Source organism: Neolamprologus multifasciatus, chromosome 19, assembly GCF_963576455.1.
Source record: "Neolamprologus multifasciatus chromosome 19, fNeoMul1.2, whole genome shotgun sequence".
NCBI lineage: Eukaryota > Metazoa > Chordata > Actinopteri > Cichliformes > Cichlidae > Neolamprologus > Neolamprologus multifasciatus.
In genome coordinates, this window is record NC_140457.1 from 18,195,435 (window position 1) to 18,339,613 (window position 144,179).

Below are 144,179 nucleotides of genomic sequence, written 5' to 3' on the forward strand. Positions count from 1 at the left end.
AGGCTTACACTAGGTTGAGCAAAACACTCTGCATTTATTTTAAGGATCTACATACTTAGCAGATGCGTTGGCTTTAAAACACCTCTGCTGACAGTGTCATTACAGAGATTCACATTCATGACTGGTTATATTCCTGTGATAAATTTTAGTTTCACTCCCTGAACAAAGACACTCAATCAACAGCTCCAGAGGCTGCTGTTACATGTATGTTTCTACTATAAGTTCAGGTCACTTCAGAGCATTTGTGTCATTCAGTCAAATCCAAAGACTGGATAATTGGAATCTCTCATGACGTTCTTTTTTTAATTTGGCCTTCGTCAGCAACTTGTGTAATTGTAATGTGTGCATGTTTTACACAGCGGGGATGCAGCTGTAATGATTGCAGCATGCCTTTGCAGTTGTTAAAAATAAATTTGACATATCATTTCAAGCTGTTTTTCATCTGGAACAAGTAAGAAAAGGAAAACAACATGGGCAGGGTAAATGCTAATGTTAAGGCTTTGTAAAGCAGTGGTTGGCACGAGGACTGTGCTGTCTTTTGTATGCAAATGAATACAACTCTTAAAAGTCTTACAATATAATGATATACATCTTCTATACATCATCTGATATATATCTTTCTCACCACCAAATCTATCCATCCTTCCACTCTGTTCCACTTAAACAATGAAGTCATTTAAATACAAGTCACATTCATCCATTAACAGAGACCATTTGTGCATTTATATGACACACACGGCCATATTTCCCCAGGACACTACATGATTCAAACCAGAGGAGACTGGGATCAAACCACAACATCTAGACCAATGGATGACCTGCTTGTCCTGTAGTCAGTTGCTCCTGTAGTTAGAATTTGCAAATCTGAACATAACATTATGCTGGATAGCAGAGGTGAGACTTTGTGCAACACACTTGTTAAGATAGTTAACATTCCTCTATAAAAAAAAAAAAAAAAAAGGTGATGTGTCGCCGTAGCAAGAGCACATAAAAAGATTTGGACACGTTGGTTGGTAAAAGACAGGCATGGCATGATAATGTTGGATTCTCCTTTGCAACCACACGTATAACAGAAGCACAGTTAAAGGTGATTTACAAGTCATGATTTGCCTAAGGCTTTTGTAGCCAATGTGTTGCAGACCTCTTTGCTCCACATGAAAAAGACACTCAGCTGTGCAAAAAACCACAGTCGCCAAATCATCCTGTGGGAACCCATGTTTTAAATAAATAATGACAGCAGAACTTTTGTTTTAAGGGGCCTTTTGCATTCCGGTCATTTCTGATTCTGTTCTTTATGGAAAATCTGCAAAGAGTCACCTTTTGCTCAAGATTTTTGGTGGGTTGAGGATGCAAGTAGTTTTAAGAATTTCTTCCAACACAATCCATATACAGAAAGCATGATGAGTGAGAAGACAGAAGCTGTGTTTTTATTAAACGCTGATATTTGTCAGCCGAGGATGACACCGTTAAATGGGATGAACAGTAAAAAGAGAAGTGTTGGCAGAAGATCTTGTGGTCTGGTTTATTTCCACCAATAAGTTCTCTATCAGAGCCAGCGTTGGAGCACAATAGTTTTCTTTTATTACTGTCATTTTTATAGGGAAAAATACAACATGTGGATTTTTCATGCTGGAAAAATTTTTTATAATCGAGGAAAGGGAAACAAATGTTTTTGATTAAAACTGAAAATTTTAGAATTCAGTTATGTTAAAATATTGTTGTGTTTGTAGCAGTGTTGACCACAGATTCTTCTTTTCATAGACAGTATAAAACATGGAAGCATTTTGAAGGACACAAAGATAAAAGAGTGGAATGCTAACTTATCGGCTAATGCCAGCAAGCTTGGTAAACAGTGTTGGGTGTAACGTGTTACAAATCAACATTATTGTAATGCTGGTGTAATTATATTCTATTTTTCAGCAATGCAGTAATGTAACACGTCAGAGTACTAAACTTATCAATTATATTAAAATATTAATAACAGAAAATCTGAATTAAAAGGCGTGAGCAGTGTGTGACATGGTTACTGTCGATATCTGTGGAGGATTAAAACTATGAATGAAAAATTAAGTGTGTTAGATTAAGATTAGATGCTAATCTGAAGGTGCTGCTGAGCTTGTACCTAGTTAAATTTCCTTTTTTTGTTTGACCAGACGTGGTCAGACCTGCTGTCCCCTCTCCAACAGCGTCATAACTTCCTTGGCGATGAATCAGATTAGTTATTAACAACTTTTTTACACTCTCGACATCACACATGTTGGCGAAGTTGGTTAGCAAGACGAAACTCATCTGTTACGATGATAAATCACTGAAGCCTGTTCACTTGCTAATGCTAGCTGTTTTCATACAAAGTGCAGGTTGTAACAGATCTCAGAGCACTGAAAGCAGAGCCAGCAGCAGCTTGCCTAGCATGCTGAACTCTCATCACTTTACAGTCATCACTTTTCTTTGGTACTTTTAATTTCTGTCTATTTTTATATTTGAATAGGCAAGCACTGCTGCCTTGCTCGTCACGACAGAACACCACTGGTGTATTCCACACAGCTTGGTTATTGGCTGCTGGAGGTTGTTGGCTGTCATTTGTCATTTGCACAGTGCTACGCCCAAAAACTTGTGATTGATCATGACAACTAGCGGCCATACCAGTCACAATTTTTTTGGTGTCGGACTGCATACCTCTTTGCAACCCTTTTCATCCAAGGCATAGTGAGTAACCCCCAGCAACCACTAACCAGCCTGTTGTGGAATGCACACCTTTACCTTGTAACCTGGGGTTACCAGATCCTCTCTAGACCTCTATGGTTGAGGCCATAACAGGTTGCATTCATAAATGATATGGATCCAACACAGTGACACACATGTGTTGCTAATTTGTGACAAGTAAAGGACTAATAAAATACTTGAATTTCAATCAAAACAGTGAACGATTACAGAACATCCAAGAAGTGAAGCCTTCTTAAATTTTCCATGATTGTTGAATCTGGCAGACTCAGATCAAAACATCTGTCAATCAGTACAGACACACTCGTAACTAAATTATCTAATGAGATGAGCTTTAGAAAAAGTGAACCACACTCACAGTTTTTGAGGAGAATAACTGAAAATGCAGCTTTCTTATCCATCATAACCTCCTCTTATTATTGATGAAACTGGGATCTTTCATCAATAACGTTTTTTTTTTCTTTAACCTTCCATAATAGGTAGTAAAGGTTTTATATGTACACGAGAGAAATGTTGTGAAGGCTGTAAATCCTTCTAAGTTTTACATCAACCATTTCGATGTTGACAGCATTTTCATTACTGGGAAGGAAGCAACACATTGCACAGTATTGATAGAGCCCTTTTCTACATTACAAGAAAAATATTTAAAAAACTTCTTTCTATGCGACAAAGTGGCCACTCACCCTGGAGTGGTTGGCTGGTTGCAGGCATGGTAGGCCAAGATTGCCATGATTTGATTGACTACAAATTTTCAAAACAATTTTAAAAGTTCAAGTACATGCAGACAAATTAAAGAAGCTTGTCTACTTGCAGAGACAGCTCATGGTGATCCGCCTAATCCTTGATGATGTTGCACTTTAATTTTTCCAAAGAACTTAAATCATATTGTTTGGAAACACTGTGCTGTGGAAAAGCCTTGAAATTTTCTGGCTCAAATAATTGTTAATATTTACAGAGGAGGTGAAGAGAGTTGTACAACAATGAGTGTCTAGAGCCATCTGCAAAACAAGATGGACACTATGTCTCGGTTCAAGTCCTCATTTTAGCCGGTGGTGTTGGGAATCTTGTCAGTTTGATGGAATTATGAACATGGAAGAGTACCGTCAGATTTTCCAAGATGCAATACGATCTGGAAAGCATCTGATAGGCAACGGCTCCATTTTTCAGCATGACTATAATTGACTATCAAAAATGTCAAAGATAGATCTGGAAAGTGTCTGATTGGCAGCAGCTTCATTTTGTAGTCAAACACACTGCTAATGCAGTAAAAGCATACTGGTATCAGTCAGTGGATTGGCCTCCCCAGAGCCCGGACTTCAACATTATTGAACCAATGTGGGATCGTCAGCAAATGAAACAAAAGGGAGCCAACATCCAAAGAAGAGCTTTGAATCTCCTTTAAGAAGCTTGGAGAATTATTTGTGAATACTGTTTAAAGAAATTATTTGAAAGTTTCCTCAAACTCAGCAGCCAATATTGGCTTTTTAGGTTATTAGTGAATTTAAAGGCAACTTTCTATGTATTTTTAACATGTTTAAATAAATCACAATGTTTTTTTTCATTTTCCAGGCATATTGTCAGGGGCCTGAGTCTGTTGACTCAGGGTTGGGTATTAATTAACATTATGTTATGTTCTTGTTATTCAGGTTATGTATTCTGTTAAGATTTTCCTCGTTCTCAGGTTTTAGTTCTGTGCTCCCTCTGTTTAACGTCCCTGCTCGTGTGTTCCCTCTGTTCTCTGTCAGTGTAGTGTCTCTGAGTTCTGTCTGCGTGTATTTCCTGTTTTACTTTGAAGGTCTGTGTCTGATGTCAGTGTATTCAGTTTGCGTTCTCCCTGTCTTGTCATGCTTCTTGGGTTCAGCTGTGTCTCCCTCCTGTGTGCTGTTTCCTTGTTTCCCTTTGTGTATATGAGTGTGTGTTCTCTAGTGTTTGTCGTGGGGTCTTTTGCTCATCATGCCATGTGTTTCTCCCTGCATGTATGGTTTCGAGTTTTGTTTGTTAGGTTTTTCCCAGTTTAGGTTTTCTTAGCTCGGTCCTTGCCATCCTCGCCACACAGCCAGTGCCTGCATCTTGGGTCCTTCATTCATAACTCCGCACGTCTGCCACCGCAGCCGTGACATGGATTATAAAGAAATGAGAGGTAGCTCAAGACATTTGCAAATCACCTTATGTCAACAGATCTAATACAATTTAAAACTTAACATAATCCTGATCCTGACCTTCAGGATTATCAGATCTTAAATCAGATTTGATTTAGGGCACTAGCCCCATTAACCTGCAGACCAACCTGCACTTTGTTTGTCTGGTAGTCTGACAGATCTCTAGTGTCGTATGTAATTTAGTGAAGCATCATTTATCTAGCACATTCTAATGCTAAGTTACAAACAAACAAGCAATGCATTTTAGAAGCTTCTTGAAACAACCTAAAGATTCAGGAACTCTGATGAATTTGGGAAGGTGATTGCAGAGGGTTGTTGCCTTTTGCTTTGCACTTGGAGTGGGTGATGGATGAAAGGCAGACATTTGAGGACTGGAGTGATTGAGAAGCAGAAAGAGGAACAACAAGATCAGAAATATAAAAAGCAATAAGGCTGTGCAGTTCACTTAATCAACTAAATAATGTATTTTATTATCAATTTTAACGGAAACAAGTGTGTGTGTGTTTGGGGGGTGGAAGATCAGGTGGGCAATAGTTGTAGTTGAGAGGCTACTAGCTGCATTTTGAAGCAACTGTAATCGATTTTGTGCACCTTGATTGAGGTACATACAGAGGGAATTGCAGTCATCCAGATGGGAAAACATGAAAGTATCTTAGGAATGAACAGTTTGACGTCCACAGAAAAGAAGACACATCTGATTTTAAAGATATACTACCTCAGATTTGAAGGTAGATGTGCAGAATTATAGGTTAAATCCCACTTTGTTGTTGGGAAAGTTTAAAAATGGAAGAAAGGTAAGTTTAAAAATCAGCATCTTCCTGGTGCTTACCAGGAAGCCATTGGACTGTAGCTTGGACTGTTGGCCAATGAGCATTAAAATGCCTTTTTGAGGGCTTTTTAAAGAAGAGAGCACATGGCATCATTGCATTTCCTCTGTTTATTCTTATCTGTTATTGTGAGCAGCACATTTTTATAGTATGTAATGATTTATAATTATTTTAACAATGATTATTATTCTCAGTTCATGTATTGTTCCCTATCCTGGAGCTATTTTCCTCCCACTCTAATGCACTCTCTACCTGCAGATCTATAGTGTCAGTGCCTTGAAAAACATTTTCTTCAAACTGACATTGATTGACAGCTTCATAAATGAACAGAAAGGTACTTTTCATAGGTTTGAAGATGTAACTTGAACAACACAGAGGTTCGACCACATTGAACTGTCATCCTCTGGAGAGAAAGCTACAGTTAGTGCCACGTGCTTGACTGACAGAAAGAAAGAAAGACAGAAAACGTAAACAGTGTATAAAGGTGATTTATAACTTGGATTCTGCAAACCCGTCAGTGTGTAAATGTAGGTCATAGATATTGGACTACTTCAAAGAAAAGGTGAAAAAAATTCTCTTTATAAGAGAAAAAAGCACAAAAACAAAGCAAATCATTTTCTTGACAGCCTTTCATTACTCTGGCTTGAATTTTCAATCTGCCTGTGACTTCAGTCGTTTTAGAGGTACGTGCTATCTGCCAATTCTGACTGATGTGGACTCGGGTGCGTATTTCAAGCTGAATATTTCAGTGATTTACCGTAGCTTATATTTAAAACACAAGTGTCTGTATACAAAAGCCTGGTGTTTGTTCATTAAAGTTAACATCCTCTGCATGTTTGTATCACGTGTATGAGCTTTTAATCTTTTTATTAAAAACACCTGATAAATATGCATGACACCTGTACTGTTATATTTAGATCACCAGGAGTAAGGACAGCTGTATTTGTTGTGTTAGCTACAATCTTATAGACAAAAAAAAATTTCATATATAAGACAACATATCGTCATCTACTGAAAATTAAAGTTGAATGACACTTTACAATTTCTAGGCTGCAGCCAATAATAATCTCAGCTGCAACTTTATTAAGTATGCTTACCACAACTAATGGAGCCTACTGTTTGACTGTACTGCAATTTGATATTTACAATGGCCTGCCCTTAATGATACAAATTGGAGTGGAGAAAATGACAGGAACACCTTTCTGTGGGATGCAATTCAGTTCAACAGGGCCATCAGTCTTTGGGCTGACTTTGTCTCTCCATGTGAACTCTTTACTTGCAAACATCTAAGACTACTCAAATGTGATTTGTCAATAGAACAAAACCTCCTAAAAGTGAAAGTCTTGCTCTTTGACTACAGACTCTCAAAATATTCAGATACACTCACTCACCATGTTGTTAGTTACACCTGTTAAACTACTCATTAACATAAACATTTAATCAGCTAATCACATGGCAGCAACTCAATAAGGCACGTAGACGTGACCTGCCAAACTTCAAACAGAGCGTCAGAATGGAGAAGAAAGGGGATTTAAATGACTTTGAACGTGGTTGCTGCTGCTTGTCTGAGTATTTCAGAAACTGCTGATCTACTCGAATTTTCCAACATAATGATCTCTAGGCTTTACAGAGAATTGTCTGAAAAAGAGAAAATATTCAACAAGCAGCAGTGTTCTGGGCAAAAAAGGCTTTGTTGAGGTCAGAGGAGACTGACCAGACTGCTTCGAACTGTTATGAAGTAACCCAGTAACTTGTTATAAACAAGGTATGCAGAAGAGCTTCTTTGACTGCACAAATAAAATACTCGGGCAGATGGGCTACAACAGCAGAAGAGCACACTGTATGCCACTCCTATTGGCTAAAAATAGGAAAGTAGAAACACAAAAAAGGCTGTAATAAAGACCAAAATAAAAGAGTAGCAGATCAGAAAACCGTCTAATAAGATGAGTCTCAATTTCTGCTGTGACATTTGATGCGGGGGTCAAAATTTGATGTAACCAATGTGAAGGCATAGATCATCTTACCACGTGTCAACGGTTCGGGTTAGCGGTGGTGGGGTAATGGTGTGGGAGATGTTTTCTTGGCTCACTCTGGGCCCCCTAGTGTCAGCAGAGAATCGTTTAAATGCCGCAGTCTACCTTTTTCTATGTCGTTCTGAAGTAAAGCCTTGTCATGCACTGCTGCTTTTTTTGGCTACCCACTGACTTGTTTTCCATCACTTTAATCTGACAGCTACAAAACACTTGAAGGTATTCTGGGTATATGCATTGTTTTTTTTAATCCCCAAAAGTTTGAACAATCTTGAAACCTGAATAAATATTTACTCAAAATCAGCTGCTGGCAGGAGGTATTAATGATCTCATGGAGTAACTGTGAGTTATATAAGAAGGAATCAGTGATAGTGTGATGTTTGGCTGAGGGGTGAATCGCATGGCAGCAACTCACAGCATTTAGGCATGTACACATGGTCAAGACGACCTCCTGAAATTAAAACCAGACATCAGAATGAGGAAGGAAGGTAGTTTAAGTGGCTCTGAATGTGGCACGGTTGTTGGTACCAGACAGGCTGGTCTCAGAAACTGCTCATCCCTATCCTGCTTTGTATCAATACTGCAAGTTGCTGCTGGGGGTGTGGGGGATATCTTCACAACACCTTTTAGGCCCCTCAGTATCTACAGACTTTAAGTATTGCTATTAAACATGTGCATCCCTTTATGGCCACAGTGTACCCATCTTCTGATGGTTTCTTCTAGACAGGATAATGCACCAAAGCTCAAATAATCTCAAACTGCTTGCTCAAACATGTCATTGAATTCACTGTACTCAAATGGCCTCCACAGTCACCAGATCTCAGTCCAATAGAGCATTTTTGGGATGTGATGAAATGGGAGATTCTCACCATGGATGTGCAGCCAAAAAAAAAAAAAACTGCTGCAACTGCCACGATGAATTAAACCAGTTCTGAAGGGTCCAAACCCATACTAGCAAGGTCTAGTAAATAAAACGTTAATGTGTCTATTTACAACACCATAAACTCCAAACTTCCAAAATAACCATAAAGTTGGAAGGCGTATCTTTATAGCTAGTCTTCATGAATATAAGTAGGCTCTAGTATATGACTATTGCATTCGACTGCATTCATTTTATCTACAGATGTTCCCTTTTTGCTGTTTTTGACACTGTTCAGATAAAACTGAAATATGGAAAAATATTTAATGATTTTCTGCGATGTTACTTCAATTATGCAATAATTTCCGCTTTATTTTTTTTTAAATTTGATTTTCTCAGGGTAAGGCGTTTAATCCTGAGAAGCTGGTTCACAGAGTCCTTTCCATAAAAGTCTGTCTTGACATATGTGGGCATAGTGAGGCTGAAAGCTTCTCTAGGACTCGGAGCCCTTTTGACTGGTGACTAACACGCAGTGAAAGGGAGCAGAGGCAGGGGAGGAGGGTTTGGAGGGAGGAGGGTTTGGGGCGGTTGTCGTCACTGGGAGCTGCAGCAGCATCAGCATCACCGGAATGAGTAACAGTGCGCAACTTGAGAAATAACTATAGTGTCTGGAGGAGCGCGCGTGTGACCGTTAATCGTTAACTTCACGAGCCGGGTTTCTCTTCAGCGTATTCATGAGGGCTTAAAAGGTGCCAACAAGGAAACCCCCAACACGGACTCTCTGTGGAGCTGCCGCCGAAGAAAGAGGAGCCATGGACTATATAAAAAACCACAACACTTATCTCCCCTTCTTCATTTTAATAAGTAAGTCACGCACTTTGACTCCAGTGAGTGTTTTGGTAAAACTTTTCCCGTCTTCTGTCTCCTTTTTGCGCTTACTTTGTGTTTTCTTTAAGTGGTTGAATGGGCACATTTGGCAACAGTGTGTCACGTTAATTAGCCTTTCTGCAGCGTCGTGCCACTCACAGGGGCCACGGGGAAGAGTTGGTCCAGGGTTTAGACAGAGTCTATTGCAGTTTGATCCGATCATGAATCTTTGGCACAAAAACGCGCCGCCTCGCACACGTCCCAGCGGTGCTTCCACATCCACTCTGAGAAGCGACATCAGGCGAGGTGTCATTTTCTCTGGAGGCAACACTTGACGGAATTTGATTTACATTCATTTACACTGCAGCAGGACGACAAGACTTGGCAAGGAATGGGCTCTCGGAGCAGTTAGTGGGGTTACATAATAATTGTATGCTGTTGGTTATACTGCTTATCTTAAATAAACAGAGGAAAATATGACATTTTTCTTTAGGCTTTAAGCAGATTAGCCCAGATTTTGTTTTGTTAAACCTAGATGAAAAAGGAAAATATCATTAAACAAAAAAGGCCTGAATTTTCTTCCTTTCCCCCTCTTTTTTCGTATTTAGAAAATAAAAAAATAAAATCCACGAATCATTGTTTACTGGAAGAAAATCACGTTTGTTTGTGCTTCTTGCCTGCCAGATCCAATCAGGCTTAATTTCATATGAATAGAGTGAGTGTTTGTGACCAGCAGAAGCATGTCATGTGGTCAGGGAAATTATGGTGAACTCACTCACAGGGATCCACTAGAGCTGGCTTATTAGCATCACTGTAACTTCCTCTGGCTTTAAACCATCTCATGCAGCACAGTTAGTTCACTTTCTACATGCTAATGCTATTTTTAATGATCTGCTCATGCTTACTGAAAGCCAGATTTGTTATTTGTTCTTTAGAGGGGGGAGTTATTATTAGTACTACTGCTGGTAAATGCTCATATATATTTTTTATGTTTCACACAGGTTGATGCAGCACCACATGCTTTCTCTTTCAGCTGAATAGCTGTATGTATCATATATGTTTAGCCAATCAACATGTACCTAAAGAGGGCAGTAGATAGCTTACTCCACTTGAAGCAACAACACCTTGTTTTTTTTATTGGCAAGCAAAAGCCACATGCAGGAGCCCCTCCCCTTGGCTTTAGCAGCCACTGTGGCTGGATCAGTGTAAGTGGCTCTTACTGCAGTCACTCCAGTGACAGGAATGAGTCCAGGATAAGCTCCGCCAAAACTCACAGTATTATGTCAGATCCCCCTCCTCCCCTCTCCGAGCCTGAGGCACATCTAGCATGCATCCGACTCGTGAGGGATAGTCTCCTCATACCAGTGCGGCCAATATTTGATTTTCGCAACATTATCTATTCACAGTATTCTCAAACTACATGTGGGGAGTTGGAGAGAGAATCTTTAACCATAATTATAGAAAGCCCATAAAAATTACAATTACACTCAAGTGGAAATGCAAAACAGATCAGCTGATACATATCTGACTGAAAATTGCTTTCTCTGCTGTGGCAAATACTGTGTGATCAAAGGGCGGATGTGATTAACCAGGTTGGTAGCACTGTCCCATTTTGTGCTTAGTGTTGATTAACATGATAAACTTTATAAATGATGGATGTGTGTGCCGTGAGGTCCCCCATCGGTTTGTAGACGTCTCACTATTCTGTAAACATGTTTATCTCTTCTCTAAATTGGGGCATTTTATCAGCAGGGTCTAGGAGGCCATTTGAGGGCGGCTCAAGTGGCCGCTCAGTGAACTGTTTCTCATACTCCTGCATTGGTGTCTTTTCATTATATGTGTATTATTAAGATCCTATCATTATGTTATTTTTTTAAACATCACTGTTAGAAAGTTATCTCTGGGATGCTGGGATGATAGCTCCCTCAGGACTTAAACTCCGGTCAGAGAGTGGGGCACAGAGAGTGATGTCCGGATATACTTTAATGGAAGTTAACAGCAGCTCAACAGTACAGCAGTAGGCATACTTAACAAGTGTGGGAGGTGCGGACAGATGTGTGGTTCTGAATAACAAGAAACAAGGAGAAACAATTATCACATGTAAATATAACAATTATCACTTCCCAACATCACACCAATATAACGAACTGTAACACAAATAATGCCCAGAGGTGAATGCTCTGACACAAGAAAGTCCCACAATCCCATTTGAACAGGCTGGAAACAAGAAGACCTGCATATCTCAGGCAACAGAAAAGACCTAATGCTCCAAAATTAGGAAAAGTCGACAATTACATGGTCTTCAGTGCCCTCTAGTGGCTAAATAACCCAACTGCAGTGGTAAGTCACATGCCTCTACCAATCTCGATAAATCTCCTAGCCTAAACCCCCTGTAATTATCGTCAAAGTACAACCCGTGCTATAAGTGGAAATGGACTCGTAGAACTGGAGGGATTTTGACTCACATTTGCGCAGGAACGCACACGGCTGGAGATCGCTATTCCCCCGCACTCATGGAGAAAAGCATGCCTAGTGCTCCCTGGACTCGTGATACGGCAGGACCGTCGTAAAAGCATGTGACGTCATCACCGCAGCAAACAGTAAGAACAAAGTGGAACTTATCAGCAGACATTACCAGTGCACTTATAACTATGTGACTGAAATATAAGGAGACGTTTGGACACGGCCGCCCCCAAATTTAAGTGGTAAATTTGCTCTTCAACCGAAAGTCTAAGCATCATTGGGTTTACAGTCCTCCTCATCCTCCCAGGCTGAGAGTCTTACTAATCTGGCAACAGGTCGAAGATATGTCTGTCCCTTGATTGTCACCTCAGCCGCTCTCACCCGACCGTCTGGCCCTGGACAGGCCTTGACCACCTTTCCAATAGGCCACTGCGCTCGCGGTAGTTGTGAGTCAACCACCATAACCACTTGACCTATGGTTAAGTTGTCAGTATCCCCCTGCCATCTTTGTCTCTTCTGAAGATCAGACAGATGGTGACGCAGGAAGTTGGACCAAAAATGGTCTGCCAGAATCTGACTATGGCGCCATCGCCATCTTCCCAGCATCTCACTCAAAGCATAAATCACCTGGGGGAGTGATGCATCTTGTCGCCCCATTAGCAATAAGTTGGGTGTGACTGGATCCGGATCCGCTACATCCGAAGAGACATAGCCGAGAGGCTTTGCATTAATGATCCCTTCCACCTCGACCAGCACAGTTTGCAAAACTGCCTCTATGACTTTATTGCCTCCCAGCACCACTTGAAGAGCTGTCTTCACAGATCTTATCTCCCGTTCCCAAGTACCTCCAAAATGGGGGGAACCTTGTGGATTAAACCGGAACTCAATCCTCTGCTCCGCCAGCTGCTCTTTAATGGGGGCTTCAAGAGCTGAGAAACTAGACTGTAGTTCGGTCTCTCCTCCCCTGAAGTTGGTGCCACAGTCAGATAGGATCTCATATGGCTTGCCCCGGCGTGCAATAAACCAACGCAGAGCCATGAGAAAAGCATCGGTATCTATGCTGTTCAACAGGTCAAGATGCACACAGCTCGTAGTCATGCATTTGAATATGATACCCCAACGCTTTTCAGTGTGCCATCCTACTTTGATGTTGTAAGGACCGAAGCAGTCGACTCCAGTGGACCAAAATGGTGGTTTGTATAGGCGCAGCCTCGCAGGGGGTAGATCTGCCATCCGAGGAATATTAGGACTGGCTCGCCACCTTCGACACCCACCACAGCTGTGCTGGTGCCGCTTGATTGCCTCTCTTCCTCGGAGAATCCAATATTTTCTCCTCATCTCCCCGAACACTCGTTCTGGCCCAGGGTGCAACAGCTCCTCATCATATTCTCTGATCAGCAGTTTAGTCACCGGATGCTGCGGGTCAAGGACTATGGGGTGCATGGCATCCAAGTCCAATCCTTCTGCTCATCGGAGTCTGCCCCCAACTCTTATCAGCCCAATAGCCGGGTCATACTCCGGAGTGAGTGTTAGCAGGCGACTCTGCTTATGAATTGCCTTACCAGCAGCCAGGGCCTGTAATTCCTCGGGGAAGCTATCATTTTGAGCTTGTTTCAGGAGATGCAGCTCAGCAGCTGATGCATCTGTAGCAGTCATGACATGGTTTTCGTGATCAGCAGCCGCCCCATGAAGGATCCGATGGGTAGCCTTAACCACTTCACTCCATTTGCCAAAATTGGAAATTGGCACCGTTAGCTGTGGACTGCATGTGGTGGTGGTTCCACAGAATGCTGTTGCTCTCAGCTCCCCATTGTCTTCTTGACCTTCACCTTCATGGAGAGTTGGCCAGGTATCAGGGTTCGTTAAAAGGAAAGGTGGGCCCTGAGTCCCAACGGTTTGGTTGACTCAGCTCGAGAAGGGTTTTCCCTTGCGTGAGGTCATCAGCCGGATTGTCCTTGGTGTTGACATATCTCCAACTTGACACCTCAGTAAGATCTTGTATTTCGGCAATCCTGGTAACAACAAAGACCTTATAGCAGCATGAATCAGATTGGATCCAGGTCAAAACTGTTGTTGAGTCACTCCATAGGGTGATGTCACTGGGTTGAAATGCCAGCTCGGTCTCGAGTACTCTAGCCAGTTGGGCTCCGGCAAGAGCTGCACATAACTCCAAACATGGCATAGAAATCTGTTTCTGGGGGCTTACTCTTGACCTCGCCATCATGAATGCCATGTGGATGTCGCCTTGGGAGTCCTGTGTTCGTAGATAGGCTACGCTCCATAGGCTCTTTCGGAAGCATCACAAAATATGTGAGCCCCTCTACCTGGTCTCCCGGTGTCTGCTCTTGGTGGGACATAGCATCTTGGTAATTCCACCTGTTGCAAGTACACTAGTTCCTTCTTCCACTGTGTCCATCTGTCTAGTAGGGCCGTAGGATGGATTTATTCATCCCATCCAACTCCTGCCTTCCAAAGATCCTGAATTAAAACCTTCGCTCGTGTTGAGAAGGGTATGAAGTAGCCCAGAGGATCATACTGCAATGCCATCACCCGATAAACATTTCTCAGTGTGGGCAGAGAATACTCCACAAATCGATGCCTGTATCCAAGGCGGTCAGTGAGACAGTTCCGGGGGCTGGTTCTTCTGGGTCTTGGCTGTGCTGGGAGAGCCAAAGCTCTGTGCTGGCTGCTTTGGCTTCCACTGGCAGGTGCTCCACCACCGATGGAACGTTACTGGCCCATTGCCTAATCTCGAATCCCCCTTTGGCGAGTAACTCCGATCTATGAGTGTCTTAGCCTCCTCTGCAGATTGGAGACTATGCAAACAGTTATCGACGTAGAAGGTCCTCTCCACCGTGTCCAAGATATCTTCATTACATTGGCTGTTGTGCCTGACATGTCTTTTGAGGGCATAGGTGGCACAACAAGGACTGCATGTTGTACCAAAAGGCAAAACCTGCCACTTGTACATGCTTGGCTCCTCATCCTTCCTCATAGACCTCCATAGGAAGCGGAGCAGAGGTTAGTCCTCGGGCAGCAACCGAATTTGGTGGAACATTGCCTTGATGTCACCACTTATGGCCACAGTATGCTCCCTGAAGCAGAGGAGGACCCCAAGCAGTGAAGGTCCCAGAATTGGACCTGGAAGCAACTGGCTGTTGAGGCTCAGCCCGTTGTATTGGTATGAGCAGTTGAATACAAGTCTAGCCTTGTTGTTGTGGTAACTACATGGTGGTGTAGATACCATGACTCGCTCGAACAATCCACCTACTCAGGTGATAGTTCCTCAACATAGCCTACCACCTCCAGTTTATGTACTTCCTGACAATAGGTTTCAGCCTGCCCTGGGTCTCTCACTATCCGACGTTCAGTACTCCGTAACTGTGGTAGCAAGGCCAGCCTGGGTGCCCAGAGGCGAGGACTGTCTTTGCGACGGAGGAGGGGCATTGCATATCTTGTCACTCCCTCCAACTGCACTCAGCTCCATGCCCTTCATCTTCTCTTCCAACATCGCTGTCTGCAAATCAGTTGGCCCTGCGATGATAGAGCCTCCCGAAGGTGAGTATCCACTAGCCTGGGATCCAGGTTTGCTGCGTTGAGAACCTGAGGCATGTGATCGTGAAGAGGTCGAGCGTGGCTTGGCAGAGTGCTGATCTATAGCCATCCCTGCCTCTGTGCCTGCTGTTGGTTTATCAGTTGATGTAGCTGATTTAGGTCGATATTCAATTTCATAATCATCAAAGTAAGCCGGGAGATGTCTCTCTCGCTGAGTTTTCCGTCGCACGGATATGTCAGGGATATCCTGGTGCTTAAACTCCACGTCGTCCTCAGTGTAGCTATCTATCCGGCTCGAAGGACCACTTGTTAGAGAGTTATCTCTGGGATGCTGGGATGATAGCTCCCTCAGGACTTAAACTCCGGTCAGAGAGTGGGCCACACATGTCTGGATATACTTTAATGGAAGTTAACAGCAGCTCAACAGTACAGCAGTAGGCATACTTAACAAGTGTGGGAGGTGCGGACAGATGTGTGGTTCTGAATAACAAGAAACAAGGAGAAACAATTATCACATGTAAATATAACAATTATCACTTCCCAACATCACACCAATATAACGAACTGTAACACAAATAATGCTCAGAGGTGAATGCTCTGACACAAGAAAGTCCCACAATCCCATTTGAACAGGCAGGAAACAAGGAGACCTGCATATCTCAGGCAACAGAAAAAGACCTAATGCCCCAAAATTAGGAAAAGTCGACAATTACATGGTCTTCAGTGCCCTCTAGTGGCTAAATAACCCAACTGCAGTGCACAGATCCAACCCGCAACAAAGGCTACAGTGGTGAGTCACATGCCTCTACCAATCTCGATAAATCTCCTAGCCTAAACCCCCTGTAATTATTGTCAAAGTACAACCTGTGCTATAAGTGGAAATGGACTCGTAGAACTCACATTTGCGCAGGAACGCACACGGCTGGAGATCGCTATTGCCCCGCACTCATGGAAAAAAGCATGCCTAGTGCTCTCCGGACACGTGATACGGCAGGTCCGTCGTAAAAGCATGTGATGTCATCACCGCAGCAAACAGTAAGAACAAAGTGGAACTTATCGGCAGACATTAACAGTGCACTTATAACTATGCGACTGAAATATAAGGAGACTTTCGGATAATCACAGTTATCGTCAGTACAAGTATATCTCAATACAACTACTACAAGTTGTATGCTGATAGCATTTACTGCTTTTTTGTGGTTTAGGCACTTCTTGAACTTTGTAATGATAGGAAAAGTATAATTCCAGCATCAGAATAGGTACAGGATTTCTTGATAGTATGAGTAGATACCGCTTCCTTGAATGGAAATATATGTTCCAAAAAAATAATAATGTGGAAAACAGTTACAGATATCCAAGTTTCATAATCTTACCTTCTCCTCATGTCTAAGAGTTGTGCCAAGATTGCATTTTTCGAAATGGCACAGGAAGAAGCAGAGACAAAAGCCAACTATCCCATTAGTTTTAGGACAAAGTGATTCTTTTCACACTGATTCAATCAATCACTTCTTTTTATCAATTAACCGAATGCCACTGGGGATTTCCTGAAAAAATGTGAATTGGCAAGAATGCGTTTTATCATGAAAGAATTTAAAATATGAAAAAAAATACAGTACAAAGAGTCAAATTCCGATCCTGTGATCGTGTTTTCGTTCTGCCATATGACCCTTTTCAGTAGTTTACCCTGTTTCTGCTTCCAGTAACAGAGGCCAAATTGACTGTATCCTCAGATTTCAGCTTGTGCTTTGATCACACTTTGGCTTTTATAGTTATTCACGATATCTGCTAATTGAAACTAAATGGGATTGCTTATGCATACTATTCTATTGGGACTCTAAGGTAAATACAATGGAAGTGTGACTGCAGTGAATGCGTGAGCTTCCTGACTCAATATGTGGTTAACTGCTGGACCTGATTTTGATTGTGAATTTCAAACAGTGCTAACACGCAGTCTGTGTGTGTGTGTGTGTGTGTGTGTGTGAGGCTTTAATGATAGTTCCAATCACCTGTGTTTATTTTACGCGTCTCGGTCCCCATGTGTCTCTGTGAATGTTAAAAGACTCTGCACTTAATCAACAAAGTTTGAATGCAATTACTGCACGCAATGTGCCCTTCGCTCGTTCACATAGACAGCATGTCAGTTCAACATTGGAGTGACTATTATTATATATAAAATAACCAAACTCACCTCCAGAATTTACCTGCTGTTTAATGTGGCATTAATGGTAAAGAAGACAACTTTTTTGGCAAGATCAAATAAAAAAAAATGAAAGGTGGACCCAAGATGAGCGAATTTAAGGCATAAACTGGTAAGTCCAAGTTTTAAACTTGCTGAGGAGTTATGTGTTTATATTTCAGGAACTTGGTGTGAGGATTTGTTGTATTTATATGACCACTCTGTTCACTCTGTTTTAAGAGGTGCAAACTGTATCATTTGCATATGTAAGTTGTTCTCACTTTCCTCTTCCAAATATCTCATTTCCTTAGTCTTTCTCCTTTCTGAAGTTGTCTGGCACGCTTTGGCATCAACCTCATGTTTTAGAACTCCATCTGTCTTTTTATCTTGGAGGCTCTTTCTGTTTATTGCTATCCGCCTCCTGAGCCATCAACAGCCTGTAACACAAAGAGACAAGTGAGAGTATTTCCTCCTGTGTCCTTGTAGTGAAGTTGCTGGTCTATTGCTCAGGTGTAGTTTGAGGGTAATGATCTTTTTCCACTGCTGGCAAAAAGAGGGAGGGATAGAGGATCAAAGCTGACCTCCGGGGCTTCCCTCTTCTGGCTGGCTAACAGATAGATGAGTAGCCAGCTGTGTGTCGCCCATGTTCAAGGGCGACTTTGGGTGGGGACAAAGCCAAACCCTTTTTTCCATAAAAAAGTTTTTTTTAAAGAAGGTTGTTAAAATAGTCCAGAGATACAATTAGGCAGAAACATGATATGAAGCTGACCTTTGGCAAGATATTCAAAATGAGTGAGATTTTAGACTTGGCAAACATTTCAAGTGTCTAAGTTAGTTTTTTTGTTTTCTTGCTTAATACTGTAATTCAAAGCCTCAGATAAATGAAAATGATTAATAGCCTGTAACTAACTGTTTTTTTTTTCATGATTTATGACTGTGACCCACAATGACCCAATGTGACAAGTTCTAAAGTAAGAAAAGAAAAAAAAAACCAAGTGAGGCAGCATAAATATTTTTTTTATCAACCAAAATAACATGTTTTGCATTTGTAATGCAAAAACCGGTGCTAACCTTTGATTTCAGTTAATTTTTTTTCAGTGAATAGCACCAATTGCGGGTGTTGATGGGTTTCCTTACGTGAAATGTTCACTTCAGGTAATTGAGCAGTGTTTTTGTTGGACTAAGTTCAGGGATGCAGCAATCCAGTGTTTGTAATAGTAGGTGAAATACCCCCAAGCTGCCCCTATTAGCATAGGTTGACCATATTTTGATCTCCAAAAAAGAGGACACTTGGCCCAGTCATGAAGAACTTTAATAATACTGTTTGCTTAAAGAAAATTTTAACATATTTAAACGATGCCTTCTCTGTGCGGTTAATGAATGGTGAAACAAAAATGTCATATAGGCTTTTACTAGTCAACAAAGGCAAAAAATAACTTAAAAACCTAATAATGGTACAGAGATAAGGCTTCATCTGTATAAGAAAAATTACCACTACCGGGACGGTACGAGGGAAATTTCTTTTGCAGTTTGTCTGAAAAGCTGCTTTTGCGCTTTGGCATCTTTTAAACATCACCAGGCGCGCTGCTGCGCACTGTCTGTCCCGTGTGTGAGTGCAGAACAACAACTCACAAAGCCGCAGCTCGGGGATGACGTCACACATATGGGTTCTCTGTAGGAAAACCCGGACATTTTCATCAATCTCGAAAATCCACCCGGATGCCCCAGACAGAACGTGAAAAGTGGACATGTCCAGGGAAAAGAGGACGGTTAGTCACCCTATATTAGCATCCCTCATGCTACGTTAGCTCTTCTGCAAGCAAGTGCTACATGTTGTAAGCAATATAAAACTGAATTAAATGGATGAGTCATGTTACCAGTCTTGCTTTTCAAATGAGGATATAGCAGATACACTAGGAAATATTGTATCAGTGCATTCATAGTTAAGGCCACTCCAAAAACATTGTCTTTATTCTTTGCTAGGGTTAGTGTCAGTGTTCAGGGCTACTGTCACTGCATGAGCCACTGTCCTCTGGGACATTGATGGGTGTTTTTTTTAGAATTCACTCATTGTTTTTATAATTCCAAATTGCTTCATGAATGAATACTTATAGGACCGACAGCAGTACTGATATTTGATACTTTATATACTTCCAGAGAACTCTCCTTGTTCGTGCCATTACACACTTCCATGAACATGTGTCCTAATTAGCAGTCTTTGATAAATCCTTGTTCTTTAAATAAAAACAGACCACTCGCTCAGGCCCTTATTTTCATCCCAGTGATTGAAAACACCTTCTCATACTTTTCCTACCATATCGTATTATTTTCCTCAATAAATAACGACTGAGTATAATTTGTTTCATTACTGTTTTTTATGACTTCAACTCAGTGAAAATCATAGGTCATATTTATGCAGAGTTGGAGAAAATCCCTAAGGGCTAATAAGTTGTTCCTGCAATTGTAAACCCTCAAAAAAGAACTGATAAGTACCCGTGTCAGTTTCTGAGATCTCCAGAGATGTCCTGTATGTCAACAGCAGCCCGATACTCAAAGAGGGTTCAGAAATATTTTATTACAATGGAAATCTTTAGTATCCCAGAGGTGAAGGGTAATAAGTTTTGAAGTCTGGCACACTGCAATTTTCTTTTCTTTTATTTTAAATAAAAAATAAACTTAGAATAAACAGATTCTCTTGAGTTCTACAAATATTGTCGCATTTGACCTCTAGGGGGCGCCTACTCAACTGCTGGGTTATCTCAAAGTCAAGGCTTTTCACCTTTTCCTCTCAGTTGAAGCTCGCAGCACAGTGAATTTTATTGAAAAGTTTAACAATTTTTCACAGGCCACAACTTTTTCAGTCTTTACCAGAACTTACACCGATAGGCTAAAGATAATATCTGCCGATATTTTTGAAAGTTATAAAAAGAAGAACACACATAAATAAATCACACCCAAACGATGAGAAGTTTCTCTTGTTACGATTTATGAGTATGTGTTTAAAAAACATGTAAATATACAGATGGTCATAAACAATCTGACAAAAATGAGCGAAGTTTAAATATATTCACTTCTCACTCCTCATAAAGCAAGGCACCTAATAAATCCTGTGGGTGTTTACTTCTGGAAGAAGTGTTGAGTTTTTCAAATTAAACTTTTTGCTCTTAAAGCCCAAATAGCGTGCTCCAGACCCTGGTGGATCATAATTAACTCTAAAAACTCTGGAACTCTAAAAAAAAAAAAAAAAAAAGGATAAAACTGCAACAAGATGGGAAGGGGAATACTCTCATTGCAAGACTATTTTGTGTCAATCTGAAATTGAATGGTGAATTGTGGTTTTTAAGAATGTAGCTGATGGCACATCAGTTATTTTGCACTTTAGTCAGCAACAAACTCTAAGATGATCTGTGTGTCTGAGGATGAAGTCTGCAAAAAATGATTGAGGAGTTATATACTCAGAAAGCAAGGCATTATGCCAGAGAACATACTTGCATCCATAAGTAGCCTTTAGTATTAGGCCCTTAAAATATTTTCCAGAAATATTTATGAGGACTCAGACATCTATTAAATGCATATAGCATTTTATAGAGACATTTGTTAAATATTTCTTTTTTTTTTTTTTTTTTTCGCCTGTCCCATTTGGTTCTTTAGCCGTCAGAATTGTTGTCTGAAGACCAACAAGGATACCCAATGGATTTATTTTGCCAAATTGTTAAATATTTCTATATATCTTTTAACTGTAAATTGGAGTACGTTAAGGCAACAAAAAAAACCCCAATATTAAAAGAATTAATGACAATGACAACAATGACCGTTTCCCACAATAATCGTGGCTCAAGAGTTGGCCGTTCGCCTTGTAATCGGGAGGTTGCTGGTTTGTGCCCCGGCTCGGACAGTCTCGGTCGTTGTGTCCTTGGGCAAGACACTTCACCTACTGGTGTTGGCCACAGGGGCCGATGGCGCGATATGGCAGCCTCGCTTCTGTCAGTCTGCCCCAGGGCAGCTGTGGCTACAACTGTAGCTTGCCTCCACCAGTGTGTGAATGAATAGTGGAGTTGGAAAGTGCTTTGAAAAGCGCTATATATATGCAATCCATTATTATTACTAATCCAGCCATCGATCCATCCATGCATTCATTCTCTTCTGCTCCTCCAGTTCAGGGTTGTGAAGGGGTTAGACCCCATCCCAGCTGCCATAGGGCAGAATAATTCCCAGAATAAATTAATCAATATTGTGGACCACTTTAAGGGGGATCACAGCAGGAACTCTAGTTATAATCAATCCTTCGAAACAATCTCCTCAGCAGCCTCCTGCAGCTTATCAGGTGGGACACTGAGGTATGCCCAAGCCAGCCGAAAAACAATCTCTTCAGTGTGTTAGGTTGGCCCAAGGTCCGCTCCCAGTAGGACATGCCTCACCTAAGAGGCATTCAGGAGGCACCCTAGTCAGATGCCTGAACCAAGTCAGCTGTCTTCATTCAATGTGGAGACGTAGCTTAACTTTATTCTGAGTCCTTCCCCAATGATTGAGCCATTCACCCTATCTCTAAGGTTGAGGACAGACACTTGATGCTGTTTGTGTGCACAGTCTCATTCTTTGGGTCCCTCCCCACACCCTGTTGCCATAGATGAAGGAAAGAAGGAAGGAATAAAGACTGACCAGTAACTCTGCAGCCTTGCTCATAAGCTCAGCTCTGCAATGCGTCTGCACTACTGCAGACTCTACATTAATCTGTGTGTCAATCTCCTTCCCTCATTCATAAACAAAATCCATAAGATTCCTGAACGCTTTGGAGCAGCAACTCATTTCCAACCTGGAAATGAGATGGACACATCATCCTTTTTTGACTGAGGTTTTCAGACTTGGGGATCCTAATTCTCATCCCAGCTGCTTTACACTTACCGTCACACTGCCTTCATTTGATGAAGCCCGTAGAATTACATCATCTGCAATTGTTCATCTGTACCAAGAAATTCTATCTATAAAAATTATGAACCGAATCAATAACAACTGACAACCCTGGTGGAGTCCAACATGCACTGCAAACCAGTCTGATATACTACTAACAGTGTGAAGCAGGCTCTTTCTACAGGGACAGAATAGCCTGCAAAAACAGGTCTGATAACCAAACTCCCAAAGCTTCCCTAACAGGACACTCCTTGAGGTGTGGTAAGCACTCCTTCTACAGGTCCACAAAACACATGTGGAGTAGTTGGATAAATTCCCACGCACTCCCAGATGTCTACAAGAGAATGGAGAGCTGTTCAAGTCTTCCAGAACCAGGACAAAACCGCACATCCATCAATGACATATATTTGTGTTGGTGCCGTACTTCATAAATGCCTTTGTTGTATTCATTTTCCAACATCTAAGCACAGCTTTGTGTTTCTTCACTAATATGACTCAGAGTTCACCCCAGTTTGGCTTTAGGCTTTAAATGTTTCACATTTTCTCAAAGACACACAGGAGAAGGTCGGCATTTAACAAGGATATTAATATGTCAGAAAGGGTTTTGAAGTCTGTTCGAAGTCTGCTGCTATGATTGGGTAGCAGCTGAGATCCAGACTGCCTTTATTCTCTTTTTCTGTATATACTAACGGAGTTATCGTGGTTTTCTGGTTTTTCTGGTGCTCATTTAGGAGCAAACAACAAACAACACATTCTTACAGGAAATCCTAAATGCATTTAGCCTTGTGCAACAGTAGGAAATGTCGCTTCAACAAACTGTCAGACGGAATCAGTCTTAAATCACTGGGCAGCAGATATTCAGGTTCGCTAAAGCAAAGTGATTCAGTGAGTCATACAGTGATTTTTTTCTAAAAAAAAAAAAAAAGGTCTAATTTATGCCTTTAATGCTGAACTGAGACACTGCTGTTTGATCTCAGGGAAGAAATGTCAGCTTACTGGCCCATTCAGACTGAGTGGGAGTTGAACTTTGTGGTTTGAGATGAGAAGGTCCTGCTTCAGTCCCCTCGGACCCCCCAGGGTTTTATCCCGACAGATGTCGAAGCGACCAGTTCAGACACTGTCAGCTGCTCACGTGTTCTTGGTGCTGATCTGTGTATTAAACCTTCCGAATAAACATATGCGTGTTTTTTTATCGGATGTGTTTCTGCGTTAGTTGTGAGTTGCCGAAACGAAAGCATTTCAAAAGGTGCAACTTTGCTTTGAAGGCAGATGGTCTCTGTTTGTAGTTTGTGCCACACTCTTCAGTTTCATTAACTCACTAATTAGCGAGGAGTTGGTGAGGAGCTTGCAAAACAAGTCAGCGTCTTCCACACAAACTACCTCTGACCTCTGCAACCATAAGGAGGTTTCCAGTGAAATGCGGTATACTTCTTTCCAGACAATTTCTAAGAGCGACAGCAAGCAACCTCCTACGCCCACTTGCATTTGATCGTTGATTGTCAGTAATTATTTCCAAGAGTTACATACTAGTGACATCATTGGTTTACACAACTGAAACTACTAAGTCAAGGCTAGAGAACTCCCTGTTCACGTCTTGTTTTTGCTATCATAGCTTAATGCCACCCCCACCAAGCTAAAGCCAGATAAATGTCTATTTTCTTGAGACCACCTTGTGGCTTAACGTATTTGGATAAGTCAGCAGTGTGAATAAATAACCCACCAGTCCATTTGAAACTAACGCAATAAACCAGATTTTGGTTTGGATTGTGGAGTTTTTATTTAATTTGCGTGATGGATTGTGTATTGCGGGCTACAAAAATGTATAGATGGCATATTTTTTTCTTCTATATGAACACCGTTTGAGATGTATGTAAAGACGAAGGGCTTTTGGCATACTCTGACAAGAATGAAAATGTATTTGCGAAAACACAACTCATGTTAACGTAGTGAGAGCTTTTCACTGTCCTCATCACTCCAAGCTTTTATTCAGTTGATTTTCTGTCAAACTCCCATGTCCTTTTTCCATCTCAGCTAAACTGTGCCAAGCCACCTTGAATTGAAAGCCTTATTAGCTTGTGTCTATGCTGCTTTTAAGCTTTGTATACATAATCGGGAAGGAAAAAACAGAAAATTGCATGTTGCGTTAAAATCTCTGTGTTTTGTTGAAAAGGGACTTTCTGGGAAGAAGCTGCGTATCTCACACGATAGGCCAGTTAAATGAAGCCATGCTGCAGCCAATTAAATCATAAATTGAGTTATGGGTCTTAATTCCTAAATGCCAAAGGCTGATTCACTGCACATGAATGGGTCCTCAGAAGTCTATGTAGATGCTGGCAAGACGTTCAAGCTCAGCAAAGGTGTGCATATTTTGACTTGGACATGTACAATCATCCATCTGTCTAGTTTTTATATTAAAAATAATATAATATAATAGAGGCTCTTTATGGAATGGAGACAACTTCTTAGTCTCCATTTGCTGAGACACAGAGGTAGAGTTGAATCCAGAAGGTCTTTGTGTGCGATTTCCATCAGCACAAATGTAGTCCTGGTCATTAAAGCCTGCTGGGTGAACATGGGTTAAGGTACTGGTGTGTATATATATTTTTTTTTTAAAAAAGAGGAAGAAGATATTTCCATTTTTTATTCATTTCAAGTGACTAATGATTTGCCCCAGACCCATAAATTCATTACTGTTTAATTGCATTAAGGTGAAATTTTGGGTAAATGTGGGGTTTTTTTCTGTTGCTATCCTTCTCTTTGTTCTGACCTGAGAAAGCCCCTTACTTTAAGTCTTCATTGTCTAAAAGCAAAAAGGTGTTTGGAGAACAAACAGTTTTTTGTAATGTTCAGTATGAAGATTAATTTTCTTTTTAAGCCAGGGACAGCATAACTTGATTTTCTAGTGTGTTCTTTCAGGGAGCTGCCTCATTTGTCAGTTTTTTCTCCTAACCTTGCCAGTGAATACTTTTTTCCCATATTTTCTTTTTGGTATCTCCACCTCTGAAGTCTTTCGGGTTTTTAAAGTTGCTTCTTGTGCAAGATCCAGACAAATTGTCACAAGACTTTGCGTTTTTTTCTAAAGTTTTACACCTTGAGATGAGAGAGTGGAAAGAAGCAGAAGTGACGTCAGAAGAGCTGAATCCGAATTTTCTTGATAAAAAGTTGCTGAGTTTTGTCATTGGATACTTAATGCTTTCCTTATTTAAACAGATAAGATTCAGCTTGTTTTTGTACATCTCTCGTTTTCATCTGATAATTTGCATCTCTAATATGAGGGTAAAATCAGGTCTGCATGTACCATTTTGACATAATCACACAAAAACTATCAATTCACCTTCAGTTCAGTTCAGTTTTATTTATATAGTGGAAAGAATCAAAACAGCGGTCTCCTCAATGTGCTTGGTAAAGACCCTACAATAACACAAAGAAAAGCCCAATAATCACAAGACCTCCCATGAACAAGCACTTCTACAGGCACTTAAAAAGCAAATCACAGGTATAAATAGTAAAATCAACTGGAAGCACTCAGAGAGTGCAAACCTCCACCAAAGCAGCTCACTCTCTTGTAGTATTTACTTTTAAGGGAATAGTATTGTATTTTGTATATACTCATTTTATTTTCTTTGATCTTTTTAAACATACCGTAAGAAGTTTGTAGTGCTGTAATACTCTAGCCTGACAGGTGTTTACTTTGATTATGCAAACATTATGCAGACGTAGGTAATGGGTAACAGATTTGTTAACAACTGGATACGAATAACTTGAGCTTATTATGTAATATTGCACTAGAGCATATTTCTAACTAACCAAGCAGCTCATTCTCTTTCTCTTAACAATACTTTTTTAAATGATCGATGACTTTATTGGGGTCAATTTTAAAGAAAGGCAGATGTAATGTAAAAGGTCAAATGTGACATGATATTTTAATGCAAACTATAATGTCAAATGTAGTATCCCCATATACCAGTATCATTTCCTAAATGTTGCCAATACAAATAAAGGGAGGAGAATTTTGAGCATAGTTTTAAAGATAAAAGACATTTTATGAAAGTTTGACTTTATTTGACCTTAAAGAAGAGGTCAGAGGTCCAAAGTAATGGGATACTTAGAATCCCCATGCTGTATATCACTACCTACATCCCTAAATGTTCTCAATACAAACAATGGCAGTAAATATCTCTATATAGCATTATAATCACTTTGACCTTCTGTTCAGTCTGTTGACCTTAAAGAAGAGGAGGTCAGAGATCAAATGTCACATGTTATTTCAGATCTTTATCTTTATATGATACTTTTATGTTGACAATACCCACCACGCTTGTAAGTTATAGGACTTTTTGACTATTTTTGACCAATAAACCATTAAGTTGACTTTGAAGACCTTGGTGGGTGCAAGGCTATTTTTGATGGATTGTCAACACGACCCCACTCTGCACCCCTACAAAGTTTTATTCGGATACATTCAAAACTTTTCGAGCTCATGCATTTACAGACAGAATGACACACAGGCAAACCCTACCAAAAATATAACTGCCTTTGTGGAGGTAATGATGAGCTGCTTTGGGTTCAGTATCGTGGTGTCATTTGTATGCAGACTCACTCATGAGGTTTCCACCCTAGTGTTGTTAAAATTTTAAAAATAAAATTCCAGGAAAAAAAACTGCAACAGAAAAATTAAGGAAGATATATATTTTTTTTAAATCCAGTGACTCTCAGTTACTCTGCAAACAAGAGTACGTTTCCCATTTAAAACATTATTGTTGCTTCTATTGCTGCCACCTGTGCAAACATTAAAAGATATCTGCTTTCCATATGAGCAAAGGGGAGACAAAGTCCACAGTCGCTGTTGTGGACAAAACTGGATTCCTCAGTTCATACGAAACTAATGTGATTCTTTGGATTGCCCTTTTTATTTGGCTAACTCGACAGCTGAAGTCTCTTATCCTATCAGATTCACTTGTCAAATAAAAATTTGCACATAAAAAAATGAGACCTGTGGATTTCTTCCATACTTAAAGTGCAATAAGACCAGATATTTCCCTGCTTCATATTTTGGATAGTCACCGTCTCACATTTTTTGACATATTACCACAGCAATGCACATCATTTAGACACAAGCAGAACCAAAGCTTGACAGACCTGTCATGCATAGCAAGCAAACTCTTTTTAGAGAAAGGGAACACTGTGGGAAGATTTTCTGGTGGATTCTGACATGCTTTCGGTTAATATTCTTAAATCAGCAAACGCTGCGTTGACACATTTCCAACCTTAGAGTTTCAACAGGGAATTTACTGGCAAATGGTTGAGCTGAAACCCACAATGAAAAGCTTTAAAACAAAATGACTTGAGTAAGAAAATGTGCAGGTTTGGGTACAGCATTGTGCAAAAGTCTTGAGCCGCAGCCTATTTCTCCATATTTTGCTAGGAAAATGCAAAATGTGAATCCATTTCATGTTTAAAAGCTGGAATATTCATGTTGTACTGTATGCTTTAAAAAAAACGCATTACACCGTATTGTACACAGTAGCACTGTATTTTTTTCTGATGCTTCAATATTCACCTGACTATTCAATAAATGGGAGCACAACCCTGAATGAAAGCCAGCAATTTACTTCAATTTCCAGTAGTGATGACAGCTGTCTGCAGCTGTTCCCCATATGTCTACATGTTTATTTGGAAACCTGAAGACATTAAGGACAATTTCGGGGCCCTGAGTGAATTTTAATTTGCCTCTGCATGTCTAATACCTCTTCTTTCTAATGGCTTTGTGGATGACTGACATAAAATTAAAGTAGATTTATGGTTCAGGATCGTGCTGGTATGTACAAATGGTTTCCAAATATGTGTTTGTGTGTGTGCATGGAGCTAAATAGATGAGGTTTTGGGAGGAGATAGCAGCATTTTGCTTCTTTTGGACAAGCTTCCAAGAACAGTCTGTAAGGGGCAAAGAAAAGATCCGAGAAATCTTTTTCTTGGTAACTTGATGGTTAATGACATTCTAAGCATTAAGTGGTAAGCAGCGACCTGGCATCAGACGGGAAGACAAAGTACATTTTTATAGACTCAACTTTGATTTCTGTTGCTTTGTTCATTTCCTGTAACTTCTAATTAGGGCCACAGTCGCATCATAAGCCAGATATTGCATGAGTAACGCGCTCTGTGATAGTTTCATTAAATTGAGCTGCTTGTCTGTAAGGAAGAAATTAAAGCACTGATAGCCGGAGGTGGTAGATTAAAGAAATGGATGGGGAAAACAACATTAACCATTCGTGTCTGTCGCTTTCCAGCAGTGTTTGTTTTTTTGTGTTTTTTTTTATGTTGTTGGTTTTTTTTTTAAAGAATTTAAACTTGAACCTTTCTGGTTTATGATGAAATATGTCATGTGGTTTGTTTGTAGCATCTGGTTAAGCCAGGGAAAGCTTGGGGGATGTTTTGAAGCTATGTTAGCAAAAGTACGCCAAAGTTTAAGTTGTGAAAGTGGTGATGGCTTCCACCGAGTGGGGTTAAGAACATTTCATGTTGTTCTTTGTCACACGTGAAAGAAAACTAAATAGAGAGACTCTAGACTCTAGAGTCTAGGTATGATTAGAGCAGCGCTTTAAAGCTTTTTTCAACCATTCATACACAATATAATCAGAAGGGAGAGCATGCTCTGCCAAGGTAAATGGACTGCATTCAAACAGCGCTCTTCTAGATTTATTGACCACCCAGAGCGCTTTACGCTGCAAGCCACATGCACCCACTCAAACACAGGCATGCAACTCTTTTAACTGGGCTATACAATGCTTTTCCTATCATCAACACACAGACAAACACACTGACATGCACACACATCAATGGATGCATGTTTGGGAGAGGTTTGGTATCAGGCCTGAGGACACAAGCCCCGCTGAAGCAGCTGGGGATCAAACTACTGACTTTCCAATTAGTGTGTGACCTGCTCTCCCTACTGAGGCACAGATGCCCCAAAAAAAACCACATTTTGCAGTTTTGATTCCCATTGCACCAAAACGTACTTACTTCTCTTGTTGAAGATGAAGAAGACGACCTTTTCTCTAAGTTCCATGACATTCAGCTTCCTCCTGACTACCGACACAGAGCGTGGCCTCGGCAGAAGAGTTATCTCAGGAGAAAGCATGATGCAGATGGACATTAGTTTTAGCTCCATGACAATAGAAGTAACTGACATTAAAGAAAATGTGACAAATCACCGTGATATCGGAATAACAAGGACGCTTTCAGGAGCCATGTGTGGGAAGAGTTTTCCATGAGGGGTATTGACCAGACATGCTCTCTAAAGACAGTAAACTTTGTTAAAGGCTGTATTTGAACTCAAACCACAATCTTGCCCTTAACCTAACCAATTACTGTTTAGCTGAATCTAGGCAAGTGGTGACTGAAAACTGAATACAACAAAAGGAAAGAAAGCTTTCTGCCGAACAGCCTTTAGAGCTGAAAGCCCTGAAGGCGGATTTCTCCCAGCACTCTCCAATTCTAAATAAGTGCTTTTTCCTGTATAATCTGCATCTAAGTCCCGTATTGTAGATCAGAGGAGAGGGTAATGGCTCCATTTGGTAGATCTGAGGGAGGAATACAAAACTCATGGAAAACTCCTTTGCCCCTTTTCTGTCTTCAATACGCTTTAACACAGCAGATTTATTTGATGGCTGGAGCCTTTGTCTGTGGAGTGTGCATGTTCTCCCTTTGCCTGTGTCCATTTTGTCGGGGTGCTCTGGCCTCCTCATACAGTCCAATTAACTTGACATGCAGGTCAGGTTAATTGGCACGGATGTAAGGGCGAGTCTCTGTGTTAGCTCTGTGATGGACTGGTGAGCAGTCCAGGGTGCACACCGAATCTAATCCAGTGGCAGCCGGGATCGGCTCCAGTGCCCCCACAAACCCGTCTGAACAAGTGGGCAAGAGAGCGGATGGATGGTTGGATTTATTTTATGTTTTTGTCTGAAACATTGAAACTATGAAGGATGTTTATCTAAAGAGATGATTTCTATTTTAACACCAGCTTGCAGTATTTCTATCAAGCACTATGAACCATTTCTCTGAACCGACAAACCTTTTTTTCTTTTTTTGGTAAAACATACAGTAAGTGTCATTTCTTCAGTTGAACTATCCAGACATTTCTTCATAAACATGATAGCAAATTGGGTTTCTTTTTTTTATTTCTACTCTCTGCCACTAGACCTTTGGGAAAACCCTTTAGCATCAAACAGGATCGTTGTGGCCTTCTTTAATATTCTGCAAAACTGTAGCTGCGTCAAGCTTAATGCAGCACTGAAGAAAAGAGTTGTTTGTCACTGTCCTGCTCTTTTCCTGACCATCTCTGCTGCAACTATTCAATAAAGGGCAAAGTGCCAAAAAGTGAAATGCAGAAATAACACAGCACTGTCTTTTCTCTTTCTTCTCACACACTCTAATTAGTTAGCTCCCTTTGCAGTCTTCAGCTGACACATCCTTCTACTTATTCATTTATTTCCTGTGTAGTTTCGTTCCATTTTCTCTTTCCTCTCCTCTAAGGTCGATGCAGATTTCTTTACCTGAAATTTAATATAAACTAAAGCTCATGTTAGGTTTTAAATATCTTTGAGCCGTTCAGCTTTTAGATTTTTATTAATGGCAGTAAAAGTGATTAAAAGAGAAACCGGCACATTAAGTTTTTTAACCTTTACCTTTTTTTTTTATAACCTTGTATCAGAGTCATGCTGGCTATCCAGGAATTATCAACCTCCTCTTTTTCCCAAAATGTCAGACTATTTTTTTCTCCTGCCAAAGCCTATTCCCGTTGTTTTGATAGCTGTTCTGAGTTCGCTCAAACTCGTTTATGACATTTTTATTTTACTTTTCTCTCCTTTTCTGATACTTTTCTGACAAAGTGCCAGCCAAAAGAACCGCACTCCAAAACGCTATCATCTCAACTGCACCGTGAGTCATAACTAATTGAAAGTAATGTACTGTATGGACGTACACCAATCAGCGGCAACATTAAAACCACCTGCTTGAAATTGCCCTGGATCCTTCAAGATATGGACTGTCTGAGCCCTCGGAGTGTCCCGTGTGAGGTCACGCACCAAAACATTTGCAGCAGATCCTCTAAGTTTTCAAACGAGGCCTCGATGATAAGATTTGTTTCCACAGCACATCCCACAAATGCTCGATTTCATTGAGATCTGGGGAAATTGGAGGCCCAGTCAATATCTTGAATACTTCCTGAGCTTTTTCTTTTTGAGCGAGCCAGTAAAGGGAAATGACTTGTATTCACCCAGACATCCAAATGGCGACAGGGCACTTTCTTCTATCTCTCTGTGGTGTAGTTCTGAAGCCCTGCTTTTTAAATATGTAATAAACTGTGCGTTTTGTTGCTTTTTATCATATACAGCAGTTTGGTTTTCACCACTCTGTGCCGCCATAGCTCTTACACAGGTTCCAGTCACATGTGCCAGCCTTTGCCATTCACATGCACCAATTAGCCTTGGCTGACCATGCCCTTTACACTTTTCCATTTTACGTTCCACCAACAATAATAAACCAGAGAACAGACTATAAATTGCTCCAGTAAAATCAATTGGAAATGAGTCACTGCACGTGAAAGCATAACATCCCCCCCACTCACACGTGTATGCACTCTGCTAAATGACTTCCATGAATCCAGTCTCTAACTAATGATGTAATTTTACAGTCGGTTTTACGTCACTTTACTGTCACTGTTTCATCATTAGTCTCCCAGAAATGTTGCCCCCATCCCCAGTTAAGTAAGAAGGATCTCCAGCCACTTCATTGATTTTATTTTTTCTTCGCACACTTCTGCTTCTGGATTTGGTTTTGTGATTTAATCGTACTTCTTAACTTGAAAAGAAGCACTACAAGAATAGGCAATGTGAGTAGTTGCTGGTTTTGTTTTATTACACTGTATTTTCCCCCTTTCTTTGACATCCTCATAAATAAAATGCATAGTTCTGAGACCAATTTGCTCAAAACTGCACACTTGAAAGCAATTACAATGGTTCAAATGCACATGATAGTGATGCTAACAAGGACAGGGGTAAACTTGAGGACTTTTATTATGTCAATATGTGAGGCATATACCTTTTGAAGTTCTCTCTTTATCGTCCATATAGAAAATGAATAGAATAATATATGGCCTATGGTCAATTTTAATTTTGTTCTCATCTCATTATGAAATGAATTCCTCATGTAAGTGGCCTGTTTTGAAACTGAAAAAAAAGAGAAATATGCATCAAGCAACATTTTGTGTGAGAAAAATGCAAAAGCATGGTTCACTTTGGTAAATTGTAGTGTGGGACATAAAATCCTAATAAGACAAAACATTAAGATTTAGTATTGTTTTTTTTCTGGGGGTGGGGAGGTGGGGCTTGTATTTTTTTCCATATCAGAACAATATTAGTTCCATATTTTATTCATTTTTGATTAATCTCCTTCTAAACCACCATCTGTCTTCACTTTTGAACTTCTGAAATGCTGAACTTTCATTTCAATTGTAGATCGTGGCTCTGTCTATAGCCAGTTCAGCTGTCATGTATCTTGGGAATGAAGGATAAAGGCCTGGTAGCAAATAAGAGATTTGAGAGGATAAGGACTTTATTAGGCGAGTGTGGAGAGATGAAGCTTCTTCCTACAAAGGACGATTCTGCATAATGCGCAAGGAGATGAATTGTAGGTACTTAATGTTTCCACACTCATTTTTTTTTTTTTTACCAGGTGTGAGAGCTGTGCAGAACTGTGTCATGTCCCACTGAGCTCTAGTGCTGTTTTAAAGGAGGTATAAATCCACCTAATCGGGTGTTACTTAAATAGTACACATATCTCTTTAAGAATATCTGTAGGAACTACAGGATGGCTTACAATAAAACTTTAAGCAGATATTATTCTTTCCACTTTTGTTCCCTTTATTGGTTTTCTCAGATATATAGATCGTAAAAACACACACACATCTGGGATGTCACCCATTGCTGCATTACTGTTGTTGCTACGTTGCGTTATCGGAGCTAGATTTATTGAATGAGAAGTGGGAATACTAAGTTATCAGCTAACTACAATGGGGCTTGATAGCAAAGTGTAGCCATTAGCGCAAACCCACAAATAAATATCCAAATTTCATTCACCAGATTTAGAAAACTTCTTCACATTGGCTCTTAAGCCCATTAAGTGCACAAGCTACATATCATTTGACATGTAATTACATTTTTTTTTAAATGCTCCTCAAATGCTCAAATTAGCTAAGGTGATGCCTAGTAGACAAGTCTGGCAGGCACCAACCACTGAAAAAATAGGAAGTGGTCGTAGCTACTGTGACATCAGCCATTGGTTTCTGAAGTCCTGTTTTGAAGCCTCAGCATGAGTGTTAATGCCATCGCCATCTTGGCTGCAATAAAACAGAGGCGACAAAGAGGGCGAGTATGACCATGAAACCATGCACCCACTGGCTAACAACTTAAGATTGCTAAATTGTTAGCTAGTGAATGTGTGGTTTCATACCACAGATAATCCTCTATTGTTAAATATAACATTACCAAGATTTACTAAATACACTTAAAGTTGTATTCACTGTGCCAAAAAAAGAGTGACTGAGCCAATAAAGACTTGATAATAAAGAGTGGAAGTTGTTTTCCTTTAGACCAGCGGTTCCCAACTTTTTTTGCGCCACGCACCGGTTTATGTCCGACAATATTTTCACAGACTGGCTTTTAAGGTGTCACGGATAAATACAAAAAAAAAAACCCAGTACTGGTACCAAAAAAAGGAGGATTTATTCAGAACACATGGAAAAAGACCCAGGGAAGCCGAGTTAACGATAAAAACGATTTAAAAAATGAACTATAAAAAACGATGAAAACCATAAATTTCACATCCGAGCCTCAACTCTCATGGCCCGGTACCAAACGACTCACAGACCTGTACCGGTCTGTAGCCCCGGGGGTTGGCAACCGCTACTTTAGACCACAGCTATCGCCATCTGGTGGCCTTCAGGTAGAATACAGGTTCAAGGTACTTGTACACTGGCATGATTTTTCTGACCTGGAAACTACGTCCATGTTTTATACCGTTATGGCACCAACCTGTAACTCAAAACGTCCACACCCGTAATAATGCAAACTTTATTTTCAGCATTATTTGTGAGTTAAGTGAAAATGACCAGTAGACCCTAATCATGGTGAAAACGGAAGGTGGCATCTAAATAACAAGTGAAAAAAATACTTTTTCAACATAATTGATTGATGATTAATTTGTTGGTCTGGAAGCAAAATTTGATGCAAAACTACAAAACTCATTAGAGAGAGTGAGAAATGCCCTAAGTCAGGTGATGTGATGATTTAGGCACAGGTAGAGAAAGAGAGGAGCGAGCGTGTAAATAGGATTAGGCAGTGCTCTGGTTGTACTCTTGCTTAGCTTAATTTAGCTCATACATTTACAGCATGCCACTTTCATGAGCACATGGAGAGCGAATGTGTTTATCCAAGTGCCGAGGCTGATGTAACAAATAGCTTTCGGCACTCAGAAACTAGCCTTGAAGATAAAACTGTATAATTCATGGACTGCTCATTAGAAAATTGCTCCGAGTCCTTCTGAAGCTTAATTTTGGAGTTATTTGACATGACAAGCAGCCAATATTCACACATACGTTTTTAAAAAAGCTTTCTAGGCAGGCCCAGATGTTGTTGTTGTTGTTGTCACACATTTCCTGGTGGTGCAAAGCAAATCCTCTGAGAGGCCAGTGTATGCGATGGATGACAGAGAAGGAGATAGGTAAGGAGATGGAGGCCAGGTTATCCACCTTATCATGATAAGGCCTGATGATAAGTTCCTTTGATTCTGGCTGCTCTTGCTTTTAAACAAAAGCTCACTCTTAATGGTTTCACTTCTGCTGAGTGACGGAGAGAGACAGCAAACTGGTGGCAAAGAGGCCCGTGCTAGTTTGCTGCCTTTTCTATTGAGCTGTTCAGATCTGCAACAAAGCCCCGTCCTTGAACTTAGCTAAACTACAACGCACAGCAGTTTTCCGACTCCACAGTACCTTGATAGAGAAACTAACAAGGGCAGACTTTGCTTTCAACTGAGCTGACAGCTTTTAAAAGTTACACTCTCCTCAAAGGCCTTTGGTGCAGTAACAGTGTAGTCGGGGTCCTGGATTGTCATCAAAGAAACTCGCTGCCGGCTGATGATGATGCAGATAGTTCAGTAATTCTTTCATTTCCTTTCTAGCTTAAAAGAGAGTGTTTGGGTGTTTTTTTTTAACTTGTATTTTCTTTTGTTCTTTATCTTTTAAATCCATACTGGACAAGATAAGAAAGGAGTTGGAGGGAGTAAAATAAAAAGTTTGGATTCTTGGGGGATTCCCAAGCTTATGTTAATAATAGCGGGTTAATTTTTTTTTTCTTCTTTTGGCTGAATCCTTTTCTTTTTTCCTACAGTTTAATTTTTCCTGTTTCCGTGCTCGGGACTATCCATAGCAGCTGTTATTCCATAATTATCAATAAATAGCAAGGCTGCCATTCATAGGCACGACCCCTCACCTCCTCATCATTAGCATCACTAACCGCTTTCAGTAAACAGCAATTTCAGCTATTGAATTTGTCCTGCTTGGCTTTTTTGACTTTGCCTTGCAGGCATCGGATAACAGTAACGCCACTGTTCAGGGGCCATTGCAACATTTGAGTTGTGACCCTCTAAGATATTATCATCTCCCTCATTGTCCACTCGTCATGCTAGTTAATACGTTGAATGTGACTTTTTCTTTCAGCTTGCGTCTCCAAAATAAGAGCATGTCTGTTGATTGTTGCTGCGAAGCAGTGAATGCTATTTCTGTATGTATATTTCCATTCATGTAAGAGTTTATCTACGAGGAGAAAAAGATAAAAAATATTATATTTTGGTGGTTGTGTGAGCATTTAAGCCTCAAGGCAAGCTGTCTTTGAAAGGGATGGAATTAAACGGGTGACAGTAAAAACATTTTGACTCAGCTACATCTAATAGACTGAGAGGTTGGTTTCACAATGAGCTGCAGAAAGTGCCACATGCTGGAAGAATTTCTAGTGTGTGGAGTTTCCTGCATAGCAGAAATAACTGCTGTTTTTTTCATGGATCGGAGGCTTGTGTATCTAAAAACGTTGGTTTATTGTTAAAGTTATTGTATCGCAGCAGTTTTATTCCTTTCCATGACTCTTGCTTGTATGTGAAGTGCTGCCAGAACCCCACTTTGTTTTATTAAATGTCTCAGACAGATGCCAAAAAAAACTAGGAATCAAATAAAATAAAAGTTAAGCTGGGAAAGGGCCAGTTGGTAATTGCTTTCGTTTTTTTCGTCTTGACATGTAGAGTCCTCTAATTCATGTGAAACTGCATGCTAACAATATGTTTTCACACCTGAAAACTCTGGTGTTAGTTTTGTAGCACTTTTGTTGCGGTGCTAACGAGGCAGCAGTGGAAACTCAGGGCAATTATGCGTCATACTAGTTTTTAGGTTTCCACAGCCTGGATTCAGACGACCACATTGTTTTTCTTAACAATGTTACACTTTGTTTCGTCTTGTTTGGTTTATTGGTAGACGCTGCTGTAAACCTTTATTTCAGCTATTCCTACTAAATCTGAGTGTTTCTCTTTGACTCATCCATGAAAATTATTGATTCTTTTTATCAAAACAAAAAGATACACTGCCTGGCAACTTTGTTAGGTACACCTGCCAATCACAGCAACTTAATAGATTTAGGCATGTCAGGTTTACAGTACAAAGGATGCTCCAAGAGGAGGAAAATATCAAGTAAGCGGCAGTTCTTTGGGTGAAAATGCCTTTTTGTTACCTAAGGTTAGAGTTGACTGGCCAGACTGCTTCAAGCTGACAGGAAGGCAACAGTATCTCAAATCAATGGGAAAATCAATCAAATCAATCAAGGTGACCATATCAAAAGACCAGGTGCCACTCCTGCTCACTAAAGACAGGGAACAGAGGCTACAATTCCCATGGGCTCACCAAAATTTGGCAACAGAGGATTGGAAAAGTCTTGCCTGGTCTGAGGATGTGCATAAATGTGAAAGCAAAGATAAACCCTGCCTTGTATCAATGGTCATGATGTAATGGTGTTAGGGAATTTCTTTCTGTACACTTTAGCACAAACCCCGGTTTGGTCATTTATTACTAACTAAGCACTACTAAGAACTACAGTAACCAGATCTCAGTCTGGATGGAAAGTTTTGCATCATGGATGTGCAGCCGACAAAATCTCCAGCAGCTGTGAGATGCTATCGTGTCAATGTGGAGGACTGTTTCCAACACCTTGTTGAATTTTTGCCACGAAGAGTTAAAGCGGTTCTGATGGCTGCAGTTTACTAGAGTGACTGAGGACAGTGAAATGCTGGTATAACCTGCCTACGTCTCGAACTAATAAAACCTGTTTGTCTCTGTCATTAGTGAGCAGTACCTGCCATGCCCTTTTTGACCGATTTCTGGACGAAGACTTCCCAGATGAGTTTCTTCCTCATCCCCTGGACAATGACAGCCACTGTGAGTTTGTATCTAGAATACTGATGTGTTGATGAGTTGACACAAATTGAAAATCTGTATTCCAGTTATCACCTGTGCTGTTTTTATTGCTTTTCTTACACTCATTGCATGCATCTATATGAATATGTGTTTGACTGGAAAGCATGGTTAAATTAAGAACCTGAGTAGTTTGTCGTGCAGGCAGAGGATCAAAAAGACTGGCATCTGTCAAAGATGACTACATTGGGAACTATAACTGAAAAACTGGATTTTTGAGACAAAACTACCCATTTTGAATTTGAAGTGCAAGCATCACTCGAGATGTAACAACCCTCCCCTGTTATATTTTCAATTGCCAGGAGCACAAGTAGCATGCTGATGCCTGTGAAAAAGCAAAATCTTTTACATCATTTGTGATCAGAGGAAGGCTACTCTTTTATCTGGTTTAAAGAAATGAATGTGGGTTAATATGAAATAATTAGTTAATAATTCTGTGCTTTATCCCAGGAGGGATTCCTAATTCCCCTGGCTTGTTGCCATATTAGTGGTTAAGGCAGTTTCCTCTCCAGTTGTCACATGATGTCTTGAACGTCTCCTCCGTCCCCTTCCTGTTCATCAACCCCCACACAGACAGACACAAAATCAGTCAAAGGCTCTGTGTGTTTGACTTTTAAACAGATTTTGGATTTAAATTTGATTTAGTGGAACTAAAGGCCTTAAGCTGACATTTTAAACCATTTTTTTAAAAAATGTTGTGGCTTTTTTAAAATATATATCCTTCACAGCTTTTCATTTTCTCAGGCACAGTTTTTCCTGTCTAGTTTTGTCTAGCCTTTATGTGTTTGGAAATTGCGTTTTATTACTTTTTTATATTAAAGAGAGATATTTTCAGAGAGAAGCAACACTGGAGGAGTTGCATCCTAACTTTTTTCTTTAGTTCTGTTGGGATTTTTCTGGTCTCGAGATAATAAAGAAACACATTTCTCATATTTCCACTCACCACCACCACCCCAATCTCTCTCTCTCTCCCCCCCCCCCCCCCCCCCCAAAAAAAAAAGCCAAAAAAAACATATAGTATTACTCATCCCCACTCTGGCATTCATATAAATGAGTTTGGAGGCTTTTTTTGTGAAATCGCAGATGCTGTTTATTTACTGTGAAGTTTTGCAGACAAGTTGTTTTTTTCTTTATACAGAATCAGTTCGTTTCAAGATTTTATACATAGTGGGATAAAGATAACGTGAGAAATATACACTTTTTCAGTTCTTAGATTTGGGGCTGTTTTGCGTGTGTGTATAAATATGATTATTTCAGGCTAGTGGGGAAATATTTATATTTCAGCATATTTGTTAGCTTGGAGCTGTAATCAAATCAGTGCATTTTTAAAACGATACAGTAATTACACATTCAGACAAAAACATTAAAAAAACAACAAGAAGAAATAATTTACATAATCGTGTGCACTGTGAATGCACGACTTACAACACCACTCTTCAGATACATCAACCACTGTCATTTTTTGTGATGTACTCTTTTTTTAAAAATTGAGTTTTCATCTTTGTTATTTCATGTGTTGCAGTTCCCTCCTGTGATTTTGAGTCACCGTGTCTCTGGACTTTATCGAACAGCAGCCGAAGTGACTGGTTATTGGTGTCGCCACAGCAACCACAGAGTACAAAGGCTGGGATGATGCCTGCAACTGACAACTCAGAGGGAAGGTCTGATGGTAAGAGTGCAGAGACTCACAGAGGAGAAGCTAAATCAGTGTGCTCTGATACACAGTGTTCTTCTTTCTTCTGTCAAATATGTTTAGAAGAGTCTTTGAGCTACTGTGTGAAAACATTGCTTCTCACTTGACATTTTATTTCACTCTGTGCTTCATATATTCAAATATACCCTAATCCAGAATTTGTCATAATGCTAAAGCATTAGACAGTGTTATGAGGCTGCTATAAAATAGTCAACCATGAATTTTCCACTTTGTTTTATTACCTTAGGACACTTCCTTCTTTTAACCCCGTCACCTGAAGCTGAGGCCTCTGGGAAATGTGACTACCACTTAATGAGTCCAGTATTGCCAAAAAGCAGCATGGACTGCCTGCTTCAGGTGGCTGTGTATGAGGCCAGCCCCGTGGTGAGGAACCTCACACTGCTGATCAAGCCTGCTCAACCAGATTCAGACGTTCACTCGGAGATGCTGCACCACAGGGGACGAGACGACCACAGGTCAGCGAACACACTCACCTCCACGGCTCTTTCACTTAGATGGGTTTTTTTTGTTATTGTGCAACACAACCAGTCCTCTTCACTGAAAAAAAAACAGAAGGCACACTTCTGTCTTACTAATGTTATGTAAGAAAAATGTTTCCTGCCTACCATGTAAGGCAAACTATAGAATTGTGACAGCGTGTTGTTTGGGAAACACGGACAGATATTTCCTATTGATCTAATGCTGAAGCACAACTATCTTTAGAACAGCTAAAAGCATTCCTGAGACTAGAAGCAGGCTGGAAATGAAGTTACATATAATTGGTTAGGACAGAGGAGGATGGATTGGCATATGCAATAAGTTTGTACATTGGGTTTGTTAGTGGCTGCGCAGTAATGGGCTGTGCAATTCCATTATGAGTCACAAGCACACACACTCACACACACACAGTGACTTTATTTATTAAGCTGGCTATTCATCCAACAAAATCTGCAGATACAATGTCTGGACACACTCTTCATTTAAAGCATAGTTACCATCCAACAGGCTTCATCTTTCAGTGAAGTAGTTCAGTGTGTGTTGTGCGTTGTGTGGGATGTCATGCGTATTGACATATGGCGCAATTTTGTTAAGTGCAAAAATAGAGACTGAATGGTCACAGGAGTTGACATCGGGCTGTTTGACGTGTTGTCAAAAAGTTTTGTGTACTTGGGACAGACAAATAAGCAAAAAAAAAACCCGTACCACTTAGAATTTGGCTAATCTCCCTTTCAAAACCACTTTGATCGCTGCTGCCATTTTTAATCACTCGCAGTGTGCGGTCTGTGATTTTTCTATCCACCTTGAACATCCGCAGGCCTGGATTTCGTGTGGAGAAACAATCCTCGTGATGAGAACTTGACGTAGTCCAAAGTTTCCAAGATTGAAGGTTGTGCATCGTGTGAGGAGCAAACTGGTGACCAGGAGGTGTGAATGCGTTAACGGGAGTTAGACTTGTCGACGCAGCGTCCTACTTAATCACCATTTGCCACCGTGTGTGTTGGAAACATTGCAACTTCTTCTGATCACATCAGTACAAACTTTGCTCACCACCTCCTACTTTCTCTGAATGAAAACATAGATGAGGGATCACTGTTTTGTCACACCAGAGGAGATCAGGCAGCACTGCAAAAGTTTCAATGGTCAAAAATAATTTCCGGGCACTGATCTCTAAACAGCTTTCGTGGTGAAAATAGTCTAGTTTGCATATATGATAGGGTTGCGCAGTTGGCGCTATGTAGCATGAACGTATTTTTAGAAATGGAGAGCAGGATTTGTGACGTGTGAGGTATATCTTGGGTGCTGTCACATATCCCAGGTAGCAGGATTTGCTTTGCTTTATTACGCCACCTATAATCACACAGCTGTGGGCCAGCTTTGTGAAAACACAATCAGGTTGGACTTATGACAAGGTGACAGATGGATTATGCTGAATAATAGCGACATGTTTGGTACTTTTGTTACATGGAACACATGCTCGTGGAGGAGTTCCCATGGTTGATAATGGCAGCAGTAGTGGAAATGTGCCAATAAATGACAGATGGAAGAAGGCTCAAACATTATTTAGCAAAACACTATGGTGAAAAATGAGAAGAGGGTGCAGGTGAAGGATTTTAATATTCAACTTCAGTTTTCATACATTACAAAGGTTCTTTATTTCAGAGAATGCAGAGGGCTTTAGCAGAACATATAACAAATGCAAACTTGACTGTAGAAACTGCAGTGCAGGCTTTTATACAAAATAAATCATCTTGGCAGTAATGTTGCATAAAGAAGGCAAGAAAGTGAAGATACTCTTGTTTTAACCTTTACTTGTTGTACTTTTAATGCACTTCTTTTTAATGTAACTAGAAAAGCCAAAAATTAGAGTTAGGAAAAAAAAGATACACATGTAGCTGTTTTCACATGTGAACTTTGGAGGACGTGGGAGAGAGTCAAGTCAGGACGTGGTCCGCAGGAAACAGTTTTCACCTCACTAATGGAAAGAGTCTTTTTGGTTTAGGCGAAGATGATGTCTGAGTAGAGCATGCTGGAGGCAGGTCACAGCAAGACCACCACTAGCTATGAATGCACCAGTCTATTACCTGCGCTTTCTCCCATCATTACAAATCACTGCAGCTGGACAATACATGTCGTTTGTACTGGTGAGCTGTGATGTGAGCTCTGTGTGAGATCTCGGGTTCTCACGTGCACCTTTGTCAGGTAAGGTCCACAAAAGTTCAGAAGTGTGTACTATGAATGAACTTCAGGGTTAACACGGAGGTTATTGTATTATGAAGGTGGTTCATTTCTTCCTGGGGTAAATCACCATGGTGACTTACAGGTTATGCTCCAAGTAAGAGTCACCACTCCTCAAACCTCTGCACGTCGAAAGTAAGAGGGGCTGATGTTTTTGCGTTTCTCTGATGAGCATCGGTCTGTATTATGAGTCCAACCTCTTTAAATTCTTGTGATCTTATACTTTCTGGATCCTTTGTAAACTCAGCCCCTCTGTTGCCAGTATACTTATTGGCTGCTGCCAATGCAACTACTTTCATGTGAACCCAAAGGGGAAAACCAGAGTTTGCTGACGCTACCCGAATTGCTGATGCTAGGGCAAGTGAATCCAGATATTGGAGAGATACCCCGGGTATGTTGAGCTCGCTTCATAGTACAAGGCCCAGGGCTGCTGCTTATGTGAGAAATTCGATTGATTTTGTTTCTGTGTGATTGCTTAATGCAGGTCTGAGTGGCAGATTTTTGGAGTTCCGATTGGCTGGATGGCTGGACCCTTTCAGGTGACCCTGCTCTACACTTCGTGTGAGAGAGAAGCCACAGTGGCTCTGGACACGCTGGAGTTCATAAACTGCGAATCAGGTGAGTTTATCAGGTCGTTAAGAGCTTTCAAACCAGATGCTCATGGTCATTTCCTGTGATAAGCACCTACAACCGCACAGACCAGATAAAAGGAACCAGCTGTAAACTTTATTTTAAAACCTGAGGTACTTTCACAGCAGCACATACTTGCGTTTTAACGTTTCCACAGCTGCTACAGGAGAACTTTTCTCTCTACAGATTACAGTTAAGGTTGCTTATGAAAACTGATTCACTCAAAACGTGTTTAGGTTTCCTTTTTTTTTTGTCTCATGCATGTTTTGCAAGTGAATGTCAGCACACAAAAATGCTCTGGTGTCAGGAAAATTAAAAATCTCATGATTTGCAGTCCATTTGCAAACAGGCAAAAGATGCCTGGTCTGTTTTGCAGATTTCTTGAACCTTTTTTCTCAGTGGTTTCACATTTTTCAAGTCTCTACGGTATAGAGCAGCGAGTCAAGAAAAGACCCTCCGCAGAATCAACCGACCTTCCTGTAAAAGCTGCCTCGTCGCTCATCCTACCTCACCAGGCCTCTAAATCTGCTTTGTATGTTGTTACAGTTGTTGTGTGGTTGTCTTCATTGCAGAACACCATTTCGGTGAAATGAATCCCATTTGTGAGGAATCTTTCCACTGCAACCACTCAGGAGACTGCATCGACACGAGCCAAGTGTGTAACTTCCACACGGACTGTCCATATGGAGAAGACGAGGGCTTCATCTGTGGTGAGATTTTGTTTTTGTTGTTTTTTTTAAATAAAATCACACAGAGTGCAGCAGAGGTTTTATGATGATGTATTTGATTCAGTTTCATCTGCACCATCTGACCGATTCTTATAGCGACAGCATTATGAGCAGGAAAACACGTGTGACTGCTTCAGTTTGTGCACATCGGGAGTTATATGAGGCCAGCGTACTGTTGCGCAGTCCTGAAGCAGTCAACGAGCTATTGGCAAGCTGTAATCCATTTGCATTAGCTGTATAAAATTTAAGTCCATGATAAATTGTTAATCCTTTCACCAAAGGCACAAGATTATTCCATGCCAAGGGCCTTTACACAATAAATTTAAAGTGTAGAGAATAAGTATTATGTGGGGTGTTTAAAGTCTGAAACCTGAGTGCAAATTCTCTTCCTCGGATAATTTGCATTAAAACGCTTTCACCGCCTAGTGTGTTTTTTCCTAATTAGCAGTAAAATGTAGTGTCAGGAATTCAATTGGCTGTTCTCTTTTCAAAGCTCTCTTCTCTATCTACATCAAAGATTTCAGATAATATGATAAACCCTTTGCAGATTTATTATCCTATTGAAAAAAACATGCACAAAAAAGCATCAGTCATTACCTTTCAGTTCCTCTCACATCACAATCTAACAAGTTACCTCTTTCTCTTTTTTATAACATCACTGTGTGCAAAGAAAAAACTCTCCGAGACACTGAAAAGGCAAAACGCTTCAGTCAGTAAAATCGATATAGTCAGGGTTATTTAAAGCACTTGAGCTGTGAAACGCTGGGGGGAAAGGCCACAGCAGAGATGTAATTTCTTCAACGAGCACACGGGCGTCTTAACCACTTTCATGTGCAAACATTGGTATCAATTTAATCTCTGTGGGTTCTATAGAGAGGTGGCTTACATGTTTTGTCTAAAAACTGGAAACAGCTCTCTCTCTGTATTCTGGCTTCTTTCACAATTAAATACATGCTTGAGAGGAGAGGATAAGAATTACACCGACCTCCCGTCTACATCAAGGACAAAGGTGGAGTCGGGGAAGCTTCCATAGCATAAAATAGCCTTAGCACAAGGTACCTAAAAAGTTCAAAGATATGCCTACACATATGTTTTAAATTGATTATTTGAGCTCATACTTCTTGGTGGTTAAACCTACACATGCTGACTATCAAAGGATAGTCTGCATGTGTGCTGTGTATTTTATGCAACAAGTGATTCATGTCCTAGCTTTTCAGCAAAATACATTACCTCAGAAATGAAGGAACACCAGTTAAACTCCTGAGATATTGATCTGGTCAGTTAGGCAGCAGGGGGGATCGTTAATCAGTTTCGGCTCCTCTGGTATTAATGAAATTAACAACAGGCAACAAAACAGGAATGGTTTTACAGGTGGAGGTCACTGGCATTTTTTCCCTCCTCATCTTTTCTGATTGTTTTTCCATTTGGCCAGGGTCAGTGTCACTACTGGTAGCATGAGGCAATACCTGGACCCTATAGAGGTTGAACAGGTAGGGTATCTCCCAGTACAGGCTCAAGAGCATTGGGATATCCTAGGAAACAGACAGTTATTCTAGGAGAGCTGGAGGGGGTCGTACAAAGACTTTAATCCACCAGGACAACCAGTATCTGCTCCTTTATGTAAGAAAGAACAGGATGAGAAGATTATTGGTGTGAATGCTTCTGACCAAACAATCAGAAACAGGCTTCATGGCCTGAAGGCCATTGCTGCCCTGTGCTTTTCATAGGTGAGAGCAGGTTGACCTGTGGAGAACATTAAGCTGCCTTTAACATCATTCAGCACAAGCAGTTTGGTGGTGGGTCAATGATGGTTTGGGGAAACGTATCCATGGAGGGAGACACAGACCTCAGACCGGTTAGGCAACAGCACCTTCTGTCAGATCCTGTGCTGTTGCAGTGGATTCCTACTAGTTCATAGTGCACCTCAGACTGTTCCAGAAATGTTGATGCCCTGGTCCAGATCTGATGGGAGATCCCCCAGGACACCATGAGTCATCTCATTAGGATGTCAGGCATGCACACAAGCACCTGTAGGCCATACAAATTACTAAGTAATATCTTGAGTTGCAGCAATGGAATATCAGAAAAATGGACAAGCTTGCTGCATCATTTTTTTATCTAGATTTTCAGGGTTTCTGTGATTTCAACCCTCTGTAAGATAAGAATTTTCATTTCAAACAATGTGGCATCTTCTCAAAGAAGTAGTTTTTTTGAGCAGTATATGTTGACCCAGTGAAGTATTTGCAAGCCCCCAAAACTGATAAGAGCCACTATGGAGTTGTTGGACAACATTTTCACTTTGAAGGTGAAACTGAAAAAAAAAACACATCCTAAAAGGTCTGGGAGTAATCACAGTGCTCTGATCTGAAATGTGTCTTCAAAGTTTGGAGAGTGACAGAAGAAAACGCACACACACGCGCGCGCGACTTTCGCGTGAAGAAAAACATCCTTCGTATAATTTATGCCCGGATGATTTCTTTCAAAATATAATTCCTGTCTGAAAGACGAGGATGGACTTTTTAGCAGCTGTGGTTTCTGTCTTTTTGAAGTATGATGATAATCTGCTTCCTTCCCAGATGCTCTCCCCTTTGGCTCATACTGTTCGTTTGACGGGGATTCATGTGGTTGGTCTATGTCCAACCAGCACTCGGGCTGGAGGAGAGTTGCAGGAGATGAGCTCATGAAGAGAAAAGACATGCAGGGTTTCGCTCTGCAGCGCACACAAGGTTTGTGTCTGCATGTGTGTGTGCGTGTGTGTGCACAGCACATGTGAATTATGCCCTAATTTAATTTCTGTTCCTCTGGTGAATCTCCTCCAACTCCGATGAATTATTGCAGTGTGGAGTGATGGGAAAATACCCTCATTTGTTTTTGAAGCTCACATTTCCTTGTGTCAAAACGTCTTAATTTTCCTTTGTTGCAAACAGGATTTTTGCATTTACTCTTTTTTAATACACAGCCAATGACGAGAATGCTTGTTTTGATGTTCAGTAAGTAAAAACAATAAAACTGCTATCGCTGCATTGTCTGAGAAGCATTGTCAGGTAATTTCTAGTTCGCAGTGTAACTTTAAAGCATATGTATGCTTGTCAGAAAGACCTGACAGGTGCTACTCCTTATTCACGAGGGCTTGCCACAGCAGGTAGCGCCACGTATTGGATCTGGCAACATTTTTACGCTGGATGCTCTTGAAGCAACCACAAGGGGTGTAAGTTTCTTCCCAGGATTGAACTGTGGAGCTTTCGTTTGTCAGGCAAATGTAAAACACTGCACATGAGGGTTTTTTTGCATGTCGAAAGAGGATGAAAGCAGGATTGCCAGCAGAAGATGAAATAAAAGATGTAATTGTAACTGGTAGTTAATATGCTCTATAGCAAACATCCAGAGATTGACTGAAATATCAGCTGACCATCTTGTGGCTGTACACAAGTCATTTAGCAAGCAAATTAGTGTCTGGCATTCATTGAGACTAGCAGAGCATTGCATTACATTTACAGCTCTGTTAAGCTCAATGCGCTTTAGTCTACAAGTCACATTTTACCCCCACATTCATACAGCACTTTATTCTTTCAGCTTTAAGCCAATTTGCGTCGCCATAAAAGTCATTACTTTTATAAGCTGCTGGTTTATGTTGATCAATAAGAAAGATTGATGTCAGTTTGGCTCAAAAATCTAACTAACTAACTAGCTAAATCACATAACCTGGTGAATGTGTTACATTTATTGTCTTCCCCTAGGGCACTTCTTGTTTCTCCCTGTCAGAGAGAGTAATTCACTTAAAGAAGCGTTCGTTCAGAGCTCTGCATTCCCTCGTCCAGTCTCTTCTGTTGCTTGCCAGGTCAGTTACTCGCCTGACGTAGTAGTTGAATTATTCAATTTAAGCATGTTTGATTGTCTTGTCTGTGTCTGTGTGGGGGAGTTCAAATCATATTAAATATCTCACCAAAAATCTTAATGATCCTCATCTCTGTTTGTGTAGATGCATTTCTCTCTGTACCTGCGTGGTCATTTTAACGGCTCGTTGCAAGTGGTTATAGAGGAAAACGGGACCATCGCCACGGTACCGGTCTGGGAGAGGAATGGTCAAGCCGAAGATAACTGGGAACCGGTTGCCCTGGAACTGACTGACCTTCATCACGGGTACATAAGAGGAAAACAAACAGGGGGAGGAATGAAAGAATAAAGGCTGATCTCTCGTGTGTTAAAGGGATGATGTGTTGTTGAGGTTTACTCACCTCTTTTTCCCATGGAGCTCCATAAAGTTTCATTTACTCCTTTGTTTTCCCCTGTCTGAGATAGTTTAGCTTAGGGATGAGTACATGCTTTAGGTCAGTGATAAGAAAAGGAAAATTGCTCCTTTCATCTAAAGAATGTGTAATCAGATTTAGTGCTCATAATAAAAGAGATTTCACTCCTACTTTACTCTGAAGAGTTTAAGTACACTCACTGGGATTGAAATCCTGCTGCTTTCTCATAAGAAAAGACAACTGTAATTCTCTGATTGCTCCAGGTTTCGTGTTAAAGTGACAGCTGTGTGGGGACAAGGCTCCAATGCTGACGTTGCTCTAGATGACATTGCACTTGGAGCAGCCTGCTTCCAATCAGGTAAGCTAAGATCACACAACCATTAAGTAAAGCCAATACAGATTTCTTTAAGAGTTCTCAAGGGCTAAAACACACATTTGTCTTGCTTTACCGCATATTTAGTCTTTGCTTTCATAATGATCTGTGCACTTTATGAAATCAAACTGCGGCTGAGCTTGGGAGGAGCACGGGGAGACCTCCCCAACTGCTGTCTTTTGTTCAGCACCACAGCGGCCCTCAGCTATTCGTCTGATGCCCCGTTTAGTTGATTGGCTGAGACATGTGGGTAACCGACGTTTAATGATTTGCTGCAAATGTAGTGCCGCAGTAAGACAGCAGTGTGTGCCAACATTCCTGCTCCCGTGTTGTTGCACTTCAGCTTTTAATTCTCAAAGTAGAGAGCAGACTTTCTAATAACAAAGACATGAAAAGGTCTGTTTTTGTTTCGGCGGGATTTAGGGGAAATATGGTTTGAAGCCTCCAGGGAGGCGCAGTTGTCTGTTGCGCTTCTGCAGTTGGGCGAGGACGGAACATTTTCTAACTGACTTCGGCTTTAAATCAGGTTTCTAGAGTAAATTTAGAAAGCAATAATTCAGAATAATCAGTCTGCCCATCACATTTATGATCTCACTCTATGCGGGGAACTTGTTGTGTTCGAGAGGGTTATAAGACCTTAACAGCTCTAGTTGCCTAAGGGCTTGGCAATGAGGAGCGTACAACCTTTACCACCAATAAAGGACAAAAATCCCCGTGTCTGTACGCTCCACAGTGGGTAAACACAGCCAAGATAGAAAAGTTTTCATGGTGTAGCCCTGTCCTCAGGAAATCTGTGCCACTTTCATTCTAAATATAGTTCATAATCAGGTGAAATCCAGACGAGTGACTGTGACTCCTCTCTTTTTTTTTCTTCCCCTGCCTTTACCTTTACTCTGGCTTCCCCTCCCCTCCATCAGATCTCAACTTTCTGCTGCCCGCGACCGACTTTGAAGATTTCTTAAGCCCCCTTCCAGAGCCTTTGGCCTCAGGTAGTGCACAGCTCCAGCAGTTATCTTGCATAGCGTGTGAATTTCTGAAGTGTCCCAGTCTACTGTGTCATCTTTAATCCATTCTTTTTGCACAATTTGCACACCAGGTGGTCAATTGTTCACTCATCACAGCTAACCAGAAGCTTTTAATCCAGCCTGTGTTCGGCAATCACATGCCAGCTCCTTAATGCAATTACCTGTGACTCTTGTAGATGTGCCATATGTATGCGTCTGTTCTTCACTGTGTATCTTATCTCAGCTGTTTACTGATTTTCATGCTTTTGGTACTTTTCCCCCCTCCACATAACAATGTGAAAATGGTTGTAGTTTTTGCAGCTTATTAAACAACTAAAAGCAGTATTTTTCCCCCTCTATTGCCTTTTGTAGAGGTTTCTCTGATGACTTGGTGGTTTACATCATGCGGTGCCAGTGGACCACAGGGCCCAACCCAAGCCCAGTGTGACAGCACTTACAGGAACAAAAATATCAACGTTACTGTGGGGAAGGAGGGACACTTGAAAGGAATTCAGATGTGGAAGGTGCCTGCTACTAACAGATACCTGTAAGTGGTCGGTGATACCGAGCCAGGGAACATGTACCGGTTTTTGTAAACAGTGGACTTTGGTAGTTAAATTATACACACGTGTAATTCCTAGCCACATTAACACGATGTGAGTTCGTAATAAGGAATCTTATTAGGATCACTGGTAACTATTTGATAATCCACATTTTACGACAGACATCTGCAGCCGTTTGCTCAGTGTAATGAGGTATTTGCTATCCATTACGGTATACAGTGCGTGGCTAAGCCTAAAAGCACTTCATTTAAGACCAAGGATTAAATCTCCTTCTGTTGCAATGATCCCCCCTCAGGATCTCTGCTTATGGGGCTGCAGGAGGAAAAGGAGCCAAAAACCACAACAAACGCAACCATGGGGTCTTTATTTCTGCCATCTTTCCTCTGGAAAAAGGAGATATGCTTTACATCTTGGTGGGACACCAGGGAGAGGATGCATGCCCAGGGGTGAGTATAGTGAGGGTGAGAACATGCTGGAAGGATTTGTTGATGTGGGATGAATGGGATGTCTTAGAGAGGAGAGACGAGACGGCGTCCTAAATTCGGATTTTCCTTTTTTAATGCCAGGTTCATGTTTCTGCAACTTTTCTTTTTCTTTTTTTTAAATCTTGTGGACCTTGATTTTCCATCTTCCACATGTTTTAGAGAAATCCTCACACCCAAAAGATCTGCCTCGGAGAGTCATCTGTGATTGAAGACAACCTCAAGCTGCAGGCTGGTGTAGAGTGGGCTGGAGGAGGAGGCGGAGGAGGGGGAGCAACGTACGTCTTTAAGGTAGCAGAAGACACTTTGAGTTGTTTCAGAACTGTGTGCATTTTCTCTGGGTTTGTGTGCATAGCATTGTTAAGCTACAGCACTGTGGCACATAAGCATTTGAAATGATTCAGCGGTGTTTCATTCTTCAATCCATAGATTTAAATATAGATCGATTATATCTGCATGCAGCGTGGAACTTTAGCAGGTTCACTTTTTTATGATCGCTCTTATCTATTGTGCCATCGGGACTTCTAAAGTTGTTGTGTAGCTTATATAAAGTGTTCATAATCATTTAAATAAATGAAATTGAAAGATTTACTCGTGCGTGGTCTTTTCAGAAGGAGGGTGGAGAGCTGGTTCCCTTGCTGATCGCAGCTGGTGGAGGAGGAAATGCCTACCTGGAGGACCCTGAGTCCAGTCTGGACAACATACCACTGGAGCAGTATGAAAACAGCACCGAAGCTCCCAGTAGCAATGGCCAAACTGGTGCAGCAGGTAGTGTAATATAAGCTCTTTGTTGCTAGCGTCCTATTGCAAAAACTGCTATTTTAGTTTAATGTATAAAAAATGCCAAAAGTACACCTCTGTTGAGTCATCTACCGTTCACTGAAGGCTCATCAGAAATGGTCTCAGTGGAAGGGTGGCTATCAAGAAGCCATTCTTAAGGAAGGGAAAGACGGAGAAACAGCTGAGGTATGCGACATTACACAAGAACTGGACTGAAAGTCAATGGCAAAACGTCAAATGGAATAATGAATCCGAATTTTACATTTTTGGCTCGAACCATTGAGTGAGGTACAACATTAACTTTCTACAGCCATCTGTGAAACACAGTGGAGGTTTTGGCAGAATTAGAAACATAGGAAAGTACCATCACATCTTAATCATCCAATACCATCTGGAAAGCATCTGATTGGCAGTGGCTTCATTTTTTAACATGACATTGATCCCAAATACCCTGCAAATTCAGTAAAAGCATATGGAGGTAGAAAACACACAATCGATAACTATCAGTGATGGATTCGTCCCCCCCAGGAGCTGAGACCTCAACATTATTGAAGCAGTGTGTGCTCATCTTGACAGTGAATGCAACAAAAAGCATCCAACATCCAAGGAAGAGCTTTGAATTTCTTTCAAGGAGCCCAGGGAAATTACAAGAAAGCAGCCCGAAAGAGTTCTGTGTCAACGAATAAAGGTGGTCGTACCAAACTTTTGCCTTCAAACTCATTATAATTGTACAAACTATTTGCTCTATAATGTGTTTCCAATGAACAACTACAAATATTTTGTTATTTTCCTAGCAAAAAATAAATTAATAAGGGGTGAGTCTTTGTTCAATACAGGCCACAAAGGTCACTCATCACTAAATAACTTCACTTTGATGTGTTCAAATCTTGAGATGTCTGAGTTTAAGATGACTCCGTCCACCCTTGCATAACTGAGGAAAATGAAGTTACTGTTATTGTGCCCAGAGTATTAAATATTCTATTCAATTATTTAAAAGAATGAAACAGCTTTCCAGAATCAGTGTTCCTGGCATTTTTCCCTATTAAAAACTAGATTCAATAGAATTAGTTAGATGGAATGCTATTGGTTGTTGCATAACGGGGTTTTTTACTCAGCAGCACACACAAAAAATGTATTACAGAAAACAGTGCATGAAATTTAATATAAAGTTGGATCCATAGATTTTTGGGGCAATGACATTTCTTTTGTAAGTGTGCAAAAGGAAAGGAACTTCATCCAAGTATTGAAAACAGTCCTCATGTGTAAACTTGTCTTAGTTTGTCCTTTTATGTTTTCCTAGTCAATGCAGCACTTTTGTTAAACCCCTTCATTTAAAGCTGAAAGTCTGCACTTCAATTACATCTTGATTGTTTGATTCAGAATCCACTGTGGAGGTGTACAGAAGCAAAATTACAAAAATTGTTTCATTGTCCAGATACTTTCTTGCCTAACTTTAAAAGCTGCAATTGTGGGTATTTTTTCTTTTTGGTTACAAATTACCCTCTGCACTTTATGTTCAAAGAAAAGTTTCATTTTCTTATAAAGAACATGCTGTAAACTTTGGATGAGAAGACATTGTTCTAACTGAATTCAGTGTCGTCTGATACCGAAGCACGCATTTCATTTGTCCAAAAGGTAGCCGGAGATATGAGAGGATTTATTTGTTCTGTATTCTCACACACACAGGGTGGCGCAGGTTGGCATGCATGTGTTTGGCCTGTGGATAATGGGATGTATCTGGAATTCACTTCTTTCGCTGGAACATTCTCAGTAAATCCCTTCTGACCAGCCGAGTCTCAACGAGAACCGTTTATCAACTCATCTTATTGAAACCTCTGAGAGACTGTTTAGATAAAGATCTGCGTGTCAGGGCAAGTTTGCAGCTCGAAGTACTGAGCAGATGAGGTCTTTCTGTTTACGCGCGTTTGCATGTGTGCTGATGTTTAAAGTGGTCATCCTGCCACCACATGAGACAAGCTGTACATATACAGTATATTGTCACTGATCAAAGACCTCTGAAGGGCAGAGGAACATCTTTCAGTGAAGCTTGTCTGCCTTTGATATGTTGTTTGTATGAAACCTGCTTATATCTGCCCGTCATTGTAGATTAGAGCTGTTGATCGACTGATGGTTGAACCCGTTAACTCTTTTTATTCATTGTGAGGCGTCTCTGTATTCATCAGTTCACTTTGGTGCAGTCAAAGGTTAAATTCATGCCCAAAACAAAGCTGCAGTATAGCTACATTGTTGCTGTATAAGTGGATGGGCGGAAAGTCTCCTTTCAGTTTTAACATTTTTTATGGCGACCGAATAGCTGACGCTTTACTCTTGACCCTTTGTCCACCCACCAGCTGCCTGCGAATGGAAACAAAGAAACACAACAACAGAACAAAAAACAGTCGGAAAAATCAAAAGCCCTGTGCTAAAATTTCTCCCTCATTTCTATATTTGATACGCTCCACATCCGAGTGGATGTACTCTGACCTTCTCAATTATAGTCTAAACAAGACTGAGCTTATTTGTCTTTAAAGTGTGCCTTCTGGCTTAACAGACAGACAGCTCTCTCACTGATTGCCTCCACCGCTGACTCAATATGCTGAATCACCAGTCGAAAGTAGGGCCTAATTTGTGACAGCGGAGACAAGCTCACAACAGACACTACACACATTGGTGGCTGTAGATACTCCATAAAACCGCACTGATGACTGTGTCTGTGCTTATATCCAGACTGCAAAGAATCTCAGTGTAACCTGAGCAGATCATAAAAACATTCATTTAGTAGTCATGAGTCAAGTCTGAAAAAGCTGCTTAAAAGATATCAGCCATACAACCTGATTAGGGTTTGGTAAATGCAAAGTTATGACAGAAAGCCTGTTTTTGGATCTTGATCCACACTGGGGCCTAAAAGTCAGGATATTTGGCCTGTGTATAATTTCGAAATCTCTCGAGTACCCTTTTAAAATCAAAGCTGGTTCGCTCACATTACAGCAACAGTGTAAGCCTTCGGGTTATTTTATGAACCCTTATTAAACTAATTTTTAATGGCAACTCATTTTTCCATTGTTCTCAGTCGGTCAGTTTTTTCACTGCAGCAAACATCAAACACACGAACCGTGTTTTACAACCTTGTGCAATGCTCCCAAAGTAGCTCTTGTAACAGTGAATGACTTCGTTTTGTTTCCCTTAAAGGTGGAGGTGGCGGCTGGAAAGATAGTTCAAGTTCTCACCTGATGGCTGGCAGATCCCTGGTGGAAGGTGCCGAGGGGGGATCTTCATGCCCCCTGGCGCTGTCTAAGCTCAGCTGGTCGACCTTCGGAGGGTTTGGAGGAGGAGGCGGTGCGTGCACAGCTGGAGGAGGTGGAGGAGGATACAGAGGTAACCGTATTTTGTCATCATATTGTTATTTCAACCCAGACTAAATTTTTAGTCAGCTACTTGGCACTACTACCCTACTCCTGTACTTCTTTTTCTTCTTCAGACTCCATTTAGTGGTCGCCACAAAGGACTTGTTGCATCTATCTCACTTTGTCCCCTTAGCTTTGTTCTCTCTCACACCAACCCTCTGCATGTGCTCCTTCGCTACATCCATGAATCTACTCTATGGACTTCTTCTTCTCTCCTCTTCTTCCTGGCAGCTCATCTTCATTGTCCTTTGTATAGTACTCTACTCTGCAGATTAACATTTATAACTCAGAGCTGACAGGGTTTCAGAGGGACATGCAAGAGAGTAAAAACTGTTGGAAGGCTGAAGCAAATGCATTCAGTCATCGAACCTCTTTGTGAGGTTCGATGACTGAATGCATAGAGGAGTATCAGCTGATTGTGGGTTATTTTGACTGCGGTCTGGTGAAAATACTGCTCAGCTTGATTCATTACTTCTGTGCCAGCAATCTGTTCTTCATTTTTAGTGTAGAATTCATGTACAATTCCCACTGCTGCAAGCAGTGTTAAGAACTAGATTTGAGTTAGGATTAAGGTATTTTTTGCCTTGATAATTATACTTCAGAGAGTCAGTATAGGGACTTTACATCAAAAGAAAACTGTCGTTTAGACAAGAGAGTTAAAGTTATTACTATTATTTTTGTTGGTTTGTTTTTGATAGGAGGCGATGCTGCATTGACAGATGACATCACAGCTGATGGTCAGAATGGAATTTCATTTATTCACCCGATGGGAGAGATTTTTCTGCAGCCTCTGGCAGGTGAGACTGAGCGTGGCACCCTACTCCTGCATCTTTAAATACCATTCCCAGATGAAAACCTTGAGATGCTACTGAATATTTTTCAGAAGGTTATAACTGGATGATGAGCTAAAACGTTTTGTACAAGTCTTTGTACAAGATCAGATTAGAGTGCTTATTCAAGTACTAAATAGAGTAAAGCAAGAAAGACCAAGTGCTTCATACTTTATCAGCTAATAAAGCCAATGAGATGCCGCTGAAAGCATGTAGCACCTTGGCATAGGTTTAAAATTGTGTGATCATGCTAGAGTTGAGAGGAAGACTCCAGCAAAGTAGAATGGAAAACAACAGAGCTAAAGTAAAGGTTTGCTAGTAACAGGAAATTCCCACTCTCATGAGTTCATCGTTAAACGGTTTAATAATATCTATGTAAGGCCAAACCAACACCGACTCGCTGTGCTCACTCGGCCCCCCGGGCGACACTGTATTAAAAACAGACACTGTAATGAAAATCTCTGCGTGCGCTCAGATATTTACCAAAAATGTCATCAGCGAACAATATGGGTTCAAATTGTGGTCATAAATATTTTGTACGTGTAAATCAGTTTTGTACATGTAAATCAGGATTTGTATGTGTAAAAAAGATTTATATGTGGACTTAGCCAAAAAATACGTGAGAAAGTCTGCACTCAAGTTTCAAGTTACAAGTACGAATTTTGACCCTATTTTTCTTCCTTTCATCTGATTGGCCAATGTCATGTCAATCACAAATTTAACTATCCAATCAAAGAACAGATGGGTTTGGCTGTTGGAGGGGTGCTTTTTTGAGCTGCAGGTCCTTGAAGGGAATAAATGCCCTTTTTCATGCCAGCCCAGTGTTTTCCTTCATCACCACGAAGGAAAACAGTCTGTGGTGGTCTGAGTTTTGTGATTTTTGTGTCACAGGTTTACGTGCTTATTACAGGGACCTCCTGAACCTTTTCAACAGCGCTGCGAACCTCCGGCGGGGGGGCAGTGTTGTGGAAATGACAGTCTTCACTAGTGGGGATACTTACAAAGCTTTCTTCGTCATGAATTAGCATACATGTTTTTATTGAACATTTGAAGAACCAGCAAAAAAAAACAGAAACTCTTGTAGAGGACATAAAGTCAGAGATAGAAATGACAAGGAGCAGGTGCATCTAGTACAGGTAGAGCTGCTGCAAAAACCCACAGAGCTCAGCAGCCAGTGCAACAAATTCTGGATCCTTGGCCTTTAGTTAGCAATTAGCATTAGCAGCACATCCTGCGTCCGATGTGAAAGGACCTTTATGCTACGCACTGTGACTCACAGCAATGGTTCTGGGTCAGCCCTGACTTTGTGTTAAACTAATCCTAAAGTAATAATGGTATTTCTAACCACTGATATACCACAACTTTATCCTTTCAACATCTGCTGAAAGTTAGGGGACCGAGCTTCTCGCAAAACAAACTCGCAAAACAAACAAAACAAACTCGCAAAAGTTTCATACATCTCCGAAAACGTCGGAGCACTTTTGCAAATATGTGATGTCTTGTAAACTACCCAACTACTTTCACGCCTCAAAATATCTTAAAAGTGTATTTTGTGGCCCAGAAAGAGTAATATTACAACTAAGTAGCTGCCGCCATTGTTGGAATTCAACTTTTGCGAGATCCCAAGTTAGTTTTGCGAGATCTCGCAAAACTTTTGCAAGATCTCGCAAAAGTCCGTCTTGGTTTTTTTTCTCCCATGTCCCCTGCGGGGCTCCGTACAAAATTGATTTACAAGTACAAAATATTTATGACCACAATTTGAGCCCATAGAACAGAGGTCATTGCCTGATTAGTGTGTGATGAATGTTTAATGCTATAAATAAGGCTACAAACTGCAGGCTCAGTATGTGTAGGTCTAAGATAGCACCATGCATTGTGTTTTTGTGACAGCAATGTGAATCTCAAATGACGAATCCTCAGGTTCATGTAATACTCCTAACAGCTAAACCAGTCAATATATCTGTGCTTTTGTCTGAGTGTGCTTTGAACTATATTTGTGGGGTCACAAATCCAGGAGACCACAGTACATGCAGGGTTCAGCAGCTTTGTGAGGACCAAAAATGCTGGATCCCACAAGCAGAAATGGCTGTTTGGGTTAGGGTTGGGCAATCAGTCGTGATGAGATGGTTTAGTTTAGACTAGGGGATTAACTAGGGAATGCACTATATCAAGGACATGTCCTCAGAAAGGTGTGCAAGGATATGTGTTTGTGTGTTAATTGCTTTTCTATCTGTTTGTATGAACATTTAGGAGTAGAAGCATTCTCATGAATATATGGGCTTATTTTTTTTCCTATTTTAATTGAAACTAACAGCCCATCTGATTCTCATTATTCAGTGGGAGGAAGAGGAAAGTGGCTAATTCACAGCGTCATGCAGCCTGTTGCCTTCGGCGCCAACAGACAGGCCTCCATTCTCATGTGAAAGACTTTGTTGTTTATGCAGTGTGCCATGCCACTTTAAAACACAATGTCGGGGTCTGCAACATGAAACACATTCAAAGCATGATCAGGGGAGAAAAAGAGAGAGAGAGACATTATTATAATAATTAAATTTCAAGGCAAATGCATTTTTCTCTGTGATGTAGTTAAATGATCTCTCGCTTTAATTGAAGGATGAGTTTAATAAATCGAGGACACATGGAGAAGCCCTATTCTTCTTCCTGTTAGAAAACTGCATCATTAAAACAGCGAGGCTCTTCCTACGTCACAATATAGTTTATCAATTAAACTAATTATAGAAAGAACATTAAAAAATGCAGCTCTGCTGTACTGTATGTATAAATTTGCAGTAATTGTTTTCCAATAATTAAAATCCTCCCAGTTTCAAATATATATATATATATATATATATATATATATATATATATATATATATATATATATATATATATATATAATATTTAACTTAATATAACATATTAATGCCAGCAACACACTTCAGCAGCAGTGGGGCACACTTTTACCAACGTTTGTCTGACTTTTGTAGGCAGTCTTAGCACCTGTTTACCAGGAGATTTTCATCAGATTTTCAGATGTGTAACATCATGTCATTTTCATATCCACCATATATGTAGATGGTGTAGTGTACACATGCACTGATAATGTAAAAATATGTGTTTAAAACAAAACAGAAAACCAGAATGTATTACAACGGGAAATCATTTTCTGTAAAAGGAACAGGAATGTGGCAGAGAGTGGACTGAACGCAGGGTTCAGCAGACCGAAATAAACTCAAAATCCGTTTTATTTAGCTGATAACAGGCAAGGTAAACAGAAAGAAAAAAAGAGCCGGATAAGCATAAACTAACAAGAGGCAAATGAGACCAACAGAAACTCGCACACTAAGAGGGAGAGCACAACAAAGAACAGAAGGAGATGCAGATGTTATAGACACAAGAGGAGAGTGGACACACCTGGAAGCACAGCTGAACAGAATCTAACAAACAAGACGGGGGAAGAAAAACTGTACATGACGTACACAACACGACTATCAAAATAAAATAGGAACTAACACACATACTGAGAACCAGACTAAGACATGTTAACTTGACACAAGGAGCAGACATCCAGCCATGTCACAATGGGGACCCAAAAAGACGAAACACAAAGATTAGTGATGATTACGGGAACTCAACCAGACAACCACAGAGACAGGCCAAAGAGAGACACGACTAGGACAGACACAAAAAGGGAACTAACATAATTGAACAAGAACCAAGAAGAAGAAATATAAATAACAAAATTCAAGGGCACCAAGGAATACTAAAGTCAAGAGTCATTAATCAAGAACTAGAACATGAAAATCTTCTAGTTCCAAAGAAACAGATAATAAGTCCAACACAAACTCAAGATAACTGGTTGGAGAGCCAGGACCATGGGATATATAACTCACCAAGGCAACCCATCAGATGTTGAGAAATTGTCTTCCTTTTATTTTTATTTTATGTGCTCATTTGGATTTGAGGCCAGCAACACGTTTACCACTTTGTTGCATCATCTCATCATTTAACACTCTTTAAACACTCTGTAAAAGCTTGAGAACCACGAAGACCAACTGCTGTAGTTACAGAATTTTACAGAGTGTCCCACTTCTTTTGGAAAGGGAGAGAGGTGGGAGTTATGAATGTATTAAAAAGCTATTTGATCACAAGCACAAGATGTTCTTGACGTGTAATGTGTTAGGACAATAACAAGCCTGATTTTATAGTGTCATGGAAAGATCAAAGTACTATCTGGATCATCTCCATCTACTTATTCTTTAATGTGTCATAATTGTGCTTTCATTAAAAAAAAAACACAGTTTTATGTACTTTGTTTTGTGGGAGTTTTTGTTTAAGGATTACCTTTTAGTTTGGTGGTCTAGTTGGAATTTACAGGGCAACAAAGGAGCAGTGTGGCTTTCATTTTATAGCCAAAACCTGCTATACTAAAGCTTGTTTCTCTGTGCCACAGATGTCTTTTCCCCTCTATGGCACAGATGAATAGGCTGCAGAGCTAAATGTGTGTTGGTTTCATCCCCTCACTCTCTAACAAATAATTTTCCTTTTGATGTTTGTGTTTATTTCCTGTCTTCTTTCTAGCAATGGAAAGTCACGGTGAGTGTGAGATCAAGGTGCAGCTGAACTGCAGCCACTGTCAGACGCAGAGCTGCAAACGAGAAGCAGATACTCACCTCATCCTCTGCCTCTGTGATGATGATGATGAAGTCCTGGACATTGACAACGTTACATGTTCTAGGCCTCTAAGTATGTCTGTAAAACCCAGCAAACGGTCTTGCTTTTACTTGTGAGCCATGATGTGTCAGACGTTTTGTTTTAATGTCAGTTTTAATGACACTTTTAATCCCTCACAATTCTTTCCTATCTAAGCAGCTAACAAACACTAATTGACAATCTCTGCTCCACCCTTCCAGCGGCTCATCAAAGCCCGACTCCACCGGGCCCGATGCCGACATCCCTGATCCTGGCTGTTGTGGTCTCCACCGTCGCCAGCGGCTTTGCGCTGGTCTGCGCCGGCGTCATCCTCAGTAAGAGACTCCTCCAGTTCTGTGCGCAGTCTGTGCCTTCCACCTTCCACCGGCTGTGAGCACAGCTGGGACACGCACATGCTTCCAGATGTTACTAACAACAGAAACAGAAACAACTTTGATAAATGTTGGTTTAAATGCACTTCGCTGGCTGTGCGGAAGATGACTAAAGGAGCGATGGCAAAGATATGGTTGTGAATTATTAGACGCTGACAGTGAGCACAGTATGAACACTCATTACAAGCACTCATTCCAGGTAACGCTCTCTTTTCTCTGGCTGTATGTATATACAGTATAAATAGGTGAAACAAGACTATTTTGCTGACGAGAGGCGATAAAGAGGTGACTGTTAAATACCGTATTGTTTATATGCTGTATTCAGTGCCTGCAGTGGAACGATTGCTCTCGTGGAAGCATGAACATTTTCGAGACGTGCTGTAAGCGCCTCGCTGCATGAATTCATTCTAAAAAAAAATTTGCTGATTATAAAAAAAGCACAAGCAGAAAGAGTTGACATTTAAGTTTCTTTCAGTATGAGTGGGTTTCTGTAGCGGTAAATGTCAGCTGTTATAATTCATTGTCTGTAAAAAACAAAAAACAAACACAGAAGTGATTATACAGACATGAAGATTACAACAGTATTTGAAAATGAAGAACTGTGATAAGAGATTAGCCTTTTTGTCATTTTGAGAAGTGCGCAGTGACAAGCGCGAGTTGAGCTGGACCCACGGGCATCGACTCCATGATAAGAGGATAGAGCAGAAATTGTTCATCTTTAAAAGTGTTAAATGCTATGCACACAAAGTGCTATGATATGGAGTATTAGAATAAGTAGGTGCTTGTTTGCTGAGCGACAAGGTTACCAGAGTTTCTCTTGTAGGCTGCGGGTTTGAGACAATCAGATGGTCAGGCAGGCTGTAAAATGTTAAAATAGGAGTAATTAGGGAATTAACCATTACATTTGTATAGCTTTAATTTAACTACTCTGTAGCAACCACACTTAAAACAGGAAGCACAAGAAAGAAGACAGGAATTCTGAGACAACCACATTTTGACAATGAACATGGTCTCAAAGGCTGCTATGCAAAATATACTGTTAAGTACCTTCTTTTGTATACCAAATCTCGTTTGATTAACTCCAGACACTTTATACGAATACAGTTTTAACAACACGTGGAGTCATTTTCCAGTAAGGACAGTGAGGGATTATACCGCTAATAACACGCAGAGCACCTTTGTCACCTTTTGTGACAACTGTGTGCTGCAGACTTTATGAGAAGGGAATCCTCTAACAAGAGCTTTGTAAAGGTGTGCGTGTATAGCAGGTTCTCTTTCTCTCTCTCTCTGTTGTCCTTTTCATGACCTCACTGAAAGCACCAAATATTAAGCAAAGCTCAGCTATTTTCCCACAGCGCGACTTGATGAGAGTAAACTTTGTGTCAGAGCCTCTGGAGGAATCGGCGCTGCGCTGACTTCCTGCAGAATATCAGCTACACTCCCAGCTCCCTGGGGGTTTAACGCAGCCTGACAAGAAAACCAAGCATGACCAAACAGTTGGGACTTTTTAATAAAGTAATGCATGTAAAAACCTCCTGTAAGGAAAGCGATATGGAGTAACTCTTACAGATTTAAGAGTAATGTGGACATTTCACCTCCTGGCAATGAAATCCGAGCAGAATAATGTCCGTTTTCCAGCCGAGCCTGAAGCAGAAGGTATTTGAACATTTATGTAGTGACCTCCACCTTCACACTCCCCCCTCAAATTTCTGTTTCGCCACAAGCTTTATTCTGAATCCATTATATCTCATGATAGCTTAGCATGAAACGTTTAACCTCCCATTTTAAATGACACCCTTAATGCACACAGTGCAGTGAAACAGTGTTCTGATGGAGTCGAGTGTTTTTATTTTTTTGTTATCAGTAAGTGCTAATGGCTGACCATTAAAAGATAGGCGATTTATGTTGGATGTGGTTGGTTTTCTGTCAGCAGAAGTGAGAGAATATGTCGATAAAGTGCGGCGGACTTGGTGAAAAGCGACGTGTGAGAACTGGAAGAGGCGAGTTATTCATCAGATAAATGTCCTTTTAGGATAAAAGACTGCAGTCTGCATTTCTGCTGTGAAGTTCTTCCTTAAGAAAGTTTGAGCTCGGTGTAATTAAGCATAAATACAACCCCGCAATCAGCTTATCAGAGTGTAATCTGACAGACGATAATTGCAGATATGGCTGTGCTACTAGTGGTGCATACTGGGCCACTATATGCAAAATGGAACACTAACTGCATTGTGTGTAAATGTGTGCACTTGCTCTTAAATAAATCAGTTCCTAAACAAAGGCTGATGACATTCATTTTTATAACATCTGCTTTAAAAAAATACATAATTGGGGAGGATGGGATGTTTTTACTGGAGCGTGTTTAATTTTTTAAAAAAGGCAATGAACGTACACACACGCTTCAGGTTAATGGTGTCTCCTTACCTGAGCTCTCCCCCATGCAGGGAGGTAGTCTGATCCCTGGGCGCCCCATGTCCTTCACCCCCACCTCTTCCTCCTCCTCCTCCTCCTCCTTCTCCTGCTTCTCCTCCTTAAAACTCCCCTTATCCCAACTCCTGAGTCCCTAGCATCTGCACCGGGCGATGGCTCGACGGCACCTCTTACCTGCACGCAACGCCCCCCCTCCCTGGCAGACTACCAACCTGCATCGGGGACATGGGCTGCCTCCATGGCGGGTGAGTCCAAACTCACTGGCACAGACAGTATAGGAGCAGTAACCAAGGAGAGGCCATCCCACATGCATGTCAGTTAGGTTAGTGGCTTTAGAAAGAAGCCAGCTCACTTGACTTCTGAAGGCAGCTCATCGTCTCTGCTTGAGGCTTCAATAACTGCTACTAACATAACATAACGTGTGAATTACAGATCCATACTGAGGGTGGTGTTTGAAGAGGTAGAACTCCAGTGTTGGAGAAGTGCTATGCAGAATTGGTGGAGTATTCTTTAAGAACAAAATGAAGCCATTTGAAACATTTTTTCCCATATTTCTATAGCTTTATTCCCACTAAGAATGTTGTTTTAGGATTGAAAAAGTTATCAAGATGTGGCTTGATCCCTCCTTGTGTTGCCGCTCCTACATTCAGACAGATGGTCAGGAAGATCCGTCTGCCACTTACATGCAATTGTAGGGTCCTGATTAAAGTTTGCTGATAATTTTTGTCAAGGGTTTTTCGACTCTTTAATATAACAAGCTTGTTTGTCCCTCTGCCTCGTCTTTTTCTGCAGTGTGGTACCGCAAAAAGAACGACCTGCATGCAGTGAGGGGGCGTCTTCAGAGTCCCGAGTATAAGCTGAGCAAAATCCGTTCCTCCACCATCATGACGGACTACAACCCAAACTACTTTTTCACCGGCAAAGCCGCTTCGTTCAGTGAGCTAAAGGAAGTGCCACGCAAGAACATCACCCTACTGAGGTATGACACAAGTGGACTCAATGTTAATCAAATCAAATCAAATCACTTTTATTGTCACATCACATGCGCAGGTACACTGGTACAGTACATGCGAGTGAAATTCTTGTGTGCGAGCTTCACAAGCAACAGAGTTGTGCAAAAATACAATAACATAAAACAAACAAAATATAAGAATGGCTAAATCTCAGACTAATAAATATATGTACAATATATAATAGTATATGCATTACTGGATGTGTATACTAAATATGTTTTTCTACGTGTGTGTGTGTGTGTGTGTATACATATTTTACAAATTAAATAGAGTAAGCAATAAAATATATAAAATATACAGAGGTTTGTAGTTGGATATTGTGCAAAACAGTGGCATTAATGTACAGTATGTAGTGCATAATGTTGAAGTTCCAGTAGTGAAGGTGAGGTGTCTATGAAGTGTTCAGCAGTCTGATGGCCTGGTGGAAAAAGCTGTCTCTCAGTCTGCTGGTATGGGACCAGATGCTGCAGAACCTCCTTCCTGATGGAAGTAGTCTGAACAGTTTATGGCTGGGGTGACTGGAGTCCTTGATGATCCTCCCCGCTTTCCTCAGGCACCGCTTCCTGTAGATGTCCTGGAGGGAGAGTTAGAGGGCGTTAGAGTGCCAGTTTAAGGTTCTGCTCTCCACCAAACGTGTGCCTTCGTTTCATTCGTTGTGTTTTCTCTCCTCTTTAGGGCCCTTGGTCATGGAGCCTTCGGTGAAGTCTATGAAGGTCAAGTTCTGGGGATGAGTGGTGATGGCAGTGCTATGCAGGTGGCCATAAAGGTCAGCCGCTCATATTTTCTTAAATATTTGCACTTAAATGTTTAACAATGACACCTCGCATGTATGTTCAGTACTTATAATCCCATAAGTGGTGCTTCTGCTTCTCAGAGCTAAAGATCATGGAGATGCTTTCACTTACAGAATGATTGCTGGCTTTTCTTATGTTGTGCAAAGACTGCAGCACAAAATGACTAAATAAGAAGAATGCAGATTTGCTCAGCGTCCCTGGATAAGATGCTTTAAAAGGCACATAGTTTAAAAAAGGAAAAGCAAAAAAGCAGAGTGAGCACCGCATGGGGTTACCTGCTTACAATGCTCTGCTGATTAGGTCTGAAAATTTATATTTCCCCTTAAAAGTAGCACACACTCAAATTCTCTTTCTATTCTGCAGACTCTACCAGAAATCTGCTCCGAACAGGATGAAATGGATTTCCTGATGGAGGCTCTGATTATGAGGTGCACGAGACAGCAACCATACACTTCCTTTGTGCATTACACACACACACACACACACACACACACAAAGAGTGGCTTCTAAATATTTTTCACTAGGAGATGTGAAACTTTACTCATTAGAAATCAAAACAATGACATAATTGTCCCTCAAAGACAATTGTGTCTGCAGGGGTAAATTTTGATCTCAGGAAAATGTGCGACGTTAATTGGCTTCTAGCGGCAGTTGCTTGTTAGGGCCTGGGTAGCTCAGTCGGTAGAGCATCAGACTTTTAATCTGAGGGTCCAGGGTTCAAGTCCCTGTTCAGGCATGCTTAGTTTACCTAATTTCCTTAGGTGTTAATAGAGTATTATGATTTTCCATCTTTTTTTGTTGAAGTCTACTCTATTTACACGTCCATCCCTCAGTCAGCAAGTGACACTTTTAAATACTTGTATTCTGGCTGATTTAAAATTGAGACTTTTTGGTGGTTGTATAATAAGTTTATCATTAATGATATTTGAAAAATAAACACAAAAAAAGAGGCAAGATATGACAATATGACACAGTGTGATTATTTATTTAACAAAATTTAAGCCAAAATGCAGAATGGATTGGATTTATATAGCGCTTTTCAAGGCACCCAAAGCGCTTTACAATGCCATTATTCATTCACTCTCACATTCACACACTGGTGGAGGCAAGCTACGGTTGTAGCCACAGCTGCCCTGGGGCAGACTGACAGAAGCGAGGCTGCCATATCGCGCCATCAGCCCCTCTGGCCAACACCAGTAGGCGGTAGGTGAAGTGTCTTGCCCAAGGACACAACGACCAGGACAGAGAGCCCGGGGATCGAACCGGCAACCTTCCGGTTACAGATACGCTTCCCAACCCCCTGAGCCACGGTCGCCCTAGAAGCAGCGTGTGAAAAATTAAGTCACAAACTGCTGCCAATCTTCCCAGGAGTGGACATCCCAGTAAATTCAATCCAAGCTCAGACCCTCCAGTGCTCAGAATAACGGCAAAATTGATTTTTCACACTCTGCTTCTACATTCGGGCTTAGTTTTTGTTAAATACATAACGACTGCATTAACATGTGTTGTTCTGATGGTTTTTGAGGTTGTATTTAAATTATTTTTTAGACCTCATGAGGACCAGATTGTTCTTATTATTTATTAAATCTTAAAACCTTACAATTGTACTTTCTTGTTACCATGACTGTATATTTAAGGACTTCAAAGTCATCTTTGTTGCATGGTGTCTGCTAACTAATGCACACACAGACACACAGACACAAGTGCAAGCCTTCTAAACAAAACACCCTGTTGTTAACTGTCCATGCAGCAAGTTCAGCCATGAGAACATCGTGCGCTGCATTGGCGTCAGTCTGAACATCCTGCCACGCTTCATCCTGCTGGAGCTGATGACCGGAGGAGACATGAAGAGCTTTTTGAGAAGAAACAGGCCACGAGCGGTGCGTCTGTACTACACCTTTACATGTGTGTTTGTGCCTGCAATCTCTGTTTGTTTACGTCGCACACTAAACTGATCTGTGCTATGTCCAGGGCCAGACCTCGTCTCTCACCATGCGGGATCTGCTGCGCATGGCCAGAGATATCGCCTGTGGATGTCGCTATTTGGAGGAGAACCACTTCATACACAGGTTCGGATTCGCACCCAGTTTTCGCAGCTTAGAGCTCATAAAAGTGCAAACTCAAAGCGGCTTTTCAGCCACGACAAAAAGGAAATGTGTCAGCAGAGCTACGCTGTGGTGAAATCTGCATAAAAATGATTCATTAGACATTCTGTAACGCTGCATATGTTGCTTTAAACGAAACCTCTTGCAATGCGACAAAACACACATCAACAACTATTATTTCATTTTGACTGCAGTTTGAGTTTGTCTTTGAGCAATTTGCTTTTCTTAATTTGAAAAATATGTACAATCATTTGCAAGCACGATCAATCATGCATTTGAAGGTTTTTCAAAGGCCTTCATTTCTTCATTGCAAACCGCAGTTCTGAACATTTTCTGCGGCAACAAATTTGACAAAGTAACAACAAGCTTTTCTGTTTTGTGTCATCGCACAGATATATCATGTAAAGGATTTTGTGTTTTTCAGAGACATCGCTGCCAGAAATTGCCTCCTTACCTGCCCTGGGTCGGACAGAGTGGCTAAGATTGGAGACTTTGGCATGGCACGAGATATTTACAGGTTCATATACGCTACTCTAAATCTGCAGTGGCGCCCTATCCACGCTGAAACACGCGATAATTTAAGATGGATTGATGTGGTTATTGGAGCGTGGCTAAATAGATTTTTCATTTCCCTCCACAGGGCCACGTAATGTACTTACATTTCAGTTCGTGGCCTTTTAGCATTTACCATTTGTTCTTAACTCAGCCTAAATGTACCCTGCCTTTCTTTCTTTGTTTTCCAGAGCCAGCTATTACAGGAAGGGCGGCCGGGCCATGCTGCCAGTTAAGTGGATGCCACCAGAAGCCTTCATGGAGGGGATCTTCACCTGCAAAACTGACACATGGTATAAAGTCTACCACTAAATACCAGTAGACAAAGAAAATCACAAGACAGCTGTTGTTAATTTTGAACTGTATACACTTTGCTTTTCTCTCAACACTGGGACACCATGTTCGGAAATATATCATTTAGAAGTGCCACACATTTATAGGTCTTTGTAAATATCATGTGGTCATGCTGACCGTTCTAACACTACAGTGATTATTCAGACGTCTGAACATTTTTCTGGACAATAAAACAACTAATACCAGATGGTGAATTTATTGTAATCGAAAACAGACGCTGGCAATGAAAGAAATATTTTTACTTTGCAGCGGTGTCAAAATGCAAACAAAACAAAACAAAACAACAACAGAAAAAAAAATTATCACGAGGCATGAAAAGTATTCGCCAGCGAAACTGAATTCAATTTTAAAAGCCTATATGTGGTCAGTACGATGCCCTGCAGGGAGGTTTCCACAAACCAAACATGTCTACTCCTAGTAGACAAAGCTAGGGTGCGTTACATCAAGTGAACATCTTTTCAAAACCAGGACAGCATTTGTATTCAAGACACTGAGCCAGCCAAACAAAGAGCACTCTATTGTTGTTAGGAAAGCGCAGTGGCTGTAATGGTAGAGGAGCGGCGTCCAAACCGCTTCTCCTGTGACAGTGCAAGTCAAATATTTAGTTTGGGGAAAACCATTTCAAAACTTCTATTTGGTAGAGTGAAAGAGAGGGTTGTTTGCAGATTAGAAAGTTAGACCCTTATAGAGGAGAGACCGCAGCATAATCGATTTGACCAGCAGTCTATTAAAACCCGAGCATGTTGATGGAAACGTGCACAGAGGCAGCTACAGTTGCACCGCAGTTCGTCCCTTCAAAGCTGTTTAGACGGGGAATCATTCATCAGCAAGATATCTCCTCTGAACAAATGAAGGAAAAACAAAAAAGTGTTGCGGCTGCTGCGGCTTTCCAGTCATGTATGAATGTGAGAGTGAATGAATAGTGGAATTATAAAGCACTTTGAGGGGTCCCGAAAAGCGCTATATAAATTCAATCCATTATTATTATTATTGGTTAGCAAAACTCAACGCCAGTGATCTACTGCCCCAGGGGTGTCAAACATAAGGCCGGGGGGCCTGAATTGGCACAGCAAAGACCCCAATCCGGCCCACTGGACGGCTGTGGATTTTTTAACTTTTAGTTGTGTTTCATAGATTTTAAAGCTTTTCCTATTAATCAAGACCCCCCCCCCCCCTCCTCCCCCATTGGCATTCATATTAGAACAAAGTGATTAACTAACAGATTAACAATTATGTGACAGGAAAAATCCCTGTTTTCACACTGTCTGCTATGGAAATGTCTGTTTTTCTGTGAATGAACCAACACTTTATGATTAGAATTACAGAGCAGTCTGGAAAAATGAACTACAAGAACAATTTTACTCATTTAACCTGTAGTTTTACTGGGCCAACCCACTTAAACTGAGCTGTATGTGGCCCACAATGTGAAATGAGTTTGACATCCCTATACTGCACTGTTCGGTGTAGCAACCTGTAACTGGATGTTGTTGGTAAGGTTAGAGTGTTTTTTGCTCAAATGCAAAAATTATGCTTTACAAGCAAATAAAAGCAAAAGGCTTACGAAAGAAGAGGCAAACAACGGGGAGTAACAAGGCCTGCGGGGTTTTAGAAAGCCAAAGAAATTAATAAAACCAGAGGTGGTTACTAACACTGTTCCACTAGAACACTAATTTAGAAGAAGAAAATAATACCCTGGCCAAAACAAAGTAAACCACAGCAGGAGTCTCACTCCTAATGTCACTAACAATGACTAATCTTTGATCCTTTGTCTAGTGAAAGTCAAGTTTGTGGAAATGGGAGAGCTAAAACTTAGTAAAACCACCTACTATGGTAAATGGTAAATGGCCTGTATTTGTATAGCGCTTTACTAGTCCCTAAGGACCCCAAAGCGCTTTACACAACCAGTCATACACCCATTCACACACACATTCACACACTGGTGATGGCAAGCTACATTGTAGCCACAGCCACCCTGGGGGCGCACTGTAGATACACTTTAGAGTAGCTGTACTGGGAGATTCACTGGGTTTTTTATATATTTGCTCTGGTTGGGTAACACCTCCATGGTCATTGCCAGGTGTTGAACAGTGTTGGACATGGTTTTCAAGGTGTAAAAGATGTTACACAACATTTTCAGGGTCTCTTGGGGACTCTTATCAGTTAGAGTCGGGAGCAGGAAGCAGAGTGATTGAGATCTGGGTCACAGGGGGTCATGACAAGCACACAACTGAGAAAACAGAGAGCTAGAAAAACAAAAACAAGGAGATTTCTACACGAATACTTAAACTCGCTGCACTCTTAATTCAGCAGGGGAAAGATAAGGGCAATTACAAGCCTTTATTTTGTCAAAAGAAACAAAAGAATCACCCTGAATGGTGTCCGTTTCTATTCAGGAAAAAATTGTTGGTTTTGTGTTTGTTCGTGTTGTTTGCATTTGTTGTTCCTTGTCTGAGGAACATTACAGTAGAATAAGTTTAGCACTCAAAGACAACTTCATCCACTCAGTTATTCATCGATGTCTCCCTCTTCAGGTCATTTGGAGTTCTGCTCTGGGAGATCCTCTCGCTGGGTTACATGCCATATCCTTGTAAAACCAACCAGGAGGTCCTGGAGTTTGTCACCAGCGGAGGCAGGATGGATCCTCCCAAAGCCTGTCCAGGGCCTGTGTGAGTACTGACTCAAGCTGCGGTTTCTATGGGGGGGTTTCTTGGTATTTTTTTAAAGACATAATAATGTTTGCTTCATCTTCCACCTTTGATGTGATGTTAATTAAACATGTTTCTTCTGTCTACTCAGTGAGTGATGAACGGGAATTAAGGAGAAATTCAGAATTTCAACAGTTATTCATTTGCTGGTTGTTTCTCTGCTTCTGTCGATTACTGTTTAGCTATCGGATCATGACCCAGTGTTGGCAGCACTGTCCTGAGCATCGGCCCAACTTCTCGACTATCCTGGAGAGAATCAACTACTGTACTCAGGCATGCATCTTCTCTAGATATTTAAGACTAATGTTGCTTTTTTGTGTCTTTTAAATGTTTTTTCTGTTTTGTTCTGCTCTGATTATCATTTAATCCTCACTCTTCTTTTCTCTCTCAGGATCCAGATGTGATCAACACGCCTCTACCTGTGGAATATGGCCCCAACACGGACGATGATGGAGGCACTGTAATCCGTCCTACTGACCCGACATCTACCTGCCTCACTCCACTTCTAGTCTCACACCCTCCCTCCCAGGATTGTCCCTCCCAGCTGGGTTTCTCAGCCATGGGCCTGGGTCCCACCCCTCTTCCCCTGCAGCCTACAAAGCCGCGTCTGCTCCTGCAGAGGACCCAACCTGTCCACCATGAAGTCACATCATGTCGCGAGGTTTTGGAGCCATGCTGGGCTGAGCCCGTTCCTGCCCCTGGTTTGTCAGCGGTCTCCAACTGGCTCCACCCTGAGCCTCCTAATCACCGACCCTGCTCCAGAAACAGCTCTTCCTCAGAGAACCAGAGGCTGAAGAACAAGACTAAGAACCTCTGGAACCCCACATATGGATCCTGGGTCTTGGATAACTTAAGGGGGAAGAAGGCGCTCACTCACACCCAGTCCATGCCACTCTCGAGCTCCACTTCCAAAACGCAGACCCACAGCCCAGCTTCAGAAAACCACGAGGCTGGCAGTGACGGCACCAGCAGCACCTACCTCAGCCCTAAAAGCCTCTGCACTTCCTCGACTTCATCTTCTTCTTGCCAGGCTCAGGCTGCCTCTAGCACGTCCTCCCATAAAACCCCAGCAGGCGGCACAAAATCTATGGACCTTGCTAAGCTCCAGAGTTTCCCCTGTGGCAACGTCAACTATGCCTACGACGAGCAAAGCTATGAGGCAGAAAGCCTGCCGTTGGTTGTGCCCAAAGCCCCAGAAGATGTGAAAAACACCAGCTCTGCTACCAGTGTCTCATCAGGGACTAGCCTGGGACTGGCATTAGGCCTCCATACCCCCTCATCCTGCATGCCCAAGCTGCTGCTGCTGAAGCGCCATGCCAGCTACGGGCATGAGGATGTGAGGAGACACACCAAAGCTGAGAAACCCACACGTGACAGAGACTCTGGCTTTTCTCTGTCTGAAGACCTCAGTGTTACTCCTATCTAAGAAAAGGATAACACTTCAAATGTCACCTGAATCCGTTTCTCACAAAGTGAGACTTTAGCTCTGGAATTTTTAGAATAAAAAGCATGACCATGAAGGCTCCTTCATGGTCATGTGCCACAGTGTCTGATTCTTACAGCTCCTAGAATGCTGGAAAACACATCTGAACATTCCCGTCCACACAAACACTCTGCACTGTAATACAGAGAGCCAACACTGGAGCCCTGTCAAAGGCTTCTGATACCATAGTAGCTGAACACTGATGCTGAAACACTGGGAGACTCGCGGCCCTGCACTTCCTCAGTGTCCACACTGTGGGTGAGAGCTGCCAAAACGTACTGCTGTTGATGGACTCCTTTTATACCTGTTATTTTTTCTTTTTGCTATATTTTATTCATGAAAGCTTTGCTGGCAGTATATGTGAATTTGTAGTATTTAGTGTATGACCATAAAAGGCTAAAAGAATATTGAGTCATTGGGAGGAGAATCTCCAAGACGTTTTAATTTCATAGGTATAAATTTTTTGAAAAGTAATTCCACTCTTTTGACGCTGATGGGCAGAATCACAGCTATATATACACTTTAGGACCTTATACTACTCGTTGGTACTCTAATATAATTGGTTTCATCCCATACAATGTGAAAACACTTCCTCTGGCAATAACGTGTATTTTCTGACTTGGTAGGTGAAGCACGAGCCTGTTTCCAGCCTTGTTCTCAGCTAACTGGATACTGGTCTATAAATTTAAAGTTTGGGGGGTTTAAACTCTTTGTGACTCTGGATCAGTGGTTCTCAAACTGGGGAGGGGCCCCACCCAGTGGAGCAAAGAGCCACTGCAGGAGTGGTGTTAGGAATCAGGGTACACTCAACAAAGCGTTGAGCTGCTTGCTATTGCAAACATCTCATCAGCCAATCAGTTGGCAGCAACTTGATTTAGGCATTTAGGCATGGTCAAGGCGACCCGCTCAAGTTCAAAACAAGCATCAGAATGGGGAAGGAAGGTGATTTATGACCACACTGTACCCATCTTCTGATCCAATAGAGCAACTTTTGGGATGGTAAATGGACTGGTTCTTATATAGCGCTTTCCTACTCTGTCTGAGCACTCAAAGCACTGTATACAGCTAATTCATTCACCCAATCACACAAGCACTTCTAAGCTTAAGTGCGCAGTATCTAACATTCATACACATTCACACTCCGATGGATGCATCGGAGAGCAACATGGGGTTAGTATCTTGCCCAAGGATATTTGGCATGCAGACTGGAGCAACCTGGGAATGAACCACCGACCTTCCGGTTAGTGGCTGATCCGCTCTGCCACCTGAGCTACAGCCACCCCGATGTGGTGGAAAAAGGGATTCACATCAAAATGGAATTTTGTGATGCAGTCATGACAGTATGGACCAAAATCTCTGAGGAATGTTTCCAGCACCTTGTTGAATCTATATTATGAAGAAACTGAGGTAGTTCTGAGGGTACATGGGGTCTACCCCTGCATTAGTAAGGTATATCTAAATCTAATGAGGTGTAAATATAACTTTATGTATGCTAATGCTTTCGTGTTGAATTGCATCTTTTTCACAGTGCACTAGCTTGAGTGTACCAGGAACAGTCTGAGAACCACTGCCCCCAGATTGAAATAATGGATGTTAGCTTCTGAAGAAACCGGCCCACCAAATTAGACACATTTGCTTTCTTTAAGGGTTTTTTTTTGTGGATGAGGTCTCGTTTCCCTTGTCCCAATATTTACTTGGCTTTAGAGGCGTTTGAAGATTCCGAGTTTGATGACGACCTTGCAGCTAAGAAAACAGGAAAGCTATTTTTGTACTTGCTCCTACTTGCTTACACTGGACTAACATTACATTTGTAGCTGTTTGTTGTTTTGTTTTTGCATTTGCATTCAGTCATGTTAATGATGAATCTGTAATCGATCACTGCCATTCGATACGTACTGCTACACTGCCTCTATAGATGTAGTGCTGGTAGTACTTACGTTTACTCAACAGGGGGAGGTATTCAACTCTGAAATACCAAACAAGTTGCTGTATTTATGCTTTCAGGTTATTCTTATTTAATCAAGTTTATAGTTGTACTTGGTGTGTGACATTATTTTGAGCCTAAACATGGCAATATTATATTTTTTGATATGTTGTTACATTTATGTAAGAGTTCTGTAGGCTTACTGTGTGTTATAAGATCAGACCTGCTGATATTTGTGTCTTTATCTGCTGTTTATCTCTTTAAGAAAAAAAAAACGTTTGTGCCATATAGCCATACTGATTACTGTGGATTGTTTTTTTTCTCATTTTCTTAAAGAGGAAAAAAAAGGCCCTCATCTTACTCATAGTTTATATTTCTTACGTCCCGGTAGATTTTATTTCACACTCATTTCAGTTTTTATTCCTGTATTTTTGTAGCTGAGGATGCCTCAAACAAAAGTGCAAAGACATTCTATGCAATATACCGTCTTTACTTTCATCTCACCTAACTGTGCCCCAAATAAATCAACATATATCAACCTCACTTGTGTAAGTATGATCAGTCGCACACATTTATATCCCTGCAAAAGGCCGTCAACTCTGTCCAGACTAACACGCGTAACACATGTTGAAATAGTGTTCCACTACTAAAGATAGAAGAAAAATGTTGTTCCCATTTTAATTTCATTTACATTTGATGACGTCCATCACCGGAAATAAAAACGATTACAAGTTTGATCACAGGAATGAACTTGATTAAAGAGAAATAATCTGCTATACAATGAAAGACAGTTCACCAGAGACTAACACACATAATACACTCCAGTCATCGCGCAGTAGGCTGTGCTATACTGGGAATGTGCTATATTTTGTAGTTATAACTGTGAGGTCTGTGAGCCAAACAGTTACATACTGAACATACGCCCCAACCTTTAATAATACACTGAAGGTTGATGGTTACAGTAAGTGGTGTAACATGAGAATGAGTCTGTAACTTGTGCTCGTTCGCTCTCTTCTTGAGACAATGAACAGGCACATTTTTATGAGGCTTTTCACTTGTAACATCCTGAAAGTGAAATGCACAATGCCTGCACTTCTACTTCTGTTCATCGTGTAGGAGGCTGAATTAGTGTCGGTGCATTTTCTCAATCATTTTGTTTATAGTGACAAAACTCCCCGCTTCCCTCTGTTCAGCATCCGTCGCACATCATTGTTTTTTTTGTCGGTGTCGATGCTAAATGTGGTCACATTACATTTAAAACGGTGAAAACCTGAGCCTCGGATCTACGTTTGATGCCCGTCATGTTCTTGTTTTGATTTTTAGTATTCTGTGCTTTAAAAAAATAACCCAGACCAATCAATCATATCTGAAACCATCCCGCGGTGTCCATCAATATAGTTGCTGCTCCTTAAACCCGTTGAGTCAAAGGTCACTGGCTGTGTGTTTCTGTATTTTGGCTGTTTTCTTTGGTAACCGAGCTACCGGTTTCTGCGCCGGCGGCACTGCTCACAGTCTCCAGTGTGTGGATGAGGTTTTCCAAACCCCACAGGTAACCATCCTCCCGGTTTCCCTCCTGCCAGGGAATGTCATGACTTAATGTCTGGCCCTCTGGTAATGCCGTGGTCTTGCCAAAGTCAATAATCCAGACTTGCGCGTTACCCGTATGGTCATGGATAAAGAGGAGGGAGCTGCCAATGACCTGATAAAACAAAAAGCTGTTAGTATTAGCTTTTGATTCTTCATCTTCTGCTTTTAATAATCCACTCTTGCATCAATTCAGATGGGCGACATATTAAAAAAAACCCTGCAGCAGTACTTTTTCTTTTTAATCCAACACATTGTTAGCTGTTACATGACGTACAACTGGCCAGAAATAATGTGATAATTCAGTGTAAGCAGTACAGATACACGGCCGCGTATCTATGTAAACTTTAACAGTCCAGTTTCATGTTGAAATATTTTTTATGCAAGTAATATTATTATGTAACACTCAGTACCCGGTGTGTGTTTGATGGCGATCTCAAGCCTGTCATTAAAAAAAAGAAATAAGTAAGATAATATTTTCTAAGAAAAAAAAAGAAAAACTGTTTGTTCCCCTGAGTGGAGCTTTGGAGGAAGTGCCAGGTGCAAAAATATTATTTGGCTGCTTTGTTTGCTTCCCTTTAATTTGCCACACATCTTTACTGTACGCAGAGGAGCTCTCACCTCGTGTCGCTTGAAGAACTCTGATGTCTTCAGGGCTTGTTGGATCTCTGTCAGTTTGCTCAAATATGACTTCTGCGGTTGAAAAAAAAATTAAAATAATTCATATATTAGATGGATTAGATAGCTGGGACACAACAGGATGTAGGCAGAGTGTATATTTGAGAACCTCCTCCCTAATAGAAAACTCAAACAGCATCACAGTGCGAATATTTGCTCTGTGGTTTACTCTCGTAGATCGCTTCGAGACTGTTTTTGTTTGCCTTTAGAGCTTTTTTCAAATGTAAAGGCAGAGCCTACAAACAATTTCTATCTGTTCAAACACTGAACGCGGATGTGGGAGCCTATTCGGCTGCTGCATTCGTAGCTGATGAGCCGTTTCAGGTTAACGCCTGCACCGCTGCACTGTGTGTCTACTCCCGAGTCCTTACACGGATGAATAAAAATGTGCGTGAAGAGGATAACTGACTGCCACGTACCACGATGTTGACGTTTCCACCGACAAAGTCCTTGAAGACTTGGATGACATCCCGCTTCGATCTTGTTTTCTTGAAGTCAGTTCGACATGTGCCGTCACTTTTCTAAAGAAAAAAGAGAGAGAGCCAACCGTTCATACCTATGGGCAATTTAGATGCACCGATTAGCCTAATCCCACTAACTGCATGTCTTTGGACTGGGAGAACATGCAAACTCTACACAGGAATGGTGGATTCGAACCCAAGACGTTCTTGCCGTGAGGCCACAATTCTAATCACAGTGTGGCACCATGCCTCACATGAACATTACACAAGTTAATTATCTTGTGTGTCAGCTGGAATTTAAGATTGTGTAGCACAGGAAGAGTAACTAGGAGGCCACATAACTCAGATGTTAAACTCATCTGATTTAAAACTGCAATTAATTCATTTTTGGCTGCAGACTTAATATATATGAAGCCACGCTATCATTCACTTTCGCTTTCTTTCAGTCTCCATCAGCACCACTGCTAAGTGCCTAACTACATTATTGCTGTCTTTGTTTTGCTGCTGTTTGGTGTTGCCTAGCTGCAGTAAGCTTATCAAAGATCTTTAACAAAAAGGGGATGCTTGGTGTAGCCAATAGTGACTGATCAAAGTAGTAAGAATGAAAAAAAGAGTAACATTGAAGGCAACAAAAAGAGCGACCTTGAATAAGCTAAAAAAGATCCAAAGAGCAGAGAAGTTCAGTCTGAGTTCATTGTCAGTGAGAAAGCCTTCATATTACAGGCAGTTATTTCCCCAGTTGTTGTCCAAATACTGGTGTAAGGAAATTCAAATATTAAATATTATATGCTTTACCTTACAGTGCCTGATATGACTTATATACACACGGATTCTGATCCTTTGTGTAAGTTTATTTTTTCCTTCCTTTACACTAAAAATATCCCACATCATAGCACATCATTCCTTTTACCTTGATTCCCTCTATCCTGAAGCCCAGGGTGTTAGTGGAGCTCATGGACTCCCTCCACTGCATGTAACGAGGCTTGGTTACTCCCCGCTGGGAATGCTCGTGAGGAGTTGGCCCCTCGCTGTCTACCTCCACCATTTTGTTATAGAGGTCTTCTCTCGGCTTGGGCCGTTCCCTCGCTCTCACAAGCTCCTCCTCCAGGTAGGTCCTTCAACAAGAATGGAGCAAAGGATTTTCAGGTGCTGAATTTAGGCTATTGGCATTTGAAGCGAGAAGTTAAAAGGCACAGATATGTCAGTGGACTTTCAGGGTTTGTCTGGCCTTAATCACTTATCATGAGCAATTAAGATGAAAGATAAGTAAGATTAGTGAACACTCCCCTACTCCTTTTTCATGCTCAACTTTACAGAGCAATTTGTGCTAAAAGCCAAAGAGAGCTACACCCTTCTAGCAAATGTTAGAAGAGCTTATCAGTACACAGAAGGGGGGGGGGGGGGGAAGAAAACCTGCAACTCTAAAAGCCTTTATTTCTGTTTATGAACATTCCAGCAGCACACTCACAGTTGGTATAAAGTTACGTGCAAACAGATGCTAATTTCATTTTCAGTTTGCGAGCCACACTTCCTCTGTGCTGAAGAGGGAAGCTAAGTGGAGACTCCAGTGTGCAGCATTTAGCTGAGTGAAAGCGTGAGTGTGTGTTTGTGCAACTTAGCGGTTTTGCAACTGTGTGGTTGACAGTGTTTTTGACAAAGGGGAGTCTCCAGGGACACCCTGAGTGTGTGAAACTCTGTGTATGCATACGGATAGTTTAGAAATAAAGACACCAAACAGGCAATGAAACGCTATGGTGGGTGTTTCTGTAAGCGTAGTGTGTGTAACTCTTCTACGTGTGTGTTTTTGTGAGTCAGTGTCTCTAAGTCCGTGTGTGTCTGCGTGTTTTTTTTGCTGAACCGGAAACAAAACCCTCAGAGGGGTGAGTGTCAGTACCTGCATGCCTCTGCATGCACTAACATATGCATGTATACGCTCATGTGTGCATTCAAGCATATATGTATGCCATTGTGTGTTTGTATGCGCGTGTGCGTGCGCATGTGTGTGTTTGCCTATTTGTGCACATGATACACTGAGACACCCCACCCGCTGTGGCAGGAAGCCAAGCATATAGCCTGCAGTTAGAACAGGTGTTCCCTTGTAGAGCAAAACCACTTTAAGCTGTATGTACCATCACTCGCCTGCACTTTCCTATTAATTCATTTAAAAAAACACTAGCAACTAACAACTAGCCGAATAGTGTGGTAGTGATTATATATATATATATTAATGCAGTTACATGTATTATGTGAATGTATGGCTCAAAAAATACATGTGCAGAAAAAATAAAAACAGTGCATAAAAATTCATTACATGTAAATAAGACAGTGGAGACATAACTTTCATACCTTACTCCCATTTTGCAGTCCATAACATTAGGAAGGTCAAAGTTTGCCAGTAAATCAGTCATGTGAAGGAAAGACTCTCCGTCTTTTTCCACAACACCGTGGTATCCAGGCACAAACGGGAGCAATGCGTCATTCCTCAGCTTCTCGAAACACTGCATCTCGTTCTCTGAGAACTTTTTCAGAATGGTGCCCTCATCTGCTGCTTTGAAGTTGCCTGAGATTAGATGAAGACAGGAATGAACAATGGCCTGATTTTGCCAGTGTGAGGTAAATATACCTGCATGTGGAGACTTGGGAGATACTGGGAAATTAAAGTATCCTTCAATGTAAATTTATTGTCTGTGACCAGTAGGTACTCTAATGTAATGTTACATTTTCTTTTAAATTAAATTAAATGACTCGTAACCAAGCGAAGACTTCTGTGGATGAAAAATCAAGGAGGTACCTAAAGTTGCTGCAGTTCTTTGATTGGTCACTTGAGGCAGGTTCCAAAAGAACCGCCGTCTGACCCTCATGTAACAAATACCAAATTCATTCATGCTTAAAAAAGGCTTTAGTCTTTCCCATTTCTTTGCCTCTTCTTGACAACAAAACAGGGCTGAAATTGTATTAAGTCCCACTAAAAGCCTTGATATAGGCTATTTTAAACGAATAATAGGATAATAGCGGCTATCAGTCAAATATGCCATGCCACTAACTTTGATCCTTACTACACACAGACTGAAATCCTATAGAAAGTTCAGTGTGTGACATCTTTGAATGGCAGGTGGATTCTTTGACTAGCTTCAACTCCTTTCATCTACCTAATCTAGCCATAGAACTTTGTGCTTTGACTGTATTTGTTTTCTGGAGCACTTTAATACGATTATCTGACAAACAACATTAGGAATGGACTGTCCAAAATGTATATTTGTTGCATAACAATCTACTTTTTTAATAGTATGATAGTTACTTAGTACTAATTAGCAGGCATTGTGTCACCCACACACTAACCAGGACTGCTAGAGTTAGCGTGTAACACAGCCTACCAGCCTCTTGTCTGAATATGTTCACATCAGGTTCCAAAAAAACAACCTGAAGCTTCAGAAAGAGCTTTCAAAAACTAGTCCTAGCTATGTCCATCTTTTATATACAGTCTATAGCTGGGGTGCAATTATAATGGATTTTTCTTGCCTAATTGTTTTTTAGTTACTGTCAGCTTTTACCAGGCGATGTTGGGAGAATTTGGTACTTTCATACAACAGCAGATTTTCAGGAAATGCCTTGGTTTAGTCGGGGGGCAGCACCTGGAGAGGATGAGTAGGCACCATAAGACATGACTCCCTTGCTACGTGTACTGGGCATCACAAACCTCTGTAATACAGAGGTGGCAGTTCAATGACTAACGTCTGGTCTGACATGATTAATGTATAGCAAAGTTCAGGGCAGCAATAAATATGGGGAAACAACTTCAGTATTTACTTCCACTAAACTGGTGGACAAATATTATGTAATTTGTCAAGTGTGGTTTATGTGAATAGATCACACCTTTATGCCCGGCTAACTGGACCCAGTTTATTCTTTTCCTCTGGGACACACTGAACGGCCAGTGGACGAACGTCTTTAGCTTCCACCACGGTGGTTTGCTCTGGTGAAGTCATGCAAGAGAACAAACAGAAAGGAAATTAATTCATGTTGAGTTAAATACAACATTTCAAAACCTGCTAAAGTTAAGAATTATTTTAAGCACTTGGGTCTAACTGTGGGCTCTTTATTGGTCTGATAGCAGGAAGGAGTGGCGTTAACGGCCCTTCGTCCACTCCACTTTGTTCACTGAGTAGTTATCTGATCACACGGAAACTCTGCCCAGTGAGGCTGATGCCAGGTTTTTGGTTTTCCTCTGCATGAAACCCCCTATCTAGGTCAGTTAAATGCCATTTCAGTGGAAACTCGTATCTCATTCAGCATCTCTATTCAGCATCTCCAACACGGCGTGGTGATTTGCTGACAACTTTGATTCACAGTGAGAGAATCTAAGTCTCCAAAACCTCCTGCTGAAAAGCCAGGAGCCTGTTTGCAGCCTAATTCATTTCCTGGTTGTAGTGGGAAAATCTGGAATGCACCTTTAAGTAGGATTTGTCATCTTAGCTAACCAATAAAAATTTAGGAGATAGAAATAAAATGACATGACTCAGGAGAATTCCATGTTTTCTGGGTGAATCTGTTCTATTTTTTATGGATTGCTTTTACCATCATCCCCAACTTCTTCTTCTTTCTCTGTCTCACACCACGCTCAGAACAAACACATCAACAGCTTGCATTTTTACAGAAACACAAAAATGCTTCACACTTACGTGGAACTGCCTGTTTATCTTTCCTCCAAGAAAACTTACCACATCTTAAATAAAACACTAAGATTTTTGTGCTTCTTCAGATCATCTCAAAACTAATTAGAAGTGCAACTAAAGCAAAATAAGTGCATTCCCACTTTTGGGATAGAAAGACCTGTGTATGTCCTTGGAGCTTAGGTTTTAGCCTTGGGAGGTCATTACATTCTGTGTGCTCTGATCAAAAGAGGAAACGAAACAGGGGCTCTTCTCTCAGTGAAACCCTCAGCTCATGCTTGAGTATCTCACAGTTTCCATCCTCGCTAATAGCAGAAGTCTTCAGGGGCCAGCCGGGGCTCTCTTAAATGTCAGGTGATATGCTTCACTTGACTTTACTCTTACTTGTTTGCTGATAAGACTGCACTGTGAAGACTTCCACAAGCAAGCAGATTTAATTTCAGATGCTTTTCTTGATTTATCAGTTAATGTGGGTACTTTAAGTGCACACATTTTCAGCACATTAGTGAGAAAAACGTGAGAAAAGCTCGAGTAGCTACTGGCTGAAATTCAGTGGAATCTTAGTATTTAGGAATAATTTGCTGTCATCTACAAGCAAGAGGAACCGGAGGCTTAGATCTGAACTCTGCGCTTTATCGTAAACATAACGACCCTGCAGCTCTTAGACCATTATTTAGATTTTAAACACAGTCTGACATTGAAACTTCACATAGTTCACCCTGCGCTGCACTGGCCTTGATGACGGAAGAGTTTGGACTGATAACACTGGATATTATACTGGTTTCACTCGCATGTTGGAACCTGAAAAGCACGGTTTGCTTACAGTGCATTTTTGCTAGAGAAAGAATAGCAGCTCAAAACATGCCTCGGCACAGGTGATGGAAAAAAGAAAAGCACTTAAGAGTTTTACTTAGGAAGAAAAAAAGCACCAATGGCGCAGTGAAAAAATGCTTTTGCAAGTAAAGTGCCAGCATTCTGAGCTCTGCTTATCTAATATTAGCAAAGTCTACTGAAGAGTTATTCTGTGGTAAGCTGACATCTGTGACCTATACCTATTATTATGCATGACATTATGAGGTTGTTGGCAACGATGCATGTTTCCATGACTGATTCTGTTACTCTGATTTTGTCTAAAGGAGATCAGCCTCCACAGACACAGAGACACATGTTAAATTAGACGACTAACTCGGTTCAATACAGTTCAATGTACTTCTATAGCCCAATATCAGAGATATTCACAGGTCATAAAACCATATCAGGGCTTAAAAGAACATATGTTAAATTTTAAAAAGCATGGAATTTTTTTTTTTTGATAAAAAGTATAGTTTAGATATTAAAACAAAAATGCAACCCAAAAGTGAAGACGAGAAAAACTTGAAAAACTGTGCAGAAGAAAGCTTTTCTCTGTCTCCATCATCTGAGTAATTGCATAGAGATCTAATAAGGGCGGGATACCAAAAAGATTTTTTTTAAACAGTGGCTGAATCCTTAACAGTGTCTTGCATTTTAGTTGCTTTTTGCAGCAAAGTTCTTTAAAGTTAAGTAGTTATCAAATAATGTCTCATTATTATTCACCAGCTGTGGAATAATGCGTGTTTGCTCTTTCAAATTTAAAGGAATCCAGCTCCAGGAGTAGTGTAATGTTTGCTTAAAGGTCACCCTTCGACAATGTTTTTCTGCTCCGTCAGGCGCACCTTTCTTTGTAACGCCGTACTGTGTGAGTGAGACACTGACTCAACAGGCTGATCTGAACAAAGGAGTCAAAAACAACGCTCCAAAAAGAAAAGCTCTTACTCACACACACACACATAGCTGAAATCAGACTTCATGTGACTCAGTCAGGTTCTGCTAAACCAGCCATGATAACTCATGCCTTCCACGTGAAGCCACCTTGACGTGGTAATTGAATGCAAAGCACTGCGAAATTGGCAAATGAACGCGTCCACCTGCTGTTTAGTCGGCTAAAAACATCTCTTAATCTGTGTGCAGCGTCTGCCCTGAAATGTAAACAAGTAAAAGCTACTGATACGTGAGTGTATTTGACTTCCTGAGGCGCTTCTTTGTTAAATGTCAAAGGCCAAATCTAAAATTGGGTACTGACCACAAAAACTTTATTACACAATGACAAGTTAGCCTATGCTACTCTGTGTGGGTGTCCTTGTGTGGGCTGGAGTGTGGGTTGATGGGAGAGGAGCATAACAGTAGCTTTTATCAGCGTTGACACAAGTGACATTTTCTTTCCATTTTAAGTTACAAAACAACCTTTTATTTACGAAGGAATCTAAAAGACTGGACACCGTGACGTTCAGCGAGATCGTCCTCTGGGTCACACGGGCCATGTGTGTTCAGTCTGTTTAAAAGAAAGTGACAGATCCGGACCTTGTATGGAAAAGCAAAGAGAAATGGTCAGCTTTTCAGGCGCACGCACGCTAGCCAAGAGAAAGTCTGAGTCTGAGAGTGGTGACAATGAAGACAAAAAGCAGATTATGCTTTCAGAGTGAAGAAACACAGATGTGACTCACTGTGATCGCACTCAACTTCCCAGCAGCTCATGTGAAGCGACAGCTATCGAGCTCCAGAACTGCAAAAACATTCTGTTCGGATGTAATTGTACAATAATCAGAGAGATCGTGTGATTTGATAGACAGCTCAGTTTTAATGCCCACGCAAGCATGTCCCCTGACACTTGCCAGCCACAAGAATGTGAAATACAAACAAATTTCCACCCACAGTGAGGGTGAAAGGCCAGTCCTTCAACACAAACCTGTGTGCTTAAGGAGGGAAAAGGCCGAGACTTACAACTCCAAAATATATCAAGCTTGACGTTCAACAGGTCCGTTTTTGACATTAATAATTTGCATTACTTGAGCTGTGCAAAAAAAGACAAGAAAGACATTTAGGCACAATCTTTTGTGCAAAACATCCCATTGAAAAAAAGGTATTTTTCTCTCAAGGAGTTTCATGTGGCCTTGAAGATAAAAACCCATAAACAAGATGATACATAACTCTGACATCAGTCATCCAACACATTCCATGCAACAAAGGCTAACCAGCTTTTAGCAGCATTTTCATGTCAGTTTCTTTTCTTACAGCCTGGTCATTAATAGAATGGGAAAGGCTCTAATGACCAATTAAAAATAGGGAGCGATAACATCACTTAAATGGGTGAGAGTCACCCAGAGTTTCACAATGCTCCTGTGCTTTCTGCCAATGCTATTGAAAGACCTCAAAGCATCTTCATACATATGTATTTGTATAGAGACCAAGAGACACCTGTCAGACCAGTATAACTCATAACTGAAATTTCCCAGAACACACTTCCATGACCAAAACAAGAGATGCAAGATAGCTTGAAATGTAGACGTGACTGATTTCCCAGGGGGATGTGTTTCTGGAGAAATCAGACTGTGTGTTTATGTCGTTTGAAAACTAAACTAAACAATATAAAATAAAAGGATGCTGTTATTACTCTGTAATTGCCTGTTCTCTGCAGTAAAACAGTCCCCGTGGGTCTTTTGTTAGGAAGTAGCTTGCTGTTTAAGTGCTGTTTATTTTATTGCTTTGCCCTCTTCTTCTTCTTTTTTAACCCCCAGCTCTTCACGGTGTAATTGTACATTTGTAAAGGCACACAGATGGGAGTCAGGATGGCAGTTTGAAAATAGATAAATAAAAAGACCCAGAGTGGTATTTCTCCACCTTTACTGTTGTTAGCTGTGCATTCGGTTATTTTTCACTGTTTAAGAGAAAATAAACCTTGCACCGACCATTAGATCGCTATCTCTTTGCAGTTTACTCACTTCTCCGGGGTCCACCAGATGCTCTAAAGTGACGATGCCTTTGCTTTTGCTCTCGTTGTCACTCAGTAGATCATCCTCGGACTCCACGGCGGAGGATCCCGTGGAGGAGATCGAGGAGTTGGACAGTTTCCTGCGCAGCGTACCGTCCACCGCCCGATCCCAGTCCTCCTGCTGCATCTCCCGGGAGCAGCCCTCCCCCTCCGGGGTGATGGTGACCTGCGGTACCCGGGGCGCATCCATCACAATCGGCGGTCCGGACGACGGGGCGATCTGAGCGGCTGTCTCAATGAGCTCATCGCAAATCTGCGAAGACTTGGCAGCCACTCTTCGCTCTAAGCGAGACGCCTCATTTATCCCACTCACCGAGAACCCGAAGTCCTTGGAGCTCTTTCTCCTGCACTCCTTGGGCATTGGCGAGCTGAATTCGTCGTGAGAGCGCACGACTACAGGCGCAAAGACGCGTCACTCTAACCTTCAAATCTGGTCATTTCACTTTGAGAAAAGTTCAAACGCGACGCAGACCAAAAGGAGATCGTATCCACTCGGTCTCTGCAGCTCTTCGTCGCTGTTTGCTGTCCAAGCTTAAACGCATTTAAAAAGAAGAAAAAGAAGCCCGAGCCAGGCTCGCTGCTCTGCACCCTTCGCCGACTGTAAGGTAAAGGGAACCCCTCTTTGGTGGCTCGCGCTTCTACGCGGTTTACTCACACGCGCGCGCCACTGTGCGCGCACCCACACACAACTGCACGGCGTTTATTATCTTCCGCATTGTCTTTCTCGCTTCCTGACTGAAACGTTAAACCAGCTGACACGTTAAGTTTTTTTTAAATGTTTGCAGACTTCCTTCTGACTTGCTTCTCTAGACAAACCTGAGCCGAAACAACAGCGGACACCTTCAAATCGATCTTTATCAATCGGACACATTGAGCGGAAAAAATGCTAAATCTAAAGAAACAGAAACGCACGCGCCCACATCCACAGAAGGGGGCATCTGTCATAACTGCGTGAAAACTTCGAAATATTTTTTTCTAAGTTTTCTTATTAAATGATGTACACATGCGCGCGCGCATGGACACACACACACAAAGTAGAAGAATGCATAAGATGTTGATTCGTGACTATTTCTAGCTCAGTAATCAAATGTAAGCAAATATATAATGTGTTAACTCCTCCGCTCAAGCAGCGCGCAGATGATACTCGTGTAAGCGAGTCTGCTTGCAGCTCCAGTTCATCTGTTATAAATATGAACTCCAGCATTGTTCACAAGTCACACTGCGATGAGAGGAAACCCTGTATCAGCACTGGTTCAAAGAGGGGCTTTCTCACTATCTTCTCATAATCACGATGACAGAAGGACTGCATGGGGCAGTGCATGGGCTTCTGCATGCAGCAACCTTTCTTCACCAGAGTAAAGCACCTTCATCGCAGATGCAGCATTCGCAATAAAAAGAAATGAAAACTTCAAATGAGACTAAAGCGAAAAATCAAAATGAGGAGATAAGATTTCTTAAAGGAGAAAAGGAAAGGAATCGCTCATGATTATTTGTCAAACACAGCGGAGGGAATGTTATGGCATGGAAGACGTAGCCAGTGTGGAGTGTACAGGGCTGTACTTTCTGCTGAGATTCAGACAAATGCCTTAAAACTGACTGGACGCAACTTCACAGTGTAAGTGAAAAATGACCCACAGTATACTGAAAAAGCAATCCAAGAGTTTCTCAAGGCAAAGAAATGTTCTTAGTGGCCATGTTAGTCGCCTGATTTAAATCTAAAAGAGCATGCTTTTCAGTTACTGAAGACAAAACTGAAGGTAGAGACCCACAAACAAGCAGGATCTGAAGGCGACTGCAATAAAGGCTGAGTATTAAAAACTGTTTTATGTTTCAAATTCTGCGAGTTCATCCAGTTACTCTGGAAATGTGTGAGTGTGCATGAAAGTGGCTGCAATTCCTAAACAGTTATTTTAGTACTTTTATAAAATGACTTAAGTTTTAAGGATTAAGGCTGACCTGCACTTCAGTCACTCCTACTGTGCTGGTGTGCAAAGGCACAACTATAGCACAAATAGTGTCATTAAAACTTATGGACGCAAGTGTGAGAATGTTTGTCTATTGGTTTGGTTGGTTGGTTGTTTGATTTCGGTAGCTCCGTAGTTTAGTGGTATACACATATGCCTGATGTGCAAAAGCTCCCTAGTTCAATGCTGGATACAACAGTCCTTTTGGGCTTGTTTCAGGAAGGACATCTGGAGTAAAACTCAAACATGTGGGGTTGTGGTGTCCCCCTGTGAGTAAGGGAGCAGCCAAAAGTTGCTGTTTTTGTTTTATTGAGTATTACTGTCTGACTACATTTGGTTTTATTTAAAAAGGAAAGAAAAACAACTCAAATTATACTGTATTTTATAAATAATGAGCATGTTGGGGTTATTTTAAAATGAGACACAAATTATACTTGCGAGGAGGCCTTCCTTTCATTTCCACTTTTTTCATTTTCCAAAGCCATCCATTGGTCAGGATTTGACCACTTGGCGGCTCAACTCTGGCCACCTTTAATAATCCTACATACGGAAAGGTTGCTGTAAGAAATTCTGAATTATGTTAGCGAAAACTGTACTGTGCATTTTGTCTGCACTGCCTTCTGCTGTTGTGCAACATCTTCAGCCTCTGGGCCTTGGTGGTTCTGCTTCAGTCGATATACAAGCAGCCCTGATGTGGACCTCTTTACCACGCCCCTATGCCACATCAGAGGCCACCTCCACTTTACTGTAGCCCTGGAAATAGTTAATACTTTGATGGTCTATGGGCATGGCTCTATGATCTTGTTGGATGAACCACACGTGTGTGCTAGTCTGAAGGAGAAAGTCTTTGCTCATCATCACATTGGAAGTTGATACATACCTCAGAACATGAGGTTAGGGGTTAAATTAGTGTTTTTTCTAAAGTTAAGGAGGGATTAAAGATACAGTTTGGAAAATCAGCTCATTCATGCACACAAAAAAACCTGCATGTGCTAAGTAATAAAATCTCAGTGTTTTACTCACATAAACAGTGATTACAGTAGTTTACTTGCACTCATTGTCAAGGTGGTGTTGAGCTGATGTTGGTGCGCATTGTTAATGCTTTCTCTGCAGAAGACATGGGTTATCAGATGGAAGCATAAGCAGACTACTGAGCAGAGAAAGTTTATGCTCATTTAAAGCTATTTTCAGCTGCTCCCTTCACCAGATGTCACCACAGCAGATAGTTCCACATGTTTGATTTGGCAGATTTTCTTGCCAGATGCCCTTCCTGACACAGCCCCCAAGGAATTTGTGTCTCGGAGTTCTCTTACTTATTAGGCAAATGAGTAAAACACTACATTATAGCAACAGAAGGCTATGGAGGCTATGCTAATACTGAATAAAATAAATAAATGAATAAAAGTCCTTAATCAGTGTAGTTTGTTTGCTTGTTTGTTTTAAATTCTGTCAACGTAATTCTGGAAAAGTATGGCAAAACAGGCTGAATGGAACATTTGGGGACCCCAAGCAGATTAACCCAGAAATCTTTTATTTTTATATTAAATTCTATCCAGCAGGCGGCGCTAATGTACCAATAAGTCGGTTGGTAAAGCAAGAACAAAGAAGAAGAAAAAACAAGAAAGAATTCCAGTTATGTAAAGAAGAATTATTTTAATCATGTCAGTATTTACTGGTGGATCTAAAAATGGAGGGAGTAGTCATGAGGGAGTGTGTGTATATACTAGTTAATCTGCTGTTCTGTGGGATTCCTTGCCCATGATGGTGTGGAAGGCAGCCTTAAGCTAAAGTTTATAAAGGTAATGAGGAAACTGTTGAAAAGTTTATGGTAAGTTGTTGGTAAGAAAGGCAGAAAAAATTATTTTTGTGGCAAAAGATATGGACACTTGAATCAAGAGGCGATGCTGCTACAGCACACAGAAATCGACCAGAGTCATGACTTCAAACGGAAAATACAGAAAGGAAAAGGAAGACCTGAAAACACTGCATTAAGCATCAAGCCTTTATTTAACTGCTAAATATAAATAACAGAGGATCTTCGTTCCTGACACAAGAGGAGGATGGACATTGCAATGGAATTTGGGAATGCTGCAAGGACGTCTTCATAAAGACAAAGGAGTGGAAGCTTAATACAAGAATGAAAGGGACACTCTTGAATTAAGTGGCACCTGTGGTAGTGACACCTGTTCATAGCAATTCCAGAGGAATTAAATTTATTTAATAAAATGTTGTTATTTGGTGTTTCTGCATCAATGCAATATTGCCGTGCAAAATATCACAATACTATGCTGGAAACAATAAATGAAAAGCTGAAAGATGCGTTTTTGTGTTAACTAATTATTGTTAAAAGGAAATATCACAGTGATTTAGTGGCCATTAAATTTGCAAATTAATGATGATTCATTTCAGAAATTGTGAGTGTCCTCCCCTACAGTTTGTAAGTTATATGTATCGTTGGTCCTGTATTTACTGGATATCTGAATTTTGTGCGATACTACAAAATTTGCAGTATCGCACTAGAAGAAGACGAAGTGGAAGATATGTGGTTTTATTTTTCACCGGTTCAGGGGGCGGCGGGGTACTTAAGCGCACTGCTGTGCCTGCGCGACCCTTCAGGTAAGAACGACAGCGTGGACTACTCTTGTAGGACTAGGAAATATTGGCGGAGTGAGACCTCTTCCGTTTTATCTGCTACAAGACAGCCAGGCAGGAGACCTCAGACGTTCATCCGTGGTCTAACCTTCATCCCTGTTATTCTGCAAGCAGCACAATGTTTGCTGTCAGAAATGCACTTCGCCTCGGCTCCAGGTTATTCATCCCTGCGGTGACAAGAAGAGGCTGTGCCGGAGCTGCCATCCCCATAGACGACGTAGTTAACGGACTCACAGAGGAGCAGATACAGGTTAGCCACACTAGCTAGCTAATGCTAGCAAAACAAAGTGCACACTTGTGTCTGTGCGTGTCAACCGCAGGCATTAAAGCAATCACATACTCTCAGAGACCAACATTTTTAGTGTGTTGTATAGTTTTGTGAATTTTAAGGGCAATAAAAGAAGACAGTTTTGCGAGGACACCGTCCCCCATTACGTGATGACATAAGTTAGCTAACAGCTACAAATTAAATGACAAAACCAAAAGCTACCGACTAATACTCGATTAATTTATCTAATTACATTTATCTAATTAGAAAATGGTCTATTTAACTAATTTTACTAGTGACATTATTAAACAATTTTATTAAATTTCCACGTATGACTTTACAAAGTAGGTTGTGGTAATAAATGGTAGTAATGGAGTGACTGATGCCGACATTGGTTTACAGTCTATATTAAATCAGATCAAAGGTGACTGCAGGCCGGGTATATTTTTGCGCAAAGTGAAGGAGACTGGACCCGAGGCTGCAAGGAGAGCAGGGGGTGGGTGGGGTTCATATACAGGATTTGATTGGATGGAAGGAATTGTCTCAGATCCCAGACCTTTTATAAAGTCAAATAGACATGCAATGCCAGTTAAAACATTTCAGTATGATTGGGCAAACAACACACTTACCTCCATCTCCAGGCAGGTGAAAAGCTTTCTCAAGCCGTCACTTTATGATCTTCATCCTCCCAGCACAGTCATTACAGGGTATGGTTTTTGCTAAGTAATTGTTTTATGTCCTTTCCACAGCTGAGGCAAACAGTTCGCAAATTCTTTGTAGAAAAACTTGGACCTCATGCAGACGAGATCGATAAGAAGAACGAGTTCCCAGGAATGCGGGTGAGTTGAATTGCACAAGTGACAAAATTCAGAAAGTTGTAGCTGATGTACCAAGTAGTAATGGAACTTGGGGACAGTACTTCTAGGTGGTAAAAGAAAACAACACATTGTTGATACATCTGTTGACATTCTTTACTTGCTTTATCCTGCACCACCACTTCTGAGTATCGTAAGCAATCCAGTGAGCTCAGCTGACTTTTCTAAAGGAATCAGCATTGCTTTTTGAGCTTTAAAAAAGCACTTTTATATCTAATCATATCAAAAAATGTGGTGGTCAAAAGCTTACTGTACTTTTAATGATTTCTTTAAGCTGTTCTTTTTCCAGGGTGGAGCGATTGTAAAGCATACATTTTTAATAACTTTAAAAAACAAGAATTTTGCTCACAAGTTTGAATTTATTTTGGATTTTCTCTAATCCACACGGCTCAAAAGTATATGTATAGGCTCAAATATATACATAAGCCACTGCTAAAACTTGGTTTGGAGCAGGGGCTTCTTTTCAGGAGATTCCAGTTCAGGCTTGAGCCTTGGTGGTTTCTGGATTGTTCCTGAACCTCAAAACTAGTTTCCTCTCATCTTGGGTGACAGTTTGGGTCTTCATCCAGAACTTGGCAAAGTTGTGACACATCCAATTTACTTGTACTTGCATGCAACTGTGTGAACTGACGGATCTGCAATTACTCAGAACAAGTCATTTCTGAGCATTGGTCAAGCCAATGAGTGGAGAATCAAACAAATTCTCTTTGTGCTCCCACATGAAAACAACCACTTGTATTTCTTAAGTCACTAAAGATGCTGTACAAGCATCCCATACTGGAACGAGAACAGTTCAAAGAAATCATTAAAAGACCAAATTTGTCGTGACGTTCATGCCCATGATGACTGTATGTAAACATCTGACCACAGCTGCACGACACCAATATATGTATATATAGCCAATATCAGCTCTTACTATAGTAGATATGCATGTTCAACTGTACCTCCAGTGTATTGTTTCTACTAACTTTCTGCTTTCCCTCTTAAACAGGATTTTTGGAAAGAAATGGGGACGATGGGACTTCTTGGCGTCACTGCTCCAGGTGTGACAGCTGTGATTTTTATGTAGCAGGCAGTTCATACAGTTACAGTTATGTCTAACACATATTTTATGGTACATGTCAAGGCATAAAGTGAAGGTTTCTATTTTTTTTAGCTGTCATTAGGCGAGTTTACACTCAGCTCACACTGTATATCCCTTTCAGTGGAATGTGGAGGCACAGGATTGGGCTACCTAGATCATATAATTGTGATGGAGGAGCTGTCACGAGTGTCAGCAGCCGTCGGTCTCAGTTATGGCGCCCACTCTAACCTTTGCGTTAACCAGCTGGTACGCCACGCCAATGAAAAGCAGAAGGAGAAGTATATGACAAAGGTCAGGATCAAACATTTCACGTTTAAATATTATCGAAAAACATTGAACGTAATGAGCTTGTTTAGTTATTTCATTAATCGTGTTATTTCCTTTGCCAGTTACTGACAGGAGAACATGTTGGAGCTCTGGCAATGAGTGAGCCCAATGCTGGCTCTGATGTTGTGTCAATGAAACTCAGAGCAAAGAAAGAAGGTAAGACGCCCAAACCATGACTCACTTCTCTGTGGTAATGATAAATGTTCAGCTTAATTATACATCCAGTATGTGGTGCACATAAATAAGATCTGCTTTATTAGCTTTCTTGGTCTTACAGATCTGTGTGTTTGTTTTTTGTACTCTTGGTCTGCTTTGCCAGTGTCACGTAGCTTTATTTGTGTGTTTTTTGAGTGTTATTAATATCAAGGACTTTACAAGATGAAGGATTAATTATTCTATTATTTTGTTCACCTCAAAATCATTAAAATCTGAATGCATTTTTACATAAGAACATCTTCTGAAAGCTATTATCATGGTATGTTCATAGATATGTGTTGGTCACACTCTTGATGGGGGGAAAAAAGAGTTTTCAGGGCTTTATTAGCTCAGGGTTTGACAGAAATGCTATTGGCATTTACCACACTGAAAATGTACAAATGAGTCAGACTCAGCAAGGTGTCATGTATGTGCTACATGGCCAGATTGTGAGTATGAGCTGCTTATAGAGGCATAAAATATGACTGTGTTGTTTATTTGAAAACATTATTTTGATAGTTAATAAGATGTGACAGCAGCAACAAAAAGTCTGGCTTTAAAATGGAGTTTGTGAGGTTATAGACTGTATTATGTAAGTATTGAAGTTAACAGCTTTTTTTTTTTTTTACGTATGTCATAAACAAGCTATGAATAGAACTATTTGAGCTGTTGTTTTCGCAGCCTGGTTAGCACCATCAGCTCACAGGAAGACAGTTTTGTACCTGCATCAGATTTCTACCTGGTACTTCCTGCCACAGTGCTTGTTAGTTTAGCTGCTGATTCTAAATTGGCAATAGGTGAATGTGTTGTTCAGTTTCACTGATTCAGCCTCGTGATGGAGTGATAACCTGTACAGGTTGCACCCCACTGCTTGCTCAGTGACTGCTGGGGTGGGTTCAAGCTGTGGTGAAGAACATGGATGAATTACTTTTGCTGCCTGGTATGACATTCGGGGATGGGGGAAAAAATTTCACTGCTGTGAAGCAAAGTTCTCACATGTCTGTGATAGGTTTGTCTCCTTGCAGTGGATGCAGGCAGATTTTGTTTTTTTTCACAACAACATTGTTGTGCAGATCATAGACTGTATATAAAAGATGAACATAGCTACCATGAGGTCACTCATCGGTGAAGTGATGAGGCAGTGGTGGATCTGATCAAAACCCTGAGGGAAACATGCACACTAACCCTCATCCTAAAGCATACCCTGTGTTATCTTCCTTCTGGACACAAATGGGGAAGATTATTTGTAAAATGTATCGTATTTTATTCATTAAGACTTGAAACTACAAACTAAGGGCATAAACTCATTATAAAATATTGATAATGAAGTCATGGATCAAGGGAGCCGAAGCGCTGTACTCCAATCCGCCTCTGTACAGTCAAAGTCGCTGTCTGCTTGCCATTTGAAATAATGCAGGTTTGAGGCACTTCACTTTTCAAACTCAAATGCCATGTCCATCTTTTATATACAGTCTATTGTGTATATTTGGCTGAATGACGAGCAGTTTTTCCACTTCAAACTTCAACATAAATAGAAATATTAGAGGTTGTGTGCATAAAAGTTTTAGGACTGTCCATGAAGAGCTTGGCATAAGCCAAAGGCATCAACAAGACCAAAATGCCAAGCACCTATACTGCCCAAGGCAAGTGAAAACAAATGCAAATATATACAAACATGAATTCCAGCAGGAAAATGGGATGCCTTAACAGCAAAAAGATGTGAAGAGACAGATAGTATCTGTATACCAAAATAGTATCAGTGCCTTTTGTTTTTTTTTTAATGACAATATCAAATGTCAAATCCTCAAAATTACCAGCTGCACAGCTCTCTAGTGCTTCCACACATGCACCACTAGGTGAATGAGTGAGATATATCATTGCCATCAGGTGTAAGCCATGAGGTTTGGAGGCAGCGTTCATGCTTTGTCAGTACTGCCTTTCAAGCTGTGGGTGATTGTCAGTATTTTGACAAAGCCCAGAGAGAATTTTTAAGTTGTTGGAAAATGCAGTGCCCTGAAAATGATAGATTACAAAGTAACTACTATATGAACATAATCTTTTCACAGGAGACTATTACGTTCTGAATGGAAACAAGTTCTGGATCACGAATGGCCCGGATGCCGATGTGCTTATTGTGTATGCCAAAACCGATCCCGAGGCCTATCAAAAAGGCATCACAGCTTTCATTGTCGAAAAGGTAAATTCAGTAAAAGAAGGTGTACTAACAATAAACAAGTGTCTTTATTTGTGCATTTATATATACGCTTTGTGTAGGGAACACCTGGATTCTCGACCGCACAGAAGCTCGACAAACTCGGCATGAGAGGCTCAAGCACCTGTGAGCTCATCTTTGAAGACTGCAAAATCCCAGGTGTGCCTCACTATGCATTGTTACTTTATGTCATCCTAATGCAAACTGATTGTCTTTTCTCAGCGTGGAATTTCTTTTGTTTTCTTTTCTCCTGTCTTTTATAGCGGAGAACATCCTGGGTCCATTAAACAAAGGCGTGTATGTGATGATGAGCGGCTTAGATCTGGAGCGACTGGTGCTTGCATCTGGACCTATTGGGTAAGGTTCACCAGAAGAGGCTGGCTGATTGGTTTACACTGATGTGAAGTTATATCTAATCACATATACATGTTGATTTAATTAGAAATGACCAAGTATTTTAGTACATAAATGCTGTATCCAGTGATTCAGTGAGTGTGTGCTTCAGCTTTGAAAGTTACTGGACTTGGTGTGCGAGAAGTTGGTTTATGTGTTGTTCATTAGCATGCTAAGCCTGGACTGACGTAGCCATTTTCCACTATTACCTGCTCAGGTTGGCTCAGCTCCACTTGGTTTTTAGGGTTTTCCATTAAGTGGTAGCACCTGGTACTAGGCACCTTTTTAGTACCCACTTGGCTGAGATTCCAAGTGATCTGAGGCAATCCAAAAATGTGACTTCAACTGACTGCATGCCACCGATTGGCTAGTCAGTGGCATCACTCGATGAGGAATGAGAGCGTCTTCTTCATGAAAATCAAAACGCCCATTTTTAAAGCCCAGTAAAAAGGGAAATGGCTGCACAAAAAACAACACTGTGGCCCGCGAGTTGGACGAAAAGCTATACACCAAGCAGCAGGTATATACCGCTGCCTCAACACCCTCCTTTGTTGTGGTGTTCATGTCACACGCATATGACGTCACTGGACTTCATACTGTTGCTATAACGACTCCATGCACATTAGGTGTTTGCCCATGCTGACTTTTATGAAGTGTTATGTGCTGTTTCAAAGCTGAAATTTCACGTCTCTGTATAGTGGTTAATTTAAGTTCATTTGATTTGCAGTATTTGAGTGGCTAATGCAGGAACTCCTGTTATATCATGGGCCACATACAGCTCACCTTAATCTTAAGTGGCCCAGACCAGTGAAACTACATGAAAAACGTGTACAATTACAGAAAAGTTCTGGTAGTTCATTGGCCAGACTGTCCTGTAATTTAAATTTAGTTAAACATGTTTAACATATATTTTTTGAATGTTGTCCTATAACCTTACACATGTGACACATTTCATTTAATGTAACATCCTCATATTGTGTTTCAGCATCATGCAGGCGGTTCTGGATGCTGCTATTCCCTATCTGCATGTCAGAGAGGCTTTCGGACAGAAGATCGGACACTTTCAGGTTTCGCCTTCGTTTTTCACTTTCCTCAGAGAATAAAAATTCAAATATTTTGACGGCCATTGTGTTAAATGATTTGTTTAATTCACGTTTACTCGAGTCAGACTGACCTGATGTTCATCTGTTTGACAGCTGATGCAAGGGAAGATGGCTGACATGTACACCAGGCTGAGCGCCTGTCGGCAGTATTTGTACAGTGTTGCACGTGCTTGTGACAGAGGACACTTCAGCGCAAAGGTGAGAAGATTTGTAATCACGTCTGCTTCTGCAGCACTCAGTCAGGCACTTTAGCCAAGAAGTTTCCTAAATTCATATCCTGTATAATGGCCCCTTTTAAGCATTAAATAAGAATTTTATAGAAAAGGTTGTAATATATATTTAATCTTTTGTTGGGTCCTAAAGGTTCTCACTTTCAAGTCTGCATCCAGTTATTTGTTTTTTTTCTTTTCGTAGAGACTTTCTTGTCTAACTCAGTGACTGTGATGCTTTGTGTGTTTGCAGGATTGTGCTGGAGTGATCCTGTATTGTGCTGAGAATGCCACTCAGGTTGCTTTGGACGGGATTCAATGTTTGGGTGAGTGCCAAGACCCAGAGCTGAAATGAAATGAGAGCAGATTCTTAAACTGAGGAAATTGTCATGATTTAATCAATGTACAAACAACATATTTCAGGTTACAACCAACACACGGCTGTTAGGAAGGTCTAGTTAACAGAAAGAAAGTTCATAGTAAAATGAGGGATTTCCCCTAAAGCCAGTTTCACACGTAGACTATAGCTGAGCTTTTCTCGGCTTCACCCAGCAAAACTGCACAAAACAAAGATGTCTGTAGCAGTCAGATTATTCATTAAATGAGTGTAACCTTGTTAGTTTACTTGAAAAAGAGTCGAGTGCAGGTCACATGTCTGGCTTCTTGCAAATTATTTGCAGACCCTGTTAAACCAGCTGGAGGATTTCTAGTACTGAGAATGTGCCTGAAACGCATATTTTTCCTGTTGTGAAAGGGCAGCACTGTGATCTGTTACCAGCTTAGTTCACCCGACAATTTGTGGAGTTCTTGTGTAAAAACCTCTTACTAATTAGTTGATGTGATAACCCCTTATCCATTACACTGATTCTTTCCTAATAAACGGCAACAACAGTCTGACTTGTTTTAATCCGTTCTGCTCTGACGGTCACTGGCTGCTGGAGCTGACGTAGATCTGTAGAACGTATTTGCTGAGGTGCCTATATGCAGTAACTTTTTCATTCACTTTGTTTTGGAGACATAGATATCTGATATCCCAACATGGTTTTTGTTGATTAACAGATGGCCAGCCTTGAGCTCTGTTACTACTTGGTAACTTTGCACTAACATCTTTATGTCCTTTGTCAGGTGGCAATGGCTACATCAATGACTACCCACTGGGGCGATTTCTGCGTGACGCAAAACTGTATGAAATTGGTGCCGGGACAAGTGAAGTTCGCAGACTCATCATTGGACGAGCCTTCAACTCCTTGTTCAAATAAAGCTGAGGGTGATCACCAAAAGACTGCGAGTGGTTTGCTGTGGATGATAAAAGTTATTCACACACACAAGGCCTTACTGTACAAAAGAACTTGTCACCAAGGATTTTGATTAGTTTCAGTCAAAACAGATCATTATGAAATTGTGAGATTAGAACTCGACATAATGAAAAGCAATTTTAACTACATTAAGTGGCCTTTATGTGACTTTTTTTTAGCTACAGTACGAAAATGTTCGTATTCTCCAACCAGGTAGCAAGAAGTTGCTGTGAAATCTGTTGATAAAGGCCCAATCATTTTGGTGATTGGTCACGGAAATGTGTATTCCTTGTGTGGTTGCTGGAGGTTACTGGCAGTCGCTGGTCACAGAGAGGTATACACTAAAAACCCTTCAGCCAACATGTTTCAAATTGTGCAACTTTTACACTCACTGGCTGCATTGAAGAACCGTGTATCATATAGGGGCTCAGTGTTACCTCACTTATTATCACTACAGTTTAAAAAACTTTTTAAAAAAGTCTGATGACGTTGCCGCTATCATTGTCTGAATTTTCTTGATTTGTAAGTGTGAAATCTAATCTAACTGTAGTTCAGATCTTCAGAAACGCCATGATTTCAAAGCAAACTGAAATATGTGAAAAGGGCAAATGTCTGTGAATGCTCTGCTAGCATTAGAATCCATATTTGTTTGTTTTTGGGAGCAGATGTCACTGTTTGTATACAATAAAAATAAGTCTGTAGAAATCTCTCAGATTGGTCTTCCTTTCTGCAAGGAATTATGTAGTTGTACATTGTGAATATGTATGAAATGAAATCTTATAAAATAAAAATTGTAATTTTCTATTTCTGTCTGTGTTTATTGCACACATTTGTGAAAGGATTGTAATCCACGTTCCATGAACTTTTTTTCTCCTTGCGTTTTGCACTGATTGAGAATTACAGCTGCTGTGAATTATGAGATTAGTCAGGTTTATATGGGTGGGAGAAATATTGCAAGGAAAATAAATCTGCTGTCGAGCTCCATACCTCAATCCATGAAGCCCGGATAAATTTGGTTTAGTTCCATTTTATTTCAATTTTGGGGAGAATTATTGTGATATATCTCCTGTGACACTGGAACAGCATCCTGTCTGTAAAATGCAAGGCCTCCAGTTTGCACTGCATAACCTATGATATGTGTTAAACTTAACCCCCTGTCCTACATGTTAGAGTAGCCTTAAAACAACTGAGATGAATATTGGATAAGGTTTAGGGATGATTTACATGCCCTAAATTAAAATATAAGTTATAAAAGTCAAATTCATAATCGAGGCTATCAAACGTTAAACTATGAGGACAACGTGTTAGCATAGTTTTGCATTTTTTACATTTTAATAGTTTGAGGGGGAACTCGTTTATTACAGCCTATTATATCTGAACACATCATGAGGTACTCCTGACAGTCACTTTGTTGAAGTAAAATGTGTAATTACACCTCTGAACTTTAGAAGCATATAAAACAGCAATAAAAAAAAACTACCCTCTTATTTCCGGGTCATCTTACTAAATCTTTAATGATTTCTCTGTGATCCCTGTGGCTTTCCAATCCCTCTCAGTAACTTGAGGCTGAAACTTCTCCATCACCTGTCAACATGATATCATATCTGCCGTGTATGACTCAGGTTGACTAATGTGCAGAAGATAGTGAGGTTGGATTTATTTCTGTGAACTAGAAGAGCATTTGTGCATTGTTTGTATCTTGGAATAAAAAATAGGTCTGGTAAAAGCATGTTTCTATAGTTCCTCTGTAGCTCGAGCTATAATTGAAGTGAATTAAACATGGATGGGAGTTGCGTTACTGGGTGGATTTTCACCCATTTCCAGCCTTATATGTATCATATATATATATATATATATATATATATATATATAGAGAGAGAGAGAGAGAGAGAGAGAGAGAGAGAGAGAGAGAGACATATTTGGATTCAACAAGGTGCAAACGTGAACAGTACTTATGAAGACTGTGACATTCAAACTGTGCTCAAGGGTGCTAGGGGGCTCAAGGTATCCCAAGAAAGGATCTCCCACACTCCACACTGAGTTCTGATCATCTAAATATCACAGCAGACATGTGGTCTTGAGCTACTCCTCATTGCCTTGTAATTCTGTAGAAAATGGGAAATATGAGACTTAATGGAAACATAAATGGAAATACAGTATTTATGGGAAAAATCACTTGTACAATTGAGGCCATTTCTGACAAGGCTTTGGAGAAAATTAGATGCTTCAGCTCATGGTTGAATGCATCTCTCAGGTGCTGTGCCTTTTTAAAACTATATAAGCACAAATGATGCATTTTTTTTGACAAGCTGTTGCTAATAACGTGCCTAAAGCAGGGGTGTCCAACTCCAGGCCTCAAGGGCCGGGAACATCAAGACATGTTGAGGAGGTGATTTAGCCATTTAAATTAGCTGTGTTGGATCAAGGACACATCTAAAACCTGCAGGACACCAGCCCTTGAGGCCTGAGTTAGACACCCCTGGCCTAAAGATACAATTTAAAATGGATTATTTTCCAAGTTGTCATCTGTCTGTAAACGTGACATTTTTTTTATGGTTAAGTGATTCATAGTTAAAGTAGATCAAAAGCATTCCTCTGAAAATGGTCAGGTACAAGGACTGGACTGAAAATGAGTGAAAGCAGCTAATGTCTGAGGAAAAACTTTAAAAGATCTTCAGAAATCCTGGAGAACTATTTCTTCAGACATTTTGCCTCAAGACTTTTGTACAGTACTGTACTCGGACCAGCCCATCTGGCACCAACAACAATGCCAAAGTCCCTTAAACTACGTTTCTTCCTAGTTCGGATGCTTGGTTTGTAATTTCATAGTTTTCAGTTAAATAATTCTGCAACTGAGGCAGCAACACTGGGGACTGTTTGTTTATTCCTGGCAGAACAAGCAAAATTTATGGTCGAAACCACATACTAAACCATTTGAGGAAAAAAATGCTAAATTCAATCTACAAAACTAGAAATATTGGCAGTTAAATGGATACGCTCATTAGTATCAAGCAGGATATAAATTCACACATTCGCCATGTGTATCTGTCCATCCACTCCATCCACTCCAATAACTTTGATACTGGGCTAGTAAGTCAGGCAAAAAGATAAAAGATTTTTAGGAAATGTTTGATACTTTGATGTAGCCCTCCTAGCAGGTTGACCACATCCACTTCAATTGAGGTCAGAAGAACTGTCCCACTTCCGTGCTGCTTTCGTGTGAATGCGCCGAGTTTTCAGTTTGGCGACATGATAAATCACCTCTGACACGAGGTTGTTGTTGAGGGACTAGGGATGCTTGAACATCTATGACACCTAGCGCACACCTCGTTCATGCACAGCAAATTCAAAAGTGTTAAATGTTTTGGTGTTAGTAGTCTTAGAGTTAATTTTACTCTAAGTAGAGTCACATGCTTTTAATGTAACTCTGAGGTGTAAAATGATAGTAGTTAAAATCGAGTGTTAAAAATGAGTGTTTCTATTTCAAATCTGGAGGTGTTACAATGGAAACATTAACTCTTGACCTCTTAACTCTGAACTCCTACAGGGGCTATGACAACAATAGAGTAAATTCACAGACTCCGCCCCCAGCACGGCTCCAATCGAAGCTGAAGTGAAGCCGTTTCAGAACATTTTGCTCTACATATTTGAGTTGTTTGCCATGCTTGGTAAGTCATTTTTTCAAAGATTGTTTCAATTATTATTATTAGCTTTTACTTCTGTGGCTCTTTGGAGTTGAGACAAAGCTGTGTGAAAGGCATTAGCCATGTTGCTCGCTGATAGCACCGCTCGCTGTTTTAGCTAGCTGAAAGGTATTGTTTGCGGCAAATACCACAGCCTTGAAAAAAAGCTTGCATGTGAATTTTCAGTTAAATTTTTTGGTTAAATACACCTAAAACAATGTCTAGAATGTGAAATGTTGGTATAATGGTGCTACTTGAAGCCTGAAAACGATCTCCCATAAAAAACGAGCAAACAGCAGTAGTAAATGTCCTGACTGGGTTCTACGTTAGCATTTAGATCCCTCCAGAGTTTTGTGCACACGGTTTAGGTAAAAATGAAAAAGGTTGAGGTTTTACATTTAGTTCAGTATTACCTGTTGCCTGTGTCCTTGTCTTTTGGGAAAATACTTTACACAAGTAATATCTCAAAAAGGATTCCCTTTTTTTTTTTTTTTTTTTTTTAACTGTGCTGCAATTGATTTGTGCCATTAATTAGTGTCAACTAATTTTTATTCAATCTCCACATAGGATATGCTTGTGAAGATGGAATATGGGGGAGAGCAGAAGTGCGTTGCAGTTCCACAAAGTGATGAATGAAGGACATGTATATTGTATTTTGTCTTTATTGAAATAAGTGATGAGAATGCTGTTATTTGCATTTACAGCTCACCTATGTCAGACCTTGTACACTGTTACATCTTTCAGAAAATGTTTTGAAATTGTGGTGCACAGTTCAGAATAAATGTTTTTCAAAAACCATTGCATCTTTTTAGTAAATGTTTATTTCCAAAAGAAATTTCTAGAAGTTCAGAACAGTAAAATTCCCGCTTTTTAGAATTAATTAGAAGATAACTCTTACGTAGTTAAACTAAAATACTCTTTGAGAGTTAATATATAAACTCTTAACACCAAGTGTTAAATTATCAACTCCAGACAGATTTGGTGTTTAACACTAAATCAGAGTTAACGTACCAACTCTCCAAAAAGAGTTAAATTAACACTCTCTGGTGTGGACCCATATAGACACTTTAATAGTGTTGAAATCAAATCTGACAGTGTTAATTTGGACATGCTGGATTTGCTGTGTGGTAATACATTTCATATTGCATGTAGTTGTTGCAAAACGTCTTTTTTTGTCTTCAGTTGTTTTTGCAGTTTTCAGCCATTGTACTTTAAGTCACCCAGAAAAATGTACTGGATTTTTTTTTTTACCAGAATTGTTCTTCATAATGCTAAATTATGAGGCTTTTTCTGATAAAGAGCACATCTGTGGGAGCACTTGAGTTGTTTCGCTATGGCACATGAAGTTGTTATAACTCAAATAGCCCAAGAAATTCACAGCCTTTACAAGTATTCATGTCTGCAGACGTTTACATGGCAGACGTGAGTGGGAAGTGAGCTTTGTGCGTTCTAATCATGATAAACCACATCAACATGGTGTTTCATTTACAGGTGTTCTCTAACCACATAGTTAGTGCAGGAATTTACACGTTAACTCTGTGTACATCAGTCAATAACAGTCGAGGCCTTAGGAAATCCACATGTCTGTACAAAACACAGTGCCCTCAGTCAAAGGAGCTTGCAAAGAAAAGCGTCTGGGCTTCTTTAAGTTACTTGAAGACATTTCACCTCTCATCCGAGAAGCTTCTTCAGTTCTAAGGTCAAATGGTGGAGAGTCCCAGATATAAACCTAGTGGGAGTGTCCCCCCACAGAGGGACAAAAGGACCCCCTGATGATCCTCTAATCGCCTGAGCCAAGGTGTGACACTGGGTGCGGGTCCCAATCAGCCAGAGTTTCGGGTGAGTTCATTGTGAAACCTGGCCCCACCTTATCATGCGAATTCCTGAGGTCAGATGGCCCAGGGTGTGAGTGGGCGTTAAGGCGTCTTGGAAGGGATCTCAAAACTGGATTATAGATGGCAGAGAGTTGGTGTCGTAAACCACCGCCTCTGTTCAAAGATGGTCGCTCACAGTGGACATAGATGGCTTCTTTCACTCCTCTTTCAAACCATCTGTCCTCTCTGTCCAAAATGTGAACATTGGCATCCTTGAAAGAGTGTCCTTTATCCTTAAGATGCAGATGAACTGCTGAGTCTTGTCTTGTGGAGGTGGCTCTTCTGTGTTGTGCCATGTGCTTGTGAAGTGGCTGTTTGGTCATCCAGTTTTGAGATCCCTTCCAAGACGCCTTAACGCCCACTCACATCCTGGGCCATCTGACCTCAGGAATTTGCATGATAAGGTGGGGCCAGGTGTCACAATGAACTCACCCGAAACTCTGGCTGATTGGGACCCACACCCAGTTTCACACCTTGGCTCAGGCGATTAGAGGATCATCAGGGGGTCCTTTTGTCCCTCTGTGGGGGGATACTCCCACTAGGTTTATATCTGGGACTCTCCACCATTTGACCTTAGAACTGAAGAAGCTTCTCGGATGAGAAGTGAAACGTCTTCAAGTAACTTAAAGAAGTCCAGATGCTTTTCTTTGCAAGCTCCTTTGACTACGATGACCTGGATGACTGAGAACCTTCACAGACACAGTGCCCTCAATCAAACAGGAAATCCGTGATTTTCCACTTTACAGATTTCATCATTTTCAGGCTTTCTATCTTAATGACATCCTCCATATTTGGTCAGTTTCGTCTAAAGACCTCGGGGGAAGCTAAATTGCGAGTTTCTGAGTTTTCATTGAAAGGCGTGTCGGTGGAACTGTGGTGAATTATGGTGTTTTGTCATGAAACCTTAACGTGTAATTAACCAGACTTGTAGCATGGAATTAAAACTTCTAGCATGAGGCCACACTCAAAAAAACAAAACAAAAAAGATCCCTGACCCTCAGTAAACATGAAGCAATATTTTAAAAAAGGCGACTGAAATATGAAATGAAAGATTTTTTTTTTTCAAATAATTGATCACTAAGGAAAATGTGCTTGGTGTAAACTGAATGTGGACGTGTCAAGTGAATTTCAAATAACCAGATTCCATTAAATGTAACATTTTATATTGTACTTATGAAACAATATTACATATTGTTCACCTTCACAGAAATATTACATACATTTTTTTAGCGCATACGGATGTGTGTATTTCGATTCAGACCCTCCTCTGTACTGACTAAAACCTACAGATCATGATAATGCAAAAGTTTTTCATGCTATGTTTAATAGCATCGCCATCATGTGTCATTATGTACAATACAACTTGAAGATCACAGTGATCCTCATGCCCGAAACACATTTATTACAATTTTCCAAATTTAAGGACTAGCATGGTTATGTGTTGTTCCTACACAGAAAACACTGAGTCATAATAGACAAAGACCTTCTTTGTAATGAAGTTACACTGTGTGCTTCTCAGGCATGGTGTCATCACCACAGGGCTATGGGTTGTTGGTATTTTTTGGAGGACCACATGCAAGTATATGTCGTAAGTATGATATAAGCAGTCTGACGCCATTTAGTTTTGATCATGAGTTCACCCATTGTGACATTTTAGCTCCTTATGGAGAAGAACCAAAATCCAGACACAACCTAAATGACATAAATAACAAACAAATAACCCTTTAATGACTGATTTCCCCCTAAAAAGAAAAGAAAAAATAGGAGAGGATAACAAATAGAAGTAAGATAGGAGAGATAAAAGGAATGTGTTAAGACAAGGAAGGATTGGATCAGATCAGGGAACTCCTCCTTAGTTTGAATGCTGGTCTCAGCTGTGTCTTCAAAGATATAGACAAAAATGCAAAATTAGCAAATATATGTTGACACTATTACTGTCTATATTGTTACAATGGTAGTCAGTTATGTCTGTAATGTTATTAGTTGCTATAAACACAGTGGTTTTGTTAAACGGTGTGGAAAATATTGTTTGATCAGCAAAGCTTCACAGGACACATGGACAATGAGCCAAAATATTTGAGGAAATCAACCCACAGGTTTCTGGGAGGAAACAGGTGAGAGCTGATGGAGCTCCATTTAACTGATGTGTAGCCAGCGGCGGTGAGTTCGGAGTGCAGGCAACCCCGGGATTCCAGAATACCCCAGAAAGCAGCGCCTTGAGAACACCGCGGTTTCTAGGGGAACGATGCAGAACGAGCTCATGAGATACTTGTTTTCTCTCGTGAGGGAGGACATCATCAGCCCAGAGCAGAGCAGGGCTGTTGTGTCAGTCCAGACAGATGAGATCATGGATATTGCCACACAGTACCTGCTTGTGCTTGTGCTGTGTTATGTTGATTGTGAAGGGGAGAATTTTGAGCTCATCCCTCTGTAGTCACCTACAGCTGATTCCATTGCTACAGTGCTAACGGGCTCCATGCCGCCATCCTTCTGAGAATAAGGACACAAGGACACTGAGAATTCTGCAGAAATTCTGGTTATTGAAATGTATTTTCCTCAAGCCTATGAATTAAAACAGAAAGTCATTGTCTTTTAGATACTATACTTATTATATTATTCAATCTTTAATTTTATTTCAGCAGACACCTAAAATACAAAGACATTTCCAAACAACCTACTGCAAGTAAACACACTAACAGTCGTGCCCAAAGCTTGCTGACACATGCAGAACTTCAAGCTGCTGGACAGCATTGTCTTGTTTCTCCTTTCCTATTGGGCAGCTCCCTTTGGAAGAGGGTAAGCCTCTGTTTAGCAGCACGCCTCAGGCATACCTGCTCGACAAGGACCTCACGTTGACCTGAAAGCACCTGCCATTGTAGAGACACGTGACAAAGCAATTCAGCAACCGTACCCAAGTTTAAAAAGGTATTTTTTTTTCCTTTTTGGATATTCTGAAGTATTACTAATATGAAGCATTTAACACTATGTCCCAAATTTTGTTAAAACTATCAGAAATAAATAGAAATGAATTTCTATTTAAAACATTTGATATCAAAAAGCAGTAAAATGGTCAGGGATGGCCTGATCACATCACTGGTGTTATTGGACATAAGAGTACTGGACAGGTCACCAGCCTATCACGGGGTAACTATAGCTTAGTACTTTAAAAACCTACTGTCTTGACTCGGAGTGATTGCAGTCATCTCCATCTTAACATCGCAAAAACCAATGAGATGGTTTTAAACTTCAGGTGAGGTTGGAGGAGGACCCAACCAGCACCTATAACCACCATTAATGTAGTGTTCAGCCACAGATGCCTTGATGTGCAGTTGCACATTAAGTTGGACTGGAAGAGCCATATGGAAGCAGTGTACTCTGAGGGACAAAGACAATTTAATTTCCTAAGGAGGCTAAGGGTATTCAACATCTGTCAACCTTTGCTCCACAGTGTCTACCACATGGTGGTGATTTGTTTGATGCTGTGGCCTGCTGGGGAGAAAGGGGTCCACACAGCACACAGGAACAGAGTAAACAAACTTATCAAGCAGGTCAGCTCTGTGCTCGGGTCTGAACTTGAGAAAGTCCAGCAGGTGGCAGAGAGAAGGATGCTCTCGAAGCTGAAATCAGTTACCATCAACCCTGCCCAATCTCTTCATGCTCCGGAGGTTACCGACAGTAGCATCTTCACTCAAACACTGATTGCACCAAAGTGCAAGCCTGAGCATCTCAGGAGGTCCTTTATACCCGCTGCTACAGGACTGTTTAATACACAGTAATCATAAGATGATTTTATCTGCATGTTTGCATATTTGCACATTGGTTATTGGCCAATTTAATTATTTTTATATGTTATTAACTGTATTCGGAATTGATATTGTTTAGCTGTTTGGGATGCGTCGACTGTATTAAAGCTGCAGTGGCAATGCAATTTCCTGTGTGAGCACCAGGTTTTATTCAACAAAGTCCCCCTCTTTTGTGCTACTTCTTTTAAAAATCATAGAATACATATTCCATATGTTATACTACTGTTGAGGTCTGGATTGAAAATTGAAAAATATGCCATTCTCTTGAAATAGCGCTGCACAACGCACAATAAATCAGTTTACACAACAATACAAAGAACAAAAAAACAAAACATGAGCAACTCTATCAGTAGTAGGCAGTTTAAATGTTAGTGCAGGTGTGTCAAGGAAGCGAAAACATAAACTACAGAATTATTTTTTGGCTTAAAATTGTAGAAATTACTTTTTAAATGTTAGCCAAAGGCCACAACATAATGCCTGTTTTATTAAGTCAAAGCACTTGGAAGCAGACGTTTAATCAAATTGAATCCATTCATGAATTTTAGAACTGAGCTAACCTTTTTCTCTTCTCTCTCACATTTGCTGAAAGCAAAGAGATTTGAGGGGCATTGCTTTTTACACCAAATGAAATCAGCATCTCGTTAAAAAGCAGTCACTGCTGCTGTAAAGTGAGGTGAAACGGGAGATGAATTGACCAAAGTGTCTGGTTACAAAGGATTCAGTAGCTTAAGTTAAGTCAAATCAGAAGGGATTTTGAGTCCATCCCAGGTCACTCTGTTCACACAAAACACTAGAAATGAGCTGCCAACGGTGGCTGGGCTTCCCTTAGACACAAGAAGAGGAGCTTGGTCATTCGTGCGTCGGGGGCTCGGGGGGTGTCAGAGTAGAGCTGCTACTCCTTCCACATCAAAAGGAGCTAGTTGAGATGGCTCAGACATGTGACTGGGAATGGATGATGGATATTTTGACTACATGATTAATTTGGCTGAAAGAATGAACTTTTATTATATTACCTTTATTTTAGTGTAACTCAACAAAAGCTGTTTAAAAGAGCAATTACACATTTTCTGGTTAATTCATGTGATATTAACATATTTCATTTTTAAATATCTTTAGTGTGCAGGTGGAATTATTCCTCAGATTTTGTTTTAATAATTGACAGCTGATAGTTAACACTATTGTTCTTTTCCAAATTAATGCCAATTCTTTGATGATCATGTAGCTCGTATATGATATCAAGTGGCCTGGGATGAATTATTTCACTCCCTACGTTGATTTTATTTATGAGCTTTCAGAAATTAATGAGTCAAAACATATAACCTCTGTTGCTCTACACAAATGATTTCCCCAACAAGTGACCAAAATTATTTTAAAAAATCTATTATCAGTGCTTAAAAACTCATGAAATTTTGCACATCCATCTGAAGTGGTGACAGTTTACTTACTGATCTTGCATGTTGGTATGGCGATGTGGTTCTAACGATGCAATTTTGAGGGACACTTTTGCCATTTTCAGGTGTTGTGTTGTATTTTTATGAACTCTTTCTAGGGCTTATTCTTTTGGAGTTTCTTGATCCACTGGCAATCTGCTACCCTGCCTTTTGAGTTATGATAGCTGGGATAGGCCCCAGCTACCCTGCAACCCTGAATTGTATAAGCAGAAGAAAATTATTGGCTGAATGGATGGATGGGTTTCCTTGAAGAGGAATGTCATTGTGTTATTGTAGATCTGCAGGGTTAGCAGCAACGTGAGGTATAATTAGTGGGTATTCCCCTGATACCTAGTGGGGCTAAAAAGCCATATTGGTGCACCAATCAATAAGAGTCTAGGGCTAAAAACACACCCACATGAAAACCCACAACCACAGCACGTGATTACACATTGCAGATTTTCAAATGTAGTTTACTTGCTGCAAGGTTTTGCTCATTTCTTACAACTTTTTTAAATAGAAGCTTAATTTTACTTTAGAAATTACTCGTTTGTTTAGCTTAAGTCAGTTCATCTAAATTAATTAATCATAACCTTTGTTATTGTTTCCCCGATCACATTCAAATGCTAAAATACTACCCGACGACCAATTTCAGCAAACAAGCCATTTTAAATATCATCGCAAACAAAAGCACAATACAAAAAGAAGGGAGACCATAAACTCCATAAATTCTTCACACAGTGTTCAGCAGCAGAGCCCGACCCTCTCCCCTCAATCCCCCCGCCAGGGTTAGGTTAATACACCCGTCAAAAGGAAAGGGCTTAAATACATTAACTGGGTGAAACCCATCTGTCAGCCACAGCGGGGGCTGCTGGGGACGGTGACATGTGGACGATGCGTCCGTGGCCCTTTAAGAAACTCCATGTTTTCTCTAGGCTACATGATGCGTCAACACAAAAAGCGGATGATGCTGTTATGTAAAAACATGCCAAAGTGAGCCGTAGTTTGCAGGATTTCTGCGGAGTGCCGAGTGCGCCTCGCTCCGTCTTATTAACCTCTGCTTTAGTTCTAAGTTTACCGAGTGGCGATTTTTACGCGTAGAGCGTGGAGCGGCGCAGATCGGAGCAGGAGAGAGGAGAAGAAGAAGAAAAAAGGCTTCAGCCGATCAACTCAACATGAGTCGCCCTCCGCACGGTTTTCCTCCTTCACTTGCGGGAAGCGTACACCTGACGCATCACTCTCTCTTGCCGTGGAACTGATCTTCCTCTCCAACATATCGACTCCCGCTGGGTTATTTTCCACTTTGCGAAACGGTAAGACGCGAAAGCGTTTCAACTCTTATCGCATTCGAGGCAAAACTGAAAGTGTCAGGCAGGACAGGATCGAGAGAGAGGAGGCAGCTCGGGTTGGAATAATGTGTCAGCTATTGACAGATAGCAGATCCTTCTTGTTGCCGGGGATCTGTAAAACCCTCGGAGGTAACTTTCGGAGACATCTGTTGTCAGTGGTGTCACTTGTGCAGGTGGCAAAGCTGCCTCTATTTTTTAATCGGCCAAACGCTGGGCAGCAAGGCTCGATCGGCTGAGACTCCCAGCTCGTGATCGCAGAAAATGTCACGCAAGCAGCTTCAGTTAGAGTCAAGTTTGAGGCTCGGCTCTGTGTTGGAGTTTGTATTTGTGGGTTTGTAAGAGCAGGGGGGACATGGAGATCCTCTTGGAACATGTAAGGGGTTTTTTTTTTGTTTGTTTTTCTAAAGAATGCCGATTAGTCGAATCTGAGGGGTTTATTAATCTTTTATACACTTTCAAGCTAATGATGCCACCAAAGTAAACATTTAGTGGCGTTTTGGACGGTTTAAACGTTGATTTACTCAGGAAGGATAAACAAACTGATGTTAGAGTTTTATGTGGTTTAATCCATCTACTCCATACAGTTGAAAGTTCTCTGTAGGTTACTTATTTAACAGCTGTAGTTTCTATAAAAGATTATTAATGCTTTGTTCGCCTAGTTGTGTGTCTTTTCACTGCGGTTTTGGCACTTTTTCTCAGGTAAAACATCTGAATACGTCTTGCATTACCGCTGGTTTGACAGAATAAGCAATCTGAAGGTTTAACTTGGACTGTTTTGCACTTTTCCCTGACATTTCATAGACTAAACAATCAGTAAGTCAAGGAAATGAAATGCCATAATCTGGGAAGAATCATCTCCTGCTGTTAAAGGCCACTGGAAAGTGCAGGCTTTTCATATGACATGAGCTTTATAATACAAGTTGCCTGGTGAGTTCCTGGGCATAATAGTGTTTGTAAAGGCTCTTGTGAGCAGAAGAGCCTGACAATAGAGCGCCAGCTTTGGAGGTCGTGGTAGATTTGTGTCTGGTCGGTTCTCCAGCGTTACCTTGACAGGCTTGCTATAGCAGCATGTTGAATAGCGTTGCGCTGCCCACACGTGAGCCATAAAGCTGGATATCAATCCAGGACTTAATCCCATTATTGCTGAAGAACTGCCCTGATGTGGCCACGGAGGAAAGACGCACTGACCTCCCAGATGTCCCAGAGGAGACGAATACCTCCAGCCTGCAGTCGGGACACATGTGGTCAGAAGAAGAAGAAGGAGGAGGAGGAGAGGGCAGAAATGAAAAGAATAGCTGTTAGCAGACTAACTGAAACAGTGGCTGTGTTGTCGCCCTGTTATCATCTTTAAAAATATATTTCACTTGTTGAAAAGATCATCTGAAAGTGAAACAATTTCCGCCTACAGCTGCGTAGGAAAAGCACACTGACAAGTCCCAATTTTCCAAAACATCACTGTGTGGTTGTCATCACACTGTAATTCCCCACAGAGTGATGTTAAATATTGTCTAATAGAAACACCACTTTGGTTTTTTTTTTTGTAACAGTTTAGTTTTTTAATTTGCTTTTTAATCTAATATCTGTTGTTAAATTTTCAAGATTTGTTTTCTAGCAGAGAAACTTGTATTTCTAAAGAATTGTTTAGGGAGAACATTAGAGAAATCCATTTCCTGTATTTACTTAATTATTTACTAAGTGAAGAACACAAGTCGTTTCTTCGTGATCACAGTGCTGTCCAAACCAGCTGAGTTTAAAGAGCACTTTATGTTAAAAATAATCATGCTTATCTGAGTTGCCTTCATGCGCTGAGCTCAGTAAGTGAGCTTTTTTGTTTCTAATACCAAACTTACTTCTTATAAAGCCCTAAAATTAACTTTACATAAAGCAAGAACCAGATATGTTTTCATATAATACATCTAAAGGAACCAGCTGACACACAGAGCTACCTGGGAGCTTTATCCTTAAACCCTGACCCAGCAGAGTTATGAAACCTCAGAGCTGGTGCCCACTGTCCTCTGCAGGTAACCCAGCCTCAGCTGAGATGTGGGTGTATGATGGGATTCCAAAGAAATGCAAGTGGAACAGAAAGTAACATCATCATTTTATTTTGTACAAAGCCACAGGTTAGTTGGCCTTATTGGGAAGAAAATAGGGCAAATAGTGAAGTTTAACCCCCAACCAGTGTTGCACATAGCCAGGCTGACCTGTAATTATGTCTTTATTGACATTATAATGAGGTCAATTGCTGCGATCGTGGATTTCAGCCGTTACTTGACCGAATGCCATCGTAACCACAAAAGAAGTGCTTGTTACAGGTTAACACACAATTTACAGAACTTTAAAATGTTTTACAACGCTAATGAGTTTCCTTCTTATCCCTGTTCACTGGTATGAATATTTCTCTGTACTGAATGAGCAGCGAACCTCGGGATTAGCAAAGCTGCTCTGTAGCCCTTAGTTGTCTAAAAGCCATTAGCCAGCCCATACTGCTCTGCGCTCTCTTTCCCCGACTCACGCTGGCTCAGTTCCAAGACACAGCTGTGAAAATTACAGGCCTGCTTCATGGAAACATAGAAGAAGAGGAGGCAGGGCTGGTGTGGAAGGGAGGAGAAGTGGAGCAGAGATCCACAGACTGCTGTCAGCTGTCCACTGGTCCACAGCTGCAGTGGAGATTTTAGAGATGGTGTCTCACTCACTTCTACTTCTGACACATACTGGGATTGTTTACATGTGTGTGTGTGTGTGTGTGTGGGTTTTGATGGAGGCATTACAGTAAATCCTGTTTGGCTGCGACTAAACAGAACAGAAGTCCTCCCTGTGACTGACAAACGTCAGGCTCCTTCAGCGAAAAGCACATGGCACCAAGCGTCCTTCAGTTTGGCAGATGCTAAAAGCATGACTGAGACCCTGGCAGGTGGGCAGGCGGGCACCCCCACCCCCTCCTCACTCACTCCTCAGCTCCTCGGGCCTCCTCTATCAGAGAGTCATTGTTCATGATGATGATGACAATCTCTCACTGTCTCCATTCACCGTGCTATCTCAATCCATCACTCTCTTGTCTCTTGCCTCCTCCCTCCATCGCTGTCTCACACACATTCTCTTAAATACCCCCCCTCTTGTTTTCCCCTGCTCTCTCACAAAGTCTGTGTCTCTGTATCTCTGAAGAGCTGTCAGGCAAAGAAAAGCAGGAAGCTGAATGTGAAAGGAAAAAAAAGCCTCTCTGACTTCCACTGAGTTTGACTTTTCTTCTGCTCAGTGAGATGTAAGAGGTGAGATCCTCTCCTCTCCTCTCCTCTCCTCTCCTCTCCTCTCCTCTCCTCTCCTCTCCTCTCCTCTCCTCTCCTCTCTGTTGCTTCACTTCGATCTTCATCAGTATCTCTCCATCTACTTCTCTTTTTCCCCCCTCTCTCTTCTCCCCTTTTGCTAGTCAGGCAGCCTGGCATCTTGCCCCGTCTCTTTGAAGCAGAACAGTAGAAGCAGATAATTACACTTCCTGTCCTGTATCTGCTCTGCGTTGCTCAACTGTCATCTTTACATCGGTAGGCTACACGTTGAAGATGATAAACAGCTTACAACCAGTTTTGAGCTCGGAGCGCTGCTCTGTGTACATGACACGTTCTCTTTTGAAGCTGTGTTTTGCCTCTGCACGTGTGCAATTAAGATGATTTTCGTCTATCATGTTTATTAGTTTCTTGGCTGTTTTTAAAAAGCTTCATTGACTGCTCCGTGTATCCCCCCTGCCTGCGTCAGACTGAATTGTGCACCCTGTCTTCCTATTTCTAACAGAAATGGTCAGATTAAGTTAAAATTGAGTTTAAGATTAGGCTTTAAAATCTTTCCTAACCCATGCAAACACAATCACATGATAACCAGCTATTTGTCACATTGCTGCTATCAGCCAAGACTGACACAAACACTTCTCTCGCACACACGCTCCCTTTAGAAAGCCCCTGGTAAACAAACAGTCTGCAGCCAAACAATGACAGGTTGCTAAAGTGGTTAGAGAGATATGCCCTGCTGAAAAAGTCCATTTTGTTTTAATGACAGGAGATTGGTGTACACAGCACTTCCTCTTCTGTTCTTAAACTGACTCTTCCCATTCATTAGCACTGCTGGTACTTTTTTATTTTAATCTCTAGGGTGTCACCCAGCTGTTTTATGTGGAGCTTTGTGCGGTTGTATGTGATTTTCATTACATCATTGTTGCATTCAGGCTTTGCTGGTGTGTGTAACAGTCACATTATCTGCTGTGGGTATCACTGTCAGGCTCAGAGCTGCTGTGCAGCCAAAAAACTGTAGGGAAAATGACAAACTGACCATTAGTCTCAAATCAGCCACTTGTAGCTAGCCTGAGAGTGAGGACACCTCGGCTAAGACTCATAAGAGCTGCAGCGAATAAACTCCAGAGAATACCACAAGCAGGTTTTGAGCAACAGTAGAAACTGTATTTGCATCAGCTCCACTGGTACACGATGTGTCGGTCAGTTTGAGCAGGCAAAGCGAGTCATGGACACAAAACCAGCATTGCGTAGTCAGGCAGCTGGGCAAAGGGCACATGACCGACCTGAATCAAATGTCTCCCCACGGACTGTGTTGAACCCATGTGGTGACATAATAGGTTGAGTGCATAGTTCAACTCAAAAGGCCTAAATCATACATTTCTGTTTCCTGTTTTTTTGCTGCACGTTTATTCTTAAAGATCTGACCTGAAGGTATTATTTGTGCCTGTGTCACTGTTGTTAGGCAGTGCATTCACATCTAAGTGTGGCTTCCTAACTGTGCTGTCCTTGCCTTGCCAGTCCGCTACAGCACAGCTTGAACTGTGAAAATCTTCCACAGCCCACCCAAACCTTTAGTCACAACCAACTCAAGTGATTTTATTTTTAAATTCCCAAAGTATTTGATCATATAGAATTTATAACTTAAAACTTTTAATTATGATTAAATATTCAGTTAAGAGTTTTCTAACTGAATGTTTTAGTGTGTTGTGTGTGTATATATATGAGAAATGACCTCTCAGCCCACCTGCAGTACCTTCGCTGCATGATGTCTCATCAGGGCTTCACTCCCTGAACATATTGATGTCTGTCACAAATATTTAGTCTCCTGGTGTAGTGATGTTTTAGTTTGGGAATTTTTTTTTTTTTTTTTTTAAATGTCACATTTGGGTTGCTTCACACTGGTTATATAAAAATATGGCTGTAGGACTGAAGGTGTTGGCTCACAGTTAGTGGGACATGATCGAAAATCTCATAACAATTATTCCAGTCATTAACTAGCTCTTTAAAGCAGCCATAATTAATATTTTTGTGGTAACCACAACAACAAGTGGCTCAAATGACTGTGTGCAGCCTAACTGCACTGGGACATTATTCTTAGTTTCTAGTATTTATCTGCTAGAAAATGACTCCTCTGAGGACTTGTTGGAGACCAGAAAAGAACAAATAAATGATTTTTTTGTTTGTTTCAGGCCAATTTTTTTTTTAGAACTGACTAAAAACTCATCTCCAGTGAATGAGTGCTCTGTAAGTACTTTGTGTCTGCTGAGGGTATAAATAAACATTTGGCATGAAAAAAAAAAGCCCCAGTTTGAATTCCAAACTCTTCTTTAAAGAGTTGCTTCAGTTCATTGAGGTTTGTTGCCGTTGGTATATCTTTGTTGTCATTTGGCATTATATAAATACAATTGAACTGATTCATACACAGCTCTATTAAGATCCTGTCAAAGCATTTCAGTTGGGCTGAAGTCTGGACTTTCATTGGGCCATTGCAACATCTTGATTATTTAAAGGAGCCAGTCTACAAGAGAATGGCTGTTGGCCTCACATTTGACTCTGTAAATACTTTGGTATACGGAACCATTCAAGGTCAATTCAAAGACTGCGAAAGTCCTGCGACTGCAAAACAAGCCTAAACCATCCACCACCACAGTTTTATGAGGTGTTTGTGCTGATATGCTGCGTTAGGTTTTCATCAAACGTGCTGTGCAATCTTCCGCTTACTGGCAAATGCCTTTAATGTTCTCTACTTGTGAATAATCTTTTGTTTCACTTCAAGTTGTTTGGAAATGGTTTTACATCCATTCCCAGATTAACTTTAGATCATCAATCGGTCAACGTCTTAATGAGGAAAGACATTAGCCTTTCCAATCTTAGTGAAGCTGACTGACTTTCTGTTGCTGAAAGCACCAGACCTGCAAACTGCCAGAACATCTACTTTCATAGAGTTGTTCACTTGCTGATGACCAGTTAAATAAGTGCATTTGGTTAAGAGTCTGGATGCTACTTATCCTACTAATTCCTACAAAAGCAGGAAGGGTGTACTTAGTTTCCACACGCTGCTTCTTCTTCATTTTGCTAAATAAGTAATGACGTGGTGTAGTATGTCATGTTGTGGTTCATCTGAGGTTGTGTTTGCATCATTTCAGATCCTGCTAAGGACCAAATTATTTGTTTGTTTGTTTGTTTTTTAAAATTATCTCCTAATATATAAAACCCTAGTAGTGAAATAGGACGTACTTTCTCTTTCACATTACAAACGTCTCTTCTGGTAAAATGTTTTGGTGGGTTTGTTTTGTTTCTCCTGAAATGATTGAGATGTTTGCTGTATGTCTATAGATCAGCACTGAGCGGGTAAGTGAGTGCGTCCTGCACGTAGGAAGCATTTAGCCCTCTAAGTTGTTGCCCTGCACCTCTCTGCAGTGTGTTGCAGCGTGTTTATTGCAGCGCAGGTCACCTCTCAGCAGTCCATTCTCCCTCAGCTCCCCCCGGTGCTCACGCCTCATTAGCTCAACACACTCAGGTCCTTTGCAGCTGTTAATTACACACTGTAAAGCTGATATCAGCGAGGACAGCGTTTATCCCAGTTAAGCTTGATTCTGACTTCTCAGTAACTTGACAACATGGTGGCTTTCCAATCAGGCTGTTGTGGAAAAACAAAATTGAACCGTCCGTTAAGCTTTTCTTTAACTTGAACGCCCACTGAGTGAGTCCAGCAGCCATCAGTGATAGTCCGTAATTTGTGTGTATCGCAACGGGCCGATCTTATCTGTGTTAAGAGGTAATAAATGATGAGCAGCAAATGATCCGTCATGTTTAGATTGAATGTCTCATTAAGAGCAGAGGATACAGTAAATTAGCCTAATTAAGAGGGATACATGCTTCTAATTTTTTTGATGTTATTCATGAGAAAAAACATTACTAAACTACTACATTAGGCATTAACATGACGGATTTATAGCTCATTGAATATTCGTCATTACATAATATATCGTATTATTTCGTGTTTTTCCTGGGGCTCTATGTAAATGTTATCAATGTTGATTAAAATGTCTTTTCTTCTCCGAGGCTAACGAGATCTGTTCAGATGACTTATTTTGTCAACACGTGGATGGAAGTTGTGATATTTTGTAGCTTTTACTTAAATGAATACAGTTTAACATGAATGCATTTAATGCAATTCATCTTTGTGCTTCTTTACAGATAAACTGTGCTTCATATAAAGTCACAGCCACTTTATTAGGCACATCTTGCTCGTACTGGGTTTTGCATTTAGAACTGCTTCAATTCTTTGTGGTACAGAACAAAGTGCTGGAAACATTCCTGAGAGATTTGGGTCCATATTGTTGCTGTAGATTTGTCGGCTACATATCCAGGATGCGAATTTCCTGTTTCCCCCACATCTCACACTGTGGTCATAAAGGGATGGGCATGGCCATCAACAATACTGCTCGCTGTGGTGTTATTAGTGAAAATTTAATTAGTACCAACTGATGGTCAGTTGGTACTGAGGGGCCCAAAGTGTAACAGGACAATGCCCCCTACACCATTACACCACCAGCATCGGCCTAAGTTTTGAAACAAGGCAGGATGAAGCCATGCTTTTATGTTGTTTGCTTCTAATTCGACCATAACATTTTAATGAAAGAGAAATCAAGACTCATGAGACAGGAAACATATTTCCGGTCTTCTGCTGTCTAATTTTGACATTTCCTGTTCTTAGCTGACAGGAGTGGCACCTGGTGTGGTCTTCTGCTGCTTTAGCCCACTTGCTTCAAGGCTGGACACGTGATGCCTTCAGAGATGTTTGTCTGCACACCTTCGTTGTATCATAAATTATTTGAGTTAGAATCAGATTCATCTTCATTTGGTTAAAATTGTTTACACAAACAAAGTTCTTTGCTCTCTGTATAAGAAAATCAATATTTTAAAAACAGACATTTTTTTAATAAGCATATATAAATGGAGACCATAAATACGAAGAGTAGATGAAAAGTAAGAAAAATACAAGTTACAAATTCTTAAACTATACAAACTATAACAAAATACAGCTGGGCCTGAATGATGGATATAAATAGGCTGACCATAAAGCAACGTGGACGAACACTAGACATTTATTTTAATAGTGCATGCTGTTACTTTCCTACCAGTTGAAGCAGTGTGACTCTCCTCTGTCCTCTGGCATCAACACAGCATTTTCACCCAGAGAACTGCTACTCACTGAACGTTTTCTCTTTTCCTGAAGTTCTCTCTAAACTCTAGAGATGGTTACGTGAGAAAATCCCAGGAGATGAACTGTTTTGTGAAATACTCAAACCAGACAACCAACAACCATTCCACACTCAGACTGACTTAAATCACTTTTATTCCCCGTTCTAAAGCTCGGCTGGAAGTTTGTCGTCTTCAGGTCATCTCAAACAAATCTGCATGCCTAAACACAATGAGTTGCTGCCATGTGATTGGCTGATTCGATATTTGCATTAACAAGCAGTTGAACTGAATGTATCCCTATTTTCTTATTAAAAGAAAACCAGAACATAATCCAACCTATAGCAAGGCTGCATGTTAGAATATTCCCATGCCTTTTGCACCCAAGAAAGTTTTAGTTACTGTAGTTTTATTTTGTTTTATATGCAGTGAGTTGTTAAAGCTATTGTAATAAGCATTCTTCTGTATTTGAACAAAGGCTTGTTAAATATTCAATGAAAAAGGCATTATGTGCCTGTATAGAAGCTGTAGGAACATTAAGATGAAACATTTAGATGGACGTATACTTGTATTTTCAGCTGGTTTTAAAACAATTATTCAAATACTCGTTTGAAACTTGAAATCCTTTATATAGTAAACTACACAAAGGATTTAGTTTGTAGTTGAATTGGGTGATGATATGGTCTTTATGGCTAGAATATTTTAATATTCCACATCTTTTATTCATGCCCACTTGTTTTTATTATGTTTAACTTGTGCGGCTTCAAGTTGACCATCTAATGGCTAAAAGTCAGTCAGGTTTCAGTACATTCACTCTTGCTTTGCAGCCAATGAGGCAGAGGGAAAACTTACTTATCAATAACTCTATTTATTTATTTTTGGGACATAAAATAGAGCTGGTTTCATTTGGTACAAATGCATCATAAAACAGACCGACGTTTGGGAAATGGGGAAATTGCACTTGTCTTTGGCGCATATGCACAGAAGATTTAAAGAATTAAAAAGCAAAGAAAAACCACGAGGAAGTGTGGAAAAAACTGTTTAGTCCCTGTAGGAATATTACAGTAACGTGACCGTGATTTTACACGGGGATGTCCCGGTGCAACGGCGAATGCGAATGCAGGCAGCGCATGAATATTATCTCCAGCTTGCCACTTCGGAAGTAGGTCACCGCTCACCGATTTGTTCACCATGTCTCCAGCTACTGTGGGCTGTTTGGTCCACGGATCGCTCCCCGGGTCCGCAGCTCTACCGAGTAGAAACTGATCATCGGGAAAAGAAAAAAACAGCACGGACGGGAGATATTTATTGTTATTATTTTGTTTAATTTTTTTCAAATTGAGTGGGTGATTATTTCCAACGGGACACGCGAGGTAATGGTGAATCGCTGCTGTGTTTCAGTCACAGTTGGAGATGACAGGGTCGGTGGTTAGGCTGCTTCTAACAACTCGGCTGTAATACGAGCCTCCTAATGATACTGATATTAACTAGCAGCTCCGAAAAAGCCCGATTGAGCGAGGATGGTCGGGTGTTTTCCACTCGTTTCCCCGCTGAGGATCTCTCCTTTTATTTCCTACTTCTGATATCGCAGCCTGCACTCCTGCTACGGCATGCTGTCAGATTAACACTGTCCACCACCACCACCACCGTGGCCAACTACGATCTTCAAGAGGCGAGTCATTTGTATTTATTTTCTTTATTTTGTTGCACAGTGTGATTATAACGTTAATCGTTTTTTCCTACCCAATATATTCGCGAAACAGTAGTGGATGTGGGTGTTTGTGTAACTGCTGGAGCCCGAACCTGCGTGTAGGAGAAGCGAGGTGGTGGTGGTGGTGGAGGATGGTTAGCGTTTGTTTGGTTGGTGGTGTAAGACTGTGGAACTGCTGATTTGCTCCAGGAAAGTGGAGCTTGGTTATATGCACTATCTGAAGCACAGCAGCTTAGGTCCCCGAGAGCTCCAGCCTCGGGGCTGTTTCCCTCATGATGACAACGCTACACCATGTCCTTCTTCTGAATGAGCCTGTGAGACAGCCAGGCAGAGCCGCCTCCTCCTCCTCCTCCTAATCCTGTATCTATCGGACTTCTGATGTAGATGAAACTACAGACTCTTAATGTGCCATCGGCAGGAGAGAGAGTCAAATCAATGGCAAGTAGGTCTGATGTGTGAACTATGCTCCATTTACTTTAAAATGCATAAAATTCACACAGTAGAGCTGCACTGGCATTTGGTCATCTGCCGACTAATCTCAGGGTCAAAAGGGAGTCTCAAGATATTTAAAAGGATTTAAAAGGAAAAAAATGACTATATTTTTACTCACTTTTGCTTTATGTTTTCTTTTTCTTGATATTTCTTCACTGCATGAACCAAAGTACTTGATGAAGTACTTGAATAATTCAGTTTTAGTACTTTACATTTAAATATTGAGCTTTTTCCTTTCCTACATTTATTTGGTTGGCAATTTGTGTGCAAATTAAGGTTTTTCTACACAGTAATACTAACAGCTTCTATTGTGTGACGTGTTCCTGCAGGACAAACTGCCTAAAAGTAGATAAATGTGTTGAATCCCAGCAGCAGGTAAATGCAGCTTAGATGTTGGGAGATTAGTAGTAAAACACAGCACTAAACAATATGATATTATGAATGCACCCTTTTACTTTTGAAACTTCGTACTGCAAGATACTATTTTTAATAGTGTTACTTATGTAACACTTGGAAAGAAGGACTTCAAAATGAATAAATGTTAACATTGCAGCATTTTCAGCTTTTTTAATACTGTAAAAATGAAATAGCATATACTGTATATTCACACTGACACTGTATTCTATAGGTTTGCACATTGAAAATAGTCACCACCAAAAAAAGGATTACTTAAAATCATCAAATCCTCCTTTTTTGGGCTAATGAGTCCTTAAAAAAGCATTATAACTCTATAAGAATATAACAGTGTAATGCAATAAAGCAGTGTATCACATTAAGGAGGTTTTAAAAGATGAAATATTTTTGTAAATGCAGTACGTCGTGAAAAGAGCCTTTAATTCTCAGCTGTGGGATACATTTATTTAAAAAACAACAACAAAAGTAACGAGAAAAGCAAAGAAGGCAAAAATGGATTTCCGCCTTTAGTCACTCGATGGCCTTTGACCTCTTTGGATTCATCTGTTAAATCCTTGACCTTTCAAAGTAAACAGATTTAGTCACAGAGATTTGTACTCGGCATGTCTACTGTTGTCTTAAAGTCAGATAGTGGAGAAAAAGGTTTCCTGTGTAAAATAAAGATAAACAGGGTTTAAACATCCTTCAGTGTATATAAAGACTCAGTGTTCTCTGTGAATGGGTTATATGGACACGGAGGATGTTAGAAAAAAAAAACCCATAAACTGTTGCTAACAGGGATTTTCAAGACTTATGTTTAATGTTCCCTCAAAGAGTCGTAATACAAATGTTAATATTTTCAAACTGTGTGTGTATGTGTGTGTGGGTGGCTTTATGCAGCCTACTGGCATTGCTGCTGTGCATAAGGCGGTGTGAGCAAAGCTCATCTAAACTGGCAACGTGTTTTAGGTTGATTTTCGCAACAGCACGAAAGAAAAGTGGCATTAATTCCCTCCGCTGAAAGGCCGTGTTCTTTGTTGTGGTCAGCGTGGCGATGCTTTAGCCAGGGGAAACGATGATGCTCTTCAATGAGCTCCTGTCCTTCCACTGTGCATGCTTGTCTTATTCAAATGAAGTAACTTGATTTGATATCCACAGACAGAAACTCGATGTGAGGCTCCCTCTGTCCTCTTGTTATCTGAAAATTAAATTTCTCCCTCATGGATTGCATTTCACGGTTCACCGACTCATCCGCCAATAAGGCCCGTAAGACCGAGCTATGAGATGGTTTCAAAAACGTCCGGGCGGAGTTGTCCGCTCCGGATCTAAGTGGGTTTACATTCGTTCGCCTGGTTAAGCCCGAGTATGTTCCGTGTCGTTATTCATTTTAATGCACTGTGGCTTATAAAAAATTGTACTCAGGTTTTAGCGCAGAAAGTCTTGCACATATTTTATATTAGCAGACGGGGGGAAATGACTGGAAAAGCAGAATAAAACTATTCACACTATAATTAAAGAACTCCGAAAGGAGCTACACAAGGTTTTGCTTTAATCAACCTTTCATTAAGTGGGACCTGAGAGCAAGCTGACATAGTAAAAAAATGCACTTTGTTGCACACTTGCTGATAAGGTCAACTCGTGTAAATACTAGAGTGCCTTATGGTTTTTTTTAAATATTATTTTACACCATTTATTGTGGGCAATACAGCCTTAAAATGATATTAAAATATTTCAAGATGATGTGCAATGATATTTCTCATGATATAGAAAAAATAGCAAGCTACATTTCAGTGATGCTTGCAGTCAGTGTAAGTAAATAAGGGGGATTTTCCTTTTTTTCCAGTGAGCTGCTGTCACTGATGGCACACCTCCTAAATCAAAGTGTGAATCTACTGAAACAAGGTGCCAGCAGAAGCAGCATCAGCATTATAGTGTGATAGTAGTGGCACAGCAGTATATCCAGTGACATGGCAGAAGTCAAATGTAAGCACAAAAGTGTCCCAGCTACCTTTTTCATTCTATTTTTAAGTAAAAATATAGAATAACTGCTTAAAACTGTAGTATATTAAGTTAACCTTAACTTTTTAACCAGCTGCTTAAAGCACTGATTTTCCACTGTGTAACCACATCAGTAATTTCCATCCACCGTTTGCTCTTCCTGCCATATGGAGTGCAACTAGCAGCCAGCGATGCTTGGTTTGAGTCATTTGTTTACTTTTAGGTTGCACATCACCAGCTGCTAGTATCGACTCCTTTGTAGCCTGGTTATAGTTGACGATGTTTTCAGCCTCGAGTGGAAAACTAGTTTGTTGTTTCCACCTTCGGCAGGAACAGTGTTCTTGTTTATTTTGCAAAGCACCGTGCTTTGTTGGAGGTTGCTAAAGTAGCTCGCCTTTTTTAGGTGCATGCCCGGGTTTGTCTCATTATTATGCGCACTAAGAACGTGTGGCATTGCTATAACAGCAATATCACAATGTCGTGGACGATGTTATACGGCACAGGCCTATATGTAGTTGTTTTTTTTAGACTTGCGCTGCCTAATTGTAAAATTTAAAAAATTTAAATCCATAATTAAAGGCAAAATTCAAAGAGATAGCTCATAGCGTGCAGTGTATGAGATCCTTGTTTTGTTTCTCACAACCCTCTCCGGCACACACACGCATACACTCTCCTTGAATGGCCCCATCACAGCCATTAAAGCCCTGTTGGAACTCCTAAGTGGTTCACTTTAAAAACAGGACAACGGGCAAAAAAGATTACAGCATGATGTGATGCGCTTTGATTTATAGAAAGCCAACATGAGTACAGATAATAAACATCACTTATTGTGGGCTTGTAAGAGCGTCTCAGAATACCATCAGCTCCAATCAGTTGTTGTCAATCGTAGCCTTTAGAAAGATGGCAGGCGGTTGTTGCTCGGTGTTCAAAGGGTGAAAGGTTTTTTGTTTTTTCTGGTGATTTATAGGATTTTTTTTTTCATTAAAGTAAATGAGATAATATGCATATTTCAAATTATTATTAATGTCTCAACAGGAGCATTCTGGACGTAAAAATCCCACTCATATTCTCCATAGAGAGTTTGATGATGAGCCATAATGTTTTAACCATCTAAAGCAGACTTACTGCGACCTAAGACATTGTTAAACGATGGCATGTGCTCCTATAGAAACCATCAGTCTACATGATATCAACCTTTTTTAACAAGAATGCATTTGTTCATGTAAAGAACTACTCTACCTACAACCCTTAATTTAAACGACCTGTGAAAATGTTTTGACCCACTAATGTTAAGACATTCGAGGTGTGATTAATTATACATGCACAGTACAAAAAAAATTATTTAAATAACTATTAACATACAACACTGTTAATAACCATATAAATACTACAGTAAAAATTCAAAGCATTACATTTGAATAGAAGAAGGGAAGTTGCGAAGTCGCTGTGGAATCTGGGATTTGTAGTTGTGTATGACATGAGTAGTTCCTTCAACATTAAAAGCAATTGTGCACATTTTTTTGTCATTTTCCTTTATTTCTTTTGCCCATATGTCTGTGCCTAAGATCATAAAAACAACTTATGCCACATTTACTCTATTTATATGTATATACCCTAAATCTGAAACCTGGCAGTGTTTTGAAGTGAAGAGTTTTTTAGACTCACATTAAATACTGAACAGACCTTTACTAGTGTGGAAATGAAATAGGCTTCCATGATTGGCTGAAACATAGTGATTGAAATGTACTATCGTTAGCCTCTTAGCTCATATCATACACTTACACTGAATCTATTAATAAGAAGCGTGCTCAGAACTTGATCATTTGTGTGTGTTTGTGAAAGCTCAGGGATTTTCTCGCTGGAGAGTCACTTATAATAAAAGGACCCATGTTGACTTACTCCTTGGAGGTCAAGTAGCATAATTGTGTTCCAGGGCTGCAGCAAGAAGCACGATCCATCTCCTTCTGCTGCACACACGAGTGTCATTACATAAAGGTCGCCGGAGTTGAGTCATCAGGATATCTAAAGGCTTTTCCTAAGTGAGGTGTTTTTTCCTGTTGAGGGAGTAGAAAGCCGTGAGTTATGGAGGGCCGTAAGTCATGTTATGCATCGTTTGTTCTAAAGTTGCTGGAGCTGCTTTGGTATCAGCCTGTTGACATGGAAACTGAAGAGTCTATTGTGTGACAAGTGTTTCTGCCACCAGTTTTTTCCCCTTTCTTTTCTTTTTTTGTAGAATCGGGATCGATTCATGAGTCATTTGTTTGTGGTACTGTTTGTTTTGTGCCTCTAAGTGTCAGACAATCGTTGCTTAATTTCATATCTTACAGTGAATTGAAAGAGTTTGTTGTGTCGTTGACACTATAAATGAGAATATGAGGAGCAAGTGTCTGAGCATCCATCGTATCAAATATTAAATGCATCACTCAAATGCCTCACCTTTTTTCTGTTTTTTGGCTTCTGTGTTTTAGCAGTGAGTGGGTGCTTGCAACCCAACAAGCTCTCAGTGACTTGCTTGAGTCATTAATCTGCTTCAATATGACTTCAAGGCAAAATGGTCTTTTAATACAAAGGATCAAAAGCCAACAGTTCTCTTTTAAAACTCGAATCAAAACAAAAACCGAAACGTGGAAGCTACAGCACATTAAACTAAACATACCCTGATCAGCTACAGCATTAAAAGAACTTGTGTAATATTGTGCAAGCCTCCCTCGTGCGGCTAAAACAGCTCAGACCCATCAGGGCATGGACACACGGGTCGTCTGGGAGCATCCAGTGCATTCTCATCCCAGGGCATCAAATGCTGCCATTCAGTCAGATGCAGTGGGGCCACAGTGATACGAACAAGGTGCCCTTTAGCACTGGTGCCTGAACATAACAGCCACAGCAGTATTGGATCCAGAGAGATAACGGCCTTCCTTTAAACAGTCCAGATCAGAATGCTGGAGGGGGAGGCAGTGGAAGAAGAAGGCACTGGTTTGTCTGCCAAGAGACCGCAGTTCAAATCATATTTGGGAGCTTTGTGCTTTGCACAGCTTGCTGCTTGTTTAGGTTAAGGGACCAAAAATGGCACTGCGGCTCAGAGGTTAGCCACAGTGCTTGCCTAACAGCAACAGGATCCCGGGTTCAAACCCTGGCTGACAAGTTCAAACCAGGACAAACACTTATGTGTGGAGTTTTCTTTTCTTCCTGTGCTTCTGCAGGTTTTCTACAGGCGCTCTGGTTTCTCCTGCCATATAACATGCTAGGCTAATGCTGCCTATCTTGGCCTAGGATACTCCTGTAAATGTAAATGGCAAGAGTTTTACTTCCTGTTTTGTTTTTGTTTGTTTTTTTAAAAAAAAGGACATTTGGGTCAGTTTGGCAAATGGACTGGTTTTTAAATAGGGCATTTCTATGTTAACAGAGTTCTCAAAACACTTTACACTTCCTCCCTCATTTATACAAACAGTTCTTTTTCAATGCTTATGTGTTTTCTGTGTAACATTCACATTGTGATGGATGCATCAGGGAGCAGCTTAGGGTTCGGATCTTGCCCAAGGATATTTGGCATGCAGGCAGGAGCAGCCAGGGATCAAACCACAAACCTTCCAATTTGTAGATGATCTGCTCTACCTCCTGAGCTACAACCACCTCTTGTCCTTTTTGTGCATCTTATTTAGGACAAGATGGTGGGTTAGGTCAAAATTCAGCCCTTCTCAATATTAAACCTAAATGTTGAAGTGCCAGCTCAGGAGGCAAAGCAGGTCATCTACTGATCAGAAGATCTACAGTTCAATTCCAGGCGGCTCCAGTCCTCACTGCAATCTGTGCTTTGGCCAAGGAACTGAACTCCATGGATGGATGGATGTACGCCAGGGATAGAATAAAGTGCTGTGTGAGAGTAAAAAAAATTAAAAGACACTAAGTAAGTATGCGTGCATTTACTACAAAGGACGCTGATTTATCTATATGAGCATTTTATGTGAAGAGTTGGCTGTGTGCCCTTTCCCACTGTTGTCATGATCCTGCGCATCGTGTCACAGATACCACAGTGACAGCTTTTGCAGCATTTTTGTTGTGTTCCTGTGTTTTGTGGGGGGGCTGGCCGCATTGTTCAGCCAGAGGAAAACCACTGCTGTCGAGGTGTGTTGTTCCCATACTACAGGTGTGATGGCAACAGCACACCTGTTGCTCTGGAACAATAAGTTAACAATCAAGAACAGGTTTAGGTAGGCGGTACGTGTCAAAGTAAGATTCACATGAATGGCTGGACCCAAAGTTTCTCAGCTTAACAGTGTATTAATTAATGATACTTAATTTTAGTGGTCTTAATGTTGTGGTTATCAGCGTGCTGTGATCAAGATACTGTAAAAGGAGAAAAATTAAATCTAAAATGCATCTAAAAAAAAAAGGGAGAGCAGTCTGAATGCATAATGTGTGTGCAGCGTGTGATGTGCTTTTGGTGTCTGATCCTCTGTCTTGAGCATGAAGCGTATTTGCATGTTAAGGAGAGGGGTTTCCTAAGTGCTTCTATTCTCTGTGGATGTGGATAATTGACAGCAAACGGAGTAAAACTGGTTGCTACATAATGCATCAGAAGATCCTGTCTGTTACATTATGTCACTTTCAGGTTCTGCATGAGTAACATCGGTGTGTGGCTTAAGCTTTAATGTTGAATGTCTGATCTGTGTCTTCTCAGAGAGCCATATGGACCCAGATGATGATCCATGATGATATCCACTGAAAGCCCAGTCTGAGCTGAAACCCTCCACCAATCAGAAACCCGTGGATGAAGACAGTTTAGTGAATCTGCTCCCAGACGCTGAGAATATGGTGAAAGCTCAGCGGTGCCAGACGGCGAAATGCGGGAAGCCCAAGAAGAAGAGGGGAAGTAAGGAAAAGCAGGATGGTGTGAAGAAAGGGAGAGGGGGGGTGATTGAGCTGAAGAGGAAGAAAAAGAGGGACAAGAAAGACTTGCACCGAAATAAAAAGAAGAAACTAGCCGTGAGTGATGGAGATGCGTTGGACTGTTGCGTCTTGCTCACCCGTCTGGAGGAGAAAGGAGCTGCTGGTAAAGAGAAGAATGCACTAAAAGCTGGGAAGAAAAGGAGTGTAAAAGTTAAAAAGAAGGAACACTCCATCCAAAGAGGGACCAAACATAGACTCAAGAAAACCTCTGCCGCCAATCAGCAAGCACTGGAACCAAAAAACAACCAATCTGACGCCTTACTCATAATGCCCTCAGCTATGTTTGAGCCCCGCAGAAGGAGAATGGCTTCTCTTAATGCTGAGGCTGTCAACAGCTTGCTGCTCTACAAAGACGACTCACTCATGGCGAATAACGCAAAGAAATGTCAGCCATCCAACGAAGAGCCAGTGAAAGAGCTCACTAAAACTGAACACGGACATCAGAAAACCAAAAAAGGTTCTTTGGAAGGGAAAGCAGTCCAAAAAGAGAGACCGAAAAAACAAAAGCGTTCCACAGCTGAGGCTCAGAACATCGACTGGTTGAGTTTGCTTGCACCGACACCTCGGCGTCAAGCAGGCCTCACCGCTGCAACGCTGCTCAAACTCACCAGTGCCCCATATGGGGCCAAACGGCAAAGGAAGGTGGAGTCCAAGCCAGGGAGTAGAAGTGAAGCTGCAGCTACGACTCAGGATGGAATGAGTGGTAAGCCTGTGTGCAAAGGAACAACACACACCAAACGAAGAACACATCCCAAACACGAGGGGCAACTAAAGCACAGAAAACAGGGCACAGAAGATCCAGTCCATTCCCAGGTGAGCCCCGCCATCCAGGAATGCTGCAGTTTGTGTAAGACGGAGACTTTGGATCCGGAGTGGAAGGGTGCCACAGGGGGGCAGGAGTGTGTCAAGCATCCTCTCCACTGTGGCTCTTCTCTGGGATTCTCCTTAAAAACAATCAAAGAGGAGCAGGTGGAGACGGAGGTGTCTTCCTGTTACTGCTGCTCCCAGGAGAGATGTGTCGAGTACTTTCACAGGCTGGCCCTCTTCCTGGACGACAAAACCTTCAAGGAACCAGAGGACGGCTCACTGTCTGAGGTGTTCCACCACCACCATCATCATCACCACCACCATCACCACCACCATTCTGTCGGCCACCCAGCAGCCATAACCATCAGCCCGCACACGTACACCTGTTTCCCAGGCTACTACGTCCATTTCAGCCACCCGGACAACTCCGCCTCCACCATATCACCCCTCGCTTTATGCCCAAGCGGCAGCAAGAGGCCGAAGCTGCTCCCCAGCACGGGTCCCCAACCCTCAGGGATTAGCCATCCAGTGTACTGCTGCACCTCAGTGAAACCGTGCTACGGAGAGCCCTGCAGGATCAACGGCTACTCTGCTTACACCAGTGTGATTCCAGCAATTAACAGAGGAGCGTGCTCCTCTGGCCCCACAGACTGCATCAAATGTAACCACAGCGTAAAAAGAGGTAAGCAGAGATCACACGGTTTAATTTGCAAGAATTCATTTAGTAGAAATTCCAAGTTAATGAGTTACTTATGGCATTTGTGCAACCAGAATGACATTTTTCCTGTCAAAGTTTGCATCGGTATTCTGTTTCCAAATACAAACTGAGATCAGATTTCTTTTAGGCTTCAGAAAGTGCCCTCAAGATTCATAAATGACATTAAAACAGCTGTTTTCACAAATGGAGTCGTATTTCTGTGACAGGCTCCTTTTATCTAAGTAAGCGTTTTGAAGAAGTATTAAATGTTCGACAGCACAGTATGGGTATATTATTTTGCATGCAGAGCCCCGCTCATCCAGCTGCCAAAGGACTACAATGTGCTGAGAATAGCTATTATATGAGCCATTTATATTCTCCCACTTTGGCATGTCACTTGAGTGGGAAGTTGGAAAAAAAAAAAATCAGATAAAGGGCAAGACCCCTTTTGTCTCCGTTTGAATAAAAGTCATTGGACGGTGAACACAAGGCCTGTGCGGCTGAATACAATTGAGCTGTACGGGCTCGAGTGTCTGCTGTGAGTTTCTGTGTTCAAAGTGTGCGATGTGAGCCTGAACAGGAAAGCACGCTGGGGTTAAACAGTGTCTGAATATGTGGGGGTATGGTTAGAAACACCTGAATGTGATCTCAAAATAACACTAGTTTCACACACGCACTCTCTCTCTCTTTGGTCTCTAGCAGTCACAACCAGGTCACGCTGTCTGTGAGGACTTATGCTTTTATCTGCTAGAGAACCAAGTTTAATCTCAATGGAAATGTTAACTTGGAAAAGAACAGACGTACATAATAGAATAAATAATGGCTGAATTTCATTTGGCTGCTTACTTACTGGCTGCTGGTATTGTGTGTGGGGTGTGTTTGTGTCATGCTGTCATGGCTTACTAGGAGACCTAAATAGAACAGAGCCATTGTTAATGTCATTAGTACACTTGTGCTTTTTCTGTTGTGACAAGTATGCTGTCAAAGAGGTCTGTGGTCCACCCACACAGGTGTTGCCACTTTTCTGCCTGAACAGACCTCATTACTGTCTGGGTGTATACACCTCCGGTTTTATTGACAGCTTCCTCGCTCTCTTGCTCATTTTGTGGCATCTTTCGAGGTGTGTACAGCTTAAGCTGCATTTCATTTGGCTAATGGGCCCTCTAGCTTCCCTCACTCGTCTCTTCCTCAAATCTTGGCTTCGCCCAGCGGGGGATGCGAGGAAGGAAATGAGGAAGAAGTGCAAGGATGGAGGAAATGCACGTCTCGAAGTGCTCATTCACCCAAGCATCAGTTTTTAAGAAAAGATGTCAATACCTCGTGATTCAGAGTCTCAGCAAATGTGCAGGAGGACCTGCTGTTCATCACATAATGCATGAAAAATACAGACGTCTTATCACTATTATAAATAATACAGACATAAATGTATGTAAGTGCAAGAAAAAGGGCTGGTTGGATGTTTGAACGTCTGAAAATTTTACCTTCTTACTATAAAAAATGAATCAGGATTAGTAATTTGGGACACAACCAGTGTTGGGCAAGTTACTTGAAAAAAGTAATCAGTAACTAATTACTGATTACCTCCCCAAAAAAGTAATCCCGTTACTTTACTGATTACTTATTTTCAAAGTAATTAATTACTTAGTTACTTAGTTACTTTTTAAAAACACGATTTACAACCTGAATAGGTGATAAAGTGATCTTTCAGCCCAATTCTACTTATTCTGCATAATCCATCATACAAAATGTAATCAAATGGAAAAGTCTCTTTTTAAAACTTGTTTTAATCTTTTAACTTTATGCATCAAGCAAAAATTAAATTATATGCAACATTCTCTGACTGGAAGAAATTTGTTTAACATTTAAACCTATTTTCTGCACATTCCAGCACATAAAATAAAATATTTTTTGTGTTTACACTCAGTCTTTCAAATAGATGCAAGTGAAACACAGCAGAAAATTAATAAAATCAAAGACTAGCGGTCCTGTTGCTCTATTTTCACCTGTAAAGCAGGAGTGGGGTAGGCGGAGGTTTGCCCTGGTGCAGGTGGTCAGTTGAAGAATCCGCGAGTTTCTCTGTGAATTTCCCATTACGTCGTAGAGCACTCGGTGCTTGCTTGGAAGTTTAGGGGGGTTTTTCGCTGTAAAAAGAAGTTTTCTTCCCACGTTTTTGTCACTTTTTATGGAATCAAACTCAAAATAAGGTCAGTACTTCCACGCTTTAAACGCTGCACGCTCATACTCTCTCCCGCACTCGATATATTATCCATTGTTCATCTGCACACAGCTGTTGTCACGAACGTCGCACTCGGTTACGTCACTGTCATGAGACAATCTCTCAAAAAATCACGGTTTTAGTAACGCAGCGTTCCTACGGGAAAGTAACTAATCTAATTACCGTTTTTGCAATAGTAATCCCTTACTTTACTCGTTAGCTGAAAAACGTTACTGCCCATCTCTGGACATAACATCAAATCTTTTTATTGGCTGGTAAAAATATGATAATATATGATAATTCAAGCAGTCTTTGTAAAGTCCCATTCTTGAGCACACAATAAAACTCATCAGATTGCAGAGGACAGCTTGTGACAGTTACTGATTGGTATATAGTTGTATTTCACAATAACGTAAAGTAAAAGGAGCAGAATACTAGTTGGATCACAAAAACAGTATATATGAGTAGTAGTTTAATCCGAATAGAACAAAATGATGGACTTTCCAGTAGAATTTCAGGCAAGCAGGATCAGGCAATCTTTCTCTGAAATTTTACTGGGTAGAATTATTAGGACAGCAAAAAAAAAAAGTGTTAATGTACTCTCAGGGATTCGATGAATGCAGAAGATGAGTTTCAGATTCAGAAAGCCAACAAATGGTCAGTCAGCAGAGATTTTGACTCGCCATAGCAGGAAAAGCACAGGTGTAATTGACAACATTAAAAATGACTGGATTCTATTTAGGTGAGCGAGCTTGGAGGATCCTGGTAGGCTAATCCTCAGCTGTGGCTTCCTGCCTGGGACAGGGACTGCAGCTGAGCCACTGTTAAGAATATTTCCTGCTATGACAAGTGCACAAATCTGCTGTGAAATGGGTTCATTGATCATCGCTTCACCTTAATGTCACCACTGCAGCTGTGTCATGGGAGTGTGCACAACCCCCCTCTCACACAGGAGAATGCTTGTCTTGTTTTTCAGTGCCACTTTAGGAGAAAGGTCTAGTTTGTGTGCATGATAAAGACTATAATTGATCTTAATTGAGGCTCTGCCTGTTTGTTTTTTTTGCTACTTCAGCATAAATATTAACAAACGAAGTATTTGTTGTGCCTCTCGTGTCAGAGTTCAAAGTTCTAGGTAACACCTTATGATACGGCTCGCAATTAAGGGCGCAATTCCCGGTAATCAAATGGAATTTCTGTGGGTTTTATTTGAAATGATAATGTAATTATATTTATCTACAAATACTTAAAGGTAGGTACACTTGAATGAGGGGATAACAATTCAGGATTTTATAGGACTGCAAGTAAATTTCAGTACAGTGTAAGTAGTTTTAGGTAGTGTCTTAGGTCATAAGTACCCTGTGTTTTTCAAGGTGTTGGCTGTATTATGGAGTGGATTAGTCTTGTCTTTTGGGATCCTTTTTCAATATTCATTATGTTGATGTGCACGATTGATGTTCTATTATTCAGCTGTTCTTTTATTTGACCAATCTAAATGAGAACTGCTCCCCCTCAGCAATTTATAAGAGAAAAAATAAATAAATACTGTCAAAATTTGCATGTGATCTCATCATGATGGACCGAAATCTAACTTAATTTATTTTCTTTTTTTTCACAATCACTGTTCAAACATTTTTCAAAGTGAGTGGAAAGGAATAAGTATCCTTGGAGTACCTGGAAGTTAGACAAGGTTAAGTCACTCCATAATGCAGCACGCACCCCGAAAGGAACAGCATACTTACAGTGAAATGATTTCCTGTAAAAACCATGTACTCAGCGCTACTTAAAATTATTAATGCACTACCTATAATTAATTACACACTACTTAAAATTTACAGAAATGTAATTGTTTCTGTTATTCCTTGTATTGTAATTTTGCATAAAATAATAATTCATAAAAGTGGTTCAAAGTTCGTAGTTGTAACCATCTAACAACCAACAAAAGTATGGGAGAAAATGATGGCGCCATCAGAAAAGTAGGGCTACCATCTCGCAATGTGACAAATAAACAAAATAAACTAGATTAGGTTGAAGTAAAATATCTAAAGAGAATTTTTGTCATTCCAGCCAAGCAGAAACTCTGCTTATGTTGCAGCTGAAGCTTGTTTGCGTGATGTTTCCTGCAGATGTTCATCAGCCACGTGAAGGAGGGCGTAGCATGAAAACAAATGGCGAAGAATGAACTGTGTGTCTTGGCTGCGATTCAATAGCTGTTATTGCTCTGAAATCTGCACGCAGGGCTCGTTTCAGTGCTCTGTATTCATTTCACATTATCGTACCTTTTCTGTTCCTTCCTCAGATGACTACCCAGCAACCATCAATGACCACCACAGCCCCTCCTCTATCCCCATTTGTCCCAGCCCTCGAATCCTTACTGGCTGCCCCGTTCCCACTGTGCCTCCAGCCGGCCAATCAGTGCCCCACATCCAGACTCCGCTGTCTGACCCCAGCCAACCGCAGCCTCCGCTGAAGGTGGCAAAGGAGTGTCCACAGAGTGCCAAGCAGCCCAGCGGGTCAAGGTCTGGCGCGCGCAGCACCGGCAGCATCAGCTCGGCTGTCTGCCCTCTCAACAGGAACAAGAAACAGAAGCTCAGCTGTGCCAGCGACGGAGGGCAAACGGTTGCCAAGCAGCCGAAGAATGGCCGCCAAAAATCCACCAACGGCTGGAGGCCATTTGGCCTGTCCTTTGAGAAGGAGGTTTTCTCTGTGGTATGTAGAGAAAGTCATTTTGGTGCTTTTTGACACAGCCACAATGGCACCACTTTTAATTAGAGCTGATGTAATTTTACTGAAGTGTCCTGAGAGAGTATGGGGGGTGATTCATAACACCTGTTTCACTGTTGGATCAGGGCTTATTCACTATTTTTTACTACATTTTATCCAGCAACCCTGACAACCAAGGCGCAGAAGCCATTCAATACAAATCACATCCTGCAGCTTTTTACTCCACAGCCTCTCAAAGCTTATCAGTTTCTGACTGCTAGAGGAGTCAGTATTTCCTGCTGCTGTGTTCCCAGGGAGAGGACACTCTGGTGCTGAGGAAGTGCTTTGAGGGAGTCCACAGGGACGGGGAGCTGATTAGAGTCAGAGACACTGTTCTGCTGAAATCTGGACCTAGAAAAAAGTCTCTGCCTTACGTGGCTAAGGTCTCAGCTCTGTGGGAAGAGCCAGAGTCAGGTAGTACGCTCGCTGTACGCAGCATTTACTCAGACCACACGAGAAGACGCATTTATGTGGTAATAAGTGGTTTGAGAAGTGAAGTTAAAGACGTGCTATGTTTTACTTTTTTTTCTTTCCTTCAGGAGAGCTGATGATGAGTTTGTTTTGGTACTACCGTCCAGAACACACACAAGGAGGACGCAACCCCAGCGTACATTGTGAGGTGAGAAGGCTTACCACGGCTTTCTAATAACTGTCAGGGGTAATTATAGACCAGCAAAAAATATAGCTTGTGTCAACTGCAGCATATTCAGCGCCTGTAATCATGGCTATTAGTGATGCACAGGTCGAGCCAGTTCACGTACGCTTAATAGAAAGCATCACCGGTTCTGGCGGGAGGAGTTAAATAACTCACAGAAACACTGTGTGCAATATGCCAGGCTCTGATTACTACCTTCGTGTCTCCTTTATCTGCATATCTCTCCTTCTCTGAGACATACACTGAAAGGCTCAAGTCCTCCTATTGCCTAACAAAGCTATAAAGTAGCCCAAATGTCTATTAAGATGGGAGAACAAGAGGATCAAAGAGACTCTCTGGTACCTTAAGTGCTCATATAATATCCTTTTAATGCTGCTATGATCATTCAGCGCTGCTGAAATTGCACCAGAGGCCAATCCGCTGCTTCTATAACAAAATATTTTAGGGGAAACTTGACTTTAGGTCCACATTTTACTGTTTGGTGAAACACACTCTACTCAGAAGCTACAGCGATATATAATTCGAGGTCATGTAACTTTAAATGGCCTTGCTTTGTAGTGCACTGCAAGGAAGTTTGGAAAATCCTGCCTGCTGCATGTAATTTCCATGTAATTTTTACTCGCCTCTTTGATGCAATTCTAGTAGCTGGATCAAATGGAATTGTAAAATTAGTGTTGTCACGGTTAAGGTCACGGCACGGTTCGAGGTGGATCCAGGTGTTTGATCGACACATATTATTGTGGGTTTCCACACTCTCACAACAAGCCGGTTGAGTGCTGTGATTTAAAAAAAGGGGAAAAAATTGTAATCCACGCTTAACTAATGGCTGTAATGTGTGCTTCGTGCTGGCTTTCTAAACCAGAAGAGATTTTAGATACTATTAATGAATATAATGACTCTTATTATAGTGTTAAATGTGTTTTCTATTGTCAACAACATGTTATGTAAACTTTAAAACACAGAAAGAAAGGGAACACGCTAAAATGCTTCTCTAATTATCCAAAACCTGATGATGTCGTTTATTTTAAAACCTGCTGATTTAATATTTAGAAAATGCACTAAATGTGTATTAATCCAGGGCTGCAGATTGTTCCCAAAAAGTATGCTGTCTACTTCTGTTAAACCACCAGCTGCTTACAAAGTACAGTGAACGGTGTTTTAGGAAAAATTCAGCAGTGTATTTATAGCAGGCCGTAAGCTGTTTCTCACTCAAATACCAGTGCAAGGTGTTCAACTTCACTCTCATTGGCTCATTGTCTTGCCCAAGGACATTAAGTATATTTCTTTGTATTGGGACACCTTGAACTGTGTTACAGAATAAGAATAACCATTGTATCAAAGCAACGAATGCACAGTTGTACAGTACAGTGCAAAAGTCTTAAATCATCACTATTTTTTGTAAAATTTTGCTATGAAATTATTTATCACTGCAAAGATTTCTTGTGCAAACTTACATGGAAATACAACATATAAGAAAAAAATATAGTTTGTATAATTTTAACAAGCTTTAAAGTCAATATTTGGAACTCTCTTATCCAAGCTTTCCTGTCATTTCTTTAAGCGGTCTTTAGGAATAGTTCTCCAGGCGTCTTGAAGAACATTCAAAGCTCTTTTTTGTATGTTTGCTGCCTTTTGTTCCGTTACAGACGGCTCTTTTCTCTTTTGGCCTTTTCCTTCTGTTTCCCCTTCTTAAGACTGGCTTCTTGACAGCCACCTTTCCCCTGAGACTATTTCTGATGAGGCTTCAGTGAACAGTAAAGCAACTGTGGGGCCAGATTAATCTCTGAGGTCCTGGGTCAGGTCCTTGCTTTTTTCCTTTTTCTTAAGGACTTTGAGAGACTGTTCACCTCCTACCACTTTTTCCTTTGTCCTCCAATTGTGCAATTTACTCGGATTTTTTTAAGGACACATTGCACTGCACCAAGCACAGGCACATCAAGTTTGTGGCTAATAGCTCTTTGGAAATCACCTTGTTGGTGCAGAAGTACTATTTTTATACCTGTCAGTGTCATTCTTGGCTTTTTTCACATCTTCAACTAAGAAAATTGGAACAAATGACATGTTTTTGCAATAAGCAGATAGTAACAAAGTGACTGAAGATAACATTTAAAGTGGGTCTTTGTTAACTTTCTGTTATGTGCAAATACAACAATGGTGTATCCCTTGAGTTAGAAGTCTTTTTATTGCAGTGTTAAGTAACTCATCAAACAACAACAACAAGAATTCCTCGTAAATGGTCAAGTGAAAAAGCAGCTGATGTACAAAGAAAAAGTTTGAAGGACCTTCATAAAGCCTGGAAAACCTTTGCTGAAGATAAATCTGACTCCTTAGAAGCAAAAGATAAAGAAATGAAAGGTGGCTTAACACTTTTGCACAGCACTGTATGCTCGCAGACGGAACGCGTCTCTATTGTGTTCACGTCCTGATGTCAGTAATCTCCCCGAGGAACGAGTTCAATTCACTGTCTAGAAACATTAAACCACATGAAGTCTGTCGACTCTCAGCGTGCACTGACAGACAACAAACACATCAGAGCAGCAGTGTGAGAACGGGAACACGGCTTTGTCACAGAGGATGACGTAAAGCATCTTTCTCTGCAAATCGGTTTTATGTATCTGGAAGTGAGGGTGAGGCAGGAGGGATTGTTTAAAATTTAGAAGAGCGATTTAGTTTTTAAAGTCCCACCCTGCTACTTCTACATGTAAGAGGATATCATGATGGGGTTTGTTTGTTTGGGCTTTTTTGTATGGATCTAACCCGAGTGTCTTTCTCTAGAATGAGGTCTTTGCATCCCGTCACCAGGATGTGAACAGTGTGGCCTGTATTGAAGACAAATGCTATGTCCTAACATTGGCACAGTATTGTCGGTAAGCAGGAAAGCATTTTTACTTTCTGTTGTGTTCTTAATTTCAGGCACTTTTGAGCCATTAGGGGTGTTTTGAGGTTAGTTTCTCATGTTGTGTTTCCTGTCCAGATTTTGTGCCTTGGTAAAACGCCGTAGAGAAGGCGTCAGCGACAGCGCCGCCTCCCTCGTGGTGCCCCCTGTTGTTGGAAACGCCATGCCCACCCACCACTGTGTGCCCAATGACACTGACCCAGAGCTGGTGTTTTTCTGTCGACACGTCTACGACTTCCGCTACGGACGCCTCCTCAAGAACCTGCAGTAGTATCTGACGAGGCATGACATCACATTACACCCCGGTTTCATCTGCCACAGATTCTCACTGGCTGCCTCCGTGAGAGAGGAACTGGAGTTTCGGACGACGGCTTGACCGCTTATTTTCTTTTCAGTCTCTCATTCATGCTTACATGTCACGCATTTATTAAGTAAACTAATGGTCTGACGTAATATATAAGAGTTGTTATGGCAGTGTAAATCTTTTTCTTTGATCATACATGGCTCTCTGGTGTTGTAGCAGCTGTGTGAAGAACCTGGAACGTACTCTGCTGTAGAAAATGCTACTGTAGCTCTTAGAAATGTGAAATTTGATTAGATTGCCGAGAACTCGATGTTTCATGTGAATAATGCTACTATCTGCCTGACAGACAACAGATAACACAAAGTATCTTGATACGCCATAGATGTTGAAAATATGTGGCATATTGTGCCACACCGGATGGTGCAGCTGAAGACTTAATCACATCTTTTTTTCACTCAGTTTATTTCTGCTGCTTTGAGCTGCACTGAGTCCATTTGATAGTGAAAACGTGGCGTTTTCTACTGACACGGCATATAGAAATCTTACTGTAATGCAGCGGTGTTCATGCTGTTCTGAGAAATAGTGATAGTCTGGGAAATGTGCTTGCTTGTGATAAATAAGAAGGAATCAGTTTCATGTCTGTTTAATCAAAATGAAATAATCACCAGCAGCTGGTTAGTATAGCTTAGCATAAAGTCTAAGTTTGACTCTCGGGGCAATGGTCGGTTACTATATATGTAATTAGCAGCTGTCAAGGGCAAGAACGCCTGTTCTGTCAGAGTGTTATCGACTGCATGTGACTACAGATCAGTTTTAAAGAAGCTAGGTGTGTTTCAGTAAATCAGCAATCCCTATTTTTTCCCCTCTAAATGCATGCAGTCGAAGCATGCTCAAACATGATTGGTTGATAGAGTGTGGGCTACAAGCAGACTACAAATATCTGCATACATATCTTTTTGGAGCGATTGTGCTAAGCTAAGCTTAATTAGCTGCTGGCTCCAGCTGTGTGCTTACAACGTATACAGAGAGTGTTCTCATCTAAATCTCAGCAAGCAAGCATGTAAGGAGGTTTCCCAAATATTAAAATTGACATTTTTGTCTAATGGTGATTGATTTTGGAGAGCTTTGCAGCGCGCCCCAAAGATAGCCATGAAAGACATTCTCAGTCAAACGGTTTCATTGAATCTAATTAGCAGTGAAAAAGTACAACAGCAATTAAAGGGTTTTTTTGGCTTCTTCTCTACTTAAGTTTTGAGAGAGATGCAGGTTTTATTCCGTATCTGTATCTGTGGGGAAGACTTTCACGCGGGCATGCTAACCGCTAAAAGACAGCGAGAGTTTAGTTTGCTTGCTTTCACATTGCGAGGATCAGCCGAGCATTAAAGGGGATTTTTGTTATGCCAATGCCGAGGAATATTTAACTTTTTCAAAGCTGTTTACCAGAGGTGTGATTTGACTCCGGTGTCAGCGTACTGTATATTTGCATTTAAATATCTGGATGGGTGTCTGTTAGTGGCAGATGGCATCAGTTAGTCACGTATATTCTTGTTTCTTCACTGATGAGCTGGTGAATAATGTAGTCAGTGTAGCATTTAGATCTGTGATGATGATTCGTTCCTATGTTTGAGAAAAGATATGTATTTATTTCTGTACTGAGAAAATCTATAATTTATTTTCAAAAGATTGTTTTAAAGAGTTTTAGATGAGTGGCTTGCATTCCTGATTAGAAAGGAGGCTGAAGATGTCTCTCCGTAGCTGCACTAAGTGTGAGAGTCTTTGCAGTAGTATTTCTGTGTTTCAGCTCGCTTACCCAATACAAGCTCGTGCAATTTTGCTTTGAGACACTGAAGTAGGCAATAGGCAGATTTGAGGACACATATGGAGTATTTGGAAGGATCTCAGATGCGGTTTGAAGGACATGCGCTAACATGTGACCAGAGATGCTAAACCTTGCAGGACCAAAATGTACCCTGGCCTTTTCCAGCTTCCTGTCATCCTCCTTTTCATTTCCCCTGAGATGGTGAAGCTTTGCCTCTTCACCTTTAAATGCCGATTGCTTCACTGATTTTAACTTACCATTAGCCTGTGCCCTGGATCTTTGCTGCCTTATAGAACATTCCCAGCCTTTTATTTAGTAACGTGTATTGATCTCAGTCTGGAGTTATGAAGCTTGTAAGTGCGCTGATCTTGATTCCTAGATGCTTGACATGTATTTCAGTGTTACCTGTGATCTTATGTGACCTGAAAGTCCATCTTAATCAACATTTTTATTGAGAGTGATGTTTGGTATCAAACTACTTAACTAGTTGAGAGTAGATGAGGATTTTTTTTCTTTTTTCTTTTTTTGGAGAAACTAACTTTTTACAGAGTGTGGTATGACAATACTGACAAAGCTTTCATATCAGTACTTAAATATAAAGCAGAAGCTAGTTAGCTTAGCGATCTATAATGCTTGGAAGTGGGAGCAGGCGGTAGAAAGCCAGATGCACCCTTATCATCTGTGAGCATAATAGGTAACATTGTGTATGTAATTTGTTTAGTCTGTATAAATCAAAGTGTTATAACAAATTTCTTGTTAGCAAATTTTGTGTTGTTTTTGGTTTTATGCTAGGCTAAGCTAAGCTAAGCTAACCAGCTGGTTACAGATTCATTTCTTACATGCAGACCTTAGAGCATTCTGCCATTAAATTTCTTTTTTTTTTGCCATCCATAAGTCACAATTTGGGGTTATTATGCCAAAATTTCAAGTTAAGAATCTTAACATTTTAATTTATTAACTCAAAAAATATCAGAAAATAACTCAAAATAATAATAAAAAACACCTTCAATCTTGAGGTTAGGTCAAAACTTTGAGATAATAATCCACATTTCTTTACTTATGGATAGCCAAAAATATATATTTTTTAAGTGGCATAAACAATACTGTTTTGTTTTGGGGTTTTTTTGGTAACTCTCCACAAGAAAGCTTTGTTCACAAAATGTCAATCACCTGGGGCCAAGCAGCAATGCAAAATTTGGCACATTGATTGGTGTCACTAATTGTTTTATTCTTTTCATATCACAACCCATTAATGACTATTTGTGCATTATATTATATATACCTGTTTTTTCTTTTGTTTGTTTGTTTGTTTGTTTGTTTGTTTTTTTTAGATTTAAGATATCCAAGCAGGATATCTTACCATAACTTTGATTTATCCGTGCAAAGATCAGTATGTGGATTTGGGGTCCCATTTGAAGGAAACATTAAAAAAAACTTGCCCATTGATCATTGGAAGCATTCTAATAAATAAATTCTTCTTTCTCTTGCAAGTCCCAAAGCTAACCACTTTACTGGAATTTTTCCCAGGTACAAATTCTTTGCAATCCTAACCAAAATTGTCAGTCTTCAGACCGAATATCAAAAAATTTACTAGATGGATTTTCAATTTCTCAAACTGCTTTTCTGACAGAAAGTGGAATCTCATCTCAGCTACTGTTTCATATAATGACACGAAATTTCATTTGGGGACTTTTTATGATTTTTGCTACAATAAGAAAAAGAAAAAAGCCATGTTTTATACTCATATCAAGAGGTTGTTGTGACTTTGTCCTGCTAAACTGCTTGGCTCCCTCCTCACTGCTTTAACTCGGTAGTTTAAGCTTTCCTGAAAAACATAATAGTTAGCTTGATTTGTATCATTTCTTATGAACATTAATTGATGCAAGTCATCATGGTGAATAAACTGTGTCAAAATGTCCAGAGAAGCTTCCCTAAACCACGTTATCATAATAAACCTCTCAGTGTATGTTTAATAAGTTCCATAAATACAGATAAAAAGACATTCGGACAAACATACTCAACACGATAACACAAGGACATATGAGCTGACTACAGCTGCTGATCTACACGAAGGAGGCGTTACACCTGACCTACAAGCACAGTAGTATTTGATAGTCAAAATTTTAGGTGGGGTATCACTTTAAAATGCCCACATCCCGCCTACATCTCCTTTGCTCCTTATCCTCTGAAAGTGGCATAGACATTTTTTGTTTGTTTGAATTCAGAAATAATTTAAATAGATGTCTCATATTCATTTATTTGTGTTTATTTCAAATCATCTGAATTGATGCTATTTTAATATGTCCCGCTGATACCCCGATGACTTAAATATTATCATGTCTTTATTCAACAAACGTTTAAAAAAGAAAATCTGAATATTGCTTGATGGTGTATGAAGTATAGCCAACTTGAATCAGGTGAAAATATTTGGTTTGATTTGGTTCAACAACTTAAATCCAGAATTAGAAAACCATACCGTGCACATTTTATGGCCTTAGGAATCACTCAGCAAACTAATTATGTTTAACCAAGATGTGTGATGCTTGTGTCTTAATTGGTCCTCTGTGCCTGTTCCCATTATCCTGTATTACATGTATTCCAAGAATTTTCCACAAAGAAAAGTACAAATAGTTACTGTAGTTTTTGCGTACCTTTCAAATGCCTTTCACTTTTCATCAGATGACACAGTTCTTGGTATTGAGCTTGAATCACCACAAAGAAATGCTTTCACCAAAAAGACTAAGACTAAAAGAGGGTAGGGGATTAAACCATGAATTGAACTTCATTCCCAGGTGTACTTCTTATGTGAATTTGTTTGTTTCTTTGCATGGCTTTTTTTTTGGAAATATCTTGGAAATATTAATCACAGCACAGATTATTTGTATGGTTTCAAATGGACCTGTAATATAAGAAAAATATTTAATTGTAATAAATAATATATGAGTTTGAACAAGCTTCTGAGTTTTTATTACCTACAGGTATGTTATTATGGATGCAGTAATGCTTCTTGCCCACATGGTGGCCCACTTGGACAATTTTTTTTTTAAAAACATCTGATTTGTTTTTTAATAAATTAAAAAGTCATTGCAATAATCAAAGCACAGACTTACTAAAAGGTTTCAGAGATAAATATTAATGTGTAACATGCATATGTGGAAAAAGGTAAACACACAAACCTACATAATCATGGCTGATCTCATCTCTTTCAGTCTTTTTTTTTTTCTTTACTTCAGTTTTTATTGCATATTTGTCCTTGATTTGATTTGATTGGAAATCGCAAGTAAAATATTTTTACCATGCATAAAAATAATTTAGCCTCAAATCTTTCTCTTTTGTTTGTGCTTTTTGTTTCATTCAATCCCCTTTTTCAACTGAACTGGATACATGCCCTTTTGTCTGTTGTGCTGCATAGATCATGATGGAAAAGACAAGAGAGGCAGCATCTCAAAAGGAGCCATGAGGAGATATCAGTCATCTAACTTCGATAATTAGGCTTGTGATGAATATGCATGATGCCTCTGGCACAGCTAAATTTGATTCTGAGATTTTAAATGGCACGAGCAGGTAAGTGATTTGCATCTGTAACAGCAAGCACGTGTGAGTCAGAAAGCTCATCTGCTTCAGCTCACACACTGGGCTATTTAGTGTGATTACATGTCTCTGTGAATGGCATTTATATAGTCATCAGTCTGTATATGATGTGAATTCTCAGTGGTTGTGCAGCAAATTCCTGTTAAGACTATGTTACTGTCTTTACTGAATATCTGTACTGACTGTCAGTACAGGATTTATGGTTCCCAAATAAGGCTTAATGCACTAAGCAGTTAGGGAGAGAAATCAGTGGATCTGAAGCAGTTAAATATTAGGAATAAATAGTTTTAGTTTCAAATACACACACAGAGTCAGAAAGGTTTGAAAGGTAATGGATAGACACTTATTCGGTTAAAGCAGCTACAAGTACTAAATTACCAGTTAAATTGCTTTGCAAATAGCACTAGAAAT

General features: G+C 40.7%; 4 protein-coding genes, 1 long non-coding RNA gene and 1 other non-coding gene across 9 annotated transcripts; 5 read left to right on the forward strand and 1 right to left on the reverse strand.

The window, feature by feature from the left end:
• The first annotated feature begins 9,170 nt into the window (after positions 1–9,170).
• ltk (leukocyte receptor tyrosine kinase) lies at positions 9,171–78,162 on the forward strand. 2 transcript variants are annotated; one of them, XM_085143143.1, is made up of 29 exons: positions 9,171–9,460; positions 38,002–38,094; positions 39,653–39,799; positions 40,071–40,299; positions 43,044–43,177; positions 43,762–43,899; positions 46,494–46,643; positions 47,655–47,755; positions 47,897–48,057; positions 48,428–48,522; positions 49,455–49,526; positions 49,914–50,088; positions 50,400–50,550; positions 50,749–50,877; positions 51,198–51,354; positions 54,556–54,741; positions 55,469–55,567; positions 60,182–60,346; positions 60,514–60,627; positions 63,904–64,090; positions 64,800–64,890; positions 65,282–65,346; positions 66,669–66,798; positions 66,890–66,987; positions 67,448–67,540; positions 67,767–67,868; positions 70,461–70,595; positions 70,817–70,907; positions 71,026–78,162. In XM_085143143.1, exons 1-29 carry the CDS (start codon positions 9,409–9,411, stop codon positions 72,058–72,060), a joined length of 4,575 nt encoding a protein of 1,524 aa, XP_084999269.1. In that variant the 5' UTR covers positions 9,171–9,408; the 3' UTR covers positions 72,061–78,162. The 2 variants fall into 2 exon arrangements, with proteins under 2 accessions (XP_084999269.1, XP_084999271.1); XM_085143145.1 differs by lacking the exons at positions 9,171–9,460; positions 38,002–38,094; positions 39,653–39,799; positions 40,071–40,299 and adding an exon at positions 40,308–42,950.
• On the forward strand, positions 55,574–56,654 carry LOC146496384 (uncharacterized). Its single transcript, XR_014871146.1, has 2 exons — positions 55,574–56,305; positions 56,446–56,654. It is a non-coding gene; the product is annotated as an uncharacterized LOC146496384 (long non-coding RNA).
• On the forward strand, positions 65,582–65,654 carry trnak-uuu (transfer RNA lysine (anticodon UUU)). The gene has a single exon. It is a non-coding gene; the product is annotated as a tRNA-Lys (tRNA).
• On the reverse strand, positions 74,706–85,955 carry itpka (inositol-trisphosphate 3-kinase A). Its single transcript, XM_085143146.1, has 7 exons — positions 85,232–85,955; positions 80,638–80,737; positions 79,111–79,324; positions 77,675–77,879; positions 76,723–76,824; positions 76,247–76,318; positions 74,706–75,740 (listed from the first exon to the last, which is right to left on the reverse strand). Exons 1-7 carry the CDS (start codon positions 85,640–85,642, stop codon positions 75,471–75,473), a joined length of 1,374 nt encoding a protein of 457 aa, XP_084999272.1. The 5' UTR covers positions 85,643–85,955; the 3' UTR covers positions 74,706–75,470.
• A 3,900-nt stretch (positions 85,956–89,855) lies between these two features.
• ivd (isovaleryl-CoA dehydrogenase) lies at positions 89,856–98,660 on the forward strand. Its single transcript, XM_085143147.1, has 12 exons — positions 89,856–90,147; positions 90,915–91,004; positions 92,032–92,083; positions 92,246–92,415; positions 92,514–92,607; positions 94,713–94,843; positions 94,921–95,017; positions 95,122–95,215; positions 96,237–96,318; positions 96,448–96,552; positions 96,817–96,889; positions 97,689–98,660. Exons 1-12 carry the CDS (start codon positions 90,016–90,018, stop codon positions 97,820–97,822), a joined length of 1,254 nt encoding a protein of 417 aa, XP_084999273.1. The 5' UTR covers positions 89,856–90,015; the 3' UTR covers positions 97,823–98,660.
• A 10,915-nt stretch (positions 98,661–109,575) lies between these two features.
• On the forward strand, positions 109,576–141,046 carry bahd1 (bromo adjacent homology domain containing 1). Of its 3 annotated transcripts, XM_085143488.1 has the most exons (8): positions 109,968–113,723; positions 113,822–120,155; positions 127,756–129,513; positions 134,040–134,449; positions 134,758–134,917; positions 135,043–135,122; positions 137,934–138,025; positions 138,133–141,046. In XM_085143488.1, the coding sequence occupies exons 3-8, from the start codon at positions 127,887–127,889 to the stop codon at positions 138,323–138,325; spliced, it is 2,562 nt and encodes an 853-aa protein (XP_084999614.1). In that variant the 5' UTR covers positions 109,968–113,723; positions 113,822–120,155; positions 127,756–127,886; the 3' UTR covers positions 138,326–141,046. The 3 variants fall into 3 exon arrangements, with proteins under 3 accessions (XP_084999612.1, XP_084999614.1, XP_084999613.1); XM_085143486.1 differs by lacking the exons at positions 109,968–113,723; positions 113,822–120,155 and adding an exon at positions 109,576–109,961; XM_085143487.1 differs by having other exon boundaries at positions 109,968–120,155.
• Positions 141,047–144,179: the final 3,133 nt, after the last annotated feature.

Excerpts from the sequence above, each read along its gene's own strand:
- itpka (XM_085143146.1), bottom strand. The coding sequence starts at position 85,642 with ATGCCCAAGGAGTGCAGGAGAAAGAGCTCCAAGGACTTCGGGTTCTCG. Across the intron at positions 79,325-80,637 it reads CCAGTTAGCCGGGCATAAAG|GCAACTTCAAAGCAGCAGAT; the intron begins GTGTGATCTATT and ends ATCTAATCTCAG. Across the intron at positions 75,741-76,246 it reads AGTTCTTCAAGCGACACGAG|GTCATTGGCAGCTCCCTCCT; the intron begins GTGAGAGCTCCT and ends TTGTTTTATCAG.
- bahd1 (XM_085143486.1), top strand. The coding sequence starts at position 127,887 with ATGGTGAAAGCTCAGCGGTGCCAGACGGCGAAATGCGGGAAGCCCAAG. Across the intron at positions 129,514-134,039 it reads TAACCACAGCGTAAAAAGAG|ATGACTACCCAGCAACCATC; the intron begins GTAAGCAGAGAT and ends TTCCTTCCTCAG. Across the intron at positions 134,918-135,042 it reads GTGGGAAGAGCCAGAGTCAG|GAGAGCTGATGATGAGTTTG; the intron begins GTAGTACGCTCG and ends TCTTTCCTTCAG.
- ltk (XM_085143143.1), top strand. The coding sequence starts at position 9,409 with ATGGACTATATAAAAAACCACAACACTTATCTCCCCTTCTTCATTTTA. Across the intron at positions 47,756-47,896 it reads TCTCTTCTGTTGCTTGCCAG|ATGCATTTCTCTCTGTACCT; the intron begins GTCAGTTACTCG and ends CTGTTTGTGTAG. Across the intron at positions 60,628-63,903 it reads CTGCGCCGGCGTCATCCTCA|TGTGGTACCGCAAAAAGAAC; the intron begins GTAAGAGACTCC and ends CTTTTTCTGCAG.
- ivd (XM_085143147.1), top strand. The coding sequence starts at position 90,016 with ATGTTTGCTGTCAGAAATGCACTTCGCCTCGGCTCCAGGTTATTCATC. Across the intron at positions 90,148-90,914 it reads TCACAGAGGAGCAGATACAG|CTGAGGCAAACAGTTCGCAA; the intron begins GTTAGCCACACT and ends TCCTTTCCACAG. Across the intron at positions 92,416-92,513 it reads AGGAGAAGTATATGACAAAG|TTACTGACAGGAGAACATGT; the intron begins GTCAGGATCAAA and ends TTCCTTTGCCAG.